At 39.6% G+C, this 144,179-nt stretch overlaps 2 protein-coding genes and 1 pseudogene across 5 annotated transcripts in view; 2 read left to right on the forward strand and 1 right to left on the reverse strand.

Moving 5' to 3' along the window:
* Window positions 1-4,624: 4,624 nt before the first annotated feature.
* On the forward strand, window positions 4,625-120,136 carry MEGF9 (multiple EGF like domains 9). The gene is made up of 6 exons (XM_023223680.2): window positions 4,625-5,359; window positions 61,433-61,634; window positions 97,901-98,040; window positions 107,972-108,112; window positions 112,393-112,662; window positions 115,103-120,136. The coding sequence occupies exons 1-6, from the start codon at window positions 4,765-4,767 to the stop codon at window positions 115,552-115,554; spliced, it is 1,800 nt and encodes a 599-aa protein (XP_023079448.1). The 5' UTR covers window positions 4,625-4,764; the 3' UTR covers window positions 115,555-120,136.
* LOC111550330 lies at window positions 15,994-16,842 on the reverse strand (annotated as a pseudogene). Its single transcript, XR_002734005.1, has one exon. The product of XR_002734005.1 is annotated as a 40S ribosomal protein S3 pseudogene (transcript).
* A 21,035-nt stretch (window positions 120,137-141,171) lies between the features above and the next one.
* CDK5RAP2 (CDK5 regulatory subunit associated protein 2) overlaps window positions 141,172-144,179 on the forward strand; it is a 205,825-nt gene continuing 202,817 nt past the window's right edge. For 2 of the 3 annotated variants that reach the window (XM_023223672.1, XM_023223671.1), the window contains exon 1: window positions 141,182-141,422. In XM_023223672.1, the coding sequence (XP_023079440.1) occupies window positions 141,364-141,422 (59 nt within the window). In that variant the 5' untranslated portion in view covers window positions 141,182-141,363. Of the gene's footprint in view, window positions 141,423-144,179 lie in introns of all 3 variants that reach the window. The other variant, XM_023223670.1, reaches the window with a different exon arrangement.

The raw sequence follows: 144,179 nt of genomic DNA on the forward strand, positions 1-144,179 counted from the left end.
TGCTTCCCAGGTTCAAGCAATTCTCCTGCCTCAGCCTCCCGAGTAGCTGGGATTACAGGCGTTCACCACCACACCTGGCTAACTTTTTTGTAGTTTTAGTAGAGACAGGGTTTCACCATGTTGGCCAGGCTAGTCTTTTTTTTTTTTTTCTTTTTTTTGAGACGGAGTCTTGCTGTGTCGCCCAGGCTGGAGTGTAGTGGCATGATCTTGGCTCACTGCAAGCTCTGCCTCCCAGGTTCACGCCATTCTCCTACTTCAGCCTCCCGAGTAGCTGGGACTACAGGCGTCCGCCACCACACCCCGCTAATTTTCTCTATTTTTAGTAAAGACGGGATTTCACCATGTTAGCCAGGATGGTCTCAATCTCCTGACCTCCTGATCTGCCTGCCTTGGCCTCCCAGAGTGCTGGGATTACAGGCATGAGCCACCGTGCCCAGCCTGGCCAGGCTAGTCTTGAACTCCTGACCTTGTGATCCGCCCACCTTGGCCTCCCAAAATGCTGTAATTACAGGCGTGAGCCACCACGCCTGGCTCACAGACAATTCTTGAGGCATTTCTTTGTATTTGACGCTGTGCTAGGTGCTGACTATAAAGTGAGAAATCAGATGGAGCCCTTTACAGCATCTCCTTTGCCTAGGAGAAAAGTCAGGCTGCATATTGGCTCCAACAAGGCCCTCTCTGACTCCTGCTGTTCTGTGGTCCTTCCCTAAGCCTTTGGCTCCAGGTCTCATGGGCCTTGGCTACAGTTCTGGGGCAACAGAAAAAGTGCCAGTTGATGTTCTGTTACACAGAGTGTCACAGCTATAATTTTTTTCTTTTCTTCTTACCATTATAAGTATTTTCCCTTTATAGTTAAGGGTGTCAGTGGGAGCCAGCCAGCCTCAGTTTGATTTCTAGCTCTATTATTTACTAAGTGACCATGGGCAAGTTGCTTAACCTGCGTCCTAGTTTCCTCATCTGTAAAATGCAGATAATAATAGACTATAGACTGAATGTTTGTGTCCCTCTAAAATTCATACGTTGAAATCCTAACACCCCATGTGAAAGTATTTGGAAGCCTTTGGGAGGTGATTAGGTTATGAGGGCAGAGCCATCATGAATGGAATTAGTGTCCTTTTAAAGGACACCCAGGGAACTCACTGAATCTGCTGGTGCCCTGATCTTGGACTTCCCAGGCACCAGAACTGAGAGAGAGATATTTTTTGTTGTCTACAAGCCACAATCTATAGTACTTTGTTGCAGCAGCCCGAATGGACTAAGACACAATAGTACCTACTTCCTGGGGTTCTTAGGATTAAACAAAATAATTCATATGTAGCTCTTGGTATAGTGTCTAGCACAGACTATGAGCTCAATTATTTACTATTAATATTTGCTATATTGTCCTCATAGCTACACGTACAATGACCTTATATGATTAAGTTTAACTGGTACAATAATACCTTTCTCTGATGGCAGATACGTAAGGTGTTTCCAATTTTTAAACACAAACATAATTCCTAAGAAAGTCATCTTGTAGTTTAGAGATTAAGGAAGATTTAAGATTAAGGAAATTTAAGAATTAAATGTTGAATGGACATTAATACATTTAAATTACTAATATCTTTCAAAAAATTCAATATTTTCTATACATATTACAGGCTAATTATCCCATCTTAAAAGCCCTGGCATGGATGATCCTTGCCTAAGGCAGAGAGCTGACCTGAATCACTAGACAAGGTCTTCTAGTCATTTGCTCTGTGTCTCTCCTGGCCAAGAAGCTGCATCAGCTTTTTCCCCCTTGCCAGAGAACCTCTGATACAGCAAAGCTCAGGGCCAACCCAGCACTTTTCAGATATCATTTGGAAATATCAGGTAGGGCAACTGTCAGGCCATGTCACCTGATGGGGAACTTACGGGGCAGGGGTTTCTGCTCTGGTCCTTCAGCCAACAAGGCTCAAAGTTAGCAATGGTATAACAAAAATATGAACCTACACAGCTTGAGCACTGTCTGTGTGCTAGGCTCTGTAAAACCATTCTCCTCAATCCTTAGCTCAACAAATGAGAGATGATTTATTGGCCCCATTTAATAGATGAGAAAACTGGCCTGGGGCGGCAGCTCATGTCTGTAATCCCAGCACTTTGGGAGGTCTAGGCGGGAGGATCACCTCATCTCAGGGGTTCGAGACCAGCCTGGCCAACATGGTGAAACCCGTCTCTACTAAAAATACAGGAATTAACTGGGCCTAGTGGTGGGTGCCTGTAATCCCAGCTACTCGGGAGGCTGAGGCAGGAGAATGGATTTAACCTGGGAGGCGGAGGTTGCAGTGAGCCAAGATGGCGCCATTGCACTCCAGCCTGGGTGACAAGGGTGAAACTCTGTCTCAACAAAAAAAAAAAAAAAAAAGAGGAAACTGAGGCTCAGAGAGGTGAAAGGTTTCCTCCAAGGTCACAGAGTTGGCAGTCACGAATCAAGTCTGTCTGACTCTAAAGACACAAGCTCCTCCCACAAGCACCACAAGACTTCAATTAATTCAATTTAACCAGCATGGGTTAGCACTTACATGTGTTACCCCTGCTAGGTACTGAGAACAGGGAGAACAGCTGATATAAGAGACAGACACATAAATAACAAGTTCTAGTATTAAGGCTGATGCATGCCTATGAGAAGTAATAAAGCCATGTGGGCCATTCGATTTATCCTGTTGTATATATTTCTGAAAGCCATCCTTAATCCTTTTAGGAAGAGGCAAGGATGAGGTAAATTGGTAGATCAGGGCTGTAATCAATGCATAAACAAGGGGTGGTGGGGAAATGAGAAGGGAGAGATTAATTCCCACTCAAATCCAGGAATGTCTTTTAGAGAATGTGGCATTTTGGTTGGGGTTTGAAGGGCCAGGGAGGATCAGCAAGGGAATACTTCCAAAGCAAAGTAAAAATAGAACCTTGGTTAGTGCTTGCTAAATATTGGTCCTGAAGACAGAACACTCACATTCTCCCTCATTCCCGCTGTCTCATATACACAGAACTATCAAGACACACCCATACATAACCACAAATGCAAAAACACAGAAAATACACAAACACACACACCAGTACACATGCACAGATTATTAAGACACAATGTATGAAAATAGATACAAGCTCCCATACTCATAAACTCACGCAGATACATACAATACTCATACATACAAGACTCACAAACATGTTTATGCGTTCATACACAGCCCCCCATCCCACTGTTCATGCAGGAAAATAAATGCATGCTTTCATTAACATACACAGGTTCACACATAAATCTCATCCTGTCGGTCTGGTTGACGACCAGTGACTAATGGGAAACCATACACAAAGCCAAACATCACGTAGGGGAGGCCGGGATTGGGTTAGCAGTGGGGCTTGGATTAAGCCCCATCAGATGACAAACCCGCCCTGCCTGGCTCCCCCTGGAAGCTGCTGAGCCGAAGCAGCAGCGCCTGACCTAGCTCGGATCCTGGGCGGATGATGCGAGGCTGCGTGTCCGAATTCCAGCTTGATCCAGGGTTTAATGTCATCCAGGGTCAAGCTCGGCTATTAGCCCCACCCCAATCCCTGCAATCAGCCGGAGGCTCTGGGGGCACTGAAGGGCTGTGGCCTGGGGCTGCTTTCTAATCCTAGGCTTGCCCTGGCGCAGAATGCTGAGAATAGTTAGCAATAATGAGGGTTACAACAGTGGGCCAGGGCCTGGGCTAAACCATTTATGTCCATGACTTAATTCTCACAACAGCTCTGTGAGCGGGGTGAGGGGTGTCCTATCATCTCCATTTTAGTGGTGAAAAAACAGCGCTCAAGCGACAAAACCATTCAGCAAGAGACATCAAGTTGAGGTTCAACTCTGTCTGATCCTATTCTTTCCGGGGTTTAGAGCAGTGTGCTTGCGAGACTGTCTCCTCCACGCAGGAAGCCTGCACCTTCTGCCCTGAGGGGTCTCCACCGCCCGGTCCCGCCCCCTCGTAAAGCCTGGCACACCACCTGGCCCACAGCAGGTTTCTGGTGAGGGCGTGGGTTTCGGTTCAGAGAGGGCCTCAGCAAGGGCCTCAGTTTCCCCATCTCTGAAATGGGAATGGCGGCAGAGACCTCGCAAGGCTGCGACCAGGCTCTCTGGAGCAGCAGAGGGCATGCTAAGCTCTACATCATCGCTGCCGCCACCCTCTCCCATCGCGGGGTTCCCGCGTGGTCCCCGCCCGAGCCGGGGTACTGCGCCGGCGCCCCATTGTTCAGGAGGGCGGAGACGCTCCCGAGTGCTGATCCACCCCCGGGTCGTGCTCGCAGCCCGGTGGAGCAGATGACTAGGCCCGGCGTTGGCCGCGCGGGGCGCATCCTTTGTCTGCTCCGCGGCGCCCGGTGCCCCAGGCCCGCGCCCCACTCCTCGGGCAGACAAAGCCGGGGCCGCCGCGAGCCCGGCGGGCTGGAGCTGAGCTCGCACCACCCTTCTCCCGCCTAACGGACCGCCCCCTCTCCTGGACGTCCTCTGATTGGCCCACGGGCCTACAAAGAGGCCGGGAAGCGGGAGGATCACGTGGGCGACCTTGGCCTCCCATTGGTTAGCCGCGGCTGCCAATCGAGGAGGGCGGGCGGTCCGTGCTTGGTCCGGTCGCTCCCTCCGCGCTGGGGCCCGCCCGCGGGGCCGGCCGCCTGTCAGAGGGAGGTGGCGATGGTGCGCCCGGTGGCGGCGGTGGCTGCGGATGCTTCCTCGGTTGGATTGCAGCGAGGAGAAGATGACTGACCAACCGACTGGCTGAATGAATGAATGGCGGAGCCGAGCGCGCCATGAGGAGCCTGCCGAGCCTGGGCGGCCTCGCCCTGTTGTGCTGCGCCGCCGCCGCCGCCGCCTCAGCCGCCTTGGCGGGGAATGTCACCGGTGGCGGCGGGGCCGCGGGGCAGGTGGACGCGTCGCCGGGCCCTGGCTTGCGGGGCGAGCCCAGCCACCCCTTCCCTAGGGCGACGGCTCCTACGGCCCAGGCCCCGAGGACCGGGCCCCTGCGCGCCACCGTCCACCGACCCCTGGCTGCGACTTCTCCAGCCCCGTCCCCGGAGACCACCCCTCCTCGGGCGACAGCCAGACCCGCTTCCACCACCTTTCAGGCGCCGCTCGGCCCCTCGCCGACTACCCCTCCGGCGGCGGAACACACTTCGACGACCTCTCAGGCGCCGACCAGACCCGCGCCGACCACCCTTTCGACGATCACTGGCCCGGTGCCGACCACCCCTGTAGCGACCACCGTACCGGCGCCCACGACTCCCCGGACCCCGACCCCCGATCTCCCCAGCAGCAGCAGCAGCAGCAGCAGCGTCCCCCCAACCCCACCTGCCACCGAGGCCCCCTCTTCGCCTTCTCCAGGTGAGTCCGGCGCTCCCTCTCGGGCAGGACCCGTCCTCACCCCAGCCCCGGCATCTAGGGTTGGGCTCTTGCCTATAATTTATCGTTTCTTGCCCCAAAGACTTCCCAGGTTCTGGCTCCGGAGGGGGGATCCCAGCTCCAGCTAGTCCTTCTCCCGCCCCCGATCAATCTGGAAAGTCTTTTGTCCCCCGTGGGCTGTGCTTCCTCGGGAGGGGGTGGCTGCTGGGTGGAAGGCATCTCATCTTCTTCCCAACAGGGCTTTCTGGCCTTTTTCAGAGACCCAGAATGGGCGCCAACTTTTGGGTTGGGTTCGCGCACCCAGCCTCTCTGCCTGGGTTATTTGGGGAAGTTGGAAAGCCCGCATACTACCACCTTCAACCACTGGGTCAAAAGCTGAGGGTAAGGAATTCCTCCCAAAGCTCCAGTTTCCCCGTTCATTTCTTCTTGTTTATGTAAATATCAGATGTGTGTGTATGACAGGTGGAAGAAAGGTAGTGAGAGGATTTTGTTTACAAACAGTAGTAGGGACCACTTGAGGGCAAAACAAAAAAACAAAAAAGGCATTGTAATTCATGTTGTCCCTGCATATAAGTGGAGTCAGTAGGTCATTTGGGACAGGTGTGTATCTAGGCTGAGCACATTTACAAATTAGGTTAAATCTCTTCCTCGCACCATTTTTTTCTTCCACAATTATAAGGTCAACATGTTTGGACAAATACACAATTTAAGCAAGGATGCCTATTTTTGTCTCCTTAAGCCAGGATGTTCAACTTTGCTGATGCTGATAAATGCCAGTTTCTGTTTGAGCCCACGTAGAAATAGCTTTTCTTGCTGAAGTCTTCAAGCAAAGTTAGAGACAACTCCTATTATTTCCCCATTTAAATCTAAAGTGGGCCTAGAACTAAAACAAAACAAAACGAAAACCTACCTTGTCAAGATGTTGGGCAAAAGTTTCTGAGTTCTCTTGCTTTGAGTTGGGGTAGAGATTTGTCCAAATCGTTTGTCTAGCTGGATCTCTGACCTAAATCTTAGGCTTAGTGATTTACTGTGGAGTCAGGTATGGACTTTGGACTATAATTGAGTGTGTCGAGAATTTTCCCACACGGTTATGAGCCTTAATACAGTCTTGAGCCTTGGGTTGGAGCTTGGCAATGACATAAGTGGGATTATTGACCCATAAAAAGCCAAGTGTGCATTTCTTCCAGCTTCAAGGAGCACATTAGCTAGCTGGGTTTTACCTGTAACCCCTTTTGGCTTTCATATAGAAAGACTCACATATTACTGAGAGACAGGAAGCATAGTGGTTGAGAGTATGGACTCTGGAGTTTATTCTTAGGTTTGAATCCTAGCTCTTCCCCTTGTTAGCTGTGTAAGCTTACGCGGCTCACTGAAGTTCTTTGGACTCAGTTTCTTCGATTGTGAAATGAAGATAATATTATAGTAGTACTTACTTCATAATGTTGCTGTGAAGACTGTTTTGTTTTTGTTTTGTTTTTTTTGAGACAGGGTCTGGCTCTGTTGCCCAGGCTGAAGTGCAGTGGCGCAATCTTGGCTCACTGCAACCTCTGCTGCCTAGGCTCAAGCGATCCTCCCACCTCAGCTTCCTGAGTAGCTGAGACTATAGGCGTGAGTCACCATGCCCAGCTAATTTTTTGTATTTTTTGTAGAGATGAGGGCTCACTATATTGCCCAGGCTAGTCTTGAATTCCTGAACTCAAGCAATCCTCCTGCCTTGGCCTCCCAAAGTGCGAGGATTTCAGGCATGATTCACTGCACCAGGCCTGCTGGGAAGATTAAATAAGTTAACACTTACTGTGTTTACAACAGTTCCTAGTGTAGAATAAGCTCCATGTGTGTTAGCTATGCTTATGACCAGGGCTGTGGTGTGTGTGTGTGTGTGTGTGTGTGTGTATGTATAGAAAGCATTTGAGAAAACTATTAGGGACTTGTGGTGTTTTTTATTTGTTTTAGTAAAATATAATAGAAAAAGAATGAATTAGATTCTCTGGAGTTTTAAGCATACAGTAGCATTTAAGAAGAAAGATCACTTTGGTTAGTATCTGATACGTAGATCTGTGTAATTCATCTTATTTTACTTTTACTATTTTTATGTTGTTATTTTTCAACCACAGAGGTTACCCCTACTGGCAAAAAAATATAAACAACCAGAAGTCCACAAAGGAAAAAAGGAAAGTCACTCCTTCACTGCCTCCTAGTTTCAGTCAGTCCCTAGAGGTTATTACTGTTAGTAATTTGTCAGATCTTTTTCAGCTGTTTTTGCTGGACATATATGAACATACACACAGGGTATTTAAAAATAGATTTAAAAAAATCAAAATGGAATAATTCTCTATGTGTGTTGCCACTTGTGGTATTCACTTAACTAGGTATCATGGACTTTTTAAAAAAAATGTCAGTATCTAGGGCCTACTTTATTCTTTTTAATAGTTGCATTTTCCAGGGTAGGAATGTATCATAATTTATTTAACCAAGCCCTTATTTACGGACACTTAGATTGCTTCTAGGCTTCACTTTAAACAGCACAGAGAGGAAGCAGCACAGAGTATTTTTGTTAAGTCCATCATATTTACTATATTCTCTAATACTTTCACTGGAGTTGCTTAGAATCCAATTCAGTTTAAACTGCAGTAAAGCCGGATTGAATAATATTTGTCATCTGAACTGTTCAAGGCTTTTAGTAATTTTCATGAACGAACATTATACTTATGTCTGTGGTGGTCTTTGGGTGAAAAATTTTTAGAAGGATGTCCAGTTTCGATAACTTTCCTGTGTTTTAAATATTAGGTAGTTTGTACTTCTCTGTAAATTCAGTCTGGATTGCCAGTATCTAGTTCTCAGTGGCTAAACTGACTTTACCATAATCTGTTCAAGTATGGAACATGGGCTACAGTTTGCTTTAAACAGAAAACATATCTCTTTGGTAGAAGGAAAACTTATAATTGAATTTGAGACAACTGGTTTGGCTTGCAAAGTTGGATTCCCTGGCATTTGAGAAGATGGTTGTATAGTATTTTTTAATTTCAACGTTCCTGTAAGAACTAAGTGCCATTGATAATATATTATTTGATTTGATAGGTCTTATAGATGCTTTTTGAATTAATAATAATTTCTTTCATGGAGATCTAGCTGAGAGCTCTTGGCTGCCCCTCAATTAGGGCCCTTTTTTGTTTACATGGACACTGATCTGCAAACTGAAACTAATTGCCCAGCAAGCAGGCACTTTTTCTCCCACAAACCCAGCAAAACATTCAGCTGATTGGTTCGCTGGGTAGGACTTTTTTTTTTTTTTTTTTCAAACGGAGTTTCACTCCTGTTGCCCAGGCTGGAGTGCAATGGCACGATCTCGGCTCTCCACAACCTCCATCTCCCAGATTCAAGCGATTCTCCTGCCCCAGTCTCCCGAGTAGCTGGGATTACAGGCATGAGCCACAAAGCCCAGCTAATTTCGTATTTTTAGTAGAGACAGGGTTTCTCCATGTTGGTCAGGCTGGTCTCGGGCTCCCGACCTCAGGTGATCCGCCCACCTTGGCCTCCCAAAGTGCTGGAATTACAGGTTGTGAGCCACAGCGCCTGGTCCTGGGTAGGACATTTTAAGCAGGGTGAAGAGAGATGCTGTGATACCAGAAGTAATAATAATCAGTAAGACACTGAGGTAATGACAAATTGTTTGTTTGTTTGTTTGTTTGTTTTTGAGACGGAGTTTCGCTCTTGTTGCCCAGGCTAGAGTGCAGTGGCGCGATTTCGGCTCACTGCAATCTCCACCTCCCGGGTTCAAGCGATTCTCCTGCCTCAGCTTCCTGAGTTGCTGGGATCACAGGTGCACACCACCATGCCCGGCTAATTTTTGTATTTTTAGTAGAGATGGGGTTTCACCACGTTGGCCAGGCTGGTCTCAAACTTCTGACCTCAGGTTATCCTCCCACCTCAGCCTCCCAAAGTGCTGGGATTATAGGCAAGAGCCACCGCGCACTGGCCCAAATGTTTGATTTTTTAAAATTATGGACCCTTAGGGTTAGACAGGACTTTAAATGCCACTACTTCCTAATGTGACTCTACATTTGAAGAAATATTTCCATAGGCTTAGCTGAAATTCCTTCTTTTAGTTAACTGATTGATCTGGCTCTGCCTGTTGGTACAGGCAGAAAAAATTGGCTGTCTCTGTGCCTTGACAGCTCTTACAGATTTGGGGACAGGGATCATGATCCCTCTCAGTCTGGGCTAAATAACCTCAGCTTCTTCAACTGGTCTTTATGTGACATGTTTTCAGATCTTCTCACTATCTTAGTTACTTCTCTTCTATTTTTTTTTGTTTTTTGTTTTGAGATGGAGTTCCACTCTGTTGCCCAGGCTGGAATGCAGTGGCGCCGTCTCAGCTCATTGCAACCTCCGCCTCATGGTTTCAGGCAATTCTCCTGCCTCAGCCTCCTGAGTAGCTGGAATTATAGTGCATGCCACCACGCCTGGCTACTTTTTGTATTTTTAGTAGAGACGGGATTTCACCATGTTGGCCAGGCTGGTGTGGAACTCCTGACCTCAAGTGATCCACCCACCTCACCCTCCGAAAATACTGGGATTACAGGCATGAGCCACTGTGCCTGGCCCTCTTCTAGTCTTTTTCAGTCTTTCTGTGTCTCTCCCAAAATGTGGAACAGAGCTGAATATAATACTCCAGATGTGCTCTAACCAGCTTGTAGCAGAGAGGGCAGTTGCCTCATTCCTTCTGGATGGGATACTGATGTTGGTGCGGTTAGTTCCTAATCACAGTAGCTTTTTGGCAGCCACATTATGTTGTTGACTCATTGAGCCCATTAAGATTGCTAAGGTCTATTAAAATTTATTTATTTTTAAATATGTGCTAGGTGAGTCTTCTTTCTTTCTGGACTTGGAAATTCTTATAATTTTCTAAAGTATGATCTGAGACATTTACTAAATTTATAAGATTGATTGTGTTAAATTCAATTATCCTTTTAGATCCCAAGTTTGTCAGTGTACTCCACCCAGTTTATTTGCATTTACCTACAGGGTGTTCCTATAGACAGAGTCTATGGACAAGTTAGGGCAGATTATTCTTACCTCATAGGGAAGAGTGAATTTACAAATGATAAAACAGTTTGGAAGGTAAAGGATAATAATTTAGATTAGTTTTGAAGGGTGTCTTTCAGCTCTAAAGTTCTGTGATGATTTGGTCTGCATGATTCAAGGCATATTTATGCCCCACAAAGAACCTTAATTATTTCTTTGTTATCTAAGTGATGAGAATAGACTTTGTTTAAGCAAGCCCTAGAATTTAGAACTTGAAAACTCTGACTACCATGACATGTAAACAAAATATTACAGATGGATTATTTATTTTTGTTTTTGTTTTTGTTTTTTGGAGACGGAGTCTTGCTCTGTCACCAGGCTGGAGTGCAGTGGCACCATCTTGGATCACTACAACCTCCGCCACCCCGGTTCAAGCGATTCTCCTGCCTTAGCCTCCCTAGTAGCTGGGACTACAGGCCCTTGCCGCCACACCCAGCTAATTTATTTATTTCTTGTATTTTAGTAGAAATGGGGTTTCACCATGTTGCCCAGGCTGGTCTCAAACTCCTGAGCTCAGGCAATCCGCCCACCTCGGCCTCACAAAGTGCTAGGATTACAGGCATGAGCCACCACGCCCAGCCTGTTTCTTTCTTTTTTTTTGAGACAGAGTCTCAGTTGCTCAGGCCAGAGTACAGTGGCACCATCTTGGCTCACTGCAGCCTCCGCCTCCCAGGTTCAAGCAATTCTCCTGTTTCATCCTCCTGAGTAGCTGGGACTACAGGCATGTGCCACCACACCCAACTAACTTTCTTGTGTTTTTAGTAGAGATGGGGTTTCACCATGTTGGTCAGGCTGGTCTTGAACTCCTGACGTCAAATGATCTGCCTGCCTCAGCTTCCCAAAGTGCTGGGATTACAGGTGTGAGCCACCACACCCGGCAAAGATGGATTATATTTGAAAAGAACATCCTGGAAATGTAGGACCTGGGAACATAGGACCCTTCTAACTGTACTGGGAAATGTTTTCCTCATCCTAATATTCTCTAATACTAGATTCAGGATCTTACTTACTTGTATTTCTTTAAGAAGATGCCATTTATTTTAAGGAAATACAAACTGTCTAGGCTTCAAAGTTAACATAGACCCACAGTCTTTTATCTAAAACCTCTGGGTTGGATGTGTTTCAGAATTTAGATTTTTTCATTTTTTCATAAATACATTCCAGTGAATTGGGGGCAGCATCTTGTAATCAAACACATTAAGATATCTGCAGCAAAATACACATATCTTTACACTAAGTGGGATAAATAAAGACTACCAGTAACCTTTGCTCAGGTCAGGTTTTATTTGCATTTGCTCGGGTCAGGTTTTGTTGCCAAATGTATTCAGGGTAAGTCAGATATTTGCCACCAAATGAGTTACAGGAAAATTTGTAGTTTCACAGCTTCTGGTATTGAGCATCAGATTTGAGGGATTGTGGACTATTGTAATAGTAATTACAAACACACTTACTATGTTCCTGGCACTGTTCTACGTGCCTTATATATATTAAGTCGTTTAATCTCCAAAACAGGAACTACTGAGTTAGTTACTATTATTATCCTCATTTTATAGATAAGGAAATTGAGTTCCATAGAAGCCCAGCTCTGGCAGAACCTACATTCAAACCTAGTGGGTCTAGCTCCAGAATCCATATTATTGGCATTTAAAGAAACCAACTGTCTAGAAGAGTAGAAAACCATTTTGCTAAAAATAATTGGTCCTTGGATATTAATCTGGGAAAATTTCTACTCTTCCTTGGCTTTTACTGTCTTCATTCTACTGTGTGCTATTCATTCATCTCCCTGAATTTTCTTTCTTTCTGTTTTTTTTTGTTTTTGTTTTTGTTTTTTTTGAGACAGGGTCTCACTCTGTCTCCCAGGCTGGAGTACTGCGGCATGATCATGGCTCACTGCAGCCTCAACCTCCTGGGCTCAAATGATTCTCTCACCTCAACCTCCAGAGTAGCTGGGACTGCAGGCATGCACCACCACACCCAGCTAGTTTTTGTATTTTTAGTAGAGATGGGATTTTGCCATGTTGCCCAAGCTAGTCTGGAACTCCTGAACTCAAGCAATCCACCCACCTTGGCCTTCCAAAGTACTGGGATTACAGGTGTGAGCCACCGCACCCATCCACCTCCCTGAATTTTCTGTTTGACAATGTTTTACAATTGTTATATTAAATTATAGCTCTTATTGTTTCATTCATTAGGTTCTAAGTTTGTCTGTGATGGAGAGATTTGTTTATATTTTTTGTGGGGCCCAGCCCAGGGACTTCTAAATTTATCATACCTTATGCCTGGCCTAAGTGCTGAGGTTTCTGTAGAAATTCCTTAGTCTGATTAGTTTCTGGAGCAGCATAAACTCCAGAACATTAGTTTCAAATCTTCTGAATTATATCCCCAGGAAGCCTCCTGCCTAGTTGAAAATTTACACATTGAAATAGTCTGACTAGAATTTTTTATCTTGATTTTTTTAAAAGACCCCTAAAATTAAAGTGTGTGTAACTTTTCATCTTAGTATTTCTAAACATGTATATTAACTTCCAGATGTTCTGGCACCCTTATAAAAAGAATGGAAGAAAAGTATTGCAGTGCTGTTTTTACTGATGAGTCAATTATGGGTGGAGAGAGTTCTGCTGTAGGGTACTTAATAGATCAGAAGAAAATAAAAATGTAAGACCTTGTTTAGCTGAAAGACAGTGTTAGATGATATTTTAACTTATAAATAGCTTTAATCCTTGATTTTTGCCTTTATCTTGATTTTTGTGTGTGTGTTTTTTTTAGGTATGATACAAAAATCCTTATTAGTAATGTTGACATTATATTATAGGGACCGCTTCTTGATCACTTAGTCTTTTTTTCAAGTATACATTTTGATTTATCTATTTTTCACTAGAAATGACTACCCTGAATGCCCTGGTAACTTTAAAGGAGGATTTCTAAAAATATGATGAAGAAGATAAAGATTATGTCTGGTTGCCTACGTTTGAATCATAGTAAAGGTTTACTTAAAGTAATTATCCTTTTGGATGTATCTATATGAGTACCTGTGATAATTTTGTATCAAATAATCTCTCTCATAATATCACTGTTCTACAGATAATTATTGTCAGAAAAAGTCTTTCCCTATTATTTTGTCTTCATTGAAAAAAAAAAAAAAAACAACCTTCCTTCCATTCTCCTTGCTCATTTTTTTTCAATTTAAAGTCTTCTATCTGTTCCTCTCACTCATATCTTTTATTTTTAGCCCCATCTATTCTTTCCATGATCTTTAAGGAACCAAATTACCCTCTCTGTTTAACAGTTTACCACTTTGTCCTCTTTCAGTGCTTCCTCAAAGCCTAATTCTTCCAAGACGTCTTTCTAGATGAACAAAAAGTCCTTGAAGATGTGTTAGTGTCAGCATGCATGGCGTTGAACAGTTTGCGCTGAGAACAAAATCTGTCTTTCTCTGTGACTTTGACTTTTTTCTTGTTGATTTGTTTTTAGTCTAGTTTAGATTATGAAGCCTTCTTAGTATGAAAATGTCATCATTTGTACCATATTCGCAACATGATATTCTCTCTTTTCGGAAAAAAATGGAGAAAATATTTTCTTTTTTCGCTGGGGTCTTCTTTATTGTCCAGCTTACACCCCCCCATCCCCTGCCACCTTCTTCTGAGGAACAATAAAGAAAAAACTTTCATAACAGAAGTTATCTGGCTCTAAAAAAAATCAAGTACTTTGAATAAGTAGCAAATTTATTTTCCTATTTATGAATAACATGAGCTGTTTTTGTTGGTAGGTGGTTTTGAGATGCATACCAGTATAATTAATTTGGTTAAGAAACAAATGTTTGATCTTTTGAATGACAGAATTTCCCAATGAGAAATATAATTAAAGTTAGTAGTGAACAGAGTGCTTTTAATATTAATAATTAACAAGTGTACAGTGCACTATGGCTTGCAAGGTGCTCTTAGAATGTCTAAGACCTTGCAATTCACATTTTGTTGATTTCTGCATATTGTATTAATGAAAAGGGCTTATGTCCTCTGTTTGTACTCTTATTGGTAAATAGTGATCAAACCTTTATAGATTTTGGTGGGTTTCAGATTTGATATTTTGTATTTTAAATCATTGTCTTTTAAGTTGATTTTGTTAAGTATAAATCTTGGCTTGTTTAGCTGCCCGTATTTATATGATGAATAAATGGTATTTGGAGAGGAGGACTGCTTGCTTTATATTTTCTTTCCCAAGCACTATACAGGACTGAATGTTGTGGAAAGAGTCCAAAAGTAACTGAAAGTAAATGGTGACGGAGATAACAAGGTGAATTACAGAATTTGACTGGGAGGGCTCATGTGAATTTCATTTCTTTCTTTCTTTTTTTTTTTTTTTGAGACGCAGTCTTGCTCTGTTGCCCAGGCTGGAATGCAGTGGCGCGATCTCAGCTCACTGCAACCTCTGCCTCCTGGGTTCTAGCAATTCTGCTGCCTCAGCCTTCCTAGTAGCTGGGATTACAGGTGCCTGCCACCATGTCTAGCTAATTTTTGTATTTTTAGAAGAGGTGGGGTTTTGCCATGTTGGCCAGGTTGGTCTGCTGATCTCAAGTGATCTGCCCACCTTGGCTGCCCAAAGTGCTAGGATTACAGGTGTGAGCCACCATACCTGGCCTGAATTTCATTTCTTTGTACTGAAATATTTACTTCTTTCCTAGTGTAAGAATGTCTTTGGAATTATCTTTTTTTTTTTTTTTTTTTTTTAAGAAAGAGTCTCACTCTGTCTCCCAGGCTGGAGTGTAGTGGTGCCATCTTGGCTCACTGCAACCTCTACCTCTTAGGTTCATGTGACTCTTCTGCCTCAGCCTTCCAAGTAGCTGGGATTACAGGTACCCATCACCACTCCCAGTTAATTTTTGTATTTTTAGTGGAGATGGGGTTTCACCATATTGGCTAGGCTGGTCTCAAACTCCTGACCTTAGGTGATCCACCCCTCTCGGCCTCCCAAAGTGCTGGGATTACAGGCATGAGCCACTGCGCCTGGCCCAGAATCTCTTTGGAATTATCTTAGCCTGCTATTTCAGTTGTACTGCCTCAAATCAGTGTTTTAATAGCAAAGAGACTTACACTCTCACCTCTCATTTTTAATCTGATATTTAACACTTTGGCAGGAAAGGTAACTAATGTTAACTGAGCACGTATTATATGCCTGATTACCTATAAGGATTTTTTTACTTACATGATGTCATTTAATTCTTTTTTTTTTTTTTTTGAGACGGAGTCTCACTCTGTCGCCTAGAGTCCAGTGCCCAGATCTCAGCTCACTGCAAGCTCCGCCTCCCGGGTTTACACCATTCTCCTGCCTCAGCCTCCCGAGTAGCTGGGACTATAGGCGCCCGCCACCTCGCCCAGCTAGTTTTTTTTTTTTTTTGTATTTTTTAGTAGAGACGGGGTCTCACCGCGTTAGCCAGGATGATCTCGATCTCCCGACCTTGTGATCCGCCCGTCTCGGCCTCCCAAAGTGCTGGGATTACAGGCTTGAGCCACCGCGCCCGGCCTGTCATTTAATTCTTTTTTTTTTTTCTTTGTACCAGATTTTATTAAAGATCTTTACAAAGCAACATCCAGACTCCAGAATACAGCTGCCAAGGAGACCCTGTTATGCTGTGGGGACTGGCTGGGGCATGGCAGGCGGCTCTGGCTTCCCACCCTTCTGTTCTGAGATGGGAGTGGTAGGCAGTATTTCATCTTTGGGTTCCACGATGCTCACGTGGTCAGGCAGGGGCTTCTTAGGGCCAATCTTACCAGCTGGGTCCCAGGGCAGCATGATCTTCACCTTGATGCCCAGCACACCCTGTCTGAGCAACACATGGCGCACAGCAGTGTCAACGTAGTAGTTAACAGGGTCTCCTCTGTGGATCATCAGGCCATCCACAAACTTCATGGATTTAGCCCTCTGTCCTCGGAGTTTCCCAGATAACCACGACCTCGCAGCCTTTGGCCCCGCTCTCCATGATGAACCGCAGCACACCATAGCAGGCCCTCCGCACAGCAAGCCCTCCTAGGAGTTTGTAACGCAGAGACTCTGCCTGGGCAATGGCACACAGACCTCTAGTGGCCACCTTTTCAGCATAAAGCTCTACACTGCCCTCTGGAAAGCCAAACCTCTTCTGAACTACAGCAGTCAGTTCCCGAATCCGCCGGCCCTTCTCACCAAGAACATTCTGTCTTCTGGTGGCTAAGATAATGATTTCTGTCCTGGTTGGTGTAACTCGCACCTCAACTCCAGAGTAGCCATCTTCAGCCAGCTCCCGAGTAAGAAACTCATTCAGTTCAGCTTTGAAGATGCCATCAGCGACAAACTTCCTCTTCTTGGAAATCTGCACGGCCATCTTGCCGCCGCGCTCCGCCGAAAGAAAAAAAAAGCTGTCATTTAATTCTTAAACAATACAGTGGTTAAATCTTATTAGCCTTACTTTATGACTGGCAAACACTGGGATTCAGATAGTTAAAGCAGTTTGCTCAAGACTGTCAGGCTTACAAACTCCATGAAGGCAGGACTTCTGTTTGTTTTGTTCACAATTTTACCTCTGCTGTCCAGCCCAGATAGATTCTTAATGAATATTTAGTGATTGAATTAGTGAAAAAGAAGGAACAGTTTGTAGGTATACTGGACATGCAGTGTATTCTTGAGGAAAATAATGTAATCATGCCTTTCTCTTTAGTTTAGAAATGAACATTTCTCTTACTCATAGTAATATGAGTATGAGAACCTGCTTAGGGCAAGTGGAACTCCTTGAGATCTAGCTTATTATATTAATTATTCATTTATTGTTATGTAACTTTTTCCCTTGTATTTTTCTTAAAGGAAGAACAACAATGGATAAATGAACATTTGATGACTGTCGTAGAAAGAGTAGCTAAGTTGCAAAAGCTGAGCACTTGTCTGTAAGATGTGGGATCCTAAGTTCTTTCATTAGTTCTTTTACTAGTTCTCCATCTAGTAAAAGCAAGTAGTTTCATCTGTTAAATGAGTTAGACTAGATTTGTGATTTTTAAACAGTATTATTTGGGGACTTAGGGTTCCTCAGATGTGTTTGGGAACCATTATAGGGAGTGGAGAGGCCAACAGGTCTACTTCTGGACCTTTCACGCCCAGCTCTCACCTCTCACCTCCACATCACCACCCACACTTACATCAGCTCTTCTCTCGTTTGGCTTATATTTTGAATTTGCCCTTTCAGTAAAGATTTTTGGAAGAGGAATTCTCCTACTCTCACATTTTATGCTAAATTTGGTGATTTATGAATTTACATTAAAATGTTTACATTATGTTAAGTAGCAATATGCATAAGAGGAGCAAAATATACCAAAATAATAACTGGTTAAATCTAAGTAATGGGATTATGGGTATTTTTAATTATCTTCTTTGTGTTTTTCTGAATTTATAAAGTTTTTTCAATGACTATATCCAATTCTAATTTTATAGTCTTAAAAATAAATGAATAACATTTAAAAATGAATAAAAAGTTTTGATAAGTTTGGTAAGTCTTTACTTATATAAGATCAAGTCAGATGATATTACCCAGGGCGACTTATAATTTCTGTCATTGACTAAGCAAGTTTGATCTATATCAGGGTATTTGTTTAAGTGAGTCAGGGTTTTGAAGAAAGGAAACTATTCCCGAGGGCTGACAAATCTTAAACATAGAGTAGGAATGACATATCTAAGATTTGGTACCTTTAGGCAAAGTTTAACTGAGATCTTCAGCAGAGGCTGAAAATTGAGAGCTGACTCTTTCTCCATTTCATTTTGTCTAGATAATTTTTTAATTAATTAAATAATTTATTTATTTATTTTTAGAGGCAGAGTCTCGCTCTGTCACCCAGGCTGGAGTGTAGTGGCATGATCTCGGCTCACTGCAAGCTCTGCCTCCCGGGTTCACGCCATTCTCCTGCCTTAGCCTCCCGAGTAGCTGGAACTACAGGCACCCACCACCAAGCCTGGCTAATTTTTGTATTTTTAGTAGAGATGGGGTTTCAGCGTGTTAGCCAGGATGATCTCAATCTTCTGACCTTGTGATCCACCTGCTCGGCCTCCCAAAGTGCTAGGATTACAGGCATGAGCCACCGTGTCCCACCTTGTCTAGGTAATTTAAAGCATGCACTTTAACGTTACTTAAAGTAGCTTTTTGAAATCGATCTTTTTTTTTTGAGACGGAGTCTCGCTCTGTGCCTAGGCTGGAGTGCAGTGGCCGGATCTCAGCTCACTGCAAGCTCCGCCTCCCGAGTTTACACCATTCTCCTGCCTCAGCCTCCGGAGTAACTGGGACTACAGGCGCCCACCACCTCGCCCGGCTAGTTTTTTTTGTATTTTTTTAGTAGAGACGGGGTTTCACTGTGTTAGCCAGGATGCTCTCGATCTCCTGACCTCGTGATCCACGCGTCTGGGCCTCCCAAAGTGCTGGGATTACAGGCTTGAGCCACCGCACCCGGCCTTTGAAATCGATCTAAACAAGATTCATGGCATTGTTCATAGTCTTTATCAATATATTTGATTATTTCTTCCTTAAAGTTACTGAGCCCCCTAAAGTTTGGTTTCAGTCTGTCCATATGTTTTCCAATTAGATCAGATGGGATTGATGTTATAGTGGTAGTATAACAGCTGTTCTATATGATACCTCACCAGGGAGACAGCTAAGCTCTAAGGGAAGGGGAAATTTATTCATTTGGAGAAAGGAATGCATTCTGCCTACTCGCAGGGAAAGTGATAAGGAGTAGGAATGTTGTCAACCTGGCTGGAGAATGTTAAATAACCTTTATTTACTAAATATTAGACCCTTTAGATAACTGAGTCTGAAAACTTATTTCAATCTTGCATGCTTCCAAGAAACTGGCATATTATCACAGATCTTGTTAGATTTTTATCATTTATTTTTTAATAATCTAGTGCTTTTACTTTATGTGAGCAAAAGGGAGAGATGAGAAGTAGTAGCGTTGTTAACTACAAGGAGGATATCATATTTCCTACTCCCTTTTAAATTTGGAATTTTTTTTTCTTTTTCTTGAGACAGGGTCACACTCTGTCACCCAGCCTGGAATGCAGTGGCGTGATTGTGGCTCACTGTAGCCTTGGCCTCCCGGGTTCAAGTGATCGTCTCACCTCAGCCTCCCAAGTAGCTGGGACTACAGGCATGTGCCACCATGCCTGGCTAATTTTTTGTAAACATTAATTTCTTTCTTTTTTTTTTTTGTAGAGACAGGGTTTCACCACATTGCCCAGGCTGGTCTCAAATTCCTGGGCTCAAGCGATCAGCCCACCTCATTCTTTGGTGTTGAGATTACAGGCGTGAACCACCGTGCCTGGCCTGGAAATGGTCTTTAAAGATAAAATTTCTTTAAAAATATTCTAGGAAAAGTTTAGATGTTATTCACTCTGAAGGAAATTGGATAATTTGAATAGGTTTTTAGATTCTCTTAAGTCCTATTAATCATTATAGGGATCAGGAAGAGGTATTGGAAATAATGGGGGGAAAGGACTTGCTTTCCAATATATTTATCCTGTTGTGTTTGTTTATTGAGTCTTGATGAGAGGAAGGCATTGGACTTTTTCCACTGTAGATTTTTCTGTGATTTTATATTTATTGTAATCCTAGAGAGTGTTTTATCAGTTCTATATGAATAGCACTAACAGTATAGTCTCACCATCTATTGATGTTGTGTGAGTTATTGAATAGTTATAAAGTGTACCAAAAACCCAAAGCAATCTAGCTATTGTGTATTATTATACTAAATTGTTGGTGTATTGCCTGCAAACCTATCCTGTTCAACTGGTTTTAGTTGTTAAGTTAGTTTGTTGCTTCAACTTGTCCACAAAGGCAGGGCTGGAAGGTCCAGCTAATCAGTGGAATCGAAGTCAGAAAACTAAATTGTAGTCTTTCTATTCACTTTTTGAGTTATTGAATACATTTTTTGATGACTCTATGACTTAGTTTTCCAGACTATAAAATGAAACTTAATTCCAGTCACCAGTGGTTTTTGAGAAGTAACACATGTAAACTACTTTTGACTTTCTCAGACATAAAGGCTTTAATATTCTTTCCAGATTACATGGTTTATATTAGCTTATAATATAATGTGATCAAGATAGCTTTGATTAAACACAACAAAGAAATAAACACATGCATTTATATATGGCTTCTTTACACAAAATATATTTTTATGCTATTTTGTAGTTTACATATTTGTATAATTTAAAAATTATGGTATTTTCCAAAGGTTTGGGGTCCTTTAGTATTATTTTTCTTCCCCACTACCTTGAGAAAACAAAATAATCTTTATCTCATATTAAACTCACAACATACATAAGTTGTGCTTTATATAATATTATTTTTGGTTGATCTGTTTAGAATGGATTCTACTTAACTTTTGTTGGTTTTTTTTTTTTTAAGAAGCAAGGTCTTACTCTTTTACCCAGGTTGGAGTACAGTAGTGTGATTATAGCTTACTGCAGCCTCGAACTCCTGGGCTCAGGTGATCCTCCCATATCAGCCTCCTGAGTAGTTGGGACTACAGGCATGTGCCACCATGCTCAGCTAATTAAAAAAAAAAAATTGTAGACATGGGGTCTTGCTATATTGCCCAGGCTGGTATTAAACTCCTGGCTTCAAGCAGTCTTGCCACCGCAGCCTCACAAAGTGTTGGCATTACAAGTTTGAGCCACTGCACCTGGCCAGTTTTTTTACAATTATAAAAATAATTGATGTTCATTTTCTACAATGTTTATTGTAGAAAACATAAAGAAATGTGAAAACAGAACATGAACCCAGAGATAACTAAAAGTAATTATTTAGTGGTAACTATGGAATATTTTTAACATCAATATTTTAACCCCCTCCCTGCCATTGAGATAATTGTGTTTGGAAATATTGCTTTGAAACCGCTCTTTAACATATTTGAAACATTTTAATGTTTTGAAGTGGGACATCTTTCAAGTGGAAATGAAAGTAGTACTGTTGGTACTATTACTGTTATTTAAATTATCAAACTTTAAGTGCTTACTATGTTCAATTTACTATGTTAGGTGTCTTAATAGAGAAAAAAGCTGTCCCATAAAGCTTTTTTAAAATCACTGATTGAGTTTAATATTTTATTACTGCATATATTGCTTCATTTCTCACAATAATAAATGAGATCACTTACTTGTTGTGAAAACAGAGGTGCAAGTAGGATTTAACACTCTTCTGAAGACAAATATAAGACAGATCAAAATGTGAAAAAATTCACCACATTTAAATTATTTGTCATGTCACCAAAAAGAACATAAATCTATTTTGATCTAAGACTCCATATGATGCTTTACTCGAGACTTGGTACTCCTTGACAGAATCAAGTCTGTGACTGTTTTTCTTGTGTCTGCTCCAGCACAAACATGATTTGTCTTTGGTTCACGTGGCCCCCGAAAGCCCAAAGCAGCCTGGAACAAAGCCAGGCATTTGGTATTTTTCAATACTGTGGTGAGAGAAGACAAGGTACCCATCTGCCTGGCTTGTGCATTGCCAAAAGGCCTAGGTGCTACCCTAAAGAATATGCCAGAGAATAACTCTGGCCTTTAGGAAACTGGTAGTGATTACTCTTCTCTGAATTTTGAACTTTGAAATCCAAGCAGTAATGAATCATAGTGTTATTGAGAGAGGATTAAATTGATCAATGCATGCAAAACCCTTAATTCAGCAGTGCTTAACAACCAGCACATACATTAATAATCAGCACATAGTAAACACTCAAAACAGTTTTTGAAAAGCAGGGATTTTTCAAAGACAGCGGTAGAACTTTGTCTGCTAATTCTAGATTAATTAATTTACCAACTTCTATCATATAATCCGTAGACTGGTAACACGTTGGTAATCAGAAATACTTGCATATCAACTCTCTAATAGGTGGTTCTAAGATGGAGGGTAGGAACAATATGCGTGAGGCAAAGGCTACCTCCTATCCTTCCAGAATGGCCCAGGTCAAGCTAGAATTATCCTGTGTCATGTTGCCAGATACAACAGTAATGATACTGCTCAGAACTGGACTAAATGGAAGACGTTTTAAAAAGGCAAATGCAAAGATGGGAATCCCCAAAACAGCCATTGTCCAGTGGGTATATACTCCTTGGGATCTTATGTAGGCCCTAGCTACAAATGACCTAGTAAAGTAAAACTAAAATTGGGCTTATAGAAAGATGTTACCACTCAGTTTTATGTTGGTAGCACATTGATATACACCTATTATAATCTATTAAAACTTATACTTTCTAACCTTACATAGTTGCATACAGGTGGAAGTCACATAATCTTCCTGGGCTTCTATACTATCTTCTGAAACATGAGTATAATAGTAACCTACCAAATAGGGTTCTTGGGTGTTGGGCCTAGAATTCAAAACTAGCCCTCTGACTCAAATCTGTGCCCCCTTTTTCCTTTGATGAAACTGTGCTGCATTGCCAAAGCAGATGGGAGTAGCAGAAAATGAAGTAAAGCATTTAGTAGTTGTAGAGCACATTTTGGTTTCTGTTTCTTTTTTTTTACCTCCCCTATCCTCCTCCAGCAAACTCATGCATTTTCTCTCTCAGCACTGGTTCTGAGATGTACACAGTGATCCAGGTTTGCTTTCAGTAGCTAATGTGAAAATCAAAATTAGATCGAAGAGTGTTTCTTGAAGGCAGATATGGGTGAGGAGTGGAGGTTGGGAGAGGAGATAATGGTGGAAATTAAATGAGGGTAAGCAGGTAGAAAAGCATGGCAAATATAAAGCAGAACTGAAGAGTAACTATGTGATTGTCTATTCAGCACAAAGAGGATTGGTGCTAACAAGAGACAATGTAATGCTTATCAGCATTTAGCAATAATACCACATACTGTGAAATGGTAGTATTGATTGTTTGTGACTTGACAATAAAACCTTTCATCTTTAACATAATATGGACTCTAGACGAAGATGCTAATGCATAACAATATTTTGTAAAAAAAAAAAAAAAGCAGGTGACATTCGATTATATAAAAGTCATAGAATAGGCTGGGTGCGGTGGCTCATGCCTATAATCCCAGCACTCTGTGAGGCTGAGAGGACCAGATCACTTGAGCCCAGAAGTTTGAGACCCGCCCAGGCAACATGGTGAAAATCCTTCTCTACAAAAAATGCAAAAACTAGCTGGGTATAGTGGCTTGCACCTGTAGTCTCAGCTACTTGCGAAGCTGAGGTGGGAGGATTGCTTGCGCCCAGGAGGCAGAGGTTGCAGTGAGCTAAGATCATCTCACTGTACTCCAGCCTGGGTGACAGAGTGAGACCCTGTCTTCAAAAAAAGAAAGAAAGGTCATAGAATATCAGACTTGCAAATGTGATTCATACTCTGCCAGTCATTTCAGCGTGCATTCCCCTTCCCTATTTTGTAAACTTCCCTCCTTACTCAAAGGTTAGTTATCTCTCAGATGAGACAAAGGAGCAGCTGTTATTCAACTCTAGACCTGACCTCATTTAATCTAGTTGGAAAACATATTGACAGATGATATGCAAAATTTTGGAGCATTTATGTTTATTAGAAAGAATGAAATAGCTTCAGTTTGCTATCCATACTGAACAATAACAATAATATTACATCCTACAGGTACATAAGTATAGTGGTCAGATCATACTATACAACTACAGATGTGGAGAATACATATATAATGCAAAACCTAATCATATTTGCCTAGTCATTTAATATAGTATTTATGTTTCACTATAATTGTCTTATTACTCACTATTAAAGTGAGCCCAGCCCATACAACTCAAGTTCTTTGGTATGATTTAAAACTCCGAGATGTCTGCCATCCTCATTTCCTGTACTCTTCCCCTTGTGCTTTACACTCTAGCAGACTCAAATGGCTTATATTTTCCTTCAAGTACTATGCTTATATTCATTATCATTATTAATAAAGCAATCATCTGTGAAGGTCTTGCTCTTTGTCAGATACTAAAAGCGTTAAATGAATTTCCATGACCTCATTTAATTATCAAAAGAACCTAATAAAAAATTTGTATTATTATCCCCACTCTACCAAGCAGGAATTGAGGTTTTGAGAGTTTAAATACACAAAGCAGGGTTTCATAGCTAGTACAATGTAGAGCCTTGATTCAAATTCAGATCTGTTTAGCCTTAGAGCTGCCTATCCTAATCACTAAGTTAACTAGACTCTCCTTATTTTGCATATGCTGTTCCCTCTACCTGGGATACCCTACTCTTCAGTTTCAATAGGGGTCTTAATTCTAAGCAATATAAATCATTTATTGATTCAATTAGGATTGAAATTTGTTAAAAGGATATTGAGGAGTTCACACAATCTCCAGAGGTACCAAATTCAGGCCATGGAGTTAGAGGTAATAGTTGTGTCCATTGAATATATTATGCCACTGACATCACCACTCACACTGCTAACCTTGGATACTGGATGTAAGAACAAGTGCTACTGCCACTTGTCATACTCCATCCATCTCCCTGTTTGCCACCAGAGAGAGGGCCTCCTGTTCATTCCTTTGAATCATTAGTTTCTAATTCCAAGCCAGGTAAAGGTTCATCTGATTGTTGGAGCCTCAATGACTGGCCCATGGCCTGGCTGCAGGGAAGGCCAGGAAAACAAGAATCTGGCATTATGAACCTATGTGATGGGGTATCAAGCCTTAAAATATGGAGAATTCCTCCAAATAGGAAGGGATCCTGAGAATGGTGAGAAATTATACTATGATACTAGGCTGCTAAAAAGAATGACCTATGTCTACCCGCACCCTTTCTTTGGCTACCTGCAAACTTATTTGTCCTTTAAAAACATCCTTGCAGCCTCCTATTATAACTTATACTTTCTTTTTTTTTTTTTTTGAGACGGAGCCTTGCTCTGTTGCCCAGGCTGGAGTGCAGTGGCCGGATCTCGGCTCACTGCAAGCTCTGCCTCCCAGGTTCACGCCATTCTCCTGTCTCAGCCTCCCGAGCAGCTGGGACTACAGGTGCCCACCACCATGCCCGGCTAATTTTTTTGCATATTTTAGTAGAGACGGGGTTTCACTGTGTTAGCCAGGATGGTCTTTATCTCCTGACCTCATGATCCGCCCGTCTCGGCCTCCCAAAGTGCTGGGATTACAGGCTTGAGCCACCACGCCCGGCCTATAACTTATCTAACATTACATCATTTTTGATTACTTGCTTTTTTTTTTTTTTGAGATGGAGTCTTGCACTGTCACCCAGACTGGAGTGCAGTGGTGTGATCTTTGCTCACTGCAACCTCCACCTCCCAGATTCAAGCAATTCTCCTGCCTCAGCCTCCTGAGTAACTGGGATTACAGGCAACCGCCACCACTCGTAGCTAATTTTTTGTATTTTTAGTAGAGACGGGGTTTCACCATTTTGGCCAGGCTGCTCTTGAACTCCTGACCTCGTGATTTGCCCACTTTGGCCTCCCAAAGTGCTGGGATTACAGGCATGAGCTACCGCGTCTGGCCTTTTGATTACTTGCTTTTTTAAGGCTTCTTAAGTATTACTTGTCTATGTAACTGACTCCTCTATACCTTTTCTCAAGTAGGCTGTAGGCTATGTCTTATTGATGTTGGCACTCCCTAACATGTACATAGGATAGTGTTCAGCATGTAGTAAATACTAAATAAATGATTGAACAGCATTAGTGCATAAATTGTCCCTACTCACCATTAGCACTAGAATGTAAGGTCCATAACAGGCAGGGGTTTTTGTCTTTGTCTCTCTTAAACCACCATATGGCCAACACCTAGATTAATTCCTAGCATGTGATAGGTCTGTGGTAAATATTTGTTAATCAATATTCCTGAATAGTAAATTATTTATCTCTGGGAGTGATGCTGTCAAAAAGGCCTTTGAATGTGAATGGGAAATTCAAAGCACCATATTATAATATACAACTGGACCACAAACAGTGAGGACAGAAACCGCCTTATTCATCTTTGGTTACCTCTTCTTCCTATCCAGAAACATAACCAGAAAAGGGCAATTTGAAATTCTTTCCTAGACCTACCATGATAGTCACTATCCTCAAAAATTGACTGAAGTACCTACCATACCTGCTAAACATGAAACATTCTTTTTGGTCTCCTTTTGTATATAACCAGCTATATCCTGAGATTGCATCTACTCTGGGAAGAAAAGGCTGTTGGGTAAACTGTCTTGTACTTATGTTTAAAAAAGTAGAATAACCTAGGGCAGTAGCATCTCACTTTGAAGAAATGAAGAAGTGGAGGTCCGTAATTGTGAAATGATTCATATAAATGTAAAATACTTAGAATTCCTGGCATAAATTGGCCTTCTAAATATTAGCTGTACTTTTTATTGTATATTGAAAACTTAGTATTTCAGACTTTTTACTTCACTGCTTCCAGTCCTTTTAAATTCATTACCTCTAATCCTCTCAATTCTGTTGATAAACAGTGTTACCCTAGTTTACAAATAAAGAACCTGAATCTAAGATGAGGTTAAGTTGTTTGCCCAAAGGTTACACAGCTGAAAAGTGCTAGTTGACTGGGATTCAAACCCAGATCTATCTTATTTTTTAAGTTCTTTCTAGCATGACAAAATAACATACTAAATGTAGGTTGAGTTTAATGTGTTCTATTATATCCTTCTAACCACTGTTAGTTTTAATGCATCTTTTGCCCCCACCACCTTTGCTTCTCTTTTCTGATTTGTAGTCATTATTTTACTGTCCATGTCATAAATTTGTTTACTACTCTCCAGTTTTTCTCCTGATTCTTCGGAGTACAAAGTATGCATTTTACCCAAAAGAAAAAGCACATCCTCACATACTGCTCTGTCCATTTTACTTTTGCCTTTATTTTTTTGTTAGCCTAATTCATTTGTGCAATGGATTGGTTTCCAGAGGGAAGACTTGGATATCTGAGATGAGTAAACTTATACATTAGCCAGGATGACATTTAAGGGCTAATAGCGTACATCCCCAAACTAAGAGTCATTTTAGCCAGTGTAAAAGATGAAATACAAGTTGGTCAGAAATAGAGACAATAGCAAATAATGGCATTGAGTTGCTACAAATGCTTTGCAACCTAGTAATGTACTTTTATGTATATCAATTATTTTTAACTTGTGCATAATACTGAAAAATTCCAAATGGATTCCAGACATTTATTGCGAACCAAAAATTTACTTAAACTTGCTGTTTTAGAGAATTATTTTTCTTAGCATATGGTCTTTCTTGTTCATAGCAAGGCTTTTAACAGTTTATCAGAATGTAAGCATTTCTCTTTGCTGTATTTCTTTTAGTTGATGATCTTGTGTAATAGGGCACTCATTTAGAAATATACACACTTAAAATCAATGTTTAAATGGTCTTCAGGGACTAAAGCCGCAAGCGGCAGGATGCTGTTGCTGTTGCTTTCTGTTTCCTTATTGCTTAACCAATCTGCAATGGTGTCATCCTCTTTTTCCTTCTTCTTCTTGTTCTTTTTTTTTTTTTTTTTTTTTGGTTAACCAGACCAAATTTCAGATCCTCTTCATTTTTTCTTGCCATGCTCAAATTGGTCTTTAACAATGCTTCACTAAAGTGCTTCTGTTTGACTTTACATTTATTTAAGTAATAAAGAAAAGGGTGTGCTTGTATCAGTAAGTTTACACCGGGCTCTCTGTTATACAAAATAAGGTTCTTTTCTGTTATACAAAAACAGATCTTTGTTCATCACCCACTGTGCACCTAGCTGGGCTAGATAGATACTGGAAAGACAAATAAGGCCTGGTTTCTGTCATTGAGAACATAGCGAAGGATATGGAAAATTAGACTACAGAATGGTAAGTTCTATCATAGTTGTATGTACTACAGAAGCAGAGAGAGGACTCCTTACCCAGACTTTTGGGGGATGAAGGACAATGTAAGGAAAGGCTTTCTGAGGGAGGTTTTCTCTGAGCTGAGTCTTGAGAACAAATAGGAATTATTCAGGTAGAAGAGGGGGAGGACACTGTAGGAAGAGGAAGCAGCAGCATGTTGAAAAAGTACAGAAGTAAGAGAGCACATACATGGCCCATTTAGGGAACCAAAGTCCTGAGTGGCTCGAGTAGGGGAGGAAAAGGCACATGAAGGTGGAACAGAGAACGAAGAGATTTGAGGGATGGTCCAAAGTTGCCAAATCATGACGTGTTCTCCATGTCATGCTCAGAAATTTATTCTAAGAGCCATGAAGAAGTATAAGCCGGGAAGTGACATGATGAGATTTGTGTTTGGAAAGATCAGTCTAGAAACTGCAACATATTTCTGTAAGCGCAAATGATCATCAGCAAAGATAATTAGAGGGCACTTATTGTCTCTTTAAATCTTTTTCATCATTAATTTTGGATTAAATGCTAGATAACATAATAATAGAGGGTTTATGAGTTAGTTTCCTGTCTTCTGTTATTAAGCAAACATTTGAAACCTATTTTGCTTGTTGGTATAACACATAGACTTAGATAATTAAAATTAGAGACTTGACAAAGCTACCAATTGGTGCTGGACCTCTTGATGGATCTGGTGTTAGGTTAAACAAACGTAAGTGCCTTTTGTGTGCCAGGCAGTGTGCTAGGAACTGAAGAGAGAATGGCAAATGACTTAGGCATTCACAATCTAGTGGAGAGACAGATTCATACACAAATGCAAGTGCTCTAGAATACTTACGTATTAGCTTCCTTAATGTACATTTTCACTTTCAGTCCTTACCTTAAACTTAAGTATGGATGAGGAAACCGAAGATAAGAAGTATTTAACTTACTCAAGGTCATGTAATAATGAGTGGTAAATGGCATAATTCAGTATTCAAAGTATCTAACTCAATTTTTTCTATGCCATATTGTACTGCTTCTCTTGACGAGGCAATGCACGTATACTTTTGAGCCTGAAGTAGTTTTCTTCCTCTCTTTTCTTAGTTCTTTCTAATGCTACCCAAACCAGTAATGTTCAGCCTTGAAGTATCCAGTCATTGTTGGTTAAAAGTGCAGGCTCTGAAGTCAGATTGTCTGGATTCCAATCCCAGCTCCATCTCTTGCTCCCTGTCTGTCAGCCTACATCATAGAATTATGAGATGGTGTCGGTAAAGCACTTAAAACAGTGAAAGCACAGGGAAAGAATTCAATTGATGTTACCTAAAATTGTCATTGGAATAGCAATTCATCTACTTTCCAAACATTCAGGAGATTTTAATAAAATGCATTTAAACTATCCAACTTTATTGAAGTTAATCTTGGTGAAGAGCTTTTGCCTAGTGTGCATATTTGAAATCTGACTTCTTGTTCAGGGCATCAGTGACCTGTGGCAAAGATGCCCCAAAAATATCCAGGAAAATATGCCTGTGAGAGTAACATAAAGATACTTAAAAACTTTTGTATTATGGAAAATTTTGAATATATACCAAAATTAACAGAGTAGGGTTTTGACCTTTCTCATATCTCTCACCCACCTGCACAACCAACTATCACTCCATGGCCAATCCTGCCTCATCCACACCCCTATCCATTTATGTTGCTAAAGCTAAATCTAGAGACTTGATTGATTGATCATTTTTTGAGAGAAGTAATGAACAATGGTGGCTTTTTTGTTGTTATTATTTCTGGCATTGTTAAATACCTAGTAGCCCAACTGAGGATGAAAACTGGCAACGTAAGTACTCCTGGAATTGTTTGGGTAGGGTAGGATACAGATTATTACCCAGTTTCTACATGTGAAGAAACTATGACTCAAAGAAATTCTTATCAGTGGTCATATTAGCTGCAAACAACTTGTGCTAAAATTTGTCATTGGAACCATGCTCATTCCATAGATATTTATTGAGTTCAATAAAATATTTCTTTTTAAATGTCTGTGGCCAAAATTATTTTTATAACAAGGGCATTTTTATTTTGATCACCTGATTTCTTTTTTTATTACATTAGAATTTAAAGTACTTCCCTTCTCCTCTGTCCTATCCTAATTTTTAGCTAGTAGAGTGACTTTAGGGATAATACAGAGGAAATTTTGGTCTCCAGCAGAGGGTCAGTTGCAACTACGAAAACAACTCAGGCAAATGGTCTATTGATAGTGGAACTTTTCATTATAAAAAGTTCTTTTCAAATTCCAGGATATTGGTTGCTTGGTCACTGAAGAGTCTGTACTGCCATTCAGTAGCACCCTGGGTGTCTGAGCAGACCTGGTTAGGAATGTACTGCTCATTTTGAATGAAATAAATAAAAAGGATAGAGAAGCTGCCCCAAGCATTGCCAAACATTCTACATCTGATGTATCGTTGATACAAAACGTAAGTCTTTTAGAGTATACCCTAAAATACAAATAGTTTTCATTTTGAATGTTGCCATCTTTGACTATAGCCACATATCCTTTAATATATACGCACACATACACTGACTCCAGGGCATTGATGAAAGTTCATTGCTTTCTTGGTCTCTGGGTGAGTAAAGTTGCTTTAATATGTCAGGTTTGGTTTTGTCAACAAAATACCCCAGTGTACCTACCTTCTTTATTCCCATTCTTTAATTTTTATGTCCTCGGACCTCATAATTTCCCCAAGGTTTTGTGTGCCGTTCCCTCAACAGCAAAAGTAATAGTGCTTGATGAAGTATGACTTTGATATTAGTTTAGTTATATATCTGGTATGTTTATTCCCCTGGGCTTTCCAACTGAGGGAGCCCAGCATGAACTCCTACTTTGGAAAATATCTGAGTGGGCAGAACCATTTGCCACATTACCCTCATTGTCTGTCTTTGTTTATTCAGCTGAAAAGCAAGTACTTGCCTCTTACACAGCCAGTCATGAATCTTAGAGTCTCAGAAGCTGTTAAAACGGGTAGAAAAATTGTTATGGGAAGGGAGAGGATGAAAATTGTTAGCAGGTATTGACATAATGTGTAAGTAAAGGTGCTGTTTTAGAGAAGAGCATAATGACTTCAGGTGGTTATAAAGCACAACTCTGGCAGCATTTTTATGGGCCTAGTTTATTAGGGTCTTTGATTTTTATGCAACTTTCCTACATTCTGGGTAAGAGACAATGATAATTCATTGGCACACATGATTCATTTTTACTACAATAGGGGAAAAACTAGTTTTTAGGATATGATCATACCATCTGGTGCACAGGTAATGATAAATATCCTGTGGTCATAACAACATGCACATGCTCTTGGCATTTATTTTTCTGGCTATCTTCATCTCTCAATTGGACTTTTTTTAGCAAGCTGCTAAAAAGTCTTTTTGCATTCATTCTTTCCCTGGTCCATTTTCACACTGTAGCCAGAATTATGTTTCTAAGACGTAGATCTGATTATTCCTCCTCTCTTGTGTAAAATTCTTCCATGGCTATCCAGTTGCTCTTAGGAAAGGCCTTCACCTGTCACCACTTCTTTTTTTTTTTTTTTTTTTGAGACATGAGACAGAGTCTCGCTCTGTTGCCCAGGCTGGAGTGCAGTGGCCAGATCTCAGCTCACTGCAAGCTCCGTCTCCCAGGTTTACGCCATTCTCCTGCCTCAGCCTCCCATGTAGCTGGGACTACAGGCGCCCGCCACCTCGCCTGGCTAGTTTTTTGTATCTTTTAGTAGAGATGGGGTTTCACGTGTTAGCCAGGATGGTCTCGATCTCCTGACCTCGTGACCCACCCGTCTCGGCCTCCCAAAGTGCTGGGATTACAGGCTTGAGCCACCACGCCCGACCACCTGTCACCGCTTCTGACCCAATTCTATGTCCCAGCCAAAATGCACTTTTTCCAGTTCTCTGTAGTACTGTGCTCTCTTTTGCCTCTATGTTGTTACACATGCTGCTTCTTACCTTGGGGATACTCTTCTCCTCCACCCTTAGCTTAGCTATAACTCCTCATTCTTCATGTCCAAGCTTAGATATTTCTTCCTCTAGAAAGTCTGGATTAGGTGGTTCTCCATGTGCAAACACACATACCATAACGCTCTATTCATATTTCTGTTTCAGTACTTCACACGATACTGCTTCTTTGTTTTTCTCTCTGCTATAAGACATTAAGCTGTATGAGAACAATGTCTGTCTTTCTCATTATTGTATCTTTAGCACCTAGAAATTGTAGTCTGTATTTCTGACATAACAGTAGTTTGTTGATGATTGAACCAGTGATTCATGTGCTTTGCCAGTAATCTTTTCTCTAGAAACCTCAGAGAAGAATTACAGTTCTCTGGTTTTGTGCTCTTCATATTTTCCTCTCTATCTTCTATTCATATTCATTCAATTATCAACAGAACATTGCTTTGAATGTTTTAAACCTCTATACCTTGCCCAGAAGCACATGTAAAGAACATACAAAATGAAAAGCTCCTGCATATACTTACTATATGCTTCCTATGTCCATCCTATCTAAAACTGCACTCCCACAACACACATGTAGTTACTCCCCACTACCATCCTCCCCTGTCTCCCTTTCCTGCTGTTTTTCCTCCTTAGGATTTAACTACCTTCTAACATACTAAATATTTAACTTATTTAAGTAACTAATTGTGTGTCTACTTTCTAAGATGTAAGGTCCATGAGGGCATTAATTTTGGCCTGTTTTGTTTACTGCCGCATCCCTAGCATCTGAAATAATGTTTAGCAGGTATATATGAGGCAATATGTATTTGCTGAATGAATGAACATATTCATGCCCTTGGATGTATGTCTTTTTCTTTTTCAGTTGATTTTGGTGCACCTGATTCAGCCCTGCTGTTAGCACTGTACTGTTTCTTTTCCTTCCTTCATTTTGCAGACTTTACATTTAGTCCTATTTGGGGGCCATAATCTTGGCTACCCCAGGCAGAAATTCTGTTTTTCCACGTTGATTGGCTCAGGTAACCATATCTTCACTTGAATCTGACCTTCACATCTCCTAACTTGATAACTGAAACCCAAAGAGAAGTCGTGTGTGTGTGTGTGTGTGTGTGTGTGTGTATGTGTGTGTGTGTGTGTGTTGTGGAGGGGAGATGATGCATTCAGAGATAAGTCAGATGCATAACTTGTTCTTTTAAAACCTAGATAGGACAAACAGATGATTATTTCTATAGTACAAATTTGAGTATGGTGATATTTGTTTATGAGAAATGCTAACCAATGGGGAGAAACTTATTCTTCATTTTAAAAATTATGAAATATATTAAGTTTTCTGAAAAGTATAAAACGTATTATAGTGAACATCCTCTGTATACCTGCCAACTTTGTAATATCTGAATTTTCTCCTGTATTTGCTTTGGACTGTTTTCATTTTTGAGATAAAATATTAAATATGATCATAGCCTCTAGGTGTTCTTTTTTTAATCTCTTTTTCTTCCTTCCCCATTCAGATGTAACCACTATCCTGAATTTGGTGCCATGCATTTAAAAATGTTCACACACACACACACACACACAGTGTCGTGTTCGTATTTCAAATTTTGCATAATGAACTCTTACCATGTTTTTTTTAAACTCACCATTTTTTTGAGATTTATCTATATTGTTCCATGTAATTCTGCTGTATCAAGTCTGCTGTATAGCTTCCACAATATCTCATTTTTTTATTGATAATCATTTGAGCTGATTATACATTTTTTGCTTTTTCAGGTAATGCTGCAGTGAACAACATTGAACATGTTTTCTTCTTCACATGTAGGAGAGTTTCTCTAGAGCAGTGCTTCTCAATTAATGTGCATAGGTGATTCTGAGTACCTTATGCTACTGCAGGTTCCGGTTCAGTTGTTCTCAGGTCGGCCTCAGAATCTATATTTCTCACAAGTTCCCAGGTGATGCAGATCCATGGACCACACTTGGAGTTGCAAGGGACTGCTAGGTTCTAGAATATGCACATTCTTCTCTGAAGAGGTTATACAAGTTTATATTTCAACTAGGAATGTATGAGAGATTTGGCTGTTCCAGGAGTAGCCTCTTTTAGATGATTATATAAGTTTAATGTGTAACCATTCTCTCCTTAAAACTAGATAGTTTTTTTGGAGGGAAAGCATTAAAACATACAGCAGAATCACTTCAGTGGATAGTTGGCTTAATTTCAGCATTTCTCAGGAATTGATCTCTTTCTCTCTCTCTCTCTCTCTCATCTCTCTCTCTCTCTATATATATATATACACACACACACACACTATTTTATTAAAAATTCACCTGTTTCCTTTTCGTTCAAATAGTTACTCTGTTTACCATTGCCAACCAAGACAGGGCTTTGGCTACAAAATGAACCATCTTAGAGAGTTGAAAGGGAAGGAAAACTGTGTGCCAGGTACTATGCTACATTGTTTCATTTAATACTCACATTTGTACAGGGGAGGGAGCTGAGGCTCACAGCAAAGTGTTAGAGCCAGTGTTTGGATTCTAGTCCACCTGACTTTAAAGACTGGTGTACTATGCCTAGCTTTAGTTATCTGTAAAAAGGAGGTAGTAGTAGAGCAGATAATCAGATCCCTAACTTCCAGCACTTTAAGATTCACTAGCTTCTAGTTAGGGAAGTAAGGAATGCCTACCAGCATACTGTATAGTGATAGCTCCCTCCCTCCTTTTCAAATTGTGGCTTAAAAAACATATAAAGCTGACCATTGTAAACTTTTTTTTTTTTTTTTTTTTTTTTTTGGAGACAGTCTTGCTCTGTCGCCCAGGCTAGAGTGCAGTGGCACTATCTTGGCTCACTGCAAGCTTCGCCTCCCGGGTTCACGCCATTCTCCTGCCTCAGCCTCCCGATTAGCTGGGACTACAGGTGCCCGCCACCATGCCTGGATAATTTTTTTGTATTTTTAGTAGAGATGGGGTTTCACTATTCACAGGATGGTCTCGATCTCGTGACCTCGTGATCCACCTGCCTCGGCCTCCCAAAGTGCTGGGATTACAGGCATGAGCCACTGCACCTGGCCCACTGTAACCATTTTTAAGTGTAACAGATTGTTAAGTATATTCACATTGTTGCGAAACAGATTTCCAGAACTTTTTCATCTTGCAAATTTGAAACTCTGTATCCATTAAATAAGAATTCCCTCAGCTCCCTTTTCCCCTTCCCCCAAGCCTTTGGCAACTGTCATTCTATTCTGTTTCTGTGAATTTGACTACTTTAGATACTTCATAAGTAGAATCATAGAGTATTTCTTGTTTTGTGACTAGTTTATTTCACTTAACACAATGACCTCAAGGTTTCTCCATGTTGTAGCATGTGACAGGATTTCCTTCATTTTTAGGGCTGAATAATATTCCATTGTATACAGATGCCACATTTTCTTTATTTATCCATCAATAGACATATGATTTGCTTCCACCTCTTCAGTATTGTGAATAGTGCTGCTATGAACGTGGTTGTGCAAGTGTCTCTTTGAGGCATTGCTTAGTTTTTTTGGATATAAACCCATTAATGAGATTGTTGGATCATATATGGTAATTCTAGTTTTAATATTTTGGGAAACTGCCATACTGTTTTTCATAGTGGCTGTACCATTTTACAGTTCCACCAAGACTATGGTGATAGCTTTTAAAAGTAGTGAATGGGATATATGAAATCAGAAGTGAAGTAGAAAGAATTGGCAAATTCTGCTAGTATGGAAATAGGTATCACTTAGCCATAGTCTGTTTCCCTTAGATATTTTATCTAACATTGCCTGCTTCTCCAAGACTATTACTTCAGGAGAGGAGGAGGGAGCCCAATTATTTCTTTTTTGATATTTTATTGACCATTGGTCCTTGGGAATATCTGAGATTGTTAACATCTAATAGTGCCTTGATAATTATTAGAGGAAGTTTGAGGACTGTGTTTTGTATTTTTCTCTGAAGGAACGTGCAACAGTATGATGTTGATGTAAACATTGTGATTAGCAGGTTAGGAGTATGTCAGGAACATGGAATGCAATTCTGTGTCTACATTGCTTGCAGCCTTGAACAAAGTCTTCAACATCTTGATGCTTCCAAAATTGCATTTAAAAAATGAAGCCTCCCAATCTGTTTTAGTATTGTGAGTTTTCAACATCAGTTTTCTTTTGAGGCTCTTAGTGTATACATGGCATATATGTGTTGGCAGGGAGGTGGTTGAGTTCCACTAATGGTGTGTGCAAGAGCAGGAATGATTAGCAGAGTTAGAAGAGGGATTTCTTCTCTACTGTGCCCTTCCTTTTGAATATGAAGTGTTACTCAAATGCTTAGTCATGATGATAAAGAACTTCACAGCTTGCAATGTGGAACAGTGTTTATACTGTATAAGTATTTGATAATAGTGAAGTGTGGCAGGAGAGTGGGAAGAATTTGTCAACAAGTTTTGAGGATTAAGAGGATTAGATAGGGAACACAAAGTAAGATAACCTCCTTCTATCTTAACTGCAAATCTATTAAACTTCTAACACTGTAGACAACTGCAGACAGGTATATTTTTGAACTTGGAGTGTTTATTCAAAAAGAAGCAGACTTAATTTCAGTGTATAATATACAGATAGACCCTACTTACTGTTCCCTCTGTATGTTTGAAGAAGCAGCCTTTACTAGTAACTCTGCCCAAATTCAGGTTCTCCTGTCAAATTGCTACAGTAGTTCATCAATAAACCTGTTGCCCTAGTCTCCCTTCTCTAGTCCTTTCTTCACACTGCTCTTAAAGATGGTCATGACCATCTGACCTTGGGAAAATTAATTTCTCTGTGCCTCTATTTTCTTATTTTATCCTCTCTATGGTAAAGGTTGTAACTATCTTATAGGTTCCGTGTACATTTTTATTTGTATTTGTACCTGGATTTTATTTTATTTTAAATTTTTTTTCCTTGTAAGTTTTTTGTTTGTTTTGGGTTTTTTTTTTTTTTTTTTTTTTTTTTTGAAGCAGCGTCTCACTCCTGTTGCCCATGCTGGAGTGCAGTGGTATGATCATGGCTCACTGCAGCCTCAACTTCCCAGGCTTAGATGATCCTTCCACCTCAGCCTCCCGAGTAGCTGGGACTACAGGTGTGTGCCACCACACCTGGCTAAATTTTGTATTTTAAGTAGAGACAGGGTTTTACCATGTTGCCCAGGCTTCACACTACCAGTTTTCACACTGCTATAAAGAACTGCTTGAGACTGGGTAATTTATAAATAAATGAGGTTTAATTGACTTACAGTTCCACATACCTGGGGAGGCCTCAGGAAACTTACAATCATGGCAGAAGCCGAAGGGGAAGCAAAGACCTTCTTCACATGGTGGCAGGAAAGAGAGCTAGCAAGAGCAGGGAAAACTGCCTTATAAAACCATCAGATCTTGTCAGAACTCACTCACTGTCACTAGAACGGCATGAGGGAAACTACCCCTATGATCCAATCACCTCCCATCCGGTCCCTCTCTCAACACATGGAGATTATGAGGATTACAATTCGAGATGAGATTTGGGTGGGGACACAGAGCCAAACCATTTCGTTTCCTTTGGCTTATGGCCAACTTTTTGGGTAAATCAGAATGAATTTTGAACTGTGTAAAAATGCATATTCCTTAGTACCCCCACCAGAGATTTCTATTCAGTTGGCCTAGGATAGGACCCAGGAATCAGTGTGTTACTGTGCTCTCCAGGTGATTTTGAGGCTGGTGGTACTGGAACTTTCTTTGGGAAATCATTCCATGTAGGATGAAATGCAGACTCTTTAGACTGGAGTTCAGGGCCCTAATATACCTTTCTAATATGTATATTCTCCTGTTCCTCCATATTAGTCTTTGCTGCAACCATAACAAGTACATTTCCTCTACTCACTCTTTCCCATATGCCCCATGTATTTTCCCAAGATATTATGGCATAACTTTGTAAGCAAATATATATTTATTCCTAGTTATCTACAAAATATTCATTTAATAATATGTGTAAGGGCTGGGTGCAGTGGCTCAGGCCTATAATCCCAGCACTCTGGAAGCTGAGGTGGGAGGATCACTTGGGCCCAGGAATTTGAGATCAGCCTGGTTAACATAGCAAGATCCTGTCTCTACATAAAAGCATTAGCTGGGCATGGTGGCTTGCTCCTGTAGTCCCAGCTACTTGGGACACTGAGTTAGGAGGATGGCCTGAGCCTGGGTGATCTACAGTAGACCATAATCATGCCCCTGCACTGCAGCCTGGGTGGCAGAGCAAGACCCTGTTTCAAATATATGTGTGTGCATATGTGTGTGTAAGGATTGGTTGGGGATGAATGTGAAACTACAAATGTAGAACCAATCTTCCCTTCCCTTTTTTGAATATTGGTAAACAGTTCCTAGGTTATACCACTGCACACCTTAGGATAGCATTTTTAAACTGACCTTTCCTTTTGTTCTCTTTTTACTACTTTTCTCTGAATGAATTTTCCAGGCATTACCATAAGCAAATAGTTCTATCCTTTAAGTTGCTCAACTGGCCTCTCTGTAAACAGAGACAGTAAGGCAGATCTGGTCCCAACCTCTGAAGCAATTGGCAGTACTTGAAATTGAAGTTATTTTCTTCTTATGCTTTCTGTTATATTGCCTGTAAGATTAAGCCTTCATCAGGCGTTATTGAATTATTTTGGGTATTTTGAATTCATTGATAGACCTCTGATGATCCCTTTTAGTTTTTAATTTTTTCAGTCTGTAGTAACATCTAAGGATGCTACTTTGCCAAACAGATTGCTTATAATAAAAATGTAGGGTAGGGAAAGGCCACTGTCATAGGTGTTTTTTGTTGTTATTGCTTGTTGTTTTGGTTTTGCTTGTATCTTCTAATTCTGAAAACATCCTTGTAAGGTTCATTACTCTAATTTTAAGAAAAGTCTTTACAAAGAGGATATGACATTTGAGATTGCAGAGCTGTAAACAATGGATTCAGGTTTGCACCCAAGTCCCTTTACTTCATAAACTGATCTTCTTCTACTGTGGCCTGGAGCCAGATTTCAAGTTATTCAAATTCAGTTTCCGTGTTTGCTCTCATTGTCTCTACCTCCCCTTGGACTCAGGATATTGTGATAATGCTGTAAATCAAAAAGTCCATATAAATTCAAGAATAATTACCAAGATAATAGCTACTCTATATTAACAGGTATATGGTAACTAAGATAGAATACTCTTTCAAGCCTTTTAGGCAGTACTTGGTTAATTATTTTAGTATTACACATTCTAAATTTGATAGTGGCCTGATAGAGTCAAATGCATTCTTGTCTTGTGCCATCCCTCCCCCAACCCCAGGCAGTGCGTCTCGCAGCAACAAAAGTGACTCCTTCTTTTTGTTTAAGGAGAGGAGGCAAAGAGTAAAGAGGACTTTGTCTCGCATCTTGAATACCAGCTCAGCCACAGTAGTATAGGGCATCAAGCAGAGCTGTGAGGCCCCCATTCCAGGACCTAGCTCCCGGACAACATTTCTAGACACACCCTGTGCCAAAAGGGAATCTGGCTCCTTCAAGGGAAGGACCCAGTCCTGGCACCATTCATCACCTACTGACTAAAGAGCCCTTGGGCCCTGAATAACCAGCAGCAGTAGCCAGGGAGGATACTGTGGGGCCGTGGGCTCTGAGATGTGCTGGCTTCAGAGGTGACCCAGCACATTCCCAGCTGTGGTGGCTATGGTGAAAGACTCCTTCTGTTTGAGAAAAGCAGGGGGAAAAGTAAAGGGCATTTTGGCACCTTAGGTACCAGCTCATCTATGGTAGGATAGAGCAGTAATTGGGCTCTTGGAGTCCCTAACTCTAAGGAGCCTAGGCCTAGACTCTTAGGCAGCATTTCTGGACCTGTCCTTGGCCACAGGGGAACCTGCTGCCCTGAAAACAGAGTCCCAGGCCTGGCAGCATTCACCACAAGCTGACGGAAGAGCCCTTGGGCTTTAAATGAACATCGACAGTGGCCTGGCAGAACCAGTGGTGGCGGCCTCAGGAAAGAGCGGGGAAGAGGGAGAAGGACTTTGCATTGTGGTGTGAGTGCCAGCTTAGCCACAGTAGAGTAGAAAAACATCAGGTAAACTACCAAGGTTTTTTACTTCTATCCCCGGCTCCCAGACAGCATCTCTGGATACATCCAGGGTCTAGGGGAGCTTGCCGCCTGAAGGGAAGGGCCTTGAGAGAGATCCAGTGCTGTGGTGGCTTCAGGTCTGACCCAGTGCAGTCCTAGTGGTAGTGGCCACAGGGGTGCATGCGTTACCACACCCCCAGTTTCGGGTGGCTCAGCACAGGGAGAGACCTCATTTATTTGGGAGGTGGCAAGGGTAAAGAATAAGAGTTTCTGCCTGCTAGTCCACAGAATTCTTCCAGATCTTATCCAGGATCACCAAGGCGGTACCTGTATAAGTCTGCAAAAACCAGTGTTGCTGCATTTGGGGCCCAAGTCCCTTCCAATACCTGGAAAGCCTTCTGAAGAAGGAGAGGCACACACAAGCCCAGGCTGTGAAGACTACAATAAATAACTAACTCTCCAATGCCTAGACACCGCTGAATATCTACATGTATCAACACCATCCAGGAAAACATGACCTCATCAAATGAACTAAATAAGGCACCAGGGACCAATCTTGGTGAAACAGAAATATATGACCTTTCAAACAGAGAATTCAAAAGAGCTGTTTTGAGGAAACTCAAATAAATTCAAGATAAAACAGAGAAGGATGTCAGAATTCTATTAGAGAAGTTAAACAGAAATTGAAATAAGTAAAAATAATCAACAGAAATTCTGGAGCTGGAAATGTAACTGACATGCTGAAGAATGCATCAGAGTCTCTTTTTTTTTTTTGAGACTGAATCTCACTCTGTCACCCAGGCTGGAGTGTAGTGGCATAATCTTGGCTCAGTGCAACCTCCACCTCCCGGGTTCAGGTGATTCTCCTGCCTCAGCCTCCCGAGTAGCTGAGATTATGAACGTTTGCCACCACACCCAGCTAATTTTGTATTTTTAGTAGAGATGGGGTTTCACCATGTTGGCCAGGCTGGTGTCAAACTCCTGGCCTCAGGTGATCCGCCTGCCTCAGCCTCCCAAAGTGCTGGGATTACAGATGTGAGCCACTGCGCCCAGCCAGAGTCTCTCTCTCTCTCTCTTTTTTAAAATTATACTTTAAGTTCTAGGGTACGTGTGCACAACATGCAGGTTTGTTACATATGTATACGTGTGCCATGTTGCTGTGCTGCACCCATTAACTTGTCATTTACATTAGATATAGTTCCTAATGCTATCCCTCCCCCCTCCCCCGACCTCACGACATGCTCCAGTGTGTGATGTTTCCCATCTTGTGTCCAAGTGTTCTCATTGTTTAATTCCCACTTGTGAGTGAGTACATGTGGTGTTTGGTTTTCTGTCCTTGTGATAGTTTGCTCAGAACGATGGTTTCCAGCTTCATCCATGTCCCTACAAAGGACATGAACTCATCCCTTTTTATGGCTGCATAGTATTCCATGGTGTATGTGTGCCACATTTTCTTAATCCAGTCTATCATCGATGGACATTTGGGTTGGTTTCAAGTCTTTGCTATTGTGAATAGTGCTGCAATAAACATGCATGTACATGTGTCTTTATAGCAGCATGATTTATAATCCTTTGGGTATATACCCAGTAATGGGATGACTGGGTCAAATGGTATTTCTAGTTCTAGATCCTTGAGGAATCGCCACACTGCCACACTGTCTTCCACAGTGGTTGAACTAGTTTACATTCCCACCAACAGTGTAAAAGTGTTCTTGTTTCTCTACATCCTCTCCAGCACCTGTTGTTTCCTGACTTTTTAATGATTGCCATTCTAACTGGTGTGAGATGGTATCTCATTGTGGTTTTGATTTGCATTTCCCTGATAGCCAGTGATGATGAGCATTTTTTCATGTGTCTGTTCGGCCAAAGTCTCTTAATAGTAGAATTGATTAAGCAGAAGAACTAATGAACATGAAGACAGGCTATTTAAAAATACAAAATCAGGCTAAGTTCAGTGGCTCACACCTGTAATCCCAGCACTTTGGGAGGCCAAGGCAGGTGGATCACTTCAGGCAGGAGTTCAAGACCAGCATGGCCAACATGACAAAACCCCATCTCTACTGAAATACAAAAAAATTAGCCAGGTATGGTGGTGCACACCTGTAATTCCAACTATTCAGGATGCTGAGGCATGAGAATTCCTTGAACCCGGGAGGCAGAGGTTGCAGTGAGCCGAGATCATGCCACTGCACTTCACCCTACGTGACAGAGCGAGACTCTATCTCAGGAAAACAAACAAAAAAATCCCCCACAGAAGTCAGACAATAATAAATGCTGGTGAGGATGTGGAGAAAGGGAAATCTTGTATGGTGTTGGTGGGAGGGTAAATTAGTACAACCACTATGGAGAACAGTTTGGAGGTTCCTCAGTAAACTAAAATTAGAGCTACAATACAATCCATCAATCTCACTGCTGGATATATACTCAAAAGAAAGGAAATCAGTATATCGAAGAATATTTGCATTGCCATGTTTGTTGCAGCACTGTTCATAATAGCCAAGATTTGGAAGCAACCTAAGTATCCATTAACAGACTAATAGATAAAGAATGTGGTGGATATACACTACTATTCATCCATAAGACAGAATAAGATCCTGTCATTTGCAACAACATGGTTTTGCAACAACAACAACTAGAAGTCATTACATTAAGGGAAATAAGGCACAGAAAGTCAAATATTGCATGTTCTCACTTATATGTGGGACCTAAAAATTAAAACAATTGAACTCATGGAGATAGAAAATAGATATTTACTAGGGTCTGGGAAGAGTAGTCGGGGGTTGCGTGGAGGGGAGGTGGGGATGGTTAATGGGCACAAAAAATAAAATATACTCTCAAAACATAAATGATTAACTCTTATTAAGTGGCAAAATTAGTTTTCTCAAAACTTTGAAAAATGTATATTAATGGAAAAGCGGTGGCACAAAAAGATAAGTGGTCTGCCTAGGTTCAAGTAGCAGTTTGGTAGCTTAGTATAGTCCCTATCCAGAACTCTTGATCCCAAATTAGCACGTTTCTTTTGGAGAGATACTTGAAATACTAATTATCAGTATTGTTTTAGTTATGAGAGTGCATTTAAATAAAATAAACAGATGACAAATACTAACTCATGATTGTGTCTTTGCCTTTGAACAGTATGTTAAGGTGTACCAGCTGAAAACAAATGCAAGGTGTTGCCAACTGAGAATTTATTTTGTAGCTTGAGCAACTGCTTCCCTCCTACCCCACACCATTTGGTAATCATTTGATTTGATGTCACTTGCTTACAGAAAACAGATTGGAAAAAAATGCCAGACGCAGTGGCTCTGACCTGTGAACCAGCACTTTGGGGGCTGAAGTGGGCAGATTGCTTGAGCACAGGAGTTCAAAACCAGCCTGGGCAACATGATGACACCCATCTGTATTAAAAAAATTTTTTTAAAAAAATTAAGCCAGCATGGTGGTGCACGCCTGTAGTCCCAGCTGCTTGGGAAGCTTAGGTGGGAGGATAACCTGAGGCAGGGAGTGAGCTGTGATCGCGCCACTGCACTCCAGCCTGGGTGAACGAGGGAGATTTGGTCACACACACACACACTCACACACATGAAAAGAAAAGAAAACACAACTACATTTAATGGTACTAGGTAGAATTTCTTCTTCTTTTTGCTCCTTATCTCCTCCCCTTCTTGTAAAGGAAGAAGTGGTGAGGTGAAGTGAAATGAGGAAGAGTATTGATGTAAAATAAACCTGGATGTGAATGTTGTCTCAACCCATTACCCACTAATTCTCGTCTTGGGCAAGCACTTAGGTTCTCTAAGTTTTAGTTTTCCTGTTAATAAACTGGGACTTGCAGTCTCTACACTTGCAAGGTTGTTGTAAAGCTAAGTGTTCATGCAAGTAAAATGTGCAAGAAAGTCTGGGACATTGCAGGTCATAGTAAATGATAATTATTTTTATTATAATTAATAGTAATAAGGCCTACCTAGGGATTAGGATAAGCAGTTGTGTGAAACAGTTTCCTGTATTTTATCACAAGCTGTTTTGGAGGAAACGAAGAATTATATCTATTGTTAGCCAGGTAAGATATGACCTTTAATGGAAGATCTCATATCATGTAACTTAAAAATAGAAATCTTACTCAAGAAAATCAAGGGGGGATACCATTAGAAACAATAAGAGAGTTCATCAAAATGCCTGTGTGGATATCTCAAAAAATCTAATTGAATGATTATTACTAATATTGATTAGAAGATAGAAGTTTAACCACTACTGCCACCACCACCACTAATGATAAAAAGTTTAGAAATCATCATAACAAGATATGTATGAAACTGATATACATATTTTTTAAGTTGTAAAATTTCACTGATATAAAAGTAGACTGAATAAGTGGAGACACATGTCAGTGCTCATAGATGGGAAAATTGAAATTATTTTTTGTATAGATGGAACCGATTTTGCCATGTTGCCCAGGCTGAACTTGTGGACTCAAGTTACCTGCCTTCCTTTGGCCTCCCAAAGTGCTGGGAATGCAAGCCAGAGCCAATGTGCCTGCCTGAAAATTGAATATTGTAAAGCTGCCAGTTCTTGATACATTAATTTTTAGGATAAATGGAATTACTGGGGAAATTACAATAGGAATATTTTTGGAGGGAATGTGGCAATAAAGTTTAGGTGGAAACATTGGTAACTATGAACAACTGAAAAAATGTAAAGAAGGATAATACATTAGTGAAACACATTATAAAGCTGCAGTTATTAAAACTTTTCTGTGTGCTGATATAAGAATAGGTTTTTTTTTTTTTTTTTTTTTTTGAGATGGAGTCTCTCTCTGTCACCCAGGCTGAAGTGCAGTGGCGTGACCTCAGCTCGCTGCAACTTCTGCTTCCAAGGTTCAAGCGATTCTCCTGCCTCAGCCTCTACAGTAGCAGCGATTATAGGCACCCACCACCATACCTGGCTAATTTTTTGTATTTTTAGTAGAGACAGGGTTTTACTGTGTTGACCAGGCTGGTCTTGAACTCCTGAACTTGTGATCCACCCACCTTGCCCTCCCAAAGTGCTGGGATTACAAGCCTGAGCCACCGTATCTAGCCACTCTTTTTTTTTTGAGACAGAGTCTCCCTCTGCTGCCCAGGCTGGAGTACAGTGATCACAGCTCACTGCAGCCTTGACCTCCCAGGCTTAAGCCATCCTCTCACTTTAACCTCCTGAATAGCTGGAACCACAGGTCTGAGCCACCATGCTCGAGTAATTTTTTTATATTTTTTTATATTGTAAAGATGGGGTTTCACTGTATTGCCCAGGCTAGTATTGAACTCCTAGGCTCAAGGGATCCTCCTGCCTCGGCCACCCAAGTGCCGGGATTACAGGTATGACCCACTGCACCTAGCCAGACTAGATCAACTTAATAGATCCAACATAGATTCTGACGTGTAAAAATATTCTCATATGTAATATAAAAAGGACCACAGTTGGTTTAGCCATTCACCAGTTGAAGGACATTTGGGTTATTTCCAGTATTTGGTGATTATGAATAAAGCTGCTATAAACATTCAGTTACATGTATGTGTGAACTCAGTTTTCATTTATCTTGGGTAGATACCTGGGAGCAGAGTTATTGGATCATATGGTAGGTATATATTTAACTTTATAAAAATTAGCCGGGCTTGGTGGTGGGCGCCTGTAGTCCCAGCTACTCAGGAGGCTGAGGCAGGAGAATGGCGTGAACCTGGGAGGTGGAGCTTGCAGTGAGCCGAGATCGCACCACTGCACTCCAGCCTGGGTGACAGAGCAAGACTCCATCTCAAAAAAAAAGAAAGAAAAGAAAAGAAACTGCTGGCTGGTATGGTGGTCACACCTGTAATCCTAGCACTTTGAGAGGCTGAGGAGGGAGGATCACTTGAGGCCAGGAGTTTGAGACCAGCCTGGCCAACATAGCAACACCCCTGTCTGCACAAAATTTAAAAATTAGCCAAGCATGATGGTGTGTGCTTGTAACCCTAGCTTCTTTGGAGGCTGAGGCAGGAGGGGCTCTTGAGCTCAGGTGTTTGAGGTTACAGTGAGCTATGGCCATGCCACTGCACTCCAGCCTAGGTGACAAATTGAGAACCTGTCTCTTAAAAAAAAAAAAAAAAAAGAGAGAGAGAAGAAAAATAGAAACTGTCAAATTATTTTTCAAGCATTCCCATCAACAGTGTACTGGAGTTCTACTTCCTCAGCATTGTGGTATTTGGTATTGACAGTTTTTTGAAATTTGCCATTCTTTTAGATGTGTAGTAGTATGTCATTCTGGTTTTAATTTGTATTTTCCTAATGAAAGATAGTGGGTACCTTTTCAAGTGCTTATTTGTTGTACATATATCTTCTTTGGTAAAGTTTCTAGATCTTTTCTCCATTTTTAAATTGCATTATTTCCTTATTGTTGAGTTTTGAGAGTTCTTCATATATTCTTGATGCAAGTGCTTTGACAGAAATGTGATTTGTAAGTGTTTTCTCCCAGTCTATGGCTGTGTTTTAATTTTGTTAGCAGTCTGTTGAAGAACAAAGTATTTCATTTTAGTAAAGTCCAACTTAAACATTTTTCTTTTATGGATTTTACTTTTGGTATTTTATTTGTAAGCTATTTGCCTAATGCAAGGTCAATCATATTTTCTTCTGTGTTTTCTTCTAGAAGTGTTATAGTTTTACATTTTACATTTAGGGCTATGATCCATGTTGAGTTAATTTTTATTAAGGTGTGACTTAATGTCGAGTTTTAATCTTTTGTTTATGGATGTCCAACTGTACCAACACCATTTATTTGGGAAAAAAAAGCATCCTTTCTCCATTGAATTGCCTTTTCATCTTGTCAAAAATTAAATTAGTTAGATATTTCTGAGGGTTGACTTCTGGGCTCTCTATTCCACTGGCCTTTGTGTCGGTTTTTTTCTTTTTTCTTTTTACCAATAACACCATGTCTTGATTACTATAGCTTTATAGTAAGTCTTGAAATCAATTATTGTGAGTCCTCCAGCTTTGTTATTTGGCTATTGAGGTTTCTTTGCTTTTTCATATATATTTTAGAATCAATTTGTTAATATCTACAAAAAAATCCTTCTGGGATTTTGGTTGGGATTTATTAAATCTATAGATCTAATTGTTTACATTATGTCTCTCCATATTTTTAGGTCTTTTTGTTTCTTTTATCATGTTTCATAGTTTTTAGCATAAAGGTCGTACGTGTTAATTTTGTATGTAAGTATTTCACATTTTTGGAGCTAGTCAAGTGGTATTAAAATTTTAAAAATTCCATCTGTTCATTCATAACACATAGAAATACAGTTGATTTTTGTTTGTTAAGTTTGTGTCTTGCAACCTTATTTTTTATTTTTTTGAGACGGAGTTTTGCTCTTCTTGCCCAGGCTGGAGTGCAATGGTGTGATCTTGGTTCACCGCAACATCTGCCTCCTGGGTTCAAGCAATTTTCCTGCCTCAGTCTCCCGAGTAGCTGGGATTGCAGGCATGCACCACCATGCCTGACTAATTTTGTGTTTTTAGTAGAGATAGGGTTTCTCCATGTTGGTCAGGCTGGTCTCAAACTCCTGACCTTAGGTGATCCGCCCGCCTTGGCCTCGCAAAGTGCTGGGATTACAGGCGTGAGCCACCAGGCCCAGCCCTTGCAAGCTTATTAATGTCATTTATTAGTTCTAGGAATTTTTGTAATAGATTAAACTTTTTTCTACATAAACTTTCATGTTATCTGTGAATAGAGACAGTATTTATTTATTTATTTATTTATTTATTTATTTATTTATGTATGTATTGAGACAGGGTCTCATTCTGTTATACAGGCTGGCATAGAGTGGTATGATCGTGGCTCACTACTGCCTTGACCTCGTGGGCTCAAGTGATCCTTCTGTCTCAGCCCCAGGAATAGCTGAGACTACAGGCATGTGCCACCATTCCTGGCTTTTATTTATTTATTTATTTATTTATTTATTTATTTATTTATTTATTTATCTGTAGAGATGGGGTCTCACTATGTTGCCTAGACTGGTCTTGAACTCCTGGGTTCATGTAATCCTCCCACCTTGGCCTCCCAAAGTACTGGGATTTTATACGTGTTGAGCTACTACCCCGGCCCAGTTTTGTTTCTTTTTTTGATCTGAAGACCATTTCTTTCTTTTCCTTGCTTTATTCCACTGTCTAGGACTTCTAATATGATTTTGAACAGGAGTGGCAAGAGGGGACATTCTTGCCTTGTTCCTGATCTTGGGAGAAAGTAATTAGTCTCTCACTATGAAGTATAATGTTAAATGTTGTTTCTTCATAGATACCCTTTAGTAGGCTGAGAAAGTTTCCTTCTATTCATAGTTTTCTGGGCACTTCTCCCATGAATGGATGTTAATTTTTTAAAATCTTTTTTTGCATCAATTGAGATGAGATGGCATTTTTCTTTAGCCTGCTAACAGGATGGATTGCACTGATTAATTTTCAAGTGTCGAACCAGTATTTCTGGAATAAATCCCACTTAATCTTTTTATATATTGCAGGGTTCAATTTGTTTTTTATATATTACTGGTTATTTTGTTGAGAGGTTTTTGATCCAAGATGTTCACAAGGAATATTGTTCTGTAGTTTTCTTGTAATGTTTTTATCTGGTTTTGGTATCAAAATAATGCTGTCCTTATAGAATTAATTGGAAAGGATTCCTACCTCTTCTATTATCTGGAAGATGTCTTATAGAATTGATGTTACTTCTTATTAAAATGCTTAGTAGTATTCTCCAGTGATGCCATCTGGGCCTGGAAATTTCTCTTTTGGAAGGTTTTAAACTACAAATTCTATTTCTTTAATAGGTATAGGACCATTTAGATAATCTGAATTAGGTTTTGATAGCTTGGTTTCCAAGAGATTGGTTCATTTCATCAAAGTTGTTGAATTTGTATGTATAGAGTTGTGCATAATATTCCCCGTAGTAATATCATTCTTGATATTAGTATGTGAAAACAATAGCAATGATTTATTTCTCATTCTGATGATTCTTCTCCTGGTCTCTCTTGGGCTTACCCTGGCTGTATTGGTAGATTGGCTACAGCTGGAGGATCTAAAATGGCCTCACCCATATGTTTGGGGCCTTGATGGGGATGACTGGAGTAGCTGAGACTTGTCTCTCTCCATGGATTCATTGGGAACCATAATGATCTGTCTGCCATGTGGAAGTGGAAGCATAAGGAGAGGACTTGATCATAGTAAAATCCTCAATAAGTGCTCATGGATTTATCCAATGACATGGAGACCAAAGAAAGAGTTTCAAAATGGAAGGGGTATCAGTATGTCCAATGCTGCAAAATGGTTAAGCAGAATATGGCCTGAGAAGGCTATTGTTTTGTTTTGGGTTAGTAACTTTTGAGGGAGCATTTTTAGTAGAATTTAGAAAAGATTGCAGAGCATTAAGAAGAAAAGATGTGGTGAAGAAAAGGAGGCAGTCTGTATTTTTGTCTGAGAAATTTTATTTAGAAAATAAATGCTAGTTAAATGGAACAGGACACTGAACAGAGAATCGTGAGAGACCCAATGCATATTTGAAGGTGAATTCTGTAAAAAGTGAAAGCTTGAAAAGGCTGAAGGAGGGGGACCATGGGAGTGGGCAGAGTAGAGTCCTGGAAAGAGCTTTGGGAGAGGATGTGATAAAGAGTGCAGTTGGAGGGATTGTTTGGTCTTGGAAGGATCTGTCTAGCCTGAAACTGGAGAGAAGGTTAGGTTGGTGGGAAAAAGGAGGAAGAGAGAAAAAGAAGGTCTCAGTTTCCATGAAGTTGCACCCATTTGCTGGTTGTATAGTGGGATGGAAGACTTAAAGAGAAGCTTGGAATAGCCAATGCCGGCAATGGATATGTGGAAACAATAAGATAAATCTAAGGATTTAGAAGCAGTCTAGGGACTTAGTGAAAGTAAAACCTTTAACAGGCCAGGTCTTTATATTGTAACTTTCTTTGACAGTGCTCTAGGAACACGGTAGAGGATACATAGTGGAAGGTACAAAGAACTTTTAGAGGCCGGGCACGGTGGCTTATGCCTGTAATCCCAGCACTTTGGGAGGCTGAGGTGGGCGGATTATTTGAGGTCAGGAGTTTGAGACCAGCCTGACCAACCTGGTGAAACCCCTTCTCTACATAAAAATAGAAAAATTAGCCAGGCATGGTGGTGTTTACCTGTAGTCCCAGCTACTTGGGAGGCTGAGACAGGAGAATCGCTTGAATCTGGGAGGCAGAGGTTGCAGTGAGCTGAGAGTGTGCCATGGCACTCTAGCCTGGGTGACAGAGATTCCTTCTCAAAAAAAAAAAAAAAAGAACTTTTGGAGAATAAGGGTGTTTAGAATGCTAATGAGGGAAGTATTTGAGTACATGATCCTGTGTAGTAAATATTTTTCTATAATCTAGACTAGACTTCTCTCTTCTACCTTTTTTATGACTTCAGGAAATTTGTTGAATTATTCTAATTCTGGATTAAAAGAAAGTCCCTTCTGCCAGAACATTGTAAAATGCTGTAGTTTAACCAACTCTAATTCCTAATCTTCCCCAATCCCTTATTTTAGAGCATTTATTGTCATATCTTGTTTCTGATATATATTTCTGAGAGTATTTTCTACATTTCAAGAAAAGTGGGACATCTGGGGAGATAAAACAGTAAATATCCTATTCTGGTACTGTCACATTTTTATCTCACTTCATCCTCAAATAGCCATATTAAATATATTTGCTGTCATTTTGCCTCGTGTATTTTGAGACTATGGGATTAGATACACATCTAATTTAGAACTACATATTTTTAATGAATTGTACATTTTTTTATATAGTGACCAGACCTCTTGTCCCCTTATATTGCTTTTTTTTTTTTGCTTAAACATCTATTTTGTCTTACATTAATTAATATAGCTATCTATACTAGTTTTCTTTTAGTTAATATTTACCTGCTTCATCTTTTTCCTTTCAGTTACTTTTAACCTTAATGTATAATTCTGTTTTATGTCTTTTGTAATGTGTTTGTAGCTGGATTTTTTGGGTTTTCATTGAATCTTGAAGACCTTTGTCTTTTAAATTGACCAGCTCTAATTTTATTTTATAAAATGGAATCTGATTTGAACTGACATTTATAGCTATTTATTGATCACTACTGTGCTAAACCACTATGAGAAATGTGGAGAAATATGAGAAAATTTGCCACCACTGAGCAATTTAAAACCTATGATTTTCCCTTAAAACATAGTATATACATTCAAAATTTTCAAAGGAAATTGCCTTCTGATTTACTTATTCAGATTATTAGATACACCAGTGGCTCAATTAAACAAAAGTTTTTGTAAACCAAAAACAATATACGTGGCCATATATAATTTGACCTTTAATTGTTTTTCATGATAGATGAAAAGAATTAGCCACAGTTTGTACATTGAGACACTGAATCTCAGAGCAGTTAGATTCACTAACTGTCCTAGAGCTGGTTAATTAGCAGCAAAGTTTGATTTTAAGGTGTTCTGGGTCTGTCTGATTGTTTGGCTTCTCAGAGTGAAAAGACATGGACTTTGGAGTTACTCATTTTGGGCTTTAGTCTCTTCTTCCATGCTGATTAGTTCTGTGATTTGTTTCATCTATCTGAGACTCAGATTCCTCACTTGAGGTACCTGCATCACAGGATTATGGTGAACACTAAAGGAGACCATTTGTGTCCAGTTTCTAGTGTGATATCTGATATATGTGTAGGATATGCTTAATAGCTGGTAATATCATTATTGTTATTAGAAGTAAAAACTAGCCTTTACAACCTTTTCCAGAACTTGTCATCTTGTCTCATTAATTAGATGAATTATCTCTGAATTGTGGAAAACTGGCAGTGAGCCAGGGACAAGCACTAACAACATGATTTTTAAATGTGAGACAAAGTTTTCTACAAAACCTGGATTATGTTGCCCCATTTATTTCATACGTCTACCATGAAGTTGAAGAAATGTTTTGCTCTAGTAAATTGTGACTGGGAATTTTAATTGATACATTTTTATTTTCAAACAAAGCTTAAAACTTTTCTTTAAAAGTAGTGACTTTAATACTACACATCTCTACAAAGTCTAGTTTAACTAAAGAAATTCATCAGCTTTAATATTAAGTTTCCCAAGTTTTCAAAGATTTGTGGCAATACCTTGGCAATACTCAAATGTGATTTGAGCATTAATGTTACTCTAGAGTAAGACTCTCAAAACAAAAATTCTTGTGTTGATAATTCGTTTTCCCTAGAATGAGGCTTTTCTGAGATTCCTTTTCTTCAAACCTAAAACATAAAATATGGTCCTAATAAAAAGTACATTTTGAAATACACCATATACTTAGGAAATCAGGCCTGTAGTCAAGATAATATAGTTTTGTTGGTTTTGTTTGTTTGTTTGTTTTGAGACAGGGTTTCGCTTTGTAATCCAGGCTGAAGTGCAGTGGCACGATCTCATCTCACTGCCAACCTCTGCCTCCCGGGTTCGAGTGATTCTCCTGCCTCAGCCTCCAGAGTAGGTGGGATTACAGGCACATGCCACCATGCCTGACTAATTTTTGTATTTTAGTAGAGATGGGGTTTTGCCATGTTGGCCAGGCTGGGCTTGAACTCCTGACCTTCAGTGATCTGCCCACCTCGGCCTCCCAAAGTGCTGGGATTACAGATGTGAGCCACCGCACCCAGCCAGTTTGTTGGATTTTTTTAAAGAATCATTTGATGTACACGCAGAGGTTTGAGTTGTGTATTCCTACTCTTGATTTTGACAATATTTTTCCTTTTCTTTTCAATTCGAAAATCAGGAATGATGTAATTTTTGTGGATCCAATCCTAGGCTTGTGAAAATGGGTGACGTTCTTTGTTGAATAGATTAGATAGATTGAAAGTTATATTTACATGCATTTTCCTGGTCTTTGTTTAAACAGAGTAGGGTTTTTAATGATGAATCTCAAAAGGAAACAAACAATTGCATATGAAAAAAGGATGGTAATCCTATACATCTTTATCTTTCATTTTTTTCCTCTTGTCTCTCATTGTACATGGGAACAGTTGCAGCCTAAGACTTAAGTTGGAGCCAAAGGGAAAAGAAAAGATTGTACTCCTTTTAGTGAAATAGCATTTTAAATACTAAAATGTTCCACAACTCCTTATGCAATAATCAGCTGGAGCATTAATAACTTCCTGCTATCTAAAATGTAACAGTCACTTTGAGAAAGCCTCAACCATTAGTTGGATCCCCTGTGGATGCTGGTGCCACAGTTCAGTTGAAATAATTGCTTGTGGGACACCAAGGCATCCTTCCAGCAACATTTTAATAATTGAATCTAGGGAGGCCGAGACGGGCGGATCATGAGGTCAGGAGTTCGAGACCATCCTGGCTAACACGGTGAAACCCCGTCTCTACTAAAAATACAAAAAACTAGCCGGGCGAGGTGGCGGCCGCCTGTAGTCCCAGCTACTCGGGAGGCTGAGGCAGGAGTATGGCGTAAACCCGGGAGGTGGAGCTTGCAGTGAGCTGAGATCTGGCCACTGCACTCCAGCCTGGGCGACAGAGCGAGACTCCGTCTCAACAAAAAAAAAAAAAAAAAAAAAAAAAAAAAATTGAATCTAGTAAAACCTCATTGCTTAAAAAAATTTTTTTGCATATTTTTAAATTTATATCCAATGCTATTTACTCATTTGATGTGCAATAGTTCTATTAGTTTTGATACATGCATAATCAAGATGCAAAATGGTTTTATTACCCCCTTAAAAAATTCCCCTGTATTGCTCCTTTGTAGTCAGCCCTTCCCTTCTGCCCCCACCTCTTGGCAAATCCCTGATCTATTCTCTGCCCCTGGCTCCTTTCATTTAGCGTAATGCATTTAAGATTCATCCATGTTCTTGGATATCAGTGGTTTATTCATTTTTATTGAATGGCATTCCATTATGAGAATGTACCATACTGTATCCATTCACTAGTTGAAGAACATTTGGTTGATTTCCAGGTTTTGGTGATTATTAATATCACTTATAAATATTTCTGTACAAGTTTTTGTGTGACTATAACTTTTCATTTCCCTCAGATACATACCTAGGAGTGGAATTGCTGGGTCATATAGTAAAGGTATATTTAACTTTATAAGAAACTGTCAAACTGTTTTCCAAAGTGTCTCTACTATTTTGTACTTACACTAGTAATTTTTGAAAGTCCTGCATGCTTGCCAGCAATTAGTATTGTCAATTTTTTTTTTGTTTGTGTACTTTAGCTATTCAAATAGATGGATACTCATTGCCTTTCAAAGTACAGTTTTGCTTTTTGACTTCCATTGAGTGGATGTTCCTATAATGTTTGCATTGCGTGTGCTGAGAATAGAACTATTTCCATCTACTTTTGCAAGTCAGACTGTAGTTCCAACTGTCTAAAACGATGATATATCTTTGGAACTTAGAACTTGAATGGCCAGTGCTCTGATAAATACTGTAAGTTTAGGAATAGCTTATACAGATTTTTTGTATTCTTAATAGGTAACAGTATTTGAAGATATTAAAAAGCAAGAGTGTACTACCTAAAGCAATTTATAGATTTAATGCAATCCCTATCAAAATATCAGTGATATTCTTCACAGAAATTAAAAAAAAAAAAAACCCTGAAATTCATATGGAATCACAGAAGACAAAGCAATCCTGAGCAAAAAGAACAAAGCTGGAGGCATCACACTACCTGACTTTAAAATATACTACAAAACTATGGTAACCAAAACAACATGGCATAGGTATGAAAACAGACACATAAGTCAGTGGAACAGAACAGAGAATCCAGAAATAAATCCATGTGTTTACAGCCAACTGATTTTCAATAAAGGTGCCCAGAACATACATTGGGGGAAAGGATATATTCTTCAATAAATGATGCTAGGGAAACTGGATGACTAGACCTCCCGTCTTTCATCTTATACAAAAATTAACTCAAAATAGATTAAAGACTTAAAAGTAAGATCTGAAACTATAAAACTACTGGAAGAAAACACAGGGGAAATGCTTTAGAATATTGGTCCTATACAGCCATGAAAAAGAATGAAATCCTGCTATTTATGGAAACATGGATGAAGCTGGAGGTTATTATGTTACATAAAATAAGGCACAGAAAGTTAAATACTGCATGTTCTTACTCATATGTGGGAGATTAAAAAAAATCGAGCTCATGAAAGTAAAGAGTAGAATTGGAGCCGGGCGCGGTGGCTCATGCCTATAATCCCAGCACTTTGGGAGTCTGAGGCAGGCGGATCACGAGGTCAGGAGTTCAAGACCAGCCTGACCAACATGGTGAAACCCCGTCTCTACTAAAAATACAAAAATTAGCCAAGTGTGATGGTGTGCACCTGTAATCCCAGCTACTCAGAATGTGAGGCAGGAGAATTGCTTGAACCCGGGAGGCAGAGGTTGCAGTGAGCCGAGATTGTGCCACCACACTCCAGCCTAGGCTGCAGAGTGAGGCTCTGTCTCAAAAAAAAAAAAAAAAAAAAAAAAAAAAGAGTAGAATTGGAGGTATTAGAAGCCATGAAGGGTAGGTGAGAAGGAAGGATGGGAAGAGATTGGTTAATGGATACAGAATTATAGCTGTATAGTACTAAATGAGTACTGGTGTTCTGCAGCACAATAGGGTAAATAAATATAGTTAACTGTAATTTACTCTATATTTTCAAAAAGCTAGAAGAGAGCATTTTAAATGTTCATAGTACAATGAAATGATCAATGTTTGAGGTAATTGATATGCTATTTAGTCTGATCATTACACATTGTATGCATGTATTGAAATATCACTCTGTATTGCATAAATAGGTATTATTATTACATGTCAGCTAACAATAAAAGGGGTGAAATTGTTGTTGAATGAATGAAAAGGAGTCAGAAATTGAGTTTTGCAAAGGTGTTTATGCAGTTTTGCAAAAGGCTGTAAATTGAATTTCAGGCTATCTTCCTGAACCAGATTCCTGTGAGTGCTCTGTATTAGTTATAGCTACCAGTAGTCTTCTAGTATCTATGCTTAAATGCAATACTTCTGTAGATAGAATTTCAGGCTGTCTTTCTGAATCAGATTCCTGTGAGTGCTCTGTATTAGTTATAGCTACAAGTAGTCTTCTAGTATCTATGCTTAAATGCAATAATTTTGTAATCATTTTAGTTTACCAACAGTATTGTTGTCAGGGTAACATTTCTTTGTTTATGAGATTTCCATCATGACTGAGGACATAGTTTTTTAATTTTGTTATGCAAGTTTTTCATTTACTGTTTTTATGGATTTTTATCTGCAAAAGTTTAACACAATTGTACTGCTTGAGCATTACAGTTAATTCTAGCACTTAGAAATGACTTCAAAAAGAGACACAGAGAGGACACATTCATTAGGACATACAATCACAATTAGTATTTTTCAAAAACTCCCATCATAAATGCAAACAAGCTGATTACCAGAACACACCAAATATTCTCTATGAGATGGTTAAAAGTTGGATGAAGAGAGAGCCTACGAGGTTTATGAAAGGCCTAGAAAAGGTCTTCAGTATGTTCAAGTAGATAATCTTTTACCAGGGCAAATGTTTGTGCACAAAGGGCAGGGCAGGTGGAGGTAGGTGGCAGGGGAACTTACGGGATTCGTAAACAAAATACTCTCATTTTTTAGGGCTAAAAAACTTCAACTCTTGGCTTTTCGAATTTTTGAAAAAGTGCAGAATTTGATTTTCTCTGGGACTTTATGTGTCTATTTTCAAATACTTAAAGCAGTTTGGCAAAGAGTTTAGTTTCTTATTCTTCTTCAGGGTGAAAATCACTATATTTTATTGTTCTTCAGAAGCCAGACAACAAAAGGAAAAAATGTTGCCAAGATTTTGCTCTCTCTGAGAACATTTACATTACCCTTCTCTAATCATTTCTCTATAGAGTTTTCCAAAGAATTAAAGGGCTGAAAGGAAGCCTGCTACTCACATGACAGAGTTTATTCTATATTTACTTTTAGGCAATTGAATGAGCTGTTCGGCATCTTATTCTTACTTGTCTGTAATTAGCTTTTGGTGTCCTCTTCATATTGTTTCATTCCCATTAACATCCACACTGGTGATTTTCCATTAATCATGTTGCAGACTCCTTTGTGCTGTTCTGATGTCTAAGATTCTAACTCATTAAAAAGTCAGCACTTCCTCTTGTCTTTGGTCCTTCTCATTGCTTCTATCAATTGAAACTTCCTTCTTTTTCATATTGCCACATTTTTACTAAGGAGACTGCATTATTTCTGCATTAACTCCTCTCTGGTTCCGCACAAATGTCTAGACCTGTGAAGGGTCTGAGATTTTACTCTACTTACAAGCTAACAAATTGTCCTGGCACAATTTAATGAATACCCGGAGTGTTTTACATTTATTACTGTTGCTTATACTATTCATTTAACTTGGGTCATTTCATTTAAGGTCAGTCACTGGGACGGGCCTTAAGTTCTGAGTTACAAACAGAAAAGATGCCCATGCTCCCTGGCACTTGGTTTACTTTGTATTCTCTTCCTTTCCTTTCGTTATTTTGGGGAGAAGTATTAACATGATAGTGCCTTTTTGTCTTGATGTGTCAGCCCCCTTCTTATCTCTGGGATGGTCTCTCTTGCTGCAACATTTGCCATTCACGCTGCTACTGTTAAACTGATTAGTACCAAGGATGTATAATAAATAAATGCTCATTTTTCATCTTCTCTGAAGCCGCATCCTAAATCCTTGTTTTTACCACTGTGTATTTTAAGGCATGCATATTGTTAATGAGTGGAGCCTAGTATAAGTAGAATATCATCTTATTCTCTACCGAGATGGGCCAAAACATGGATTTGTGTGTAATAGGAAACTAATTCTGTTTCCCAGACATTATTCAAAGCTGCTATGGTACTAAACCCATTGTCAGGCTTTTAGATCTTATCCTCAGGGTATAACGAAGCTATAGCCTGTGAATCTAACATCCAAATTGCATTTATTATTTTATCTGATAACACTTTCTACTTTTTTTCCAGCTGTTGTATTAATTATTGCAATACTCCAGACCACTTCCAGCTTAAGTATCGGCACTGAGTGGTATAGCTACTATTATATGCCCTGTTTACAGGAGAAAAAAGTGAAGGCACACAGAGCTTAATTAACTTGCCTACAGGTATAAAGTTAGTGAGAGAGCAGGATTTAATCTTAGCCATCTACCTCTATAATCTGTGCTCATAACTCTTTGCTTTACTGCCTCTTCAAATTATTGTCATTTGAGAGGTTTAGGTAGTAGGTATTGTTACGGATTCATAATAGGGGCAGTACAGTTAGAGTTTATGGAGAAGTGAGTTTCAGCTGATTCTTAAAATAGGGAATAAGTTTGAATATGTGAAAAAGAGCACTCCAAGATGCACAGAATAAGCAAAGGTTCAGAGACAGGACTAACTAGAGTATGTTCAGGGAATAATGAAGATATTTGACTGACTATAGAAATAATAAATAACCAGTGAACTTGTTTAGTATTGAAAGTTTATCCATTAGAACTTAACTGGAAAAAATATTGTGTGTTTATATCTGAGTTCTTAAATTCAATTGGATTCTTTAGAAAATACTGCTAATCTTACTCATTGGGAACATTGACTCAGTTTTCAGATGGAAATACATTAGTAAGGAAATAATGAAATAAAATTCATAGTCTTTATTATAGAAAAGTTTTTTTTAGTATTTTCATTTTTTCTTGAGCTAGTTCTATTGACATCAACATACTTTAATTAGTTTAATTTGTAATAAAATAGGTCCAGCAAGAAGAGTTGGATGTAAGTTGAATTTCTGCCCGATTTCAGAAGAAAAATGTTACTTTAAGTGTTCTGGTCGTTTCTGGTGGAGTGAAGGTCCTGTCATGAAGTTGTCATTGGCAGGTTTACAGACCACTGAACATAGCTTTGTTATTTACAAAAACCACAACACACCTACACAGAAAGTAAATATCATGTGAAAACATGTACCTCTGTCAAAGAAATGTCATGTGTATGTAGCCTAGTGAAAATAAGAGTCTTGATTGTAATTGGAAGCTTGTTCCTTTCCTAAGCTTGAGGCTGAAGAAATCTGAACTTTCCTTTGGATTTTGTGCACCACTCAAGTTTGAAATAGACATGAAATAAACAAATAAGCTGCCAATATTTATTTATTTATTTTACTTTAATTATTTTTTTTGAGACAGGTCTTACTCTGTCACCCAGGTGGGGGTGCAGTGGCGAGATCTTGGTTCACTGTAACCTTGGCCTTCCAGGCTCAAGCGATCCTCCCACCTCAGCCTCCTGAGTAGCCAGGACTACAGGCGCACGCCAGGATGCCCGGCTAATTTTTTTTTTTTTGTAGAGATGGAATTTCACCATGTTGCCCAGGCTGGTCTCAAACTCCTGAGCTCAAGTGATCTGCCCACCTTGACCTCCCAAAGTGCTAGGATTACACGCATGAGCCACTGCGCCTGGCCTATTTATTCGTTATTTGTTATCTTTACAAACTAGAAGAGCTGTGAAGAGCAGGGAAAAAGTGACACCAAAGTTTAGGAACTGCAGAAGTGTGGAAGGTATAGAGTTGGCCAAGTGGGAATTTCTTTGAGGAATCTTTTGTTTTCACTTGTGTGGATAAATAAGCTGCTTGTGATTACATAAAGAATTTTGAAGCTTAATTTCCTTTTCTAGAATGGAGAAGCAAACCCCTTTATAACTCTCTATTTGAGACTCTGGATTTGTAGTTGTCTAGTAGCTTTTTGAAGTAATCAAAAATAATATCAAAGATTATTTTTTCCAAGCTAAACTGTATCGGTACAGTGCCATTTTATATGGTGCCTTACCTATTTAGAACTGTAATTTGTACCATAGTCAGGACCCTTTAAGGGTAGGATCATAGCTATTTTGGAATGGGACCTATTCCTAGGATATATATGTTAATACAAAGTCCTCAGTTAATACTGTGTCAAGCTATGTTGAAAACACTTTCCTTTTGATAAAATGAATAGAGGCAGTAGCAAAAAACAAATCCTAACTGACCTTTAAATGAGTCTTTGCACTAGAAGTCTAAAACTAAGGGCTTCTCAATATTTTTATCCAAAGAACCTCTGACAGGGGTACGGTGGGAAGGAAGTGGGGATGGGTACAAAAAAATAGAAAGAATGAATAAGACCTTGTATTTGATAACACAACAGAGTGACTGTGGTCAACAATTTAGTAATTTATGGACAGTAATTTGATTGTACGTGTTAAAATAACTAAAGGAGTAGAATTGGATTGTTTGTAACACAAGGATAAATGCTTAAGGTGATGGATACCCCATTTACCCTGATGTGATTATTACACACTGCATGCCTGTCAGAATATCTCAGGTACCCCATAAATATACACACCTTATACTCCTGTGTACTCACAAAAATTAAAAATTAAAATATTTATTTTGAAAAGTGAAAAAAGTGAAACAAACTAGCAAGTAACAAAGAACTGTTTGAAATATACTTAAAAGAAATGTTTATTTTCCAAATATTTTAATTTGGGAAAGACATTCAAATTGGGATTGGTTTTAACTCCCAGATCAGGATGAACCTGTAAACTTTCTCCTCTGGTTTTATTGTTCATCATTTCCTTACTTTAAAGTTTCTATTCTTCATTAATTTCTTCCTGGGCAGAACACATTAACTTATGATTCTAGCTATGGCACAATCTAGTATGACCTTGAATAAGGTTACCAGAGTTAATCATCTAAGCCTTAGGCTTTTGCTGCTGTACAATGGGATTATTTATTATTTAACATGTTGTCATTTCCAACATGTGCCCTTAGTGCCGTGTAGATAAGCCTGCCTTTGGTGGCTTCTAATTCAGAAAAACAGAATACACACACACACACACACACACACACACACCATAATTTATATACCCTATATGTTTACTGATTTGAATAAACTAAACAGGATAGAAAGTAAATTTGAACTAGAGTTAATTTTATCTGTCCTTACAAAGTTGTCATGAAAATTTATTAAGAAAAATAAAATAGAGTTCATTTTATTAAGAGGGCCTTAAATCTTGGTTGGTAATGTCTCTTTCCTTCTTTCCTTTGCAGAGTATGTATGTAACTGCTCTGTGGTTGGAAGCCTGGATGTGAATCACTGCAACCAGACCACAGGGCAGTGTGAGTGTCGGCCAGGTTATCAGGGGCTTCACTGTGAAACCTGCAAAGAGGGCTTTTACCCAAATTACACTTCTGGGCTCTGTCAGCCATGTGACTGTAGTCCACATGGAGCTCTCAGCATACTGTGCAACAGGTAAGCAACAGAGGGTGGAACTGAAGTTTATTTTATTTTAGCAAGGGAAAAAAAAGGGTCCTACTCTGGTTTAAACAAAGAGGGATGAGGGTCATAGATTTACAAAATATTTTATATACTTTTTATACTTTATGTGTTATATTTAATGTCAGGATTTAAAAACTTCTAATTTACTGATTTAATTCTTCAAAAGCACTAGAGTCGCCAATTTTTCTCTGGGATAATTTCTGTAAATTTCATGGGAAAAAAATTATTGAAGAAGAAATCTGCTTTCTTTAAGGGCTTCCAGGCATGATACCTGCTAGGAGGTTTAGAAATGTTCTTATGTTTATTAATATACCATTGGAGTTTGAGGAAATTTGTTCCTTGGTTTATTTTTCTCTCTAATCAAAATTCTACATTTGTTTCTTTGGACAACTAAAACTTAACTTGGGAATACCCTAATTTATTTAACTAGTGGTAAGTAGACTGGTTTTACTCTATTTACCAGTATATTTTTGAAACCAAAAGTAGATTAAGCAGGAATTATCTTTAAAATAGTATGTTATTTGGAGGTGATTTAATTTAGTGGAATGACGTACCGTTATCTAAACGTTTGCCTTGTACCGCACTGAAAGTAATTATTATTTGACCTTATATGAGGCACTTGACTTTTTGTGGACCCCAAGTCAAAAAACTGAAGAGACAGTATTAAATAATGAAAAAAATAATGACAGGTTATACTCAGTGTAACCTGGGGTGTAACCCAAGATCTGCTGCCGCTTAGGAGCTGGGTTCCTTGGGCAAGGAACTGAGCTTGTTTCTTCTCAAGGTTGTTGTGAAGATTAAATGAGTTGATATATATAAAATGCCTACCACATGTCACTCAATAAATTCTGGTTTGTTTTAATTTCAAAGGAATATTCTGGGCTGAAATGAGAGAACATGTTTTAAGAACTTTTAGCTCCTTGACAAAGAAGTGCTTTATACTTTAGCAATAAATATTTTGGATGCTTTATAAATGATATTGTACTGTTATGGAACATTGTATCATATGGTAGCTTATTAAAAATGTAGAAGAGGCCGGGTGTGGTGGCTCACACCTGTAATTCCAGCACTTTGGGAGGCCAAGGCTGGTGAATCACGAGGTCACGAGGTCAAGAGATCAAGACCATCTTGGCCAACATGGTGAAACCTAGTCTCTACTAAAAATACAAAAATATTAGCTGGGCGTGGTAGCGCATGCCTGTAGTCCCAGCTACTCAGGAGGCTGATAGGCAGGAGAATCGCTTGAACTCAGGAGGTGGAGGTTGCAGTGAGCCGAGATTGCACCGCTGCACTCCAGCCTGGCGACAGAGGGAGACTCTCTCTCAAAAAAAAAAAAAGGTAGAAGAGAACTTCATTAAGAAGTTTATAATTTGAAATGCAGCAATAATCAATGCTTCTGATGCTTGGTATTTTAAAATAGTTATTTGTCTTAATTTTCACAGCAACTCCTTATATGTAGGTTACTAGATCACAAAGATAGTAAGTGCCAGAGAAAGAATTCCATATTAGGTCTTCCAATTCCAAGTCCAGTGTCTTTACCACTGTAGCATACCATAGCATATAGATTATATAATTAGAAAACTGATAATCACTCTGTTCTTTGAGATTGAGAATAGAGTAGTAGCTTAACGCTATTCCCTCCACTCTCCCCAAAACATGCTCATGCAAGTTAGATTCAGAAGTTTCGCACTGCTTACCATTTTAAAAGATGAGATAATGTAAGTTTGTTCATTCTGGTGTCTCATGGAATGTCCACTACTTTCTTTGGAATGATATTCTGCAAACATATTTGCTTTGAATACTTTTGGAGAAATAGAAAAGTGTTCTCTTCTAGGCCCAAAGCTTTATTAGAAGAGAAAGAAATAAAGGAAGGATTAAGAGAGAGTTTTATAATAGAAGCTGTAAAAGAGGAAAAAACAATAGTACTAATATTTATGTACTATCTTACTGTATTCATAGTTCTTCTGCAAATTATTCCTGATTTATCTTTTCTGTGACAGTTAATGCTACTAAGTTTTATGCTGAAACTCTATCCTGAAAATAGGTGGTAACCATAAAGTAATGGAAAAGAAATTAGACTAGTAATCTAAAGGCCTAGGGCAGGGGTCTGCAGACTATGGCCTATGAACCCAATCCAACCCACTGCCTGTTTTTGTAAGTAAGGTTTTATTGGAACATAGTTCCACACATTTATTTATGTATTGTCTATGGCTGCTTTTGTGCTATAGTGGCAGCATTGACTGGTTGTGATAGAGACTGTATGGGCTACAAACCTAAAGTATTTACTATTTGGCCTTTTTGTAAAAAGTTAACCAACCCCTGGTTTATATGGTGGTTTATATCCAATCATGGTGGGTGTTTCTAGGTAATCATGTAACTTTAGGCAGTTCACTCTAACCTTTATTTTATTTATTATTTTATTTTATTTTGAGGCAGAGTCTCATTGTGTACCCAGGCTGGTCTTGAACTCCTGGACTCAAGCGATCCTCCTGCCTCGGCCTCCCAAAGAGTTGGGGTTACAGGCATGAGCCACCATGCCTGGCTAAATTCTTTTAAGTGTTTGTCTTTTTATTTGTGAAGTGGAGATAAGAATCCATGTCCTGTCTCTGTCCTGCATAAAGTTGTTTGTCTTAAGAATCAAGCAAGATGATGCATGCATAAATCTTTTAAGCTGCAATTGCTAGACAGATAATACAAATAATTATGGGAACCATTTATTGAGCATATGCTATATGCTAGGACACTCTACTAACTACTTGATGTGCATTATCTCATTTAATCTTTTTTTTTTTTTGAGATGGCATCTCACTCTGTCTCCCAGGCTGGAGTACAGTGGCACGATCTCGGCTCACTGCAAGCTCTGCCTCCTGGGTTCATGCCATTCTCCTGCCTCAGGCTCTCAAGTAGCTGAGACTACAGGCACCTGCCACCACGCCTGGCTAATGTTTTTGTATTTTTAGTAGAGACAGGATTTCACTGTGTTAGCCAGGATGGTCTGGATCTCCTGACCTCATGATCCACTCGCCTCGGCCTCTCAAAGTGTTGGGATTACAGGTGTGAGCCACCACACCTGGCCATCTTATTTAATCTTTACAAGAACTCCCTTGAGAACATTATTATTTTCCCATTTTGACTGAGAATTTTGATGTTTAAAGGGTATAGTTAACTTGACTAAGTTTATACACTAAAGCTGCCATTCAACCCATTTAAACAAATGTAATACGTAAGCAGAGTCCACAGAATGACTTCAAAGTTCGTGTTTTTCCTGGTAGAAAGCCTCTTGATGTTTAACACCCAAATGTCCTAGAATTAATTATCTCTTAATTCAGTGTGTTTTGGCTGATGATTATAAAAAAAGATGGGACATATTTACATTTGTGTCCTAGAAATAAAGCCAAATACTGCATTTTAAACAAAATAATATGTGAGAAGTCTGTGTTAAATTCCAAATAGGTAGACTGTCAGCATCACATGTCAACAATTTGAAAGGTGCACCAAATATCAACAAAGAGGATATGTAGCATGTTACTACTTGTAGCCACTGTTAACCTTAGGAATGGTTTTTGCTCAGGAAGTGATGTTTTCAGCATTTTATATCCTAACATAGGAGTTTGTTACTTTTGTATAGGTGCTTTACTGTGTTTTAGTTACACTTTAGGAACTTGGTTAGTTGTTTGAGGTTGACATGAAATGAACTGTAATTTTTTTTCACTTAAAATTGATAAATAGGTTTTTTGTTAGTATCTCATATAGAATATCTGATATTCAGTGATGGACGATTCATGCAAGAGGTGGAAGAGAACAATAATATTATTACTACATTACTTAATGGTGGAGATATGTTGTGAGAAATGTGTTATTAGGCAATTTCATTGTCATGCAGCATCATAGAATGTACTTACACAAACCTAGATGGTATAGCCTGCTGTATACCTAGACTAAATGGTATGGCCTGTTGCTCCTAGGCTACAAACCTGTACAGCATGTTTCTGAACTGAATACTGTAGGCAATTTTAGTACAATGGTAAATATTTTTGTATCTAAACATATAAAAGATAAAAACGGCACACCTGTCTAGGGTACTTACTATGAATGGAGTTTGCAGGACTGATAGTTGATGTGGGTGAGTCAGTGATTGAGTCATGAGTGAAAGTGAAGGCCTAGGATATTATTGTACACTACTGTAGAATTTATAAAGTCTGCACACTTAGGCTACACTAAATTTATTTTTAAAAAGTTTTCTTCAATAATAAATTAATCTTAGCTTACTGTAGCTTTTTAACATTATAATCTCTGATTTTTAAAACTTTTTGACTCTTTCTGATAACACTTAGCTTAAACATAAGTCCACTGTACAGTCGTACAAAAATATTTTCTCTTTTATATCCTTATTCTATAAGCTCTTTTCTATTTAAAAATTTTATTTTTTTCTTAGTAAACTTTTGTGTTAAAAACTAAGACATAAACATACACATTAGCCTAGGCCTACACAAAGTCAGGACCAATAGTAACTATTGTCTTCCACCTCCACATCTCATCCCACTAGAAGGTCTTCAGGGGGAATAACATGCATGGAGCTGTCATCTATGATAATGGTGCCTTCTTTTGGGATACCTCCTGAAGAAACTGCCTGAGGCTGTTTTAGTTAAAAAATTTTAGTTGGACAAATACGCAGATGTACACTCTAACATAACAATAAAAACTGTAGTATAGTAAATACATAAACCAGTAACAGTCATTTATTTTCATTATTAAGTATTATGTACTGTGTATAATTGTACATGCTATACTTTTATATGATTGGCAGTGCAGTAGGTTTGTTTACACCAACATCACCATGAACACATGAATAATACGTTGCATTGTGTTACCACAGCTATGATCTCACTAGGTGATGGGAATTTTTCAGCTTCATTATAATCTTAAGGGACCACCATGATATATTCTATACATCATGGATGGAAGTGTAATTATGTAGCACCTGACTATATTATTTTTCCATTCTATATGGACTATTTTCTATGTGTACCTACCTGATAGCTTCTGTTATCCTTAGTAGGTTTCTTTTTTTTTAATGAGGTAACACATGATTTTATATTATCCTCATAGCATCAAAGTGTATTGATTTCTCAAATCCTTTATCATCTTCTTCTAAGTGAAATCTGGAAGGACCTTGCTTCCCCTGCAGCCCATGCAAGTAATGACTGTTTTCTGTCTCACACTCTTACTTCTGGACCTGGAATTGCAATAGATATCTCTCTTGCTCTTCATTGCTGCTCTCAGAGTGCTCTTCCCAGCCTCCTTCCTAAAAACTCCTTTGAAGCTCATGGCAGCAGACTATGCTGTCACACTTCCTTGTTGCTGTTTCTACTCCTGGGCACCAGGCTTTATTTCTTACACTTGGCTCACTGTTATCTCTGACACTACACTTGCCATAATTTTAGATGATTGCAGTATCTATAGATAAGCCTAACAATACTTCGGCTTCTCAGTTTCTTGAAACTTACTTCCAGTAAGTTTTCCTCCATGCTCCTTCCAGTCTTTGTTTCTTTACTTGCCCTATTTCTTATTTGTCTTTGGCATATCAAACTTCCGAGATAAATTTATACTTCTATTGGTCACAACAGAGTAATTTTTTTACTTTTAAAAAATATTATTAAAAAATAAAGGCCAGGCGCGGTGGCCCACGCCTGTAATCCCAGTACTTTGGGAAGCCGAGGTGGGTGGATCACCTGAGGTCAGGCGTTTAAGACCAGCCTAGCCAACATGGTGAAACCATGTCTCTACTAAAAATACAAAAATTAGCTGGGTGTGGTAGCATGCGCCTGTAATCCCAGCTGCTTGGGAGGCTGAGGTGGGAGAATTGCCTGAACCTGGGAGGTAGAAGTTGCAGTGAGTTGAGATAGTACTGTTGCACTCCAGTCTGGGCAACAGAGTGAGACCCTGTATCAAAAACATAAAATAAAACAAATAAAATATTATTTCAGAATGTCAGGCAATTTGTCAGAACGAGTAGTGTATCACAAAAGTAGTTTAAAAGCCTATATTTAAAGGAAGTCTTTACAAGGAGGCTTAAGAGGTCTAAATCCACATAGCCCTAAGCACTGAATTTCTTAGTGGGAAGTTAAATTGACATGAAACTAGAACAGAAATGGAAAGTTGTGGGACTATGTACTTTGCAAGAAGATATGAATGAATGAACTATGAGGAAACAGCTCTGTGTTCTGCTCTGCTAGAAATTATATGTGAGTGGGTAAATGGAGAAAGGAAATTGTGGACAATAGTGTGATGATGTGTAATAGAAAGGGAGTGAAATTTGAAATTGGTAGACTTGGTTTCTATTCTTGGTTCAGCCACTGGCTTACTGTGTGACCTTGTTTAAAATGGCTGTTTGACCTCTCTGAACCTCAGTGCTTTTATCTGTAAAATAGGATTAATATATCTAACATGAAGGATTTTTCTGATAATTAGTACAAAAATACAGTTAGATAGGAGAATAAAGATCTAGTGCTCGGTAACACAATAAGGTGACTATAGTTAACAATGTATTTTGTATATTTCAGAAAGCTAAAAGAGTAGATTTGGAATGTTTCCAACACAAATCAACCCATGGCATGCTTATATAAAAACCACATGTCCTCTGTAAATATATATGACTATTATATGTCCATAAAAATTAAAAATTAAAGTTTAAAAGAAGAAAACTGAATTGTGCGCATATGTGTGTCTACTTAGGCACATAGATTCAGCTCACTAACTCTCTAGTAGTTGAATCTCTTTTTGGTTTTTGTTTCTGTTTTTTTTTTTTTTTAAGACAAGATCTCACTCTTTCACCCAGGCTGGAGTGCAATGTGGCTCAATCATAGCGCACTGCAACCTCAACCTCCTGGACTCAATGGATCCTCCCACCTCAGCCTCCCAAGTAGCTGGGACCCAATGGCATGTACCACCACGCCTGCCTAATTTTTGTATTTTTTGTAGAGACAGGGTTTTACCATGTTGCCCAGGTTGGTCTTCAACTCCTGGGCTGAAGTGATCCACTTGCCTTGGCCTCCCAGAGTTCTGGGATTACAGGCAGGAGCCACCATGCCTGACCTGTTTATTTATTTATTTATTTTTGCTTGTTTGTTTTAAGTGAGGAATAGAATTAGTGTTATACCAAAAAGGAGGATTAAATCAACCACCCTTGAGTATGAGAAGATATCGGGGTATTTGTTTTTTGTTGGTATGCTGGAGAAGAAATTGTTCATTATAACAGAAAAAATTCTCTCATTTTCTTTAATTTTTATTTAAAAACCTATTATGCCTTTTAAAATTGAATGTTATATATTTTAGAATAATAATAGCCTAAACTGAATACTTGCTAGGCATTATCCTAAGCCCTTTGCAGTTATTAATTTGTGTAATTCTCATAGCAGCCATATAATGTAGGCACTATTATTACTATTCTCATTTGTAAATTTGCCTAATTTACTGCATAACAGGCAGTAAGTAAAAGAGTTGGAATTAATATATTTGCAGTCTGGATCTAGAGAATATCCATATCCACTATGCTGGTACAGCCTTTCTCAAAATCTCAGATATTGAGCAAAGACAGTGAGTATTGTAAGAAATTTGATGCTGTGGTGCAGACTTCTTGATATTTTCTAGAAATTTCTTCTAGTTGTCTTTTGGTAATCAGACACTGACCCTCGTGTGATGTAGCTCATGTTACGTAAATAATGACTCTTTGTAAATAATAACATGTTACGTAAATAATAACTCTTCTTTGGAAGGACTAATCCTAGTTTTGGCTTAGTAGAAATTAGAACATGAAAGGACCAGCCCTTTGATGAACAAATATCAATTGCAATATCTATTGTATTGCCCTTCCTTTTTGTTAGGCACTTTGGAATATTGCTTTTGCTCTTGTCAAGAAATTTATAATCTAATCTGTGCAAAACTATGAAACACATACAATACAAAATAGTTTATGAATATATGCTTAATTTGTAAGTATAGTAGTTTAGAGTAGAAAAAGAACAGAAGTAAATTGAAGTGAAATAGGAAAGGCTTTTCCTATTACAGGAAAATAGGAAAGGGGGTCTTACAGGTTGTGATTTAGAGAGGCAGAGAGATGAGAAGACCTATCAGGAGAAAAAAAAAAAACATGAAAATTCCAATGAATTTCCTAAGATTATACAATGACATGAGAAATCTGATATCCTAACACCAAATTCTCTTCTGTTGTGACCTCTCTGTTCTCTTTTAAAAAATAAGAGTAGAAAAGTGGATTCTATTCTATCCTGATTCCCTCATCTATTTGAAGTCTGTGGAACTAACAATTGGCTTTTAAAAAATTAATTTCCCTATTCTTTATGCCCATATATTTTAGTGGGAGTCGCCCCAGTAAGGGTAGATTTTGGCTGCAGGAGTCAGATGTGGGTTGAGCAATGTCTTTGTGTGCAAACACAAAGTTCTTTTTGTACTGACAGATGTCCACCCCCTCACATCACCATTGGTGTTCCAACCTGTTTAATTGGAAGGAACTGGTCTACAATATCTGAACCTTTCAGTTTTGCTTTTGGAACACATTTCAAATGTTTTTCCTGATTTATATTTTGACATGTGCTTAATAAATGAATAGAGAAATCCGGTAGCATTTTATCTCAAAAAACAATATGCTTAGTGAAAGTGTGAATCTCAATATAGCTCTTAAAATGTTATCAGGAATGACTTTATATGTAAACAATTACATATTGATTTGAGACTTTTTTGCCACTACAACCTCTGCCTCCCAGGTTCAAGCAATTCTGTGCCTCAGCCTCCCGAGTAACTGGGATTGTAGGCGCCCGCCACCATGCCCGGCTAATATTTTTTTTGTATTTTTAGTAGAGACGGAATTTCACCATCTTGGCCAGCCTGGTCTTGAAATCCTGACCTCGGCCTCCCAAAGGGCTGGAATTACAGGCATGAGCCACTGTGCCTGGCCTAATTTGAGATTTTTAAATATATTCACGGTAGGTTAGCATACAAGGTGCATCATTTTAGATTGTCTTAGATAACAAAGTAATTCTGTATTGGTCTAATATCCTTTTCCATAAAATCTGTCATTGCTGCTCCACAGTAAGTCCTCCTCATCATCATAGGTTCTTGGAAACTGCAACTTTAAGCAAAACAAGGTACAACAAAACCAATTTTACCATAGGGCTGATAGATATAAACAAGAGTTTAAGTTCATACGGCATGTTTCTGGTCACAGAAACATCACTAAACTACTAAAAAAAAGACCAAAGACACTTCTAATAACAAACATTGAAATAAATGTGAGCTATATATATATGTAAGAAAATTTAATAACAACTAAGAAAATTATTTACCTAGTTATTCTAGTTTAGGGTCATGGGTGACTGGAGTCTGTCCCAGCAGCTGAAGGTGCAAGGCAGAGCCACCGCTGGACAGGACACCATTCCGTCATAGGGTGCATTCACACACCCTGCCACACTCAGTCGTCCTAGGATGATTTTGACCTGCCGGTTAGCCTGATATGCACATTTTGGGATGTGAGAGGAAACCAGAGTACCCATAGAAAACCTAGACCGACATGGGGAGAACATGCAAACCCCACACAGATAGTAGCTTCCACTGGGAATCATTTTTCTTCAACAATGTTGTACTGAAACTACATTATTTGAGGACTAGCTCTACAGTGTATCTTAAAATTTACAGTCAGCTTTCCTTATCTGTGAATTCTGCATCTGCAGATTCAAGCAATGCAGGTTGAAAGTATTTTTTTAAAAAACAATTAAAAATAACAGTACAACAATAAAAAATGAAAATTTAAGAAAACAATATAAAACAATAATTATTTACATTGCATTTACATTGTATTAGGTATTACAAGTAACCTTAAAGTATCTGGGAGGATGTACATATACAAATACTGTGCCATTTTATGGAAGGGACTTGAGCATCTGAAGATTTTGGTATGGTGGGAAGGTCCTGGAACCAACCCCCCCATCCCATGCTCAGGGACAACTGTCTTTACTATTTTGCATTTTAATTGTGGGAATGTGCCCCAGGTTAGAAGGCAAACTTATGAGGTAAACTGATGCCAAAATAAATTTCAAATGGAAAGATGACAAAACACCTTGGAGGCTTACATTTGTATAGGGCTCTGAAGATCATCTCTTGTGTAATACGAGACAGTAATAGCTGCTTTTGCAAACTCTTATTTACTACTTTGCCTATAATTCTGGAAGATCAAGAAAAAGGTTGTTTGATCACTAGAAACAATAAACAATTTAGAAAAAAGTCATTTCATTCATGTTTTATTTTTAAAAAGACATTGCATTTGCCAACTATACGTCAAAAGATATTATCTCTGTTCTCAAGGAACTTACTGGCTAGTGGACTTGCAGAGATAGACTTGCAAGTCAGGGAGGTCTTAAGAGAGGCAGTTGCATTTGAATTGATATTGAAGAGAGTAGAAATTTGTATAAAAGAAAAAGACATCTTCACTGATTGCAAGTGGTTCACTATTTCTTGAAGACAAAGCTTGGTAGTAGTGGGGAAGAAGGGTTGAAAGGGAGTAGGCAATGACAGGATGACATTTTTGTCTATTTGTCTACTGTTATATCTCCAACACCTAGAACAGTGACTGGCACATACTAGATACTCAGTACATACTTGATGAATGAACAGAATGAATGAATGAATGAAGACTAAACGGGGCCAAGCCATGAAGGCCCTGATGTGCCTTGTAAATACATTTATCCATTGAAGAATATTTAACAAGAGGTGACATCAGACTTGTTTTTTGGAAAAATTACTCTGCCAGAAGTCTGGTGCTTAGAGAGAGCGGGCTCAGGCAAGGAAACCAGATTGAGAAAACTGTTGTAACAATCTAAGCAAGAGAACTTAAAGGCCTGACTTAAGATATTAATATTGGCGTTGACAATGGTGCTGGAAAAGAGAGAATTTAAGAGATATTTGGAAGATAAAATATACAGTACTAAATGGTTGCTTGTCTGTGGAGAGAGAGAGAAAGAGAGAGATATGACTCCCATGTTTCTGGCTTGAGCACATAAGTGAAGAGCTATTCTATTATTAATAACTAACTAAAGAATACAGATATATAAGCAAGTTGGAGGAAGATGATGATGTTAGGTTTCAAAAATGTTGATTTTGAAGTGACTGTGGGATATTCAGGTAGAGATATCTGAGTAAACACTTGAAAGTAAACATTTGCATATTCTTTGTGTGTCAAACTCAAAATCTAATCTAGCATATTCTTATGCTATTTTGTAGGAAATCAGAACAATACTTCATTCTTTTTTTATTTTAAGATGACTTTACTCTACCCCAATTATTCCTGCAGTTATACCAGTCTCTAGTTTAAATTACCTTTTTGGTACACTTGAATATTTTTTTCCTTGAAAGTCAACTTTTTAAAGGTAGCCATCTTGATCAAAAGTAGGTAACTGCTCTTAGCCTTGATTTTATTGTGATTCATTTGATTCAATAAATGCTTGTACAGGACCAAATGGCTTATGTCTTAGAAGATATCAAGTATGTTAAGTTCATGGAAAAACAAATTAAGTTTGAATGTTAATAAATGGTCAGAGAAGGGCTTGTTCAGAAAAAGACACTGAGTATGTTGGGATTTGGGTATAAATAATACATATCTAATACAGTCTGGAAAGCTCTATTTTTTTTTCAGTGGACTTTTGTCTTAAAGTCTCCATTCAATACAGGGCATAATCTGCCCTCCTAGTCTAATTGTTAACTGGATATCAGCTGTAGTTAAATGAATAAAAAAAAAAAAAAAAAAAAAAACTTTTTTCCAGGTCTCGGTGACTTTTGTGAACATTAACATGTAACAATGTGTTGATACTGCCGTTAATTAAACATGTTACTGTCCCTAAACCATGTTGCGGACTCCTTTACTTACTTCATTTTATTAAGTTAGTTTTAGGCCAGTTTATAATTTTTTAAAGAAATGTCTTATTACTTTTGTTCTTTATAGTGTTAGATCATTTATTTCATTTTTCTGAGAAGCTCCCCTCTAAATCTGTAGTTGAATATATGCTAATAGTTTAAATAATTAAGTTTGTATAAATGCAGTATTTGGTATTATGGTTTCTGTTGAATAAAATAAATACCTTAAATACTGCATTTATCTGCAGGTAATTTAATAAGCCTTGTGAGAGATAAAAGATAAATAAGATAATAGGTCTCATTCAAAAGGAGCTTCTGGTCTAGGAAGGACACTATTAAATATATGTAAATAGTTACAATACAAAGTAAAAATTGACCCACATCACAAAATACAGTATAAAGATAAAATGTTAAGGGGATTAAGAAGCTGGGAGACATCACTTATAGCTGGAAAATTCAGAGCTGAATTCATTGAGGAGGTAGCTTTTGATCCCAACTTTGAAGGAAGGAAAGAATTTAGACATACAGAAGTGAAAAAAGATGAGAAAGGACTTTACGGACAGGAAACAGCAAGATTAAAGTCTCAGAGATGGGCTTACTGAAGATGTCAAGTGGAAGAGGAGTGGGGGCAGGAGATGAGTCTAGTAAGTCCTGTTGGGGTCAGGTCACAGGGAGCCTTTAGGGCCAGACAGATGATTTGGGTTTTATTCACAAAGCAGTTTTTAAGCAGGAGAAAGATCAACATGGATTGTAGCAGTAAGAGAATGAGTAGATGTAAGTAGGGAGAGATTAGAGAGTGAAAACTAACAAGGGCCAAAATTAGGGTAATATTTTAGGGTAATATTAGTGAGAATGGGTAGAATATTGAAAATATGGAGAGTAATCAGAAGGGTGATACGCCATGACAGCTGTGTTTCAGTGCATAATTCTGTGGAAATTTTATGATTTTTGCATTAATACATACAAATGTAAAGGTAGTTTGTATTTCTAAGTTGAACTTATGGAAATGCTTAGGCACAAGGTTCCTTCTCAGGCCCACACCCTCTCCCTGTGCTTACCATTCTTCTTTTGTTGCTGGCTGCAGAAATTGTATCTGCTTTCCTATGCCCCAGCAGTTGCTACCACCCACTATATCCCATGGGATTTTTATTCCTGCATAAGCCTTGCTGCTGAGTGTCAAGCCGTGTCCCCATACCCACATTCTTTCTGCATTACTGAAAAGAAACCCAAAGGCCCTTTACCTTTTAAGAGTTTTTAAAACTGTTAATCTTTATAAGGAGGCCTTTGAGGATAGCAAACATAATAGATATTGGAAAGTTGAAAGCTTATATAATTGACAAACTTGATGTCTTTTATTTTTCCAATTAATTGCTCTGGCCCTCATATGCCTAAATAGCATAAAGTCAAGTACTCTCTCCTCTTGAGGCAACACATTATCCAACAGGTAACTAATTGTCCAATAACTCTAGGGGTCTGTCCTCCTGTGATGCTAGGTATAAAAGGAATGTGATTCTGATCAGTTTACTAATCCTACTGTTTCTCACTGCTACATGGAATTGCTGGGGTGAAACCTGGTCCCTGAACAACATAATGGATGGATGATGCTTGCTCACAACTGTGATGATGCTTTAACTGGTCCAGATCCTTGCAGAGGCAGCAATGATTCTTTAAGGGAGGATGAACCCACTCCCTTAATGCCACATTCTTTCAAGAATGCTCTAAATTGGGTCTCCCAGGTTCTAGATCTTAACAGTCAACTCCTTCAGTTTATATGTGCAGCCACATCTCATTGTGTAAGCCAGTCCCAAGAGTACTTTTTGAGGACATTTTGTAGAATATTTTCACTAACAAACCTCAAACCTTCTTCACTCCCCAGGGCTTAAGCGCGTTTCTTTAGTCACTCAAAATATACAGAGTCTTGTTAAACCCTTCTCTCAGGACAGTAGGGCCTGTTCGCGCTATACTTATGTAACTAAAGGAAACCCAACTGAGATGATTTTTCACAGTCAGGAGGATCTGCTTCAAGGTTATTTTCCTACCTCTACCCAAATGACAAAGCAGTTGCACACTTCTCTTGCTAAAGAAGAAAGGAACTACAAATTTAATCTTTATAAACATCTCTCTTATAGGGCATTTTACTATACCTAATATGTTTTAAAGTCTTACAAACGTGTAGTGTTTTCCTGTCTGTAGTTTGACTTCCTTCTGAGACAAAAATACCACACAACTTGGCAAATGCTCCTGACAGTATTACTACCACTATCAACTCCAGAATGAACAACACTAACATTTACTGACTGTTTACTATGTGCCAGGGTAAGCACTTTATATTTACTGTCTTGTAAGGATAAAATAACAATTAATTGAAGGTGATATATTCTGTTTTACAGATGAAGAAACTGAGACTTAATGTGCCCCAAAACAGACAACTAATAAGTGGCAGAAACTGGCTCAAATTAACATCTGTCTGACTATCCTGCCTTCAGTAGGTCCTAGTGTTTGTTAATTGGTTGGCTGAACCAATGCTTATTTTCAGTAAGCCTGATAGCCATCCTTTAAGTTTAGCTATCATACAAACAGATTTCTAGCATTAAAAATTATCCTCTGTGTGATCAAGATAACATCATTAGCAATATGTCATGAATAGTATATATCCCTAGTGTGATGAGATGAGAAAGATACATTACCTCTGTGACAGTCTTCCTCAAAATTCATAACCTCATTCTAATTGTGACAAGAGATCAGACACACCCAAATTGAGGGAAATTTCACAAATAACTTGACAAGTTCCCTTAAAAGCTTCAAGGTCATAAGAGAAAACAAAAGACTGAGAAACTATCAGATTGGAAGAGGCTACGGAGACATGATGAGTAAATGCAAGACAATATCCTAGATTGGATTCTGGATCCAAAAAACTGGATAACTGTGGAAAAATTAGGGATATCTGAGTAGTTAATAGTATTGTGCCATTGTTAATATCTCCTTTTTGATAAATATGTCCTGGTTACATACGAAGTTAAACAGGCCGAGCCTCATGGTGCCTCACACCTGTTATCCCAGCACTTTGGGAGGCCAAGGCGGGAAGATTGCTTGAGCTCATGAGTTTGAGACTAGCCTGGGCAACATAAGGAGACCCTGTCTCTACAAAAGATTATAAATTAGTCAAGCATGCTTGTAGTCCCAGCTACTTGGTGGCACATGCAAGTAGTCCCAGCTACTTGGGAGGCTGAAGTAGGAGGATCACTTGAGCCCAGGAGGTCAAGGCTATAGTGAGCCATGATGGCACCACTGCACTCCAGCCTGGGCAACAGAGCTAGATCCTGTCTCAAAGAAAAAAAAAAGGAAACATCAGTGGAAGCTGAGTGAATGGTATATTAGAACTTTCTATACTATCTTTGCAACTCCTCTTGAAATCTAATATTATTACAAAATAAAAAGTTAATAAAAGTGTTATTTGAAGCAGTCATTCAAGGGAATATAAATAATATTATTTATTTGAGGGCAAAATTGGTCCTTATGGTAATTCTTAGCCTTAAGTCCAGAAGAGAAATTAGGATAAGGAAATAAACTTACTTTGTTGACCTGCCATTTTAGATATATGACATTGTGGTTAGAATGTACAATCAAATTCATAGCCTATTTTAATAGTCTTTTTTTTCCTGCAGTTTAAAATGAATAGCTTCTAAGACACATGTTAGTAGACTTAGGCTAAAATAGAAGGCCTCTTGTTCCCATAGAGAAGGCTTTGTCTTCCTCTCTATTCCCTGAAAGAAAATTAAATCATCATGACTTTTTCCAGCTCAGATTTTTTTTTTCATAGCAAGAAGTATGTTTCCTAGAGGATGGAGATAAATATGGGACTGTTCAGTTTTTTTTCCTCCCCGGATGTGATTTCTTCTCAAAATACCTAAATTTGTGAATCCTAGAGGGAGACTTGGACTTGAAGTTTCTTTAGATTTTCCATAAAAAGGGACACAAATACTTCAGCCACGATTATTTCGACATAGTATATAGGGCTAGTTTAAAAACTATGAATTCCATTATTATGGCTCTGTGTAGATTAAATGAATATTCTGGTGTGATATATTTTGTGTGTTTCAACAATTTGGGGTTTTCAATTTCGTTTTTCAGTTTGGGGTTTCGTACATACACTACAGAAGGAACATACACATGTTTCTCACATTGCCAAAAGCAGTAATGCAAATATGGCTTATATTGTCAATAACAACATCTCTTCCTTCTCTTCTGCCAGTTTCCAACACATATACCATGACCATTTCTTTAATTAAGTTTTACTTTTGCTGGCCTTGAATTGATTTTCAAAGGGTTCTGCAATTGAATAGAATGTCCAATAAAACAGATATTGTGGATATTTGAAGGAAACATTTTTACAGAGAAATATATTAGCTTTCTTCACTAACATGTTCACCTAAAGAAGCTGCGTAATCCAGGAGAGGCAGCAGGAGGAACAGAAGGAAATTAACATTCATTGAACACTTTAAACCTCCATTCTTGATGTTTTACACATAAAACCTCTCTGACTTCTCAGACAACTCATCCATTTTGTTCTTAGCAGCTAAGTTACTTAGCGACGTGGCATAACTAATAAATGGCAGAACTTAGTTTTGAGCCCAGATCTGTCCGGCTCCAAGTCTCTTCCCACTGTACCCTGAAATAGAATAGGCAAGATTAGATATGGCAGTGTGAGCATCTCAGTGTAAATGCAAGGCTAGCTGTGGGTGAGTATGACTCATTTGTTTAGATGTTGGCCTATGGAAATATAAATCTAGAAATCAGAACTGGGCTACAAGAAAATAAATACTAAATAGAAGGCAACAATAAAAATTGTTGAGACTATACATACAGAATCATTTGAAAGGAAAAGGCAGGAATTAGGGCATTATAAATATTTAAAGCTAGGTCTGTGGTTTGGGTGTCAAAACATCTGACTTGCTTGGGTTTAAGTTAAAAAGGCAGGCATTTGATATGTGAGAAGTCTGAAAGCAAGTTCATGGACCTAGTCATTGGGGTGGAAAGTGGAGAGGCAGGGCAACTGAGACCTGGAGCCAGGCATTGAGAAACTAGGGACAATAGTTGTAATTAATCATTAGGAATATAGGGGACTGTGGACAAAGGAACCAGTAGCAAACGGGACTTGACAGACCACTGAGGTTGATTGCCTTAAGGACCTTCCTCTTAGGTTAGGATTGATACCAAATTCAGGGTTCATCACTATGCCTGGAAGTAGAAAGTAAGCAATTTTACCAGTCCGGGATAGGGATATAAAAAATAGACTGAAATAAGTACAGTTAATTTAGTAGAGTGGTTCTCCAATTATGGTCCCCAGGCCAGCAATATCAGTATAACCTGGAAATTGCTTAGAAATGCAAATTCCTAGGCCCAACACCAGACATATTGAATAAAAACATCTGGGATAGGGTCCAAGAATCAGCATGCTAAAGTTTCAGAACCACTGATCTATGTCAGTGGCCTTGAGTATGTTCTCCCCAAAACCTAAGGTCGTCTTATGCAGACGCAAACTAGAACTAAGAAAGAAGGGGTTTGTTTGAGGCATTTCAACCTCTATTCTTTGTTTATGTGAGAATTGTATAAGCTAAAGAGGCCCTATTCCGTAGGGTCATGATGGAATATTGGGGCCGAGCAAAATGGATTTTTCTTTGAGGGCTGGGACTTTTTTTTTTCTATCTGCTCTTCTTTATCATACTTTAAAGAACAAAATTGAGGGATCACTGTCTTACAAGGTTGGTTGGCCTATTGTGGGGTAGTCATTAAATGTCTCATTTTGCTCACCTAGAGTGAATATTCTATTTCCAAGATTCTAAGAGGGTTATTTAAATGTGACATAAAGTGTCAAGATTAAGTGCATGCTATTCACAATAGCAAAGACATGGAATTAATCCTGATGTCCATAAATTGTAGAATGGATAAAGAAAATGTGGTACATATACACCATGGAATACTACGCAGCTATAAAAAAGAACAAAATCATATCCTTTGCAGCAACATGGATACAGATGGAGCAAGTTAACTGAGCATTAACTCAGCAAGTTAATGCAGGAACAGAAAACCAAATACCACATGTTCTCACTTATAAGTGGGATCTAAACATTGAGTACACATGGACATAAAGATGGGAACAGTAAACACTGGGTACTACTGGAAGTGGGAGGGTGGGCAGGGGTAAAGGGTTGAAAAACTACCTATTTGGTACTACCTGGGTGAGGGGATCATTCATACACCAGACTTCAACAACACAGTTTACTCATGTAACAAACCTGCATAAAAGTCAAAAGAATAATAATAAAATTTTTAAAAAGATTGAGTACATGGAAAATGTTAACTGAACTGAAATGAAAACAAATATTGCACTTAGAAGTCATCAAGAGTTAATGAAGAAAGCACACATAGACTTTGGAGCCAGATTATGCAATCATTAAACAAAGTTTGCATGCCTATCACATGCCAGGCACTGTGCTAGGCACTGGAAATATAGCAGTGGAAAAAACACATAAAACCCCCCTGATTTCACAGAACTGACATTCTAGATGGCAAGAGAGATAATAAACAAGAAAATAAAATTTATAGTATATTAAATAATAAGAGACATTACAATTTCAGATAGTATGGCTAGGCAAAGTATGTTGAGAATATGACATTAGAATAAGGAACAAAAAGAAGTAATAGAGCATGCCATGCGGATCCCCTGTGGAAAAGTATTGCCAATAGAGAGAACAGCAAGTAGAGTCCCTGATGCAGGAAGATGCCTGATGTATTTGAGCAACAGCAAAGTCATTGTGGCTGAAGTGATATAAATTGGGAACAAAAGTTAGGGGGGTAGTATGTAAAGCAAAATATATACACAGATATCCAGAATACTGTTCTTTTGATTTATCTTTATTTTCAAAAGTTTTTATACAGAAACATTGGAGAGAGGTAAAGCTATAGTAATCTAGACAGGGTGGTATTGGTTCGGGATAAACAAATAGATAAAGAAAGAAAGCCCAGAAGTAAATCATATGTATAAAGACATTTGATATATGGCAGAGGAGGTACTCAAGCTTAGGGGCATAAAGGGTGGACTTATCAATAAATCATATTAGAGTTTTGGTTCTCTATTAGGAAGAAAATGAATTTGGACCTTTCACTTATATGTTATGCAAAAATAAATTTCAGGTAGATCAAAGACCTAAATGTGAAAGACAAAATGTAAAACTTAATGATATTGGGGTAGGGAGGGATTTCTTCAACAATAATACTAAAATAATAGCAACACTTAGGTAGTTTTTACTCTGAGTCAGGCACTATTCTATATATGTGCTTAACACATATTAACTAAGTTAATCTTAACAAACCTGTGAGCTAGGTCCTCTATTTGACAAATGAAGAGCTGAGGCATAAAGAGATTAAGTAATTTATTTAAGGTCATATGACTAGTGGCCAGGATTTTAATCCGGGTATTCTAGCTCCAGAGTTCCTACTTTCTTTTTTTTTTAAAGGCAGAGTCTCATTCTGTCGCCCAGGCTGGAGTGCAGTGGCATGATCTCGGCTCAGTGCAACCTCTGCTTCTCGGATTCAAGTGATTCTCCTGCCTCAGCCTTCTAAGTAGCTGGGATTACAAGCACATGCCACCATGCCCGGCTCATTTTGGTATTTTTAGTGGAGACAAGGTCTCACCATGTTGGCCAAGCTAGTCTCAAACTCCTGACCTCAAATTATCCATCCACCTTGGCCTCCCAAAGTGCTGTGATTACAGGCATGAGCACCGTGCCCGGCCCAGAGTTCCTACTCTTAATTATTTCACTAAAATCTCTCCAAAATATAAAAAACATATGGGAAATATTTATACATTCAACTGGATTAAAAGTGAGAACTTCTGTTTGTCAAGAGACTTTATAAATGAAATGAAAAGACAAGCCACGAACTGGGAGAAGATAATTACAGCACATAAAACTGACAGATAATTACTTTTACAGAAATATATAAAGAATTTTTACAAATCAGTGTCAAAAATACTTGGACAAGCTGGGCATGGTGGTGCACACCTAAGCCCAAGCTACTCAGGATACTGAGGCAGAAGGCTTGCTTGAGCCCAGGAGTTCAAGGTTGCAGAGAGCTATGATTGTGCCACTGTACTCCAGCTTGGGTGACAGAGTGAGACCCCATCTCTAAAAACAAACAAAAAATACTTGGGCAGATTCCTTATACAAGAGGAAACTCAGATGGCCAATAAGGGTGAAAAGATGTTCCATCTCATTAATAATTGAAGAATTCAATTTAAAATCATGTTGTGATGCCACTTCAAGCCACCAGATTGGCAAAAATGTAAAAGCTGATAATGTCAAGTGTTGGCGAGGATATAGAGCAGTGAGACCATTGTTCCATTAATGATGGGAGTATAAATTGTTACCACCCTGTTGGAAAATAGGCATTGCCCAGTAAAATTGATCATGCCCAAATATTGCCTACTGACCACTCTATCCCCTATAGGATTCAAAACTCAAAGACTTAGAACTTGGGTATAAAGGACTTAGGCTTCAACCCTGTCACTAATGTTTCAAATTAAGCAGGGTTTTGTTGGCTGATCTGGAAACTAAGCCACTATTTATGCAATTGTTTCTCTGAGCAAATGAGTTCTAAATTATAGGCACTACAAGTTCTTAGAATACAGCAAGTTCAAAAATTAGGTATTAATAATTTTTCAGCTGGGTGTGGTGGCCCGTGCCTATAATCCTAGCACTTTGGGAGGCCAGTGTGGGAGAATCACTTGAAGCCAGGAGTTAAAGATCAGCTTGGGTAACATAGTGAGACCCTGTCTCTACAAAATCAGAAAATTAGCCAGGTGTGGTAGTGTGCACCTATTGTCCCAGCAACTCAGAGGGGCTGAGGCAAGATGATTATTTGAGCTCAGAAGGTCAAGGCTGCCGTGAGCTGTGATCACATTACTGTACTTCAGTGTAGGTGACAGAGTGAGACCCTGTCTCAAAGAAAGAAAGAAAGAAAATAAAAGAAAAAAGTTAAAAAAAAATTTACCCTTTCACTAAACAGCTCTTTTACAGTGGTTACAAAAGAATACAAATATTAACATATTTGAGAAGCAACTTCTTTGCAAGATACCTGACCCTATATTTGTCTCTACATTTTCTCTTTTCAAAATGACTTTTGAAATGCAGAAAGTCTATCAAATAATGTAGTGCTTTTTTTTTTTTTTTTTTTTTTTTTTGAGACAGAGTCTTACTCTGTTGCTCAGGCTGGAGTGCAGTGGCGCGATCTCACCTCACTGCAACCTCCACCTCCCAGGTTCAAGCAATTCTGTGCCTCAGCCTCCTGAGTAGCTGGGATTACAGGCGTCCACCACCATGCCCAGCTAATTTTTGTACTTTTAGTAGAGATGGGGTAACACCATCTTGTCTAAGCTGGTCTTAAACTCCTGACCTCATCATCCACCTGCCTTGGCCTCCCAAAGTGCTGGGATTACAGGCATGAGCCACCACGCCCAGCCCGGAGCACCATTTTTATGCTTGTATTTTTTCTGTTTAAAAAGAAAACAGTAAAGGAAGTGAAAAACACTGTCCTAGTTGAATTAAGTTAACTGTTGCAAGTTGTGCAAATGTTTCACATTTGATTTTTATGCCTTTAAGTTTTACTTCTGAGTTTTTGAATTTTTAAATTTTATTTTGATAAGATCAGTTATCACAAAATATTTTTGCACTTAAACAGTACTCTTTTTGAGTGTTATGAATTTCTGGCCACCACTGCCACAAATATATACAGCCTATGCCACTGAGATGCTTACAGTTATTGCTGACATTGAATAAAGATGAAGAATCTGCATGAAGACTCTACCATCGCAACCAATTGGAAACAGAGTCACCACCTCCTTTTCAACCAGCAAACTAAAACCCAACTGCAGATGAAAGTCCTTATCTATGGAAGCCACTCCAGAAAGTTAGGAAGAGGTAGGCTGGACACAGTGGCTCACACCTGTAATCCCAGCACTTTGGGAGGCCAAGATGGGTGGATTACTTGAGCTCAGGAGTTTGAGACCAGCCTGGCCAATATGGTGAAACCCCATCTCTACAAAAATACCAAAAAAATTAGCCAGGCGTAGTGATGGACACCTGTAATTCCAGCTACTTGGGAGGCTGAGGCAAGAGAATCACCTGAACTTGGGAGGCAGAGGTTGCAGTGAGCCAAGATTGTGACACTGTACTCCAGCACAAGTGACAGAGGGAGATTCCATCTCAAAAAAGAGGAAGAGGCGATTGTTCCACCAGGTGCACAGACATCAACACAGGGACACGAGAAGCAGGAAAAAGCATGGAAACATGACACCACCAATGGAATGTCACTTTCTAGTAACAGACCCCCATGAAAAGGAAATCAACTAATTGCCAGAAAAGGAATTCAAAATATTGATTTTAAAGGAAATTCAATGATATACAAGGAAATACAGATAGTTCAGTCAATCAGAAAAGAATTTATGATGTGAATGACAAATTCAACAAAGTGATAGAAATCATAAAAAAAGAACCAACCAGAAATCCTGCAACTGAAGAATTCAGTGAATTAAATTAAAAAATACAACAAGAGATTCAACAGCTGACTTGATCCAGCAAAAGAAAGAATCCCTGAACTTGAAGATAGGTCATTTGAAATTACCCAGTCAAAGGAAAAAAAAAAGAGAAATATGAATGAAAAAGAGTGAAGAAAGCTTATAAGACTTATGGGACACCATTAAGTGAACAAGTATTTGTATTGTGAGAGTTCTAGAGAAGGGAAAAGACATAGAAAACCTATTTAATGGAATAATAGCTAAAAAATTCCCAAGTCTGGGGAGAAATATGGAAATTTAGTTTCAGGAAGCTTAGTGGTCCCCAAATAGATTTAACATGAAAAGGTCCCATGCAAGGCACTTAATAGTCAAATTATCAAAAGTCAAAGACAAAGAGAGAATTCTAAACACAGCAAGAGAAAAGTGTCAAGTCATGTATAAGGGAATCTTCATTAACCTAACAGCAGATTTCTCTGTAGAAATCTTGCAGGCCAGGAAAAAGTGGGTTGATATATTCAAGGTGCTAAAAGGGAAAAAAAAGTGAACCAAGAATACTATACCCAGAAAAGCTATCCTTCAGAAATAAGGGAGGAATAAAGTCTTTCCCAGACAAGCAAAAACTGAGGTAATTCATCACCACTAGACCAGCCTCACATGAAAAGCTCAAGGGAGTCCTACATCTGTAAGTGAAAGGACAATAATCATTATTATGAAAAAACACAAAAGTGTAATATTCACTGGTAGAAAAGATGGACAAAGGAGAAAGAGAAAAGAATCAAACCTTATCACTACAAAAAAACCAACAAACATCAATGATAAACAATAAAGGCGGAAGAAAGGAAATAAAGATATACAAAACAACCAGAAAACAATTAACAAAATGACAGCAGTAAGTCCTTACCTATCAGTAATAACCTTGAGTGTAAACAGATTAAGTCCCCCACTTAAAAGATGTGGACTGGCCGAATGGATAAAAATATATGACCTAACTATATGCTGCCTACAAGAAATTGTCTTCACTTGTAAAGACATACATAGACTGAAAATAAAGTTATGGAAAAAGATATTCCACACATATGGAAACCAAAAGTGAGCAGAAATAGCTATGCCTAGGTCAGATAAAACAAACTTTGAGTCAAAAACTGTAAAAAGAGAAAAAAGTCATTATATAGTGATAAAGGAATTAATTTAGCAAGAGGATATAATAATTGTAAATATATATGCACCCAACACTTGAGCACCCACATATATACATAATATTAGATCTAAAGAGTTAGACTCCAATACAATAATAATTGGAGATTTCAATACCCAATATCTAATGTCTCAACACTGGACCGATCATCTAGACAGAAAACCAACAAGGAAACATTTGACTTAAACTGCACTTGAGACCAAATGGACCTAACAGACATTGACAGAACATTTAATCCAAAAGCTATAAAATGTACATCCTTTCTTTTCAGTAGCACATAGAACATGTTCCAGGATAGACCACCTGTTAGACTACAAAACAAGTCTTAACAAATTTAAAAGAATTAAAATTATATCAGGTATCTTTTCTGACTGTAATGGAATCAAACTAGAAATCAACAATTAGAGGAACTTTGGAAAGTTATACAAATACACAAAAATTAAACAATATAATCCTGAGTGACCACTGGATCAATGAGGAAATTTTAAAATTTCTTGGAGCAAATGAAAATAGAAACACAGCATCCCATAACATGCTATGGGATAGAGCAAACACAGTATCAAAAGGAAACTTTATAGCAATAAACACTTGTATTAAAAAACTAGCAAAATTTCAAATAAACAACCTAATGATCTAGCTTAAGGAATTAGAAAAGCCAGAACAAACAAAACTGAAAATTAGCAGAAGGAAAGACATAATAAAGACCAGGGCAAAAATTTTAAAATTGAGACTAAAAAGCAATACAAAAAAAATCAACTAAATGAAAAGTTGGCTTTGAAAAGATAAACAAAATTGAAAAACCATCATCTAGACTAACCAAGAAAAAAAGAGAAAAAACCTAAATAAATACAATCAGAAATGAAAAAGCAGACATTACAACTGATGCCACAGAAGTACAAAGGATCATTAGAGGCTATTACAAACAACTCTACACTAAGAAATCTGAAAACCTAGTGGAAATGGATAAATTCTACTTGTTTGGAAACATGCAAGCTACCAAGACTGAATCAGAAAGAAATGGAAAACCTGAACAGACCAGTAACAGGTAATGAGATTGAATCAGCAATAAAAAGCCTCCCAATAAAGGAAAGCCCACGGGTTGCATTCATAGCCAAATTCTACCAAACATACAAAGAAGAACTAATACTAATCCTCCTGAAACTATTCCAAAAAATCAAAGAGAAGGGACTTCTCCATAACTCATTCTATAAGGCTAGCATCATCCTGATACCAAAACCAGACAAGGACACAACACACAAAAAAACTACAGGCCAATATCCCTAAAGAACATAGGCTCAAAAATCCCCAACAGAATACTTGCAAACCAAATCTAACAACACGTTAAAAAGAAAATACACCATGATCAAGTGGGATTTATACCAGGGATGCAAGGATGGTTCAACACATGCAAGTCAATAAACATGATACATCAATCAACAGAATGAAGGACAGCAACCATATGATCATCTCAATGGATGCAGAAAAAGCTTTTGATGAAATTCAACATTTCTTCATGATAAAAACACTCAAAAAATAGACATAGAAGAAACATACCTCAGAATAATAAAGGCCAATATGACAAACCAACAACCAACATCATACAGAGTGGGGAAAAGGTGAATGTCTTTCCCCTAAGAACTGGAAAAAGACAAGGATGCCCACTTTCACCACTCCTGTTCAACATAATACCAGAAGTCCTAGCCAGAGCAATAAGGTAAGAGAAAGAAATAAAGGGCATCCAAATTGAAAGGAGGAAATCAAATTGTTTGCAGATGACATGATCTTTTATATAGAAAACCCTAAAAGCTCCACCAAAAAGCTCTTAGAACTGATAAATTAATTCAGTAAAGTTGGAGGATACAAAATCAACATAAAAAATCAGTTTTTTTTTGTTTACACAGCAACAATGAAATAGTGGAAAAAGAAATTTAAAAAACCAATCCTATTTAAAATAGCTCCCTCTCCCCCCAAAAAAACAACACCTAGGAATAAATTTATCCAAGAATGTGAAAGATTTATACAAGGAAAACTATAAAACACTGATGAAAGGAAATTGATTAGGACATTTAAAAAATTGAAAGATATTCTATGTTTATGGGTTGGAAGAATTAATATTGTGGACTGGGTACTTCAGAGGCTGAGGCAGGTAGATCACCAGGTAAAGAGATCAAGACCATTCTGGCCAACATGGTGAAACCCGTCTCTACTAAATATACAAAAATTAGCTGGGTGTGGTGGCACACACCTGTAGTTCCAGCTACTCGGGAGGCTGAGGCAGGCAAATTGCTTGAACCTGGGATGCAGAGGTTGCAGTGAGCTGAGATCGCATTACTGCACTTTAGCCTGGCAACAGAATGAGACTCCGTCTCAAAAAAAAAAAAAAAAAAAGGAGAAGAAGAATGATTAATATTGTGAAAATAACCATACTACCAAAAGTGATCTACAGGTTTAATGCTATCCCTATCAAAATATCTATGGCATTCTTCATAGAAATAGAAAATACAGGGCCGCGCACAGTGGCTCATGCCTGTAATCCCAGCACTTTGGGAAGCTGAGGCTAGCAGATCACTTAAGGTCAGGAGTTCAAGACCAGCCTGGCCAACGTGACAAAACCTCATTTCTACTAAAAATACAAAAATTACCCGGGCATGGTGGTATGCACCTGTAATCCCAGCTACTCAGGAGGCTGAGGCAGGAGAATTGCTTGAACCTGGGAGGTGGAGGGTGCAGTGAGCTGAGATTGCATCATTGTACTCTAGCCCAGGTGACAGAGCAAGGCTCCATCTCAGAAAAGAAAAAGAAGAAGAAAATACAATCCTTAAATTCATGTGGAACCACAAAGGACCTCAAATATTCTGAACAAAAAGAACAAAGCTGGAGGCAACACACTGCTGGACTTCAAAATATAGTACAAAACTATAGTAACCAAAACAACATGGTACTGGCATAAAAACAGACACATAGAAGAATGGAACAGAATAAAGAATTTAGAAATGAATCCACATATTTACAGCCAATTTGATTCTCAGCAGAGGTGCCAAAAACATTCATTGGGAATGGGAAAGTCTCTTCAATAAGTGGTGCTGGGAAAACTGGATATCCATATGCAGAAAAATGAAACTAGACCTTTATCTCTCACCATGTACAAAAATCATTTCAAAATAGACTAAAGAACTAAATGCAAGACCAAAAACTATGAAACTACTGGCAGAAAACATAGAAGAAATGTTTCAGGGCAGTGGTCTGGGCAAAGATTTTATGAAGACGTCATCAGCACAGGCAATAAAAGCAAAAATAGATAAATGGGATCGGATCCAGTTAAAAAACTTTTGCACAGGAAAGACAGCAATCAACAGAGAGAAAAGACAATCTGCAGAATGGGAGAAGATATTTGCAAACTATTCATCTGAAAGAGACTAATATCCAGATAACTTCAAACACCTCAACAACCAGTAAACAAATAATTTTAAAAATGGGCAAAGGAGCTGAATTAACGTTTCTCAAACAAAAACATACAAATGAAAAGTATTCAACATCACTAGTCATCAGAGAAGGACAAATCAAAACTACAGTGAGATGTCATCTCACCCCCATTAAAATGTCTGTTATCAAAAAGACAACAAAGAATAAGTGCTGGCAAAGATGCAGAGAAAAGGGTACTCTTATATGCTGTTCTAGTGGAAATGTAAATTAGCACAGCCATTATGAAAAACAGTGTGGAGGTTCCTCAGAAAACTAAAAATAGAACTATCATATGATCCAACAATCCCTCTACTGGGTGTATATCTACAGGAAAGGAAATCAGTTTGCCAAATAGATATTTGCCTGCCCATGTTTATTGCAGCACTTCGCAATAACCAAGATACAGAATCAACCTCAGTGTCCATCACCAGAAGAGTGGATAAAGAAATGTATGCGATGGAACACTAGTTAGTGATAAAAAAAGAATGAAATTCTATCATTCATGGCACCATGGATGAACTTGAAGAACATTATCTTTTTGTTGTTGTTGTTATTTTTTGAGACGGAGTCTCGCTCTGTTGCCCAGGCTGGAGTGCAGTGGCGCGATCTCGGCTCACTGCAAGCTCTGCCTCCCGGGTTCACGCCATTCTTCTTCCTCAGCCTCCCGAGTAGCTGGGACTACAGGTGTCCGCCACCACGCCCGGCTAATTTTTTGTATTTTTAGTAGAGACAGGGTTTCACCGTGTTAGCCAGGATGGTCTCGATCTCCTGACCTTGTGATCCGCCCGTCTCAGCCTCCCAAAGTGCTGGGATTACAGGCGTGAGCCACCGCGCCCGGCCAAAGAACATTATCTTAAGTGAAGTAAGACAGGTGCAGAAATACTGCATGTTCTTACTCATGTGGTAACTAAAAATGTTGATCTTACAGAAGTAGAAAGTAGAATAGTGGTTATTAAAGGTAGAAAAAGGGGGAGGGGGAGGATAGCCAAAGGTTGGTTAACAGATACAAAAGTATATGTATAGGCCTTGTATTGACATACCACACTGTACCCTATAAATATGTACAATTACCATTTGTCAATTAAAAATAATAGCAAAAAAGGCCACTCAGCAATGGGAGGATAGTCAAGGTATACTGAACTGTAACATTAAAGAGTGAAAATAGCCATAGACAATACGTAAATTAATGACTGTGTTCCAATAAAACTTTTCCTTTTTTTTTTTTTTGAGACAGAGTCTCGCTCTGTTGCCCAGGCTGGAGTGCAGTGGCACCATCTCGGCTCACTGCAACCTCCGCCTCCTGGGTTCAAGTGATTCTCCTGCCTTGGCCTCTCTTGTAGCTGGGACTACAAGCACGTGCCAACACGCCTGGCTAATTTTGTATTTTTAGAAGAGATGGGGTTTCACCATTTTGGCCAGGCTGGTCTTGAACTCCTGACCTCAGGTGATCCATCCTTCTCGGCCTCCCAAAGTGCTGGGATTACAGGTGCCCGGCCAAAATTTTTTTTTGAGACAGAGTCTCAATCTGTCACCCAGGCTGGAGTGCAGTGGCACAATCTCACCTCACTGTAACAACCTCCACTTCCCAGGTTGAAGTGAGTCTCGTGCCTCAGCCTCTCGAGTAGCTGGAATTACAGCTGTGCGCCACCATTCCCAGTTAATTTTTGTATTTTTAGTAGAGACAGTGTTTCGCCCTGTTAGCCAGGCTGGTCTGGAACTCCTAGCTTCAAGTGATCCATCCGCCTGCCTTGGCCTTCCAAAATGCTGGGATTACAGGCATGAACCACTGCACCCAGCCTGTGTTCCAATAAAACTTTATTTAAAATGTGTCACAGGCAGGATTTGGCTCTGTTGTTCAGATTAATCATCATGACTGGGCCAGGCACAGTGGCTCACACCTGTAATCCCAGTACTTTGGGAGAACGAGGCTCAAGGATTGCTTGAGCCCAGGACTTTGAGACCAGCCTGGACAATATAATGAGATCCTGTCTCTACAAAAAAATAAATTTCAAAAAGTTATCCAGACATGGTGGTACATGCCTGTAGTTTCACACTCAAGAGAATGAGGTGGGAGGATTTCTTGAGCCAAGGAGGTTGAGGCTGCAATGAGCTGTGATTGCACCACTACACTCCAGCCTGGGCAACACAGTGAGACCCTGTCTCAAAAAACAAACAAAAAACAAAACAAAGTCATCATGGCTGGAGTGTTGTACTCATGAGAAAAGTTTACAGAGGCTAAGCGATTGTATCATTGAGAGGTGGTTATTGTTTCAAGACAATTCTCTAAAGGTCTCTTGTGCTTTTGCAAGCAGAGGCACTGCCTTGTTCTGGACTATTTATTCAAGGATATTTGCATAGCAAACTGCCTTGGAAAATAGAGCTAATATCTTCCTCTGGGTAAAGGACAGATTTGCCACTGTCCAATATAATAAAAATAAAGTCTCCCTCCTGGGCAAAGATCAGGTAAGCTCACTGTCCATTATAAAAGATTTGGATTCTCTGAGTTTGGGGTTCTCTGGGTTGGGGTAACAACCCACCTCATATGCAGGCATCACTGGCCCTTTTTGCATGACCATTGGGAATTGAGGTTTGGGGACATGGTGCAAATGCTGATACTCTACTTTAGCTACTGCTTTTGTTGGGAGGAATAAACTGTCCTCTGTCTCTGGAAAAAAAAAAAACCCACAAGAATTTCTGTCTGAATATGGATTTCCTCTAAACATATTTTAGACTATTTGCCCTCAAAAATACAAGGAATGTTTAGCATAATAGCCCAATGTTTTCAGCAATAAAGCTATCCTTTTTTTCCTCCAGAAGCCTTGCTTATTGCATAATGATCTTTTCCATAACTGTGGAAAGACAGAAGAACACTAAATTCAGATAATCTTTTGCCAGAAAGTCCAATTGTTAAATTTCTTTTAACAAAAGAGGAGAAACTATTATTTTCTTACCTCTACAAAACCATGACCCAGACATGAAATTAAGAATTTTTAATAACTTTTCATTTTATTTTTCCATATAAAACCTTTTTCTAGTCAGAAAACCTTTTTCTAGCTACCTTTTAAAGTTTGATTTTAATATATTGAGAGAGTTTATAATCAGCAGTTTGCTATTACTGATTTAAGACTATTTTAATTAGTAGTTTGAGTCTCCTCCCAAACTAAATTGTTTTTTAGTTATTTAAAAATAGCTTTGGCCGGGCGCGGTGGCTCAAGCCTGTAATCCCAGCACTTTGGGAGGCCGAGACGGGCGGATCACGAGGTCAGGAGATCGAGACCATCCTGGCTAACACGGTGAAACCCCATCTCTACTAAAAAATACAAAAAAACTAGCCGGGCGAGGTGGTGGGTGCCTGTAGTCTCAGCTACTCGGGAGGCTGAGGCAGGAGAATGGCCTAAACCCGGGAGGCGGAGCTTGCAGTGAGCTGAGATCCGGCCACTGCACTCCAGCCCGGGCGACAGAGCGAGACTCCGTCTCAAAAAAAAAATATATATATATATATATATATATATATATAGCCTTAAAAAGTTATTTTTAAGTTCATTTTTAAAAGTGGAGGAAGAAGAAAATTGATACATTTCATTATCTCTTTATTGTGTTTCTTATTCTCTTCATATCAGAGTGTCAACATGTATGCTGTCTGAGGAAGAAGGACAGGGGAAAAGCAAAGTTCCCAAATGACCACAAATGAATTAATTTTCTCTAATTAATTATGGGCTGGGCACAGTGTCTCATACCTATAATTCCAGCAGTTCGGGAGGCCCAGGTGGGTGGATCACTTGAGGTCAGGAGTTCAAGACCAGCCTGGCCAACATGACAAAACTCTGTCTCTACTGAAAATACAAAAATTAGCCGGGCATGGTAGTGCTTGCCTGTTGTAGTCCCAGCTACTTGGGAGGCTGAGGCAGGAGAATCACTTTCACCTGGGAGGCAGAGGTTGCAGTAAGCCAAGATCGTGCCACTGCAGCACTCCAGCTTGGGCGACAGAGCAAGACTCCATCTCAAAAAAAAGAAAAAGGGAAGAACTATGTATAATTTTTAAGTTATTCTGTAACTGCTTGAGTTAAAATTGATAATGTGATACCTAAAAATATACATACAGACGTACTTTATATCTTGTAAATCTTAGGAAGAAAATAGACTTTATTGATAACAAAAAACATGCCAACACATTTAACAATTTAGAAATAAATCATTAACTAGTTGGTAGAAAAGCAAGTCAAGTCCAGCTGGCTTTGATCCCACCTAATGTAGGATTTTGCAGATCCTTTCTCTTCTTGATTAAATTTTTTCCCCAAAACTGTTTCTACCATGTGTTTATAATGTGCTCTTTTTTTCCAGCCATATTTTTGCAACAAACTAGTACTTATCCCTTAATTTTTTGCTTTTTTTTTTTTTTAGTTTTATTAACAGAATTGTAAAATTTTAAATTACTTACAAATTGTAAATTTTAAAAGTAAGTAACTTAGTTTTCCCTGTCTTTGCCAGCTGGAAATTCTAACCTACTTTCCTTAGAATTCTCAGAAAATTTTTAAGATCTAGGATCACTGTCATCATGTTCATAGTTGCCTTCATTTTTGAGTACTGAGTATGTGCCAGACACTGTGCTAAATGTGTTGTGTATGCTATATTTAATTCTCACAATAATCCTACAAAGGTTGGTATAATTGTCTTCACTTAGCAAATGAGAATACAGAGGCCAAGACAGAATAAATACTTTGTGCCAGCTAGTCACTAGTAGAGCTGGAATATGAACCAAACTCTGTTTCCTTGGGCTGTTTTTTCCATAAACCCTGATACTCCTTGCCTGTATTATACCCATCCCACCTAATCAATGTGACTATAAAATAATGGAAATTCTGAAACTTCTCCACCCACTCATCTCAAACAGAATCTTTAAAAAGGTAATTTGGCTTATATTCATGTGACATAGATATGTACCATATCTTGAGATGATACACCAATGAATTTTCTTTTGAAAAAGTAATGACTATTAGTGTTGTAAAATATATTATTATTTATATACACTCAAAAAATGCTTTTTTTAAAGTGTTAAAACCTTGCAGGAATTGTTCACATCCTGAGTATGTAAATTCCATAACTGAGCATTACTACCACAAGAAAATCTGAGAATCTCTTTTGGGATAGTTTAAGAAATGTGTAGTATTGCATAGTTAATGCAGCAAAACTCCACAGTGCTTATGCTTCCTTTATGAATAATTCTATATTTTTTTCTGATATAATTTTTGTGCTTTCTTTACTAGCAACATGTCATTAAGACCAGATTAGCTAATTTTATCCTAAATTAATTGTTAGCTGATCTCAATAGTATAGATGTCTGATTTCTATTTAAAATCCAGTTCTGTCCGGGCGCGGTGGCTCAAGCCTGTAATCCCAGCACTTTGGGAGGCCGAGACAGGCGGATCACGAGGTCAGGAGATCGAGACCATCCTGGCTAACCCGGTGAAACCCCGTCTCTACTAAAAAATACAAAAAACTAGCCGGACGAGGTGGCGGGCGCCTGTAGTCCCAGCTACTCCGGAGGCTGAGGCAGGAGAATGGCGTAAACCCGGGAGGCGGAGCTTGCAGTGAGCCGAGATCCGGCCACTGCACTCCAACCTCGGCGACAGAGCCAGACTCTGTCTCAAAAAAAAAAAAAAAAAAAAAAAAAAAAAAAAAAAAAAGAAAAATCCAGTTCTATACCTTTATTCTCCAGTTATGAAGCTGTGGGCTTTGGTTCTTTCATTTCAAATCTATGGACAAGCATAAGTGGTCTGTTAATAGCCTTTTTTTTCTCTTTTTTTGGTTTCATTGCATTTATATCATTGACCTTTGCTTCAGAAAGCATTCAAGTCTTTAACAGAGACCATGAAAGAGAGTGTTGTAAAGTCTTTATTCTATGAAAGAAGTCACACAGGCAAAGCTTTATATTTGCTGAGTGATTTCTTTTCTTTCTTTTTTCTTTTTTTTTTTTTTGTTTGTGAGACAGAGTCTCGCTGTCACCCAGGTTGGAGTTCATTGGTGCAGTCTTGGCTCACCACAACCTCTACCTCACAGGTTCAAGCAATTCTCCTGCCTCATCCTCCCAAGTAGCTGGGACTACGGGCGTATGCCACCATGCCCTGCTAATTTTCGTATTTTTAGTATAGACGAGGTTTCACTGTGTTGGCCAGGCTGATCTCGAACTCCTGACCTCGTGATCCACTCGCCTTGGCCTCCCAAAGTGCTGGGATTACAGGCATGAGCCACTGTGCCCAGCTGATTTAAATCTTTTTTTTGAGAGACAGAGTCTCCCTCTGTCACTCAGGCTGGATTGTCACAGGCACGTTCATGGCACACTCAGCTCCAGAGAATGGCTTCAATTCCCTATGATACCATATCCTGCCTAACCAGTCAGCACTTCTGGCTCCCTGACTTCACCCCACTTACCAACTCGTCCTTAAAAACTCTAATCCCTGAATACTTAGGGAAACTGATTTGAGTAATAGTAAAGCTCCGTCTCCTGCACAGCTGGCTCTGCATGAATTACTCTTTCTCTATTGCAATTCCCCCATCTTGATAAATCAGCTCTGTCTAGGCAGTGGGCAAGGTGAACCCGTTGGGTGGTTGCAGGATTAGTCTCCTGTGTTTCGCTGGCCTGTGGGACTTTATGAGAGATAGGTTTAATTTGAGATAAGTGAACCTAGCTGTTTATTCCTGTTTAACTGCAGTTGGAGTAGTTCATGCAGCCTAGAACTCCTGGTCTCAAGTGATCTTCCTGCCTCAGCTTGCTGCCTCAGCCTCCTGAGTAGCTGGGACTATAGGCATGTGCCACCATGCCTGATAAATTTAATTCTTATACATGCAGAAATTGGCCTTTCTATCATGAATAACATGATGCAAAAGCACTAGTAGTGCAGCCTCACAACCAAAATTCCTCACTTCTTTTTTCTTTTTTTTTTGAGACAGAGTCTCACTCTATCACCCAAGCTGGAGTGCAGTGATATGATCTTGGCTCACTGCACCTTCCATCTCCCGGGTTCAAGCAATTCTCCTGCTTCAGCCTCCCGGGTAGCTGGAACTACAGGCACACACCACCACACTGACTAATTTTTGTATTTTAGTAGAGATGGGGTTTCACCATGTTGGCCAGGCTGGTCACTGGTCTTGAACTCCTGACCGCAAGTGATCCACCTGCCTCAGCCTCCCAAAGTGCTGGGATAAAGGCCATGAGTCACCATGCCCGACCTATATTTTCTTTTAAAAGAGAGAAAAGCACCTTTTTTTCCCCCTTGTTTTAAAATCTGGCCATGCGTGATGTATCATACCTGTAATGCTAGCACTTTGGGAGGCCGAGGCAGGTGGATTGCTTGAGCTCCAGAGTTTGAGACTAGCCTGGGCAACATGGGAAAACCCTGTCACCACAAAAAATACAAAAATTAGCCGGATATAGTGGCGCATACCTGTAGTCCCAGCTACTTGGGGGGCTGAGGCAGAAGGACCACCTGAACCCAGGAGGTTGAGGCTGCAGTGAGCCGAAATCGCACCACTGCTGCCTAGGGGACTAAATGAGACCCTCTCAAAAAATAAAAGCAAAAAACAAAAACCAAAAAAAAAAAAAAAAAAAACACCCAGGAAAAAATAAAGCATGGTATGTACACTCAGACAACTACTTCATCAGGATTCATTAAGTCACGCATTTTTTTTTTTTTAAATCAGCAATTAAGGAGTAGATCTTCCAGGTAGAAAGTCTTTTAGTGTCCCAAGAATTATGAAGGGAAAACTCACTTTAGGAATAGCGACTACTTTGGGAACATTGGCTATATTATGGTTACACAATATTATTAAATGATTTTGTGTTCAAAAGGAATACCTTTTTCTTATAGGTTGTGGGTTAGGCAAACACCATCATTGAAAGTAACTGTTTATCCTTTTGTATACTGAATAAATGTATTTAGAGGAATGAGGAGTAAGCATATTTTGATTAACATTTTAAAAGCCTTGGAAATGATGAAGTGTTATAAGCCATTCTTCGAAAGGTACATTATGTTCTTCATAATTTTCTGATAGTGTAGAGGGGCTTCGATTGACTGGTTCCTTCTTATTGAGTCATAAAATATTCCTGAATTTTATTTTTTATGAATACAGATTTTATTTGCTAGATCTTTAAGTGCCTTGGGATATTCTTGTGTAAGACTGTGTGTATGTGTGTGGCTTCTTTTCTTTTTTCTTTGCTAAATAAGATTCATAGATTTATGTTTGATAGTGTAAATTAGATAATGCAAATTTTTATTGCATTTTTAAAAACATCTATACTATGATCAGTACAAATTTTAATTAAGCTTTAAACATCAAAATATTTGAGCTTATATCTCTGAGAACCTTTGACTTTGTTAGGCTGCAGCTTCTCTTTAAGCAATAAGATTTCTCAGCTTTTGTTAAAGACCTGAAATTTACTTGCAGTGAGAAAAGAGACCAAGATTTATTCTGGACAGAACATAAACACCATCACTGGAGTCAGGACCTATATAGATGGTGAACTGTAATGCTTTGGATCTACAGAATGAAGCTTGATACCTAAGGAATATCAAGTTATTTGGCAGACAAATTTCTTGTACCAATTTAGAGTCAATCTTAGGAGTATGGTAGGGAAAAGTCTGGCTTTGTGTGAATAGACTTGACTTACTAGCTGAGGACAATAACTTTATCTGAATTCTCTCAGTAGTAAAATAAGTATTATGACCCTCACCAAGTAGAACTACCTTGAGGATTAGAGAAAAAATATATTTATTTACATAAGCCCTCAATAAGTGATAGCTCATTGTTTTTATCATGATCATCATCATAATTATTACTCCTGCTTTCAAATACCTCCATTTTAAATTTTCTGTAAAATTATTTGTTAGCTAAGAAATGGCATTATGCAATACACTAGGCAGCTTTTAATAGCAATACAGAATTTTAAAGGTGATTTCTTTGGACACAAGGCTTTGAGATATGGTAAGTATATATGATTTACATGAGCTGGGCTTTCTTTCCCTTCTGGGATGTTAGGCAATACAACTTTTAAACTGATTTACTTTTATTCATTGTCTTTGCTTTTATTTGCAGTTCTGGGAAATGCCAGTGCAAAGTGGGTGTCATTGGTTCTACATGTGACCGATGCCAAGATGGATATTATGGCTTTAGTAAGAATGGCTGCTTGCCCTGCCAGTGCAATAATCGGTCTGCCAGTTGTGATGCCCTCACAGGTACATACTTTCCTTAACTTTGTCATGTAATTATTCCACTGTTCTTTTCATTTGGAAATCTTTCAGCTATAGGTTGATTCTTCTGAAATAGTTTGGAAGGGCCTTTATCTTCTAAGTAGGATGTAATAGATCACAGCAAGCCAAACTCCTGCTACAACAAACTTGAAAAAGTACGTAAATTTCAAAAAAAAAAAAAATATATATATATATATATATGTATACACACACCTATGGAGGCAAGGAGAACTATAGGAACTACAATTTCAGAAAGGTTGGAACTCTTCCTAGGTAAACTGATGATCACCAGCCATTGTCTTTCCAGGGGACATTTGCTGATTCCGAGCATAGGCAAAGAATGAGCTAGATCCAAGCAAAGGAATTCTTCTTTAGGAAAGAGATACAAGAAATGTTTTTGGCAGTCATTTAAGGCTTGCATAATGGTTGGAAATAAGGGGATCCCTAAACACAAGGCCAGCTTTTCCACAGGATATTAGCTGACCATGCAGAAGATGGAAGGCTGGGCCAGAAAGGTAGAAAAAAATCTCTTTCTCTTTCAGTCTTGTGCTGAGGAGACAAAATCCCTTTAGAAAGAGAGGGCCTGCTATGATGTTCAATTATCTCCCCCTCAAGATGTTCTCAGACTCTGAAGGTGCATGCATTGGGACCTAGGCTCAAATTACCAAAGGCCGATACAAATCTCTCACAGTCTTTTAGGGCCAAGGAGACACAAGCTTGCTAGGCTGTCAATCAAAAGCTTTAGAGGGTCATGACCAAGAAATAGTAAGGAATCAGAAGTTGATTAACTCATACTAAAATTATAGTCCACCCTCAGGCCGCCTCAACTTCCGATTGGATTGAAGTAATTCTCTCATTATATCTGCCTAATTGATGAAAGGGGAGCCCTCTCTGGTTCTTTTATAGGTTGTGGGTTAGGCAAACACCATCATTGAAAGTAACTGTTTATCCTTTTGTATACTGAATAAAGACAAGATCACTTTTATGTGATCTTGTCCCTGCCTATTTGCCAGTTTTATCTTCTGGCATTCTTTTTCTTTACATCTGTGATCCAGTCACACTGATTTCTAAAACAAGTCATGTTCCCTGCTTCCAGGGATCTCATAAATGATCTTTCCTCTGCCAAGAATGGTTTTTCTAATCCACCTGTACCTCCATCCTTGACCTCTCTGCCTTATTAAATCATATTCTTCCCTCAGATCATCAATTAAAGGCCACTTCATCAGGAAGCATTTCCTGATGCTTTAGGCTTAATGGTAATGTCCCTATTATATGTTCTCACATATACTTGTATTTTTTTCATAGCACTTTTCACAGTTTGTAATTGTATATTTATTTGTGGTTCTGAGTCACATATGGCTCACTCATGAGGGCAAGAAGAGTTTTTTTTTCACCATTGTATACACAATCTCTAGCATGGAGCTTTAGCATATAGTAACCACTCACTAAATTTTGATCAAATAAATGAACAAATGAGTGGAAAGATATATAGAGGAAAAATGATTTTCTTTTTTTTTTGAGACGGAGTCTTGCTCTGTCTCCCAGGCTGGAGTGCAGTGGCCGGATCTCAGCTCACTGCAAGCTCCGCCTCCTGGGTTTACGCCATTCTCCTGCCTCAGCCTCCCGAGTAGCGGGGACTACAGGCGCCCGCCACCTCGCCCAGCTAGTTTTTTGTATTTTTGGTAGAGATGGAGTTTCACCGGGTTAGGCAGGATGGTCTCGATCTCCTGACCTTGTGATCCGCCCGTCTCGGCCTCCCAAAGTGCTGGGATTACAGGCTTGAGCCACCACGCCCGGCCTAAGAAAAATGATTTTCAATACTGGGTAACAACAGGAATACTTCATTATACTGAGCTGATTAAAATTACTCCCTAGATCTTTTACTGTACCAAAAAGCAGTCTACATTGCTGATTCTCAGTTTTAATTTTTCTTACAGCAATGAGGCCACTCTCTTTGCTGTCATGTAAGTGCTGACCTGTCCTTGATCTGGAGATAATTTAAGGCAAAATAATTATTTTTCATGGTTATGGTTTCCAAAAGCAGCTAGTAGTGAGAGAAATAAATGGTTTCTTTGTTTGGAATTATAATAAAAGTGGAATCCAACATGAAGGAGTGTAAATACTTTATTTAAAATTACAAGCTTTATATAAAACCACTCTTGTCAAGTGTCTTTATTTTCAACAGTGCTGTGATAAGGTTGCCCTCTGGTGGCCACTTACTAAGTTTTTACAGTCCTATTTTCACCCCCTCTACTGTTTTTCTATTCCTTCTGTTTTAGATTGAAGTAGATTTTCAAAGTACTCTTTTTTTTGTGGTAAAATATATTTGGATAAACATTTTGGAAAGCAATTTGATAGTAAGTATTAGAAATCTTAAAAATTCTTCTTTGATCCGGTAATTCTATTTCCAGGAATCTATTCTAAGGAAAGAATTCTAAATTCGTAAGAAGCTTATGTTCAAAGATGCTCACCAAAGTGGTAGTTACAATTTTAAAAAGTTAGACAACCCGATTTCTCACAGTAGGGTATGAAATAAATACTGTTATCTAGGCAGTATGTTATTAAAATCACAGAAAACCAAATGTTGACCTTACATTGGGCAAGTTACTTAATCTGTTTCTTCACCTATAAATTTGATATAATAGCAGTAACTGCCTAGTGGGTTGTTGTGAAGATTAAATGCAATACATTAGTACAGCCTTCATATAGTGTCTGACGCATCACAAGTAATCAGTAAATGGTAACTGTTATTACATTCTCGATAAAATGTTTTATTTTGTTTTTTTTTTCTGAGACGGAGTTTCACTCTTGTTGTCCAGGCTGGAGTACAGTTGCTCTGTCACTTAGGCTGGAGTGCATGACACAATCTTGGCTCACTGCAACCTCCGCCTCCTGGGTTCAAGTGATTCTCCTGCCTCAGCCTCCTGAGTAGCTGGGATTACAGGTGCCCACCATCATGCCCAGCTAATTTTTTTTGTATTTTTAGTAGAGACAGGGTTTTGCCATGTTGGGCAGGCTGGTCTCAAACTCCTGACCTCAGGTGATCCGCCTGCCTTGGCCTCCTAAAGTGATGGGATTACAGGTATGAGCCACTGTGCCTGGCTGATGAAGTGTTTTAAAGAATGATATATAGCAATATGAGAAAGTGAAAGAAGCAAGGTATAAAATGACATATGCCATATAATTAGACTAGTTAAAAAACAAAAGCCAAACCCCTGTAAATGACGAAAGATTACAAAGAGAAGTACTAAAAATCTGTGGGTTTTTTTGTTTTGTTTTGTTTTGTTTTCTTCTTTTGAGACTGAGTCTTGCTCTGTCATTCAGGCTAGAGTGCATGGCACGATCTTGGCTCGCTGCAACCTCTGCCTCCCAGGTTCAAGCGATTCTCCTGCTTCAGCCTCCCAAGTAGCTGGGATTACAGGCGCCCACCATCACATGCCTGGCTAATTTTTGTATTTTTAGTAGACATGGGGTTTCACCATGGTGGCCAGGTTGGTCTTGAACTCCTGACCTTAGGTGATTCACCCATCTCGGCCTCCCAAAGTCCTGGGATTACAGGCTTGAGCCACGGAGCCCAGCCTAAAAATCTTAATGAGAGATTTCCTAAGATTATTTTTTACCCCTTTCTACTCCTGTATTTTTCCAGATTTTCTTTATTAAGCACGTTTCCCTTAAAATGGAGGTGGGGGGATATTATTTTTTAAACTGGAACTTTATGTTCATATAATATACTTCCTTTGAAAATCCAGTGTACCTTTATGTATTCATAGTGTCCTATGATGAGTAACTTGACCTGAGTAGCTTGATTGAGTTGACTAATCTACTCCCCAGTGATCCTTACTTTGGGTATCATGCTTTCCTGGTTTTTGTGCTACCTAACCAGCTTTTCCTTCTTATTAGTCCTACTACATCTTCCTCAGTTCAGCTACAAGCATTGGAGTGCCTCAGGGCTCTGAGCTTGTCACGTTTGTCTTTGCCATTTAAACTTTCTTCCTAAGTGGTCTCATTCAATCCCCTGGATTTAATTTGTATTTGTTTGTTTGTTTTAGCTCATTTTCTCCCTTAACCCTGGATTTAATTTTTTTTTGAGACGGAGTCTTGCTCTGTCGCCCAGGCTGGAGTGCAGTGGCACGATCTTGGCTCACTGCAAGCCCTGCCTCCCAGGTTCACGCCATTCTCCTGGCTCAGCCTCCTGAGTAGCTGGGACTACAGGCCCCCGCCACCGCACCCGGCTTATTTTTTGTATTTTTTTTAGTAGAGACGGGGTTTCACCGTGGTCTCGATCTCCTGACCTTGTGATCCGCCCGCCTCGGCCTCCCAAAGTGCTGGGATTACAGGCTTGAGCCACCGCGCCCGGCCAACCCTGGATTTAATTTAAATGCCATCTATAGATGTGCTTATTATCAGATTTACATTTCTCCCTTGATCTCCACACTCAAATATCCAACAGTCAAATATCCACTTGACATCTTCACTTGAATGTTTTAACTGGCATTATAAACCTAACACATGCAAAACAACTTTTTTTTCAACTTTATAAATTAAGCCTGCTCTATCCATTTCACCAAGTTACTGAGTCCCAAAGCCTCGTAGTCATATTTGATTTTTCTCCTTTTTCTTACTGCAAATATCCAGCTTATCAGTATATTCCATCAGCCCTATCTTCAAAACATGCTCTGAATCTGACCACTGCTCATGACTTTTATTGCATCATCCTTGCCCAAGCCACTGTCATCCCTTTGAACTACTTTGGCGCAGTCTCATCTGGTCTTTCAGCCTCCTCTCTTCTCTCCCTCTTACCTGATCCCCACCCCACCACAGTTAGCCTCCATATAACAACCAGAGCAATCTTTTTAAAATGTAAAACCAGATCATGTCATTTTCATGCTTAAACCCTCCAATGGGTTCTCATCCCTTTTGGAATAAACAAAATTCAAACATCTCTCCATGGCCTATCTGGTTTTACATTTTCTGGGTCCTGCGTTTCTCTCTGACCTTATGCCCTATTACTCTCTCCCTTGTTAAGCTGGGCTCCATAGTGGACTCCTTTCAGTTTGACAGGTTGAAGCTTGCCTTTTGTTCTATAAAGAGAGTAAGGCATTTCTTCCTACAACAAAGCACATTACTGTATTTCCGACAGGTTTATATATAAATGATGAAATGGTAAAATAAATAAAGGAATAAGGAAAGGTCTTTTTGCAGGTAACAATTTTTGCAGGTATGTTTTCAATGTTTTGTCCCTGAATTTGGCTGGAAAGGAGCCCTACATTCCTTTCTTTGACTAGTTATTTTCTTGGTTATCTCTACAAAGATTTTTGAGATGCTTAGTCAAGGAGCATGAAAAAAATCATCTTCAGGAAACATTCCTTTTTCTTTTGATCCATGCTTTGGCCATCTTTCAGCAATGAGAATGTGAGTTTTAGGGCAGTATTGTTATATTTTGGGGGTGCCAGGCAGAGCACAATGAACAATGTTAAACTTCAGCTTATTTTTATATATCATTTATCATAAAAGAAAGACCCTTAGATTTTAGATTTAAAGGAAACCTTAGATTTCATCTAGTTCAGCTTTTAAAATTTACAGATGAGGAAATTAAGACATAAAGAGAAAACATTTTGTCCTATGCAGTAGTCTTTCACCCTTTGAAATGCTCACATTATATTAAATCATTAGCCAAAGAATTATTATCCCATTTTACAGATTAGAAAAGTGAAAATCAGAGAAGCTATTTGCTTGAGGTAACATAGTTTGTGAGAAGTTCAGCTGGAAATGGAACACAAATTTGACATTAAATCCCATACCATTTTTGAAATGCTACGTTGCCTCTCACAGAGGAGTTGTAAGCTATTAAAAAAGCAAATTCACATCATTAGTTTCTACCGTATATAGGTTTTAAATGTTATGGTCTTTATTTTTATTGTAAAAATAAATAAGTCTTAAATATATATATGAAGTGTTTCAAATTGCTTGAATTCTTGAAATATTTTACAATGTGTTTGTGATATGTTTTACAGTGTGTTATTTTACAATAAGAAAAATCAAGATAACAAAAAATAAAAGTGATGCATGTATACTAGAGATAATTTGAAGACTAGAAGGGGAAAACACTGAAAGGGCTATTGCCTCTCACAACTATTGTTAACACTTTGGTTATTTATGGCTGGCCTATCTTTATTAGTTTTCTTTCTCTATAGTTGTACTTAAAGTACATGCACCGTAAAGCAATGTAAACAGTGATGAATATTTAAGAATCAATGAATTTTATCCTTTTTTTAATTTATTTTTTTTTCTTCTGAGACAGGGTCTCACTCTGTTTCCCAGGCTGGAGTGCAGTGGCATGATCATAGCTCACTACAGCCTCAACCTTCCAGACTCAAGCGATCCTCCCACCTCAGCCTCCCGAGTAGCTGGGACTACAGGCATGCACCACCACATCCAGCTAATTTTTGTATTTTTTGTAGAGACAAGGTTTTTCCCTGTTGCCTGGGCTGGTCCCAAACTCCGGGGCTCAAGCGATCTACCTGCGTTGACATCCCAAAGTGCTGGATTATAGGTTTGAGCCACTGTGTTGGGCTAAATTTTATACTTATACTTGCTTTCATTTTTACTTTTGAGATAGCATTGTTTACCATGTAAGGTTTTTTTTTTACTCATTGATTTCTCATTGCAGGGTATGGCAAAAAAGAAACAAATAAAAAATTCTTCTGGAAAAAATATTCTGGTATAAATGGCTTAAGAGAGTAGAATTATATTGTGGTAGTCACAGACATGTGGAGTCTTATTTAGAATAGTAAAAAGACTCAAAATAATAAGCATGTAAGCCCAGTAGCACTGTAGGAGTAAAGTGTTACAAGTGTTACAAGTATGTGACATATATATATATATATATATATATATTTTTTTTTTTTTTTTTTTTGAGAAGGAGTTTCACTCTGTTGCCCAGGCTGGAGTGCAATTGTGCAATCTCAGCTCATTGCAACCTCTGCTTTCCAGGTTCAAGTGATTCTCCTGTTTCATCCTTCTGAGTAACTGGGATTACAGGCATGCACCACCACACCTGACTAATTTTGCATTTTTAATACAGACAGGGTTTCACCATGTTGGTCAGGCTGGTCTCGAACTCCTGACCTCAGGTGATCCGCCTGCCTTGGCCTCCCAAAGTGCTGGGATTACAGGCATGAGCCACCACGCCCGGCATATATATATATATACCCTTAATATATATATATATATATATAAAGGGTAGCAACATGACCTTTTCTTATCACATCAGTTATGCACAAAGGACTTACTATTGGACTGCATCTTACCCTGAACATGCAAATTTTATTACACAACTGTTAGCTTTTTTTTTTTCCAGGTATTTTTATATTAAAGCTTAGCACTTTATCAGAACTTTTTCTCTTAAAAATTCTTTGTATTGAACATTTTTAATAGGGGGAGAGTTAGGTAGACAGATTTCACACATAATGCAGGTTTTGACGTGTCCAACCTGAGGAACAATTTAACTTTTAAAATTGTTTTATTTTTAGAGCAAAACTCCAGTTTCCTAGTATGTATTTTTCAGCTGTTTTTATTGTCACAAAGATACATAGCTAAAGAGAGATCATGATATAGGAAGATCCGGAAAGAAGCCAGTACCTAAAGTGTCTTCACAGCATGAGTATATACTACTTTGTTATATGTGGGAAAAAATCATCAACACTATCAGGCCTTTAAAATTACATGATTGAAAGCAATGATATTTACATACAAGTTTGATTTAATGTTAAGTGTTCATATAACAAACTTTTGAAGATGTCTTTCACAATAAATTCATGAAGTTTGGGGGAATTTTGCTGTAGTCAGTTAGGAATTGAGATTTACCCTTAGGGAGGCCTACATGGGCGCATCACTTGAGGTCAGAAGCTCAAGACCAGCCTGGCCAACATAGTGAAACCCTGTCTCTACTAAAATACAAAAATTAGCCGGGCGTGGTGACACGCTCCTGTAATCCCAGGTACTCGGGAAGTTGAGGCAGGAGAATCACTTGAACCTGAAGGCAGAGGTTGCAGTGAGCGGTGAGCAGAAATCATGCCACTGCACTCTAACCTGAGCCACAGAGTGAGCTCCGTCTCAAAAAAAAAAAAAAAAAAAAAAAAAAATTGAGATTTTTAACATGTAGGTTGATGACATTTTCATTATTTTGTTTTTTTCAAGTTTTGCTTCAGTTGTGAGACCATTTTATTCCACAGCCTTATTCTCTCTCCCTTTTTAAAAATATTTCTACTAGTAAGGAAAAACTATTCATAAAATCAAGACTTTATGAATAGTTTTAGCATTGAACTGTAGTTAGTTTACTTTGTAAAATGTCATTATCTTCCTAGATCTCTATGTTGAGTTTACTCACTAATTTCCATAGTAGTAGTTCTAAGTGTCCCTTTGAATCTTGGTGGCCCCATAAGGAAGGAATGTAAATTTTTTTTTTTTTTTTTTTTTTTAAGACGGAGTCTCGCTCTGTAGCCCCGGCTGGAGTGCAGTGGCCGGATCTCAGCTCACTGCAAGCTCCGCCTCCCGGGTTTACGCCATTCTCCTGCCTCAGCCTCCTGAGTAACTGGGACTACAGGCGCCCGCCACATCGCCCGGCTAGTTTTTTTGTATTTGTTTAGTAGAGACGGGGTTTCACCGTTTTAGCCAGGATGGTCTTGATCTCCTGACCTCGTGATCCACCCGTCTCGGCCTCCCAAAGTGCTGGGATTACAGGCTTGAGCCACCGCGCCCGGCCAGGAATGTAAATTATGCTACACTTTCTCATTTCCTGTTTTCAGATGTTATGCTGCTTCCATGTCTGTAGAACATCCTTATTCATAGAGTGCCAAGGGAGTATTATTACAAAACCTAAATTTGCTGCTTTTTTTTTCTTTATTAATTGTTTTTATTTTTACTTTAAAATTTTAAATATATAAAGCTACGGAGAATAATATAGCAAATACCCGTGCACTCACACCCAGAATTATTAATAATAAAGATTAACATTTTGACATTTTACTTCATATTTATACATATATGTATATAGTTACATCTTTGAAATAGAAAATTTCAAATAAAGTTGAGGTCCTCTTTTCCTCCCTAGTCCTGTCTTACCCCGCTCCCTCCACAGAGACAAGTGGAGTATAAAATTCCCCTATACCCTGGAAATCCACATTTGAATTTTTACCTCATATTTATGTCCATCTGGTTAGTATCCATTTGCTTAGCGTGCTTAGTGTGGTTTTTAAATTTTAATAAGTATTCTCTTTCTGTATGTGTTATTCTCCAATTTGCTTTTCAGCCTACATTCTTTATAAGATTTAAGCTGGGTGGCTAATCTAATGGCTCACGCCTGTAATCCCAAAACTTTGGGAGGCTGATGCAGGAGAAGCATTGGAGGCTGGGAGTTCAATATCAGCCTGGGCAACACAGTGAAATCCTGTTTCTACAAATAATTTAAAAATTAGCCAGGTGTAATGGCATGCTCCTATAGTCCCAGCCACTTGGGAGGCCCCATCTCTCAAAAAAGAGATTTATGTTCATGCATGTATGATTAGTTCACTTATGAAAATGCCACAGTTTCTTCTATTAATATGTATTTGGATTGTTTTTATTTTTTCCTTGGTGTATAGTTGGCCTACTTTTGGTATGTAATCATATCAACCAGCAAGGGTTTCCTGAGCCACTAATCCTGTATCCCACCTTTTCCTAAGGAGTTTACAAACCAGTAGGGGACACAATTCATAGGCATGGGCAGTATAGAAATCAGGTGGGGTAGAAATTAACTCTATCAACCCCTATTAGTTTTTCTTTTTCTTATGATCTTTTTGTTGCAGGCATGATTTTTGAAAGTTATTGGGCTTTCAAGGTAAATCTTTAACTTTTAAAATTAATTTGCTTCTTTTAGGTGCTTGTTTAAACTGCCAGAATAGCAAAGGAAATCACTGTGAAGAGTGTAAAGAAGGATTTTATCAGAGTCCTGATGCCACTAAAGAATGTCTTCGCTGCCCTTGTTCAGCAGTGACATCTACAGGCAGCTGCTCTATAAGTAAGGCTTTTCTCTAACTCTTCATTTTAGAGGGGGAAAAAAAAATCAGTGAATCAGTTATCAATAGGTGTAAGTTGCATTGATGAATAAAGTTCTGGATGCCATAGGTGAAAGGGAGTTAAAAAAACAGCAAAAGTTTTCCTTTCCAGGAATTTATAATCTAATCCAAATATATATATGTGAATGAGACTTAAAGTGTCTAAAAACCTGCACAATGAGTTAATACAGGAACTTCAAGACTGAGCAACTTTTGCTCACCTATTTAAAGGTAATATTTACTAATTAGTTCCTCCTAGATACCAAATAATGTTGACTAATTGTGTCTATATGGCAATCTAATAAATATAGTTGAATCATTTAATACTAATGTATATATTAGTTATCTATTGCTAAATAACCAATTACCTTAAAATTTAGTGACTTAAAACAATAAGCATTCATTATTTCACATATTTTCACTAGGACTTTCGAAGCAGCTTAGCTGGGTGGTGCTGGTTTGAATTCTTTCCTCCCTTCCTTTCTTTCTCCCTGTCTGTTTAAATAATAGCTTTCTTGAGCTATAATTCACATTTCATACAATTTATTTAAGACGCAAAATTCAGTTTTTTTAGTACATAGTCTCAAAGTTGTGCAACAATGACCACAATCAATTTTAGAAGTTTTCATCACCTCCCCCATCAAAAGGACCTAAGAAACAATCCTATAATCATTAGCAATTACTCCCTTTTTGTCTGGCCTTAGGCAACCACTAACCTCTTTTTCTGCTCTATGGATTTGCCCATTCTGAACATTTCATATAAATGAAGTCATACAATATATATGGCCTTGTGTGTCTGGCTTTTTTCACTTAGCATAGTATTTTCAGTTCATTCATGTTATAACATGTCCAATCCTTCATTCCGTTTTGTTACTAAATAATATTTTATTGTGTTATACCCCATTTCATTTATCTTCAATTGATAGACATTCGTGTTGTTTCCAATTTCTGGCTATTACAAATAATGCTGCTGTGAACAATTGTATACACGTTTTTGTGTGTACATACATTTTCATTTATCTTCAGTATATACCTAGGAGTGGAATTCCTGGGTCATGTAGTAACTGTGTTTATCCATTTGAGGAACTGTCAGGCTGTTTTCCAAAATGAGTACACTATTTTACATTCTCATTCTTACCAACCCTGTATGTAGGTTCCAAATTTTCCACAGCTTCACCAACACTTACTATCTGCCTTTATATAATTATAGCCATTCTAGTAGATATGAAGTGATATTCCACTGTGATTTTAAGTTGCGTGTTCCTGATGGCTAGTTATGTGCTTATTGGTCATTTATATATTTAGAGAAATGTCTGTTCAGATCCTTTGCCCATTTAAAGTTTGGATTACTTATCTTGTTATCATTGAGTTGAAATAATTCTTTATATGTTCTAGATACAAGTCCCGTAACAGATATGTGATTTATAAATATTTTTTCTATTTTGTAGTTTAATTTTTTGCTTGCTTTTTGGTGACCTTCCCAGCAAGGCCCAGTTCAAATGTTACCTGCTTCATAAAGACTTTTCTGTATCTCCCAGTAGGAAATTATCCTCTCCCTCAAACTCTCGTACTGCAGTGCAATATCATGTATTTATGTACAGTGGATGCACCAAGAGGGAATAATTACTTTACCTGGAGTGGGGGAATATCAGCAATAGCTTCAGAGAGGATATGACATAAAAGCTGAGTCTTGTAATGGGAGTCTGCATTTAGCAGGTAGACAGGAGAAGGAAGGACATTTCAGATAAAAAGATCAATAGGAACAATGGTACAGAAATCTTAAAACAGCCGATTTGATCAAGAAACTACTTAGGAATGTCAGAAACAAAGTATAAGGCAGAAGGAGTGAAACATGAGGCAGGCACATTGAATGTCATGTTTGAGGTCCAGTTGGTCTGCCCGTGACAGGCATGAAAGACTTTCACAAACCTTAATTTCAGTCCTTCAATCTATTTCGTCAGGAATTCTTTAATTAGTTATTGTTGCTATAGTTGTTGAAGTACAAAAATGCTGTAAAATATGGTACTGTTGTAAGCTATAACTTCATTGAGAACAAGGAGTATATGCCTTTTCACTAATTATTTTTTTCCTGTATATTGTTGTTTGCATGGGTTATGAATAATTCAGCTGTCACCTTTTATTGCTAAAAGTAACCTAAGTATTTCTGGTTTAATTCCCTTATTTGAAATATGGAAAGCTGAGGCTCAGAGTTTAGTAACTTACTTGAGGTCACACTACCAACTAGGATTGTAAGTGGTAAGTTAGAATTCTTTATCAATTGCACACTCTGGGAATATACAAACCATTGAATTGTATGCTTTTAATGGTTGAATGTTACAGTATATAAATTATATCTCAAAGCCATTTTTAAAAGTGAAAGATGAAAGGAATTTATTTTTCATAAAGAGCATCAGAAATATGATTCATTGCAACAAGTTCCATGACCACTGTAAAGTATTCCTGCTACAATAACATTAGTCTGTGTTTAGATAACAGGGTGATCCTGTTAGTGTAATTATAATAGTAAATTCTAAGAAAAGATCTATCTAGCAGATTTAAAAGATGATTTGTTCATTATTAAAAATTATTTATTACATATAATGAAGAATCCAGAATTGAAATCCTATGAAGAATAAAAAAGAAGCAGATAGGTATGAGTTGTTATGCTCCTACTGCCTAAGGTGAAATTACTTATATATTGAACACATGCTGTGTTTTAGGCACTGTGCTAAACATTAGTGATAAAGACAGAAAAATGTCAAGTAGCTCATAGTTTAATGGGAGAAACACACAAGTAATTAGGTAATTACAATTTCAAATGACATGTGTTACAGTTAAGCATAGACTAACCCTATCCCAAACTGAGGAAATCAAGGAAAACTTTTGTGCTTCTGAGAAGAAGTAATATCTGAGTTAATTTCTATAGATTGAATTTGCTAACTGAACTAGAAATAGAGAGACAAGAGGATGTCCCGTGCAGAGAAAGCAGTATGTACAAAATCTCAGAGAAAAGAAAGCAGGCAGTTTTTGGGAGTTCTCTTAAGCCATTTAATGTGCCTGAACCTTAGGGGGTAGTGGAGTGTGAAGTGAAGAGAGAAAAGTTGAGAGAAGTAGGCAGAGGTCAGATTATGAAAGGTACTAAAAATTCTGTTAGATTTTCACTTAATCCTGAAGGAGTCAGGGAGCCATTGAAGAGATTTCTCTAGAGAAGTAACATGTTCTTATTTACTTTGAAGTTCAAAGTGAATGTAGGGGTGCATTGTGATAAAAAGAACCATGAGGAAGTAGCTACAATAATTTAGGTGAGAAATGATGAAGGCTTAATCTGAGATCACTCCAGTGGGAATGAAAAGAGACATCCGTGGATTGGAAAGACTTTAATCAGGTACAATTGATATGAATTGATAACTGCTTAGAAGGGACATAGGGAGAAGGAGGATTGAGAGATGATTCTCAGTGTTTTGGCTTATGCAAGTGGGTAGATGTTGGTACCATTCACTGAGATATAGGGAACATTGGAGGAAGACAGGACTCAGGAAGGGAAGATACTGAGGACAGTGTTGTACATGTTAAGTTTGAGCTGTTTGTGGATCCAGGTGTACAGGAAGTTAGTATATAGTTTGGAATTTAGGACAGAGATGTAGACTAGAGATACACATGTTGGAATTGTTGATGATGTCAGTGGATGAGTCCACCCATGGAAAATGAGCAGAGAAGAGAAAGAAACCAAGAGTAGAAGTCTGCAGAGTACCAACATTTAAGTATGGGAGGGATGGAGGAAGTTTTTGTTAAAACAATATTTTATCCAATCTGTCATCTATAAAAAGAAGGGAATAACACAGTTATGAGAGTGCCAACCCATCATAATCAGTCAGACTCCTTTTGTAAGCCTGTTTATTTTGCTCTCTACCTGAATAGGTTCTCTGAATGGCCCCATCATTCCTACAATAAGCTGGAAAATTAGTAAATAGATTATAGATTTTTAGTTTAATTAATTAATAGAGATTATTATATGTCTCCAGAGAGGAGACAGTAGGGAAGGTTTATAAAACTTTTTTTAAAAATTAGAGACAGGGTCTCACTATGTTGCCCAGGCTGGTCTCAGACTCCTGGGCTCAAGCGATCCTTCCACTTGGCCTCCAAAGTTCTGGGGTTATAAATCTTTCTAAGGACTAGTTGTTGTTTTGCATTTTTAATTGTAGCTTCCGACTGCCCTAAACTATTTTGGCATTCTCTCTTTTAGAATCGAGTGAATTGGAACCTGAATGTGACCAGTGTAAAGATGGTTACATGGGCCCGAACTGCAATAAATGTGAAAATGGCTATTACAATTTTGACAGCATCTGTAGAAAGTGCCAATGTCATGGCCATGTGGACCCAGTTAAAACTCCAAAGATTTGTAAGCCAGAGAGTGGTGAGTGCATCAACTGCCTCCATAACACCACTGGGTTTTGGTGTGAGAACTGCCTAGAAGGTTATGTTCAAGACCTCGAGGGAAATTGCATCAAGAAAGGTAAAACTTCATCTAAGTGATTGTAAATTTGATATCTAAACCTAGCAGTGAAAATTTCAGCAGTGAAAAATGGAAGGCTTTGTAAAACCTTCCAACCCTACCAGAGGAGTTTCTGGAAATAGATTTTGATAGATATTTGCCTAAAGAGGTTTCCTTCCATTCCTGCTGCTCTTCTGACACTCCACAGTCAACTCCAGAAATTTGAGGACCAAGACAAAGTCGTTGCGAGAGTGAGACAAAATGTTCTCACATTTTTCTCTTCATCTATTTTTATTTTTATGTTAATAATTTAAGAATCCTATCATTTCTTTTATTCTTTGCTTCCTTTATTCTCATCACTTTGAGGGATCATCAAAGGTCTTTTGAAGTAGGGACATCTAATCTGGTTAGAAGTTCCAGCTGAGAAGCTGGAGTTCATTTTAGCATCTGTCCTAACTTTGGGCTTAAGTTTCCCCCATGTACAAAGGAGGAAATAATAGAAATAATAATATTCCTTTTGATTTTTAAAAGCAAACTTATTCACATGGCAAAATATTTTTTTTTTTTTTTTTTTTTTGAGACGGAGTCTCGCTCTGTCACCCAGGCTGGAGTGCAGTGGCCGGATGTCACCTCACTGCAAGCTCCACCTCCCGGGTTTACACCATTCTCCTGCCTCAGCCTCCCGAGTAGCTGGGACTACAGGCGCCCGCCACCTCGCCCGGCTAGTTTTTTGTATTTTTTAGTAGAGACGGGGTTTCACCGTGTTAGCCAGGATGGTCTCGATCTCCTGACCTCGTGATCCGCCCGTCTCGGCCTCCCAAAGTGCTGGGATTACAGGCTTGAGCCACCGCGCCCGGCTGGCAAAATATTTCTTACAGGAAAGCTCAGTAAAGATTAATTTTAAAAATGAATGATTATAAATTCAGGATGAGTTAGGGATATTGAGGGTTTATTAGGTCACAGAGAGATTGGACCATGCTGTTCTACAAACCACTCTTTGATATTCTAACATTCTGAACACGAGGCTCATGAGCAGTTGGTGTGTGGCAAGTGTCATCTTTCTGCCATTTTCTTGATATCTTGATACTGTTGTGATTAAGACAAAAAGATTCAGATTGAACCCTATTACTAGCTAGAGATCCCACTACTCAGTTCTGTTACCTATTTGAGAGGCACACTTTGTCCATAGTTAACTGACAGGACTGATGATTTTTCTTATTAGCTATTAAGTAATATGTATAAACTTTGCTTCTTTTTAGAATAAGTTGATATGGCTTTTGTGGTGAAGAATTATAATAATAATAGTAATAATTTTATTGAGTACCTGCTATATGCCAAGCATTAAATGTGATAATGCGTGTGGTACATTATTTCATTTAATCCTTCCCAAGAACTCTGCAAAGTTGATGTTATTCACATTTTACAGATAAGGAAATTGAGCTTTAAAAAAATTTACTTATCTATAGCCACACACTTCTATTTGATTCCAAAGCCTTTAGTCCTTCCACCAAACTATGCTGCCATTAGACATACAAAGTATAGTACCTAAATTATAAAGTAGTTGTGATCTACACAAAGGAAGAATTCCTACACGTGGAATTAAGGAAAGCTGTTTTCTCTCTTGGCTGACGTCAGCCTCGGACATTTAACATTTGTTTTTCAGACATAACTCGAGGTACAGTTTTGCCTACACCTCCTTTGCAGATAATTATTTTACCTTTATGAAATGCCATCAGACTTGTTAGACTTATTTTTGTTCAAATGATTGCCATATACACCTATAACTTTTAACTATGTGATTTAGAACTCAGTAGTGACAAATTTACTGCCTTTGCAGGAATTTGTATGATTTTATCTAAGAGTAAATAAGAATGGAAAACTCCACTGGAATTTTCCCAATTTTTTTTTTTTTTTTTTTTTTTTTTTTTTTTTGAGACAGAGTCTTGCTCTGTCACCCAGGCTGGAGTGCAGTGGCACAATCTCAGCTCACTGCAACCTCCGCCTCCCGGATTCAAACAATTCTCTGCCTCAGCTTCTCAAATAGCTGGGATTACAGGTGCCTGCCACCACGCCCGGCTAATTTTTGTATTTTCAGTAGAGACAGAGTTTCACCATGTTGGCCAGGCTGGTCTTGAACTCCTGAACTCGTGATCCATCCACCTCGGCCTCCTAACGTGCTGGGATTACAGGTGTGAGCCACCACACCCAACTCAAAGATTTTAATGTAGATATTATACATATTGGAAAATAGCCATAGATGTAATAATCTAGCTTTATAGACCCTGATTCTTACCCTTATCACTATATTTCTTTAAAAATTATTTTTAACTTGCATTATCTTAAAGCAGAATATCATGTCAACATCCTACATCAACATTCACTCCCATGTGTATTTCTTTTATTGTTTCTCAAAACTAGATAATTTTGTCTTTTACATTTCATTCTCTGTTTTTATTTTCAGAAGTTATTGTTCCAACACCTGAAGGTTCTACCATTTTGGTTTCCAATGCCTCTTTGACCACATCAGTGCCCACCCCTGTTATAAATAGTACTTTTACCCCTACAACCCTACAGACTGTCTTTTCAGTAAGCACTTCTGAAAACAGCACTTCAGCTTTAGCTGATGTATCATGGACCCAGTTTAACATCATCATTTTGACAGTCATCATCATTGTTGTGGTGCTGCTAATGGGATTTGTGGGGGCTGTATATATGTACCGTGAGTACCAAAACCGGAAACTCAATGCCCCCTTTTGGACCATCGAGCTGAAAGAAGACAATATCAGTTTCAGCAGCTACCATGACAGCATTCCCAATGCAGATGTTTCGGGATTGTTGGAAGATGATGGCAATGAAGTGGCTCCCAATGGGCAACTGACCCTGACGACGCCCATACATAACTACAAAGCCTAAGGAGCTAGAAATATTCTCCTGAATTGTTAAACCACAGTGCTCATAAGCATCAGCCCTTGGGCCAGACAAAGCCTGGCTAGAGTTTGCTGAGAAAGCAAAGGCAAATAGTGCATCTGAAATTTTCAGGTACAAATTTGTAGTGCGCTTAGCCTATCTATTGCTCTTAGTTTTCCCATGAAGATCTGAAGCGTTCACTGTCATTAGGACTGGAAGTAAAGTATATTTTTGTACCAAACCACGTGGGAGTATGGAAAGGCTGAACCCCATAGTGCAGCCCAAAACCACTTTGACCTCCAGATAGACTCCTGGGGAAGTGTTCACCAAGCCAGTGGTAACAAGATGATGGATGTGGAGGGGGAAAAGACTGCTGGAAGACTTAATCTCCATTCCTGAAACATTTTTTTAAAAACAGTGTCAGGGATTATATTCATTTTACTATACAAAAGGACATCATTGAGGAAAAGCTGGTTTCTAGGCTGTATCACAATAAATAATCTTGATAGTTTCTAGAATAGGGATAGAAAAGTCCCATGATCTTCAGAAGGGCTTGGTTTTTTCCTCCTAGGATTCTTGCTCAGTGATGAGATGAAAGCACAGGATAAGCTTCTAATGGAGGAAGGCAGCATTGGGGAGCAGGAGGCTGATGGTCCTCCTCAGGGTCTCAGTGTAAATGATTAATTGTCTAAAAGTAAGGAATATTCCTGCCTCTAAAGAAATAAGGTGTACATAGTTAATGTAGCATATCTGGTCAACATTGTATTTGTATCTATTTGTAAAAAAAATCATGTCATATTTTATCATCTGGAATTTATTTGTACAGCAGTTAATGGTGTTGTAAAAAGAATATGGGGATTGCTTAAAATACTGTAAAATAGATGGCAATATTGCTAGAGCTGGGACTCTGGTGAGCATCAGTCATTTTTAGTCCCTCTTGAGGACATTGCTGAAATTTATAAGAGGTCGAATGTTTCTAATCTTTCTTTCCTTTCTCAGTCTAAAAGTAGAGTTATATGCTCTTTGACTTACTATGATTCAAGCAATAGATTTTGAAGTCAATAATCATTAAGCTGGGACATAGGATGCATTCTCCAAAAACATTAAGTAGACACTAGCTACCCTATATATTTTACATAGATTAATATAAAACATATCCTCATTAAAAAATGTTTTTCTTGAATGTAAAAGATAGTCTTCCAAAGGATAGAAATATTTTGGTTCCAAGAGAAAAGCCATCATATTACTTGGGATCTGTAGTTTTCATGCCTGTGAAATATTTATAATCTCTCCCTCACCCCAAATAAAAAATCTCCTACATGTGAACATAGCCTGTCACTCATTTGCCATGAGGTATGTGCCATCTCCCTGCAGTGCTGTAGTTCTCCCATCGTCTTCCTGTCTGATTAGTGGGTAGCTTTGTAGATGGGTATATAGTTAGTTGTTGCTTTTTGATGCAGTTTTTTTCCTAGAGGCTAACTACTGTTGCTCTCATTTATTATGATATTGACATTTTGGGTTAAGCAAGGTGGGTGGGAAAGGTGGTCAGAAGTCAAATATAACTTATTAGGAGGAACAGTGAACTGTGAAGTGGTTAGAAGAAAAATAAAAACTTATTAGATTAGACCTAGGAAATCCAAGCTGACCCCTTTGCCTAACTTCCCTAGAGAAAAACCTAGAACTTGGTCATCCCTTTATAGGAGACCCCTAAGTTGTTCTCAGGGTTTGGAGATGATGTTCTTTGCATATTTGGCCATTGCTCAGAAGAATAGAGGTTACATTATATTACATTATATGAAAATTATTTAGTTTTTCTATAGCCCTTTGTAGTTTGCAAAGCACTTTTCCATATGTGTGTCCTCTCTTCCACACCATAGCTCCCTGAGGAAGTAATTGTTCTCCCCATTTTATAGATGAAAAGACCGAGGCACAGAGGAGCTAAATGTCTTGTTCAAGGCTATACAATGTATGTCATTATTAGGCTTGGAATCAGGGCTCCTAACTCTAAAGCACATGTTTTTTTCAACTATATGCAGAAATTGCCTAGCCATGGACACAAGAAAGCTAGGAGGAAGAGTTCTACTTGTGGATGTTTTTTATTTTTTTTAAATATCAGGAGCAATCCAGGGCCATACAACCATGAAGCACTTAGCGAAATGAACACAGGAAGATTTACTATCTGAAGCTAGTGTTAGTGATTAGAAAACAAAACTGCTAGTTTTGTGCTTCATTAAGGTGAACTCATCTTTCACGCAGGGAGGGAAAACTTGCTTTCCCTAGCAGTTGCTGCATATGTGTGTACAGACTGCACAATTCAAAGAAATTGTGCAAAATGGCATACCTGACTTTCTCCCAGTTACACCGCCCCCCCCCCCCCCCAAAAAGGTCAGGATTAAAGGTAGTGAGAAGTGAACATTTATTAAACAGAAGTTAAACCAATAGAGAAAGGAGGTTTGTTGGAGTCTAAGAGGATTTTGACCATGTAGAAATTCCTTGAAACAGACCTTAAAAAGTATTGAAAAATTGAATCACAAAGGAAGTTTACCTTTAAATATTTCTTAATGGCTCCTAGGTTATGGTTATAATTTTTCTCAATGGGAAAAAAAGTCTTAACATTTGTTTTAAATAATATCCTCTAATGTCTCCAGCTTTTTGCTTCTGGAAATAATTTGCTTTAAAATATAAACCAATCACGAAGTGATCTACCACTGAAATCAGTCTAGGAAACTAGTATGGGATGCACTGCACAATGTTCTTTCCTCTAAAGGCATGAGCCCCATAAACTGTGGCATCCAGCAGCAGGATACCATCTGTCCTTCAGAAAGCCTAATATTGGGCCGGGTGTGGTGGCTCACGCCTGTGATCCCAGCACTTTGGTAGGCTGAGGCGGGTGGATCATGAGGTCAGGAGTTCGAGACCAGCCTGGTCAACATGGTGAAACCCCGTCTCTACTAAAAATACAAAAATTAGCTGGGTGTGGTGGTACGTGCCTGTAGTCTCAGCTACTCGGGAGGCTGAGGCAGGAGAAGCACTTGAACCCGGGAGGCAGAAGTTGCAGTGAGCCGAGACGGTGCCATTTCACTCCAGCCTGGGCGACAGAGCAAGACAGCATCTCAAAAAAAAAGGAAAACAAAAAGGAAGCCTAATATTGGGAGAATGTTTGTGTAAGGATTGGAAATGTGTTTATTTTTAAATACGATAGCACTGATGTGAATCTTATTTGGAAATTACAGATACTGCCATTAAGCGATGCTTTTATCTTCATTAATTCATTTTAGTCAACGCCTATGCATTTCTGATGGTTAGGTGCCCTAGGTAGTGTTAAGTATGTCCTTGTCCTCCCTTACTCCCCTCTCATTCCCTCTACCCTCTGTCCCCCAGGGTTCTTTTATTAATAGAATTTCTGCAGTTACAGAGAAAAAAATGACACTTGAAAACTAAAGCTCATTTATATTAACACTAAGGTCCTGTGGGCCTAGTGCATTACTCTTCCCAGTGATACCTAGATTTAAAGAGTAGAGAACAGACAAAACATGGGATGAGAGGAGAGAGGTTTTTTAGACAACATTTGTAGACACCTCAAATTATATCACTATTCTCTAGCGCCAATATTCCCAGGTAAATTGACCATTAAAGCAATACTCACTGACCTACTAGTTTATTTTGGTCAGCTGAGTGCCATCAGGATCGTTAGCCCTTTAAGTGCTGTTTTGGGAGTAGAGAATCCTCTTGACAGCTTTGATTAGAACAGGGTTATTAGATCATTCACTTTTATCCTACACTTTTTAGGATGCTTGGTGAACGTAACACCACTTAAAATGAACATACCTGCTTCCGATATTTTGGGCTAGGTGGGTAGGAATTGAATTTCCACATCTCAAGGCAAGGTCTCTGACAAAAAGTTCAGAGAAGTAAAAGGCAACCCAGTGTAACCTATTACAGCAAGAAAAGCATTTCTGGCTTCATCCACAAAGAACCTTTGGTCTGTTATACTCTTCTTGATAGTAAGGAGTTTGGGAGCTTAAATGAATTTGGTGTGTGTGGGGGAGTAAGGGAAGGTTAGTGCATTTTTCTGTTTAACCCTGAGCCAGTGTCTATGCCAAAGGGAAAGGCAGGAAGAATACACTCATACATCTGAAGAAGTCAAATAATATCAAACGGACCAAAGGTTATGGATCATTAAAATGTCAGTGGTTGAATGATGTTTGCTCAAAGGCAATATGGGAATCTTTCTTGTTACTTATGCATATGCAGTAACTGCAGCAGCAGCCCTAGAAAGTGAGCCCAGGGCTTCAGATCTAAGTTAGTCCAAAAGCTAAATGATTTAAAGTCAAGTTGTAATGCTAGGCATAAGCACTCTATAATACATTAAATTATAGCCCGAGCAATTAGAGAATGTTTCTGAAACGTTAAACTTGTATTTATGTCACTAAAATTCTAACACAAACTTTAAAAACGTGTCTCATACATATGCTGTACTAGGCTTCATCATGCATTTCTAAATTTGTGTATGATTTGAATATATGAAAGAATTTATACAAGAGTGTTATTTAAAATTATTAAAAATAAATGTATATAATTTGTACCTATTGTAGATTTGTTGTTTACTTTTTTTGTGGTCAAAGTTGTTTGATGTCTTCAAATATATGCCAAGGATCATTTATTTTCAGCCCACTTCATAAAAATCTTTGAACCCTTCATTTATTGGCCATGCATTTTGTTTAAGTTCACTTAAAGAATGTTTTCTACTTGGGGGAAAAAAAATCCATGAAGAAGATTCCTTCTCTTAGAGGAAAACAAAACAAAACCTGAGAAGAAAATATATTAACATACATTTTTGTTTGTGCTTTTGCCTATTCCCTCTGAGATTCATTGGATTTTACAGAGAAAACTTGCTCACTTTGGATTTCTTTGTCACACATATAAAGAATTTCCTTTCTTTGGTAGAAATCTGAAGAGAAACCATATTCTACAGATTTATTAGGTAACTTGTAATAAGAGTACATCTTTTTAATATTTTAAGCTACTCTTGAAGAACCTGTATTTTGACAAAGCTAGATGGTGTTTAATGGGATGCCATCTGAGAGATTCCTTTATTTGAAAAGAAAAAGAAAAAACAAGTCAGGCACTTCTTTGTGCTGAGAGCTTTATAAACTTAAATTGTTTTGTTCAACTTCAGTTGGTTGACATTTACATTTTTAAACTCTTACATTTTCTTTCTTTTCTAGCCATACAAAAAAACAGGTTTTATTACTTTATAATAACACCTTATGTTTATACATGTGGTTCTGTGATGTATATGAATTGGTTATTAAGGGAAAAGAATAAGCATGGCAGAAATCTAAACAAATTACATTTTCAAGAGAAAGTACATATATATACAAACAAGTAAAGACATTTGCAAGGTTACATTATCAAAACTAGTTGTATTCATTTTCCATAGGCGTATAAGACACCTATGTTTTTTAAAATTACACATGCTCCATTATAATTAAGTCAGTAACTTCAAAGTAACAGTGTGCTTACTTATATTTTAAAAGTTAAGCTGAATTAAAAACAATGTTTTTCATGAGATGATAGCATTAGGAGTGTTAATTGACAGGCTGAAAATCAACATTCTATCTAAATCAATGTTAAAATTGTAGTTTTACCTATAAGTTAGTCTTTCAAGGCAATTTTATGAGAAATTATTGTGGTAATTGTACAGGCTTTCTAGTACTTCTATGTACAAAATGAAAGCCATCAGACAATGTTAAATTCACAATGTGCTGCTTGTTTGTATTAATAATAAGTAGATTTTAAACCTTGTCTGTTGAATGGAACACTGCACTCCAAACAGTTGCAAAAGAAAACAGGCAAAATGTTTTCTTTGTATGTAATAAGAGTAGGTTTGGGTAATAAAAGGAGTGTTTGGGAGGAAATCTTTTGTGGTTTCCTTTGTGTTGTCAGACAAACTGCTAAAATTGTATATGTCAGTATTGGTTCTTTTAGTCTTTGACCCAAGGAAGGAAAAGTCTCAGCTCTTCCAATGTTAATTACTATTCCAATTTAACTATGTTAAACTCATACAATTTCCTACATATGCCAGGTTATATGATGTCTTCCTTCCTTTGCTGGTACTGCTTCCCCTACCTATAATATCCTTGAGAATGCTCATTCATTCTTTGCAAACCTTTGATACAGAAAAGTTGATCAATTCTTAAATTTGTACCTCCATTTTGCCTAATGAATACTTCTACTACTGCACATATTTTATTATAAATACTTGTTAGTTTGTGCCTTTCCCAGTGGACTCTGTATTCCTTGAAATCAGGAGCATTTATTCTTCTGCCTCTGGCATCTGGCATGTTGCTGGTACATTGTGGGTGCTCAGTAAGTGATGGTTTATGTACAAAAGGTAGTTGACAATACAAGAGTTTGTATGTGAACTTATTTGTTGAAGTATGGCAAGAAAACTTCTATTCAGTGGATAGGATAATATTTCTTATTCAAGAGAGGTGTCAGTTTACATGGGCTTCAGAGGTTCTGAGAAACCCTTGAAATTTCATGCTGTTTTGTTTATTGATGCAATTGTGTTTCTTTTTTTCTGGAGAGAAGACCCATACTTTAATCATCGTCTCAAAACGATCCATGATCTGCCTGGCGCGGTGGCTCACGCCTGTAATCCCAGCATTTTGGGAGGCCGAGGTGGGTGGATCACCTGAGGTGAGGAGTTTGAGACCAGCCTGGCCAACATGGTGAAACCCCATCTCTACTAAAATACAAAAATTAGCCAGGTATGGTGGCAGGCGCCTGTGATCTCATTTACTCAGGGGGCTGAGGCAGGAGAATTGCTTGAACCTGGGAGGCGGAGTTTGCAGTGAGCCAAGTTCGTGCCAGTGCACTCCAGCCTGGTTGACAGAGCAAGACTCCATCTCCAAAAATAAACAAGGATCCATGACCCCCAAAGGATAAACAACTAATTGAAGGATTATTACTTCATTTTTCAGCAATAAAAATCCTCCCACTGAATGTAAATTGGCACAATTGGTAAATTGGTCTTTATTTCAATAAGTCCACTTCTAGGAATTCTTCATAAGGAAATGACCTAAAAAGCAGAAACTTCACAAATTTTTTTCAGACTGGTGTATGAAGTTTCAAAAATTGGGGATAAATTCTAGATGTTCAAGAACAGAGATGTGGGCCAGCACGATGGCTCACACCTGTAATCCCAGCACTTTGGGAGGCTGAGGCCGGTGGATCACCTGAGGTCAGGAGTTCAAGACCAGCCTGGCCAAGATGGTGAAACCCCGTCTCTACTAAAAATACAAAACTTAGCCGGGTGCTGTGGCGCATGCATGTAATCCCAGCTACTTGGGAGGCTGAGGCAGGAGAATGGCTTGAACCTGGAAGTGGAGGTTGCAGTGAGCTGAGATAATGCCATTGCACTCCAGCCTGGGAGACAAGAGTGAGACTCCTCAAAAAAAAAAAAAAAAAAAAAAAAAAAGAGTAGAGATGTAGTTTAGTGCATATACTTGATGAGATAACATACAGTTACTAAGTGGGATTAGGGAAAATTATTAAAAACAGAACCAAAGTTAAATGAAGAAAAATTATATGTTTTGAAGATGTGCATGTAATTTCACTCCTGGTATATAGTTTAGAGAAACTCATATATGTGCACCAGAAGCTGCATTTCAAATTCTTCATTGCAGCATTATTTACTATAGCAAAATATTTGGAAACAGTCCAAATGTCTGTCAGTAGAAGAACTGTAGTCTATCCATATACTTTGAACAGAATTTTATGCAGTCATGGAAAATGAATGAATTACAGCTATATACAGTTATGTACATGAGCAAAAAATGTAAGTCATAGAGACCAGGTATGTAATCCCAGCACTTTAGGAGGCCGAGGTGGGCAGATCACTTGAGGTCAGGAGTTAGAGACCAGCCTGGCCAACATGGTAAAATCCCGTCTCTACTAAAAATATCAAAATTAGCCAGGCGTGGTGGCGGCGCCTGTAATCCCAGCTACTCGGGAGGCTGAGGCAGGAGAATTGCTTGAACCTGGAAGGCGGAGGTTGCATTGAACCGAGATCATGCCACTGCACTCCAGCCTGGGTGACAGAGTGACATTCTGTCTCAAAAAAAAAAAAAAAAAAAAAAGAAAGAAAAATTAGCACTTTGAACTGAATGAAAATGAAACAACATTTCACAATTGTGGAATGCAGCTAAAGCATTACTTAGAGAAAAGCTCGGAGTACTAAATGTGTATATGAGAAAAAAGACTTCAAATTAATGACGTAAGCATCTATCTTAAAAAGCTAGAAAACGAAGAGCAAAATAAACCCAAAGTATGCAGATAGGAGATAACAAAGACAAGAGAAAAAATAAAACAGAAAACAGAAAATAAAAAATGGAGCTAAAAGCTAGATCTTTGAGAAATTCAATAAAATGTATAGACTTCCAGCCAGATGATCAGAAAAATTAAGAGAGGGAGAAAACACAAAAAAACAGTATCAGGAATGAGAAAGGGGAAATCACTATACATCCCACAAATATTAAAAGGATAATAAAGGGGCCAGGTGTGGTGGCTCTTGCCTGTAATCCCTGCACTTTGGGTGACCAAGGTGGAGGGATCACTTGAGATCAGCAGTTTGAGTGACTAGCCTGCCCAACATGGTGAAACTCCGACTCTCCTAAAAAAATACAAAAATTAACCAGGAATAGCACCTGTAGTCCCAGCTACACGAGAGACTGAGGCATGAGAATTCGCTTGAACCTGGGTGGCCGAGGTTGCAGTGAGCCAAGATTGCTCCACTTCACTCCAGTCTGGGCAACAGAACAGAGTGAGACCCCTTCTTAAAAAAAAGGATAATAAAGGAAGTTTATGCCAACCAATTTGATGACTTATGTGAAATGTACATATTCCGTAAAAGACACAAACCCGGCCGGGTGCGGTGGCTCATGCCTGTAACTCCAGTACTTTGGGAGGCCAAGGTGGGCGGATCTCGAGGTCAGGAGATCGAGACCATCCTGGCTAACACGGTGAAAGCCTGTCTCTACTAAAAATACAAAAAATTAGCTGGGTGTGGTAGTGGGCACCTGTAGTCCCAGCTAGTTAAGAGGCTGAGGCAGGAGAATGGCGTGAACCTGGGAGGCGGAGCTTGCAATGAGCTGAGACTAGGCCACTGTACTCCAGCCTGGGCTACAAAGCGAGACTCCATCTCAAAAAAAAAAAAAAAAAAAAAGACACAAACCATGCTCACTCAAAAAGAAATAGATAACCTAAGTAGCCATGTTACCTTTAATTTGTAGTTAACCATTTATTTCTTTATTTGTTTATTTATTTATTTATTTATTTTTGAGACGGAGTCTCGCCCTATCGCCTAGGCTGGAGTGCAATGGTGCGATCTCAGCTCCCTGCAACCTCTGCCTCTTGGGTTCAAGCAATTCTCCTGCCTCAGTCTCCCAAGTAGTAGGATTACAGGTATGCACCACAGTGCCTGGCTAATTTTGGTATTTTTAGTAGAGATGGGGTTTCACCATGCTGGCCAGGCTGGTCTCAAACTCCTGACCTCGTAATCTGCCCTCCTTGGCCTACCAAAGTGTTGGGATTACAGTCATGAGCCACCGTGCCTGGCTTGTAGTTATAAACCTTTCACAGGCCATGTATGGTGGCTCACACCTATAATACTAACACATTGAGAGGCCAAGGCAAGAGGACTGCTTGAGCCCAGAAGTTTGAGGCCAGCCTGGGCAACAAAGTGAGACCCCGTCTCTACAGAAAAAAAAAAAAAAAAAAAAGGAAAATTAGCCATGTGTGGTGGCACATGCCTGTAGTCCCAGCTATTTGGGAAGCTGAGGTGGGAGGATCACTTGAACTCAGGATTTTGAGGCTGCAGTGAGCCATGATTGCACCACTGCACTCTAGCCTGGGCAACAGAGTGAGACCCTGTCTCCAAATAAACAAAAAATAAACCTTTCACAAAGAAAACTCCAGGTCCAGATAGCTTCACTGGTGAACTCTAGAAATATTTAAAGAAATATTACCAATTCTACACAAACCCTTCCAGAAAAACTAAAGAAGCAGCAATATTTCTCAGCTCATTCTATGAAATCAGCATTACTCAAATAAAAAAAGAAGACATAAGAAGAAAACTACAGACCAATGTCTCTCATGAATATAGACACAAACATTTCTAAGAAAATTCAAGCAAATTTAAGTACGACAATACAATTTAAAAAATAGTACTTCAAGGCTGGGCGCGGTGACTCCCGCCTGTAATCTTAGTACTTTGGGAGGCCAAGGAGGGCAGATCACCTGAGGTCAGGGCTTTGAGACCAGCCTGGCCAACATGGCAAAACCCCGTCTCTACTATAAAAAATACAAAAATTAGCCAGGCGTGGTGGCACATGCCTGTAATCCCAGCTACTTGGGAGGCTGAGGTAGGAGAACTGCTTGATCCCAGGAGGTGGAGGCTGCACCACTGCACTCCAGCCTGAGCGTCAGAGCAAGACTCTGTCTCACACACACACACACACAAATAGTACTTCATTACCAACTGGGGTTTATCACATAAATGTAAGTCTGGTATAACATTAAAAAATCAATCATTGTAATTCACAAAGGCTGAAAAAGAAAAATAATATAATGATTACCTCAATAGCTGTACAAAAGGCATTTGACAAAATCCAGTATTCATTCATGATAAAAGTGATGATGATGATGATACTCTCTTGTGATATTGTGATATAATAAGAAATATAAGCTGGGCACAGTGGCTCATGCCTGTAATCCCAGCACTTTGGGAGGCCGAGGTGGGTGGATCACTTGTGGCCAGGAGTTTGAGACCAGCACGGCCCAACATGGCGAAACCCTATCTCCACTAAAAATACAAAAAAAAAAGAAATGGCCTGGCATGGTGGTGAATGCCTGTGAGCCCAGCTACTCAGGAGGCTGAGGCAGGAGAATCATTTGAACCCAGGAGATGGAGGCTGCAGTGAGCTGAGATTGCGCCGCTGCACTCTAGCCTGGGCAAACAGAGCGAAACCCTGTCTCAAAAAAAAAAAAAAAAAACCAAGAAAAAAACAAAACAAAAAAAGAAATATATATTTTGGTCTTTGTCTATCTCCTAACCAGAGCTTTTAACCTTTTGTACAAGTTTCTAAATGATAAGAGCTGTAGTAGCATCTTATGTTATATTTGGTTTTTGTCCCTGGCTCTTATAATATGTCCAGGGTGATAAAGGTGAAAGGAACAACTTTTGTTACTTATAGTAAGGCCCTGTTGACCACATCTGAGTTAATGAAGTGACTTTGGAAAAGCCCCTCAAGATGAGGGCGCTGGGTAGTCCCAGCTACTCAGGAGGCTGAGGCAGGAGAATGGCGTGAACCCGGGAGGCGGAGCTTGCAGTGAGCTGAGATCCGGCCACTGCACTCCAGCCTGGGCGACAGAGTGAGACTCCGTCTCAAAAAAAAAAAAAAAAAAAGAAGATTAAAACGTTTAGCCCAGGAGGGTTTTGTTTGTTTGTTTTGAGAGAGGGTCTCACTCTGTTGCCCAGGCAGGAGTACAATGGTGGGACCTTGGCTCACTGCAGCCTTGACCTCCCAGGCACAAGTGTTCCCCCCACCTCAGCTTCCTGAGTAGCTGGGACTACAAGTGGACGGACTATAAGTGGACACCAGTACACCCAAATAATTTTAAATCTTTTTTAGAGACAGAGTCTTGCTATGCTGCCAGGGCTGGTCTTGAACTCCTGAGCTCAAGCCATCCTTCTGCTTCAGCCTCCCAAAGTGCTGGGATTATAGGCATGAGCCACTGTGCCCAGCTAAGGCCAGAAGGTCCAGGCTGCAGTGAGTCATGATCTTGTCACTGCACTCACCCTTGGCAACAGAGTGAGGCCCTGTCTTTCTCTCTCTCTCTCTCTCTCTCTCTCTCTCACACACACACACACACACACCTCCCTATATGTTAGTAAATGAATAAGTGAATCAGCCGTATCAGTTTCTACACTCGTAAGTACAGTAAAGGTGTGTAAGTATACTGCAGTCTGTAGGCTTTGAATTAGTGTAAACTTAAACTGAAATCCCAATCAACTGTTATTTTGGAAAGCAACAAGTCACTTGTGAGTAGGAATGTTTGTGAGTGACCCCGGGAACATACAGCACAAAATTCCCTTCAATGGAATGGTGCTGATGAAGCTCATTCCTTTGGTGCAGAGAGAGATCACACCCACAGAGCTGACTGCATGTCCTCAAACACTGCGGCCTGTGCTGACTGAGTAGGAAGCAAATATAGTCCAATATATGGATGCTTTTGGTGCCATCCCCTTCCTGCCGTTACTTTCACTAGCGTGCAGAACCAACAGGCTTCATCTCAGCTTTTTAATTTCCCCAAAACATTTTCTAAATGAGCCATTGTTACCTTTAATCACCATGGCTTGGGGGATTATCCAGCCTCATTTGAAGAAGCTATTTTTTGCAAAGAGATGAGATTCTTCCAGACAAGGATGAAGACATTAATGTTGTCTATTAAGATTCTGCTTTAGTCAAGATAATAATTTTAGGGTAATTAAGCAAATTGTATAGACTCCAATGGGCCATTAAACCCCAATGGAATTGTCTGAAATGGAGAGGCCTCTAAATTTGAAAACAAGGAATTTGGCAACAGTTACATTTTGAATTTCCTTCAGTTAAAATGAAAAGGTTTCAATGTTAACAGGTACTGTCCTGGGTAAAGAATTTTATTTACTTATAATCTGTATCTCAACTTTTTGTATTGAAAGGTAGAGATCATTAAACCTTGAAATTAAGAGTTAAAGTATCAGTTAAGCATACTAAGGAGGAAGCAGAAACATACCAGAAAACCTAGGCTAAAGGGTAAGTTAGCAAATGGCACCCAGTTTAGCTATGAGCTGCCCAGCAACCAACAACATAGATTATTCTCTTATATTACTGTCTAAGTAAAAGGTGCATACTAGAACATCAACAGAAAATCTATTTTTCTTGGTTCTAAAAGATAATAGCTTAGAGTACAAAAAGCATCAGCTTTGAAAATGATTCAGACAGGAGACGGAAATACTGAGTAGAAGAGGGCGGTCCCCGGCAAAGGCCCCACCCTCAAGCCTGGAGACCTGTGGCCCTAAGTAGGAACAGGCATTTCTATTTTCCTGCCCAAAAGGTTGTCTTTTGGCCCACCACATCCCCTATCCTGTACCCTTATAAACCCCGAACTCTAGGCTCCAGAAACAGACAAGCAGGCAAGGAGATGAGATAGGCGGATGAACAGCGGAATGATGCAGCAGAGAAAGAGAGATGAGGAGGAACGTCTGAACACCCAGAGGAGTTTGGCTGGGGGTGGTCAGAGAGGAGTTTGGCCACTGGATGGCCAGGATCCAGGGGAATATCATCTTCCTATTCCATCCCCCCTTCCAGCTCCCCATCCATCCCTCTAAAAACCACCTCCACCGCTCAATAAAACCCCACCATTCATCCTTCAAGCCTGTGCTCACAATACAGAAAGCTATCACACTGGCCCTCTGCCCTTGCAAAAAGGCAGAGGGTCCATTGAGCTGGTGAACACTCAAGCCGTCCACGGAGATAGGAGGGCTAAAAGGGAATACTGTAACACATGCCCACTTGGGCTCCTGCAACGGTCCGTCTGTGTGCTTCCCCTCCTCTCAGGGGTTTGAGCAGCGGCAGTGACTGAACAGGTGAGCCACACTTGCCTTCACACATCCTGTGAGAGGGATCAGGGGACTCTCCCATTTCAAAAGCAGAGAGACATGGGTTCTAGTGCAGGCCTCACAACTATAGGATCTTGGGCAAATTAATAGACGGCTCTTTGTCTTGTTGCCATTACCTATAAAAGTAATAACTTTTTAGTTATTACTAAACATTGGGTTTCTTCCTGTCGCTCAGGCTGGTCTTGATGCTGACCTCTTAGGGTTGCAGCAAGGTTAAGTGAAAACCTTACGTGAAGCATCGCAGCACATGCAAGGTCTACAATGAATAGTTCCCTTCCTCTCTCCCTATTATTTAAGAGGTCTTTAGGCTGGACACGGTGGCTCATGCCTGTAATCCCGGCACTTTGGGAGGCCGAGGCAGGTGGATCACGAGGTCAGGAGTTCAAGACCAGCCTGGCCAAGATGGTGAAACCCCGTCTCTACTGCAAACACAAAAATGAGCTGGGTGTGGTGATAATGCACCTGTAATCCCAGCTACCCGGGAGGCTGAGGCAGGAGAATCGCTTGAACTCGGGAGGCAGAGGTTGCAGTGAGCCAAGATGGCGCCATTGTACTCCAGCCTGGGCAACAAGAGTGAAACTCCATCTTAAAAAAAAAAAAAAAAAAAAAAGGTCTTTAACAAAAACTTTACAAAAAATGCAATGTTTTTCTATCTCTAGTGAGTGGAGAATTGAATCAGGTACCATCTGGTTTGCTTCCTGACTAGAAAACCAATCTACAGCCCAGTATTTGAGTAAGGCTACTCTTGGGTTTTGGGTATACTTGAAATGAAACGAGAAACCTCCCTAAGTTGAATTGCTGCTGTTTCTGTGTTTTCAGCGCCGAGTGATCTGGGGCCAGGAAGGCATCCACAGGAGGCTGAAAGAGGCAACGTGACATCTTGTCGGCATTCTGATTCCATAGGGATCCATGAAGAAATGCCATATTTGCCTATGGGAAATGGGTGGGAAGTGGGTATTGTGAAGTGAGGAGAGCACAGGCCTGGGAGTCTGCCCATTTTGGGTCTATTCCTGCTCTGTTATGCACTTGTAGAGTGAACTTGGGCAGGCCGCTGAGTCCATTTGGATCTCAGTTTTTCCACTGGTAAATCCAAGAAGTTTAAATGTTCTCTGTGAGGACCTTTTTAATTCTTGTATTCTATTTGGTGGGAAGACAAGGGTGTTCAGAGTAAGATAATTAATTCTGGTTAAGATTTATTAATTCATTCTTTCCTCAACATTTATTAAGCACCTGTCATCTGCCAGGCATTATAACAGACCAGAGGGTATAGAATTAAAAGTTCCTGCTCTCCAAAGAAGCCAGACACAAGAGTATGTACTGTATGATTCCAGTCGTAAGAAACTGTTGGAAGACAAATCTTGGCTGGGCATAGTGGCTCATGCCTGTAATCCTAGTACTTTGGGAGGCTGAGACTGGAGAATAGCTTGAGTCCAGGAGTTTGAAACCAGTCTGGGTGACATGGCAAAATACTATCTGTACAAAAAATACTAAAATTAGCTGGGTGTGGTGGCATGTGCCTGTAGTACCAGCCACTCGGGAGGCTGAGGCGGGAAGATCGCTGGAGCCCAGGAGGTCGAGGCTGCAGTGAGTTGTGACTGCACCACTGCACTCTAGCCTGGGCGACAGAGCGAGACCCTGTCTCAAAACAAAACAAAACAAAACACACACACACACACACACACAAAACAAAGGAAAGAAAGAAAAAATGATTTTTTGTTTGTTTTTATACAGCATCTCACTCTGTTGCCCAGGCCGGATGGAGTACAGTGGCGTGATCTTGGCTCACTGCAAACTCTGCTTCCAGGTTCAAGGGATCCTCCTGCCTCAGCTTCCTGAGTAGCTGGGACTACAGGCATGCACCACTATGCACAGCTGATTTTTGTATTTTTAGTAGAGATGGGGTTTCGCCATGTCACCCAGACTGATCTTGAACTCCTGGCCTCATGTGATATACCCACCTCGGCCTCCCAAAATGCTGGGATTACAGGCGTGAGCCATTGCGGCCACCTCATGCTCCATTCATTTGTAATTTTTTTTTTTTGTAGAGATGAGGTCTCCCTATATTGAGTAGGCTGGTTTCGAACTCCTGGGCTTAAGCAATCCTCCTGCTTTGGCCTCCCAAAGTTTTGTTATTATAGGTCAGAGCCACCATGACCGGCCGGAAAAGACAAACCTTTAATGAGGGAAAATAGAACAGTGAGGCCAGGCGTGGTGGCTCACGCCTGTAATCCAAGCACTTTGGGAGGCCGAGGCGGTTGGATTACCTGAGGTCAGGAGTTTGAGAGGAGCTTGGCCAACGTGGTGAAATCCTGTCTCTACTAAAAAACACAACAATTAGCTGGGCATGGTGGCGCATACTTGGAATCCCAGCTACTCAGTAAGCTAAGGCAGGACAATTGTTGAACCCAGGAGGTGGAAGTTGCAGTGAGTCGAGACTGTGCCATTGCGCTCCAGCCTGGGCGACAAGAGCGAAACTCTGTCTCAAACAAACAAAGGCCGGGCGCCCTGGCTCACGCCTGTAATCCCAGCACTTTGGGAGGCCAAGGTGGGTGGATCAGCTGGGTTGGGAGTTCAAGACCATTCTGGCCAATACGGTGAAACCCTGTCTCTACTAAAAATACAAAAATTAGCTGGGCATGGTGGCGCACACCCGTAGTCCCAGCTACTTGGGAGGCTGAGGCAGGAGAATTGCTTGAACCTGGGAGGCGGAGGTTGCAGTGAGCTGAGATCATGCCACTGCACTCCAGCCTGGGCTACAAGAGTGAAATTCCATCTCAAAAAATAAATTGAAATAAAAATAAAATATTGGCATTGCCTCTCCTAGCCTCAAGGAGTTCACACTGTGGCAGCCAAGTTAACAGTTACAGAGTGAAATGTCACAATGATGATAGGCTCAGGGTATTCTGGGAGTCCAGAGGTGGGACATCTACCCAAACTGGCTCCCAAAACTTTCTCTTGAACTGCTGTTTAGAGGACCCTAGGACTCAGAGAAGGGGAAGGAAGTATATTTCAGACTCTAAGAGTCACTGGCATGTATAGTTCTTTTGTGTGAATTAGAAGAAAGGCATCCCTGCTTTGGGATAAACTCACAGCTTGTCCAGCATGACACGGACTCAATTTCAGCCTCCACTCCTCCTTTGAGTGGATGTGCTTGTGTAGGGCACAGCCTGTGCCGTGTACTTGGTGGCATGTCACACAGAGAGGACACGTGCAAGGAAAAGGGGACTGCCATTTATCCCTCCGAGGAAGGAGGCCCTGCAGCTGCCACAAGTGTCGTGTTCATCCTTTTCTAGATTCTGCTCTGTGCTCTCAATGTGAATTCACTGCATTTAAGGGAGATGCAAAGTTTACCGTCCCCTCCTACAAGTCACAAGACATTAAGTGCTTCTTTTAATCTGCAAAATGTCCAGACAGTTGATTAATTCAATTATCCTTCTCTGCCTAGAGCTATCGCTGCTTTACATATTCAATGTGCAGCTGGAGAGGGTGCTTGAAAGCACTCTCTGGCATCCTAGGATAGTTTTTCCAGCAGCTTTTAGATCTCTGTTAGCAGACCGTGGATTTCAGTGGGTGGGGATCTGGCCACAGTACTGAGGATGATCAATTTAGGTAGGAGATCTTGGCGTGGGACATCATCTTGGGCTCCTGCAAGTTTCAAAAAAGCTCAGGAACCAGCTTTTGTGAATCAGGAAATGGAGGTCCAAGCTCCTCTCTGTCACTAGCTTGCTGTGTGACTTTGGGAAAATCGGTTCATGTCTCTGAGCCTCAATTTCCTTATCCATAGAAGAATGATAACAAACTTGTCTCAGGGCTATTGTGAGGTAGAATCAAGGGAGGAAGAATGTGACACGGGCTTTTTAAATAGTTCCATCAAGTAGGGATTTTATTTGATCTCTGTGGACCTTCAAACACGAGGAGCTAGTGCACATAATAGTATAGACAGGTTTTTATCCTGCTTTTGCAGGGCATAGGTCTTACTTGTAAAATAGCCTTCCCCAACTCTTCAATCAGAATGACTCAATCCTTTCTGTGATCCTAGAATCTTACTGTTATTTTTCTTTTTCTTTTTTTTTTTTTTTTGAGATGGAGTCTTGCTCTGTCGCCAGGCTGGAGTGCAGTGGCGTGATCTCAGCTCACTGTATCCTCCACCTCCCAGGTTCAAGTGATTCCCCTACCTCAGCCTCCCAAGTAGCTGGGACTACAGGTGCACGTCACTACACCCAGCTAATTTTTTTTTTTTTGTATTTTAGTAGAGACGGGGTTTCACCATGTTGGCTACGATGGTCTCCATCTCCTGATCTTGTGATCCGCCTGCCTCGTCCTCCCAAAGTGCTGGGATTACAGGTGTGAGCCACTGTGCCCAGCCCTGTTATCTTTCTTATATCAACAAAGTATTTAAAATGTTTTGCTTTGTTTCATAATTATTTATGTGCATTTTCACCAGCTTCTTGAGGACAGGTATTCAGTGAAAGGCACTATGGCTTAGTGGTTAAGAGCAAGGGCTTCTGGATGAATTCTGGGTTCAAATCTCATCTCCACAACTGAGCTACCTGGATGGTGTCAGGGAGCAAAACTTTCTCTTTATCCTGTCTGGTTCAGTACCTGAGGGTTCTGTGAATTAAATGGACAAAAGACAGATTAACAGGAGAAAAGGCATATCATTTTTATTAATAGTTATGTGCACAAGAGTTCATAGAAAAGAAGTGAAACTCAAATAAGTGGTTAGGCTCAAGGGCTTTTATCCCATTATGACAAAGGAAGGGAGTGTTGAGCTTCAAGGCTGATAAATCATGGGGAAGTGATTAGAGAATATATGGGGGAAACTAATGGTAGACAGGGAGGAGGCACATCTTCACAAAGGGAAATTTATGTCCTGCTTCAGGGTAGAAAAGAAGGAGGCAGACAATTCTTTCTGCATCTCTTGATTCTCAATTGTCTTCAGCTCAAAATAATCCTTATGCAAAAGTAGCATATGTTGGGATGGCATATTTTGATCCCCTTCAATGGCCGGGCAACTCTTTCTTCTCTCTGTACTTCAGTTTTGTCAACCATAAAGTTAGATAGAGCATCATCAGTTCTTGTTTCATAAGGTTATTGTGAGGATTGAATGCAAAGTATATAACACAGTACCTGGCACACAGAAAGAGCTTAATATATGGTAGCTAATTTTAGTTATTCATGGAACATCACAGCTGAAGGGGCCTCAATGTTGTAGTGTAACTCAGTCAGTACACCGATAAGAAAATAGGCCCAGAAAGTTGAACTGGGAGGTTGGTATTAATCTTATGTTGATGTGTGTTACCATCCCTAGTCCAATAATCCGTATTCTATTCCTTTGATACTTGGTATTTCTCATTCATCTTTCCATTTTGAGAAAAAGTCAGGACTTGGAGTTAATCTGACAAACTGGCACCGAGCACCTACTATGTGCACAGCCTTGGGCTACATGTTGGGCCCAGAAGGCATCACTGGCTTGATCACCCTGCACTCTTCAGAGAAGGCAGTGGGTACTAATTGAGAACTGGTCCCTAATAAGGACTGCTGGTGTTGAGGATTGGATGGCAAGAGGTCTTGGGAGCAGCAGGGCAGATGCGTGTGCCAGAAATACTGCCAACTGTGGGACTGGACAGACATGGGTTTGAATCTCAGCAGAGTCATAGTTTAGAAGGGCAGCTTGGGCCAGTTGCAGTGGCTCATGCCTGTAAACCCAGCACTTTGTGAGGCCAAGGCAGGCAGATCACACGGTCAGGAGATTGAGACCATCCTGGCCAACATGGTGAAACCCTGTCTCTACTAAAAATACAAAAATTAGCTGGGTGTGGTTGTGTGCGCCTGTAGTCCCAGCTACTTGGGAGGTTGATGCAGGAGAATTGCTTGAACCCAGGAGGCGGAGGTTGCAGTGAGTTGAGATCGCATCACCACACTGCAGCCTGGGGACAGAGCAAGACTCTGTCTCAAAAAAAAAAAAAAAAAAAAAAAGGAAGGGCAGCTTAGCCAAATCTAGGACAGCTTATGCAACAAATAATGATACTAATGGATTATACCACATAAAATAAACCAATATCCATGACTTCATAATGATGTAAATCAAGAATTGAATAAATGAATAAATGGGGGAGAAGAGAAAGCTCTTCCTTACAGTAGAATTCCAATAAATATAGAAAGGATAATGAAAATAGAAAATCACCAATTGGCAAATACTACTGAAATACTACTGTGAAAATGGTTTTGGGTAAGAATTATCAATAGATGCTAAAATTAGTGGGTGAAAGTATACAAACTGAACACACAGCTTCAAATATCTTCCCACAACATTAGTATTAATTACAAAAGGAAAAACAGAATTTTATTGCAGATACCACCTTAGCCAAGAAATCAGAGTTAACATCACCCATTAATGAGACATATTAACATTCCGCGCCTCCTGATATACAACCAAGGAAGGGCGCGTCACTTTTGTGGTATTCTTGTCAAAAGTGCATAACTTGGGCTCAGCATAGTGGCTCACACCAGTAATCACAGGGCTTTGGGAGGCTGAGGCTGGAGGAGCACTTGAGCCCAGGAGTTAGAGGTGGCAGTGAGCTATGATGGTGCCATTGCACTGCAGCCTGGGTGACAGAGTGAGGCTCTGTCTCTGAAAAAAAAAAAAGTGCATAACTTGAATTTGATCCTGAGAAAACACGACACAAACCCACATTGAAGAACATTCTACCAAATAACTGGCAACAACATTTAGAAAGTGCCAATCAATGCTGGACGGGCGCAGTGGCCACACCTGTAATCCCATTACTTTGGGGGGCCGAGATGGGCAGATTATCTGGGTCAGGAGTTCAAGACCAGCCTGGCCAACATGGTAAAATTCTATCTCTACAAAAATACAAAAATTAGCTGGGTGTGGTGGTGCGCGCCTTGTAACCCTAGCTACGTGGGAAGATGAGGTGGAAGGATCACTTGAACCTGGGAGGCAGAGGTTGCAGTGAGAGCTGAGATTGAGCCACTGTACCCCAGCCTGGGTGAAAGAGTGAGACTGTCTCCAAAAAAAAAGAGTGTCAATGCCATGAAAAACAGAACTGTCAGAGACTGGAGGACAGTAAGGAGAAGTAACAAGTAAATGCAATGTGGAATATTGGATTGGATCCTGGACCAGCAAAAGGGAATTAATGGGAAAAGATTAAATTTAAATAAGGTCTGTTATAAGTAGTATTGTATCAATGTAATCTCTTATTTTTGACAATTGTGCTATGGTTGTGGAAGATGTTAATATTTTAGAAATTCTTTGTACTATTTTTGCAACTTTTTTCTAAGTTTGAAATGATTTCTGAATAAAAGCTAAGAAAGAAGGAAACAAAAAGAAGTGTAGCCTTTGGGAAATCTCTTCCCCTCTCTGGGCCTTTAGTTTCTTCTTAGGTAGAGTAGTGCGATCACCCCAGTTCACTTCCCAGCACCATGAGGATCAAATGGAAGAGTGCAAAGTAGCAGCATTGCATATATATTGATCCTATAGAAAGTTATTCTTGCTGTTAGTAATGGCAGTTCAAGTGTCTTGATCTGTGAAAGCTTCAGGAGGGTTCTACCCAAATGAAAAACATCTGACTGCAAGCTACTGCCTCCCAGCCATTTATATGACCTTGTCTGAGGAAATAATAATGCCAGCTTTGTGGTTGGACAGCTGTTGTCAAGGAGATAGCCCCAGATAGCCCAAACAGCTGGTGGTAGTGACGTCACCTCTAGGCTTGGCAGAAAGATCATGGTGAGACAGAGACAGGACAAAGGCCTCTGTCTCTGACCATGAAACCACTACAGTAGCAGGAAAACCAACTTCCAAATAGCCTTTCCTTTGTGCAATTGATTCTATTTTCAGTTTCCAGGTTCACTAAAGGGTTTAGCATGCAATCCAGGGACATGGTCATGCTGAACAAGGCAATGGACTAATCATAATGAGAGCTCCTGGGCTGGGCGCGATGGTTCATGTCTATAACCCCAGTACTTTCTGAGGCTGAGGTGGGAGAATCAGTTGAGCCCAGGAGTTCGAGACCAGCCTGGGCAACATACCAAGACCCCGTCTCTACTAAAAATAAACAAATTAGTCGGGCGTGGTGGCACCTGCCTGTGGTCCCAGCTACTTGGGAGGCTGAGGTGGGAGGATCACCTAAGCCTAGGAGGTGGAGGCTGCAGTGAGCTATGATCACTCTTACTGCACACCAGTCTGGTTGACAAAGCAAGACCCTGTGTCAAAAAAAAAAAAAAAAAAAATTAAATAAATTGAAAAAACAACCCAACTCCTCACTGGTTCTTTCTTCTTCAATAATGTCCAAGGTATTCAATTAGATGAGGCAACCATGTGAACTCAGCACTGTCCTCCCCATTTTACACATGGGAAAATCGATGTGTAGCAAGCGGGAAGGAACCCCAGGTCACAGGATAAATGGGAAGAGTTTCCAGAGTCAGAATCCAGGTGTCCAGACTTCCGGTTCTGTAAACTGCCCACACTAAGATTCACCTCTTAGCCACTTTGGAGCAGTTTCCCAAAGAGTAGGGTCTGGTGAACATGTCCCTTAAATACTGTCGTCTGGGTGTAGACCTCACCTCTTAATACTAAATTCTAAAGCAAAATAAAAACCCAAATGGGGATGACAGGCTGCCTGAAACAATCAAGGTACTGGAATTCAAAGAGACCTGGCCTCAATTCCCATCTCTAGCACTTACTAGCTGTAGGACCTTCAGTAAGTAGTTTTTACCTTTCGCAGCCTCAGTCTTCTTAATTTTAAGTCAAATAGTAGCACCTCTGGCAGAAGGTTGTTGGGAGGGTTAAATGAGGTGTTGCATGTGATATACCTGGAACAAGTGACACATAAGACATGTTCAAAATATGTAAGTTCTCTTCCTTGTTTATATTCTCAAGAGTTTTCATTGGCTAGAGATGCAAAGTTAGTTGCTTTATGTGGGAAGTGTTAGCCTTCCTCCCCATGAGAGAGTTGGTTGTATGTTAGCAGCTTTGAAATATACACAGAAGCCGGGCACAGTGGCTCACGCCTGTAATCCCAGCACTTTGGGAGGCCGAGGTGGGTGGATCACCAGAGGTCAGGAGTTCAAGGCCAGCCTGGCCAACGTGGTGAAACCCCGTCTCTACTAAAAATACGAAAATTCGCTGGGCGTGGTGGCAGGTGCCTGTAATCCCAGCTACTTGGGAGGCTGAGGCGGGAGAATCACTTGAACCCAGGAGGTGGTGGTTGCATTGAGCCGAGATCGCATCACTGTACTCCAGCCTGGGCAACAGAGCAAGACTCCATCTCAAAAAAAAAAAAAAAAAGAAGAAGAAAAGTAAAGAAACACAGAAATCACCTCCAGAGCTGTAACATCCTGAGAGACCCTGAGAGGTTCAGCCCTCTCATTTAACAGATGTAGAAGCTGAGGTCCACAGAGAAGTGATCTGCCAGGCCGGGCGGGGTGGCACATGCCTGTAATCCCAGCACTTTGGGAGGCTGAGGTGGGTGGATCACCTGAGGTCAGGAGTTCGAGACCAACCTGACCAAGATGGACAAACCCCGCCTCTACTAAAAATACAAAACTAGCCGGGCGTGGTGTCGCATGCCTATAATCCCAGTTACTTGCGAGGCTGAGGCAGGAGAATCGCTTGAACCTGGGAGGCAGGTGTTGTGGTGAGCTGAGATCACGCCATTGCACCCCAGTCTGGGCAACAAGAGGAAAGCTCCATCTCAAAAAAAAAAAAAAAAAAAGAAAAGAAAAGAAAAGAAAGAAGTGATCTGCCAAAGATCACATCACATTGTTGGTGGCAGAGCCAGGGGGGAATCCTGACACCCCAACTTTCCTGCTTTTGGACACACCTATTCATGGGTTGAACTTACTGGCAAGGAGTATTGGTTTCTGGGCTTCAAGGACTGCCCCTTTCCTAGAGCAGTGCACCCTGTGTGCTAAGCTCTCTCTCTTTTTCATGCTTTTATATTGCTAATGCTGGGGGTGAATGAAGATCTAGGGAAAGAAGAGGGACAGGCAAAAATCGTGGGCTTTGGAAGCCTCACTAAAGCTGAGAGAGAGAGAGAGACAGAGAGAGAAACAGAGAGAGAGAGAGAGAATGAATATGAATCTGGGATACACAGAATTACTATTGACTGAGCTCCTAAAAGTATCTCCGATTATTCTCACAAAAACCTTGCAGGATAGGTATTGGCCTCATTTCCCGATTGATTGTTTGAATCATTCATTCACTTAACATACATTTTCAAATAGCTGCTGAGTGGCAGACATGTGCTAGGTGTTGAGGATATAGCAGTGAACAATTCAGAATGTAGTCCCTGCCCCATGTAGCTTCCAGTCTAGTGCAAGGAAAGACATTTAAAAAGATTTTACACACACACACACACACACACTGCAAAATATGGTAAGTGCCACAAAGGAATAATTTGCATTGCTAGGAATACAAGAAGTGGCTTGATTTAGATTAAATGATTAGGGAAGGCTTCTTTTGAAAAGTATCAATTAATTGGTTAATTACTTAATCGAAGAATGAGGGCCTGGTGCAGTGGCTCAGGCCTATAACCCCAGCACTTTGGGAGGCCAAGTGGGAGTATTGCTTGAGGCCAGGAGTTCAAGACCAGTCTAGGCAACATAGTGAGACCCTGTCTCTATTAAAAAAAAAAAAAAAGAATGAGGAAACTGAGGGTGAAACGGGAATTGTTCAAGATTACTGGGAAAGTCACTATCTATCCACTCATCAACTGTTTCAAGTTATTTTCATCCGGTGCTCTCACAAGGGCCTGCAGAGGAAGGAGCAACACTGAGTTGAGGAGGGGAAGGTTGATTTCATTGCTTAAACTCTGCCAAGATTATCCAAGTGTTTGGTGATTGCTATGTGCTTTAAGAAAGGCGGCCAAGGGGCCGGGTGCTGTGGCTCATGCCTGTAATTCCAGCACTTTGGGAGGCTGAAGTGTGCAGACCACGAGGTCAAGAGATCGAGACCATCCTGGGCAACATGGTGAACCCCCGTCTCTACTAAACATACAAAAATTACCTGGGCGTGGTGGCGCTGCGCCTGTAATCCCAGTTACTTGGGAGGCTGAGGCAGGAGAATCGCTTAAACCCGGGAGGTGGAGGTGGAGGTGGATGTTGCAGTGAGCTGAGATCGCGCCACTGCACTCCAGCCTGGCGAGAGTGAGCCGCCGTCTCAAAAAAAAAAAAAAAAAAAAAGAAAAAAAGAAAGACAAAAATGAAAGGCAGCCAGGGTTATGCAGAGAGCCCTCATCTAGTTGGCAGGAGCTGCGGCCCCCGCTCCAGTTGAAAGACATTGTCAATACTTAATCACTTTGGGAGAGTCCTTTCCTCTCGCTGGGCCTCAGTTTTCTGACCACAAGTGCCTTTTGAGTCCTAATGGTAATAAAAGATCAACAGGTGAGTGACTGGAGTGGGAGTGCTGTCGACCACTGGCTCATGGGAGTAAGTTATTTGCTTCAAACTAAGTCTGCAAATTACTGTTTGCCTTGAGATTCCGCACGTAGGATTTTTCTAAAGCAAGGCAGTACTCAGTTATCTGAGTTTCAACTCAAGGTCAAATCACAAAGTTTTGGGGTCATTATTCCAGAAAAGCAAACACGGGGTTAGGAAATTTGAGGATGCCTAAGGCGCTGTATTCATTTCCATCTCCCGCGTAAATTAACGGACTAGGGCCCGCTTTGGCCCTCAACAAAGATGGCACCCGCCCTAGCCTCGTCTTAAGTGCCCTCACAAAAAATGACAGCCGGCCTTTTTTTTTTCTCTTAGTTTTGCTGGCATAAGCACGGACGCGATGCCCTTAGTTAAGATGGCACCTACCCCCGCTTCCCTGCCCGTCCTCTGGCGCCAGCCGGTCGGCTTCACTGCGTGCGCCTGGGTGACCCCGCCTCGTTTCCGTAGGAAGAAGCGCCGGGAAAGATGGCGGCGTCTGTGGTTTGAATTCCAGCGGCGCCGCAGGAGTCTGAACAAGCGCTGGGGTGGAGGGGGCGGGGACCCTGGGAGCTCCGCGGGTCGCTACCGCGGGGGGTACTAGTGGCGCCGCCGCCACAGACACCAACACCGCCACCACCTCTGTATCCATGATGGACTCGGTGTTGGAAGAGGACGTCACCCTCCCTGGGACGCTCAGCGGCTGCAGGTGCGGCCGGGGCATTGGTGGTCTTGGTAACCGGGCCGGGGTTCCAGCTGGTGGGGTTTGGCTCTAACGCGGACTTGAGGTTTGCTTTTGAGGATGTCTGGCCAGGGGCAAGTGTGTGGGGTGGGTTCCTTCAGAGAGGGTCTCTGGGGGGCCCACCAGCTGACACTCTGGGGGGCTGGGAGCCACGATCTGCACCACAGTTGTCTGTAGCATTGCACCACGTGCTTTGTAGAGGGCTTGAAGAACAAGTAAGCGGTTTTGTGAAAGAGTAGGACGAGGGTGGGGCCACTTGGAGTATCCCGTTAGTGGGGATTGGTGGAGAACAGGGACCTTGAGGGCACCTGATGGTTCACTCTGGTTTGAGGGTTTGTTTTCATTATGGCAAGTATAGCCGGTATGCCCAGACTTTGCTTTTTGGGTCAGATAGTGGCCACCCAGGAGGGAATGGAGTGCAATGGTTAAGAGCCGTGGCTGGAGTTGGACAAAACTGGATTCAAATCCAGCCCTGTAAACTGACTAGCTGTGTGACCTTGGTAAAGTGATTTCACCGGCTTTCCCATCTGTAAAATGGGCTAGTAATATCCACCCAACAGAGTTGGAGTGAGGATTAAAAGAGGGGATGCCTGTCGAGCCATTAGCTTGGCAAGTGTAGTGCCTGCCACATAATCAGTGCTTAAAAAATGATCTTGTGTTGCCATTAGTGTTATTATTACTACTGTCATCAAAGGTGATATGAATCAGGGAATAATGGCCAAGAGTGGCCTCCCATGGACCTGCCCCAAGAGACTGGGAGTCCCCATTGCTGGTTGAGCTGGGTCTGGTAGGAAGGCCTAATAGAGCACTACACTGCTCCAGGGCTGGCCCCTGTGGTTGTCCTGGACTCCTGGTTGGAGAGTGAGTAGAAGAAAGAAGAGGAGAGCCCTGACTGAGAACGTGCACTGTTTATCCAGCTCTACTAGGGACAAGCTGCTGCTTTTAGTCAACAGATCCTAATTGAAAGGGTGACCATGGTATTTATTGTGCTAACTGGGACACTTTTAAGAGTGAAAAGGGCCAGGCACAGTGGCTCACCCCTGTAATCCAAGTCCTTGGGGAGGCTGAGGTGGGCCCATTTCTTGAGCTCAGGAGTGTGAGATCAACGTGGGAAACATGGTGAAATCCTATCTCTACAAAAAATACAAAAATTAGCCAGGCGTGGTGGCATGCACTTGTAGCCCCAGCCACTTGGGAGGCTGAGGCAGGAGGATTGCTTGAGCCTGGAAGGTTGATGCTGCAGTGAGCTGTGTTCATGCCACTGCGCTGTAGCCTGGGTGACAAAGTGAGGCTCTGTCTTAAAAAAAAAAAAAGTGAAAATAATGTTTATGCCCGGGCAGCAGACATACATAGGGCCTATCTTGGGTAAACCTGGACAAATGGTTTTTCTGTTTATTGAGAACCTTCATGTATCAGGCACAGACTAAGATGCTTTGCAGTTCCTGTCTAATTGGGTCCTGTGATATTTCATCATGCCCTTTTCTGTCTGTTTTACTTCCACTGCCCCAATATATTTGGAGTATGGCTTCTCTCCTGTATTGTCTTTTGCACCTCTAATAGTTTTTTATACTACAGTTTGAAAACTATTATTTTTTTATTTGAGTCTTGCTCTATCGCCAGGCTGGAGTGCAGTGGTGCGATCTTGACTCACTGCAACCTCTGCCTCCCGGGTTCAAGCAATTCTCTTGCCTCAGCCTTCCCTATAGCTGGGATTACAGGAGTGCACCACCATGCCTGGCTAATTTTTGTGTGTTTAGTAGAGACGGGGTTTCACCATGTTGGCCAGGACGGTCTCCATCTCCTTATCTCGTGATCTGCCCACCTTGGCCTCCCAAAGTGCTGAGATTACAGGTGTGAGCCACCATGCCCAGCCTGAGAACTATTTTTTAAATATAAATCTGCTCTTCACAGTCTGCTGCTTTGTGCTTTTAATGCTGCTTGTTGCTGTTATTGTAACTTCCATTATTATTCTCTCAGATAGCCATTCTCATTTCAGTGCTTGTTGGCCAAACACTTAGGTTTTGGGGTCCCAGCCTAGCTGGGTTTCAATCCCAGTTCTGCTACTTAACAACCCCTTGATTTGGGGGCAAGTCACTCATCCTCCATGAGCCTCAGTGTTTATCATCTGTAAAAGGGGTTGGTATAAAGCCTAGGGTTGGCATAAGGATTAAAATGAATCTTAAAAAGTTTAGCTCAGTGTCTGACCTGGAGTAACTACTCAGCAGAACAGCAAACATTCTCCTTTCCCTCATCTCCCTCCTTTACAGGACCTAGATATGCATACATTCCATCTTAACCATTTTAAAGCATGGTTCAGTTGTATTAAATCTATTTGTATTATTGCTGAACTGTCACCACTATCTATCTTTGTAACTCTCCATCTTGCAAATGCAAAACAGAAACTCTGTCCCTGTTAAAACAGTAACTCCCTATTCCCCTCTTCTTCCAGCCTCTGACAATCACCAGTCTTCTTTCTGTCTCTATGATTTTTTTTTTTTTTTTTCTCCTGAGACAAGGTCTTGCTCTGTTGCCCAGGCTGGAGTGCAGTAGAGTGATCTTGGCTCACTGCAACTCCCGCCTCTGGGGTTCACGCAATTCTCGTGGCTCATCCACTTAGCGGCTGGGACTGCAGGCATGCCCCTCTACACCTGGCTAATTTTTGTATTTTTAGTAGAGACAGGGTTTCACCAGGTTGACCAGGCTGGTCTTGAACTCCTGGCCTCA

This window comes from Piliocolobus tephrosceles, chromosome 14, assembly GCF_002776525.5.
Source record: "Piliocolobus tephrosceles isolate RC106 chromosome 14, ASM277652v3, whole genome shotgun sequence".
Classification (NCBI taxonomy): Eukaryota; Metazoa; Chordata; class Mammalia; order Primates; family Cercopithecidae; genus Piliocolobus; species Piliocolobus tephrosceles.

What these genes read in the sequence shown, in the direction of transcription:
- MEGF9 (XM_023223680.2), top strand. Translation starts at nt 4,765, where the DNA reads ATGAATGGCGGAGCCGAGCGCGCCATGAGGAGCCTGCCGAGCCTGGGC. An exon ending in CAGTTGTGATGCCCTCACAG is followed by an intron (nt 98,041 to 107,971) that starts GTACATACTTTC and finishes TGCTTCTTTTAG; the next exon opens with GTGCTTGTTTAAACTGCCAG. An exon ending in GGGAAATTGCATCAAGAAAG is followed by an intron (nt 112,663 to 115,102) that starts GTAAAACTTCAT and finishes TTTTATTTTCAG; the next exon opens with AAGTTATTGTTCCAACACCT.